Source organism: Lactuca virosa, chromosome 7 (genome assembly GCF_052849685.1).
Source record: "Lactuca virosa cultivar CGN04683 chromosome 7, Lactuca_virosa_CGN04683_v6, whole genome shotgun sequence".
Taxonomy (NCBI): domain Eukaryota; kingdom Viridiplantae; phylum Streptophyta; class Magnoliopsida; order Asterales; family Asteraceae; genus Lactuca; species Lactuca virosa.
The window spans coordinates 100638969-100783147 of record NC_136432.1 but is presented as its reverse complement, the minus strand read 5'-3'; positions in this window follow the sequence as shown (position 1 = coordinate 100783147).

Genomic DNA, 144179 nt, shown 5'->3' with positions numbered 1-144179 from the left:
AAGTGTTCAACTCAAGAACACTAAGAAGATGTCTTGATGATTCGAAAATCTAACACCGAATAAGATGGAACTTGTGTAAGATATCAATAATTTGAGTAGAATGGAGTTTAATAATTATGTGAATGATGAAGATACTTACTAATTGAAGAAAGAAATCCCTGGAGAAAGCCTTGAAGTTCTTGAAGTTAAGAGAAAAGATGAGAGAATTTTGGAGAGTGTTCTTGGTTGCTAAGTGTAGAATGAAAGAGTTTTTATGGAGAATGAGGAGAGAGGATCAATCCTCCAGCTCTTAGAACGTGGGAAGAGCTGGAGATTGGTTGTAAAGGTCCACTAAGGAGACAAGGAGTAGTGGGAAAGAGTGGATGATCATAGAGTGAGGTGGTGGTGGCTTGCTTTTGTCATAAAATAAGGAAAAGCAAATATTCCCTCAATAATTAGTCCAACCACCAATTCTTTTAATACATTTTTATAAAAACCCTGGAGATTTATATATTTTGGGGCCTTAGTTTATAAAATAAAGTTTTGGGTGAAAATCCCACGTTAAAATAATGAAAAACGGAGTTAAAACGAAGTCGTAGTCGAAAAACCGGAAAAATTATGACACGCAAACATGCATGTCGTCTTCTTTTATGACAGGGGCTTCCTTGATACTCATTGCGTGTCCTAAACACGCGAGTCGTAAGTTTACGACAGACAAATGTGTGTCGTCTTCCTTTATGACAGGGACTTCGGTCCTGAAGCTTCAGTTTTGGGTCCTTAAGCCTATTTTACCCGTTTTTACCCCGTTTCAAGTGGTTTTTGACCCAGTTAAGGGTCGGGATGGCCCGAATGATTACAAAAAATTAAAGGAACTTTTGAGAGAGATTTGGGAGAGATTTGGGAGAGATTTTAATAGAGAGAGGTTGAGTGAAAGAGATTGTGAGAGGTTTCGTTTGTGATCTTTTTGAGTGTCCGGCTTCGCAACGAAAGGTCCATAAACCCCGTTAAGCCATGATTTAGTGTCTTACACAATCCCGATGATTGTGCAATAGTGTTTTATCGCTTTGGTTTGTTGTTTAGCACTGTTAAGGTAAGGAAAATCAAACACATGAATTTTTCAAATGATGTTTTCTCATTGAAATAGCGAATTGTAAAATGTAAACCCTAACATACAAGGGTTAATGGAGTTGACCGGTTTGACTTGTTGACTTTGTTTGACTTTGACTTGAGCGAAATTTGACGGTTGTCACATCATCCCCCCGTTAGAAGGAATTTCGTCCCGAAATTTTCATTTTGACTGGGATTTCAAGAGTTTGGGAAGAGATGTGGATACTTTTGTTTCATCTGATCCTCGCGTTCCTAGGTGAATTCGGGTCCTCGTTTAGCGTTCCAACGTACCTTCACGATGGGAATACGACTTTGTTTCGTTCGTTTGATTTCCCGATCCATGATTTCGACTGGTTCCTCCACGAAGTGGAGATTTTCGTTAACTTTGATTTCGTCGAGTGGTATTACGAGTGTCTCATAAGACAAACACTTCTTTAGGTTCGACACGTGAAACGTGGGATGTACTTTGTCGAGTTCCTGAGGTAATCGAAGTTTGTATGCTACTGGCCCAATCCTAGCAAGGATTTCGAATGGCCCGATGTACCTTGGATTTAGTTTCCCGCGTTTGCCGAATCGTATCATTCCTTTCCAAGGGGAAACTTTTAGTAGTACTCGATCACCCACCTGGAATTCCAAGGGTTTGCGTCGTTTGTCTGCGTAACTCTTTTGCCGATCGCGAGATGCTTTCAGTCTCTCTCGAATTTGAACGATCTTTTCTGTGGTTTCCCTTATGATTTCAGGGCCAGTGAGGGTGCTATTAGAGACTTGCCCTCTAGCTAGCTGTGTATCCCCCACCTCAGCCCAACACAGGGGTGATCTGCATTTGCGACCGTAAAGAGCTTCGAATGGAGCGACTTTGATGCTAGTATGATAGCTGTTATTGTAGGAGAATTCGATAAGCGGTAGATGGGTATCCCATGCTTTACCGAAGTCTATCACACAAGCTCTTAACATGTCTTCCAACGTTTGAATGGTTCGCTCGCTCTGTCCGTCGGTTTGTGGGTGGTAGGCCGTACTCATGTCAAGCCTAGTTCCCAATGATTTTTGTAGAGACTGCCAAAACCGTGAGGTAAATCTACTATCTCTATCGGAGATAATGGATATCGGCACACCATGGAGTCGTACAATCTCTCTGATGTACGTTCTAGTCAGCTTCTCCATCTTGTCGGTTTCTTTTATTGGTAGGAAGTGTGCTGATTTGGTCAATCTGTCTACAATTACCCATATTGTGTCAAGCCCGCCTGATGCCTTAGGCAGCTTGGTTATGAAGTCCATGGTTATTCGTTCCCACTTCCACTCAGGTATATCCGGCTGTTGTAATAGCCCGGATGGTTTCTGGTATTCTGTTTTGACCTTAGCGCAAGTCAGGCACTTGCTCACATAGGTAGCAATCTCAGCTTTCATGTTCGGCCACCAGTATAATTTCTTGAGGTCCAGATACATCTTATCCGACCCGGGATGGATGTAGTATCGAGTCTTGTGTGGTTCATTCATGACGACATCTCGGAGTCCACCGAACTTCGGTGTCCAAATCTGGTTCATGATATAACGTGCTCCATCCTCCTTGACTTCTAAGTTTTTATCCATTCCCCTTAATGTCTCTCCTGCCACCTTTTCTGGTTTCAAAGCTTCCAGTTGAGCTTCCTTGATTTGTATGGTCAGGTGGGAATGGATTGTCATTGTTAAGGATTTTACTCGGCGGCCCGAGTACTCCTTCCTGCTTAGAGCATCGGCCACTACATTGGCCTTGCCCGGATGATAACGAATTTCGCACTCGTAGTCATTCAGCAACTCCACCCATCTCCTCTGTCGCATGTTGAGCTCTTTCTGATTGAGGATATGCTGAAGACTTTTGTGATCAGTGAAGATAGTGCATTTCGTGCCGTAGAGGTAGTGTCTCCAGATCTTCAAAGCGAATACCACTGCTCCTAATTCCAGGTCGTGCGTAGCATAATTAACCTCGTGCGTCTTAAGCTGTCTTGATGCATACGCGATAACCTTCCCTCTCTGCATGAGCACATATCCGAGGCCTTGATTCGAAGCATCACAGTACACTACGAAGTCCTCGGTTCCCTCTGGGAGAGACAAGATCGGTGCGCTGCATAGGGCTTGTTTTAACGTTTGGAAAGCAGTTTCTTGATTATTTTCCCACTTGAATATCACACCTTTCTGCGTCAAGGTGGTGAGTGGTTTCGCAATCTTGGAGAAGTTTTGTATAAATCTTCGATAGTAGCCAGCAAGCCCAAGGAATTGTCGAATTTCGGTTGGCATCTTGGGTGCTGACCAATTCTCGATAGCCTTGATCTTGGAGGGGTCCACATGTATACCTTTCTCACTTACCACATGTCCAAGGAAATCCACTTCTCTAATCCAGAATTCACACTTAGAGAACTTAGCATAAAGCTTCTCCGCTCTTAGCGTCTCTAGCACTTGGCGTAGATGTAGGTGATGCTCTTCTTCGCTTCGCGAGTAGATCAAGATATCGTCGATGAATACGATTACAAACTTGTCTAGGTAGGGTCGACACACTCTATTCATTAGGTCCATGAATACCGCAGGTGCGTTTGTTAAACCGAAGGACATCACCACAAACTCGTAGTGCCCATAGCGAGTTCTGAATGCAGTTTTGGGAATATCTTCTTCTTGAACTCGTAGTTGATGGTAGCCTGACCTTAGGTCGATCTTTGAGAAGAAATTTGCTCCTTGGATTTGGTCGAAAAGGTCGTCGATTCGGGGCAGAGGATATCGGTTTTTGATGGTGAGCTTGTTTAGTTCCCGATAGTCGATGCACATGCGAAAGGATCCGTCCTTCTTCTTTACAAAAAGGACTGGTGCTCCCCAAGGTGAGAAGCTTGGTCTGATGAACCCTTTGTTCAAAAGCTCGGTCAACTGACTGGACAACTCCTGCATTTCTGATGGTGCGAGGCGGTATGGAGCTCTGGCTACGGGGGTAGCTCCGGGTATTAAGTCAATTCTGAAATCGACTTGTCGTGCGAGTGGTACACCAGGAAGATCCTCTGGGAACACATCCGGGAAGTTACACACTTCGGGGATGTCCTTGATGTCTTTCACGTCTTGTTTCTTGTCTACTACATGGGCTAAGAAGGCGTGGTACTCCTTCCGGAGATACTTTTGGGCTTTGATGCATGAGATGACTTGTAAATTCGCACTAGGTTTGTCACCATAGATGAGAAGGGTTTCGTCATTTGGTAGATTGAGGCGAACGGCCCTTTCGTAACATAGAATGTCGGCACGGTGAGGAACTAACCAATCCATCCCGATGATTACGTCGAAGCTTTTTATGGTGACTGGCATCAGTTCAATTTTAAATGTATGGTTGTCTAGAGTGAGAGTACATTCTGAGTATATGTCGCTAGTGCGTTCTACTTTCCCATTTGCCATTTCTACTACATAAGTATCCTTTAGTGATTGGGGATTTTGTTCAAGTAAATGTTTATATTGGTGGCTCACGAAACTCCTCTCCGCTCCACTATCGAATAGTACGCATGCATAAGAGTTATTGAGGAGAAACGTACCGGTAACCACCGTGGGATCCTCGACTGCTTCCCCATGTCCTATTGCCAGGACTCTTCCTACTCCACCAGCATTAGGGGCTTGTGCTTTGGGGCAGTCTCTTTTGAAGTGACCTGCGTCTCCACAGTTGTAGCAGGTCCGGGTTGCCCCCGTACTGGCGACTTGGTTGATTGGTTGAGCCGGCGCTTTACAGAAACGAGCAGTGTGCCCCTTCCTGTCGCAGTTGTTACAGTGCATCTCCCTACAAGCACCATTGTGGTGAAAGTTGCACTTGTTGCACTTAGGTAGTTTTCCCGCATATGGCTTTGGTGGTGCTGGAGTGGTAGCAGTAGTGGCAGCATGGACAGCAACAATTTGTTGCTTCTTAGCGGGGTCCTGTGCTGGTTGGCTCTTCTTTTCGTTCCAGAACTTCCTTTTGTTGTTTCCCCCTTTTGATTTATCAGTGGTGGTGGTTGTAGTATTATGACCGGCTCGGTGGTCAACAAGTTGTTGTGCCAGCTCCCTGGCACTGTCAAAAGTAGTTGGCCTTGAAGCCAGGACACTACTTTGTACGTGGAGAGACAGTCCCCAAAGGTATCGCTCCACCTTTTTCTCCTCCGGAGTAACCATTGTTGGGCAGAGGAGAGCCAATTCATTGAATCGGGTGGTGTAGGTTTCAAGGTCAGAGCCCGTCATCCTGAGCTTCCAGAGTTCTTGTTCCAGTTTTTGAATTTCACCTCTCGGGCAGTACTCCTTCATCATCAACGTTTTTAGTTCTGCCCAGGTTATGGAGCTAGCCACTTCGAGAGTAAGTGACTTAACCCGACAGTTCCACCAAGTAAGGGCCCGGCCGGTGAAGGTTAAGGTTGCGAACTTAACTTTGCTCGCTTCGGGGCAGGAGCACACCTGAAAGACTACTTCGGTCTTTTCAAACCATTGCATCAACGTGATGACTCCCCCGCTTCCATTGAAGTTGTCGGGTTTGCCATTTGTGAAGTCCTTGTATGAACACTCTTTTGCACGCCACGTACTGTCTCCGTGGTTAGAGTGTGTAGCTCCCGATCCCGAACCACCAGCTCCGTTGGTCCCTATCTGCGACATTGCGGCCGCTACGGCTGCTGTTACTGCAGCGTGGAACATCGCGGGATCAAACTGTGGAGGCGGCGGCGGAGGAGGTGTTGCTGTGTTGCTGGAAGGTCTTGGTCTTCTTCTTGGCGGCATGGTTCTGTCATAAGTCGTAAACCAATGTACTTTTAGTAAAAGTGTATTTATAGGGAGAGAAATCTTTTATACATAAAGTATATTATTACGTTGTTTTCCGGTATGTTTACGATACATACGATTTTATACTTTTTATTGACCCAATACATTGGGTTATGAGGTAAAATGAAAGTATAAAATATTTTTATTATAGTAACACAAAATACTCCTATAGTATTTGTAAATGTTTAGTTTTGAGTTCTTAAAGCATTTAGTTACTTTATAATATTCATCATACTTTTAATGAGAATTTATAAGTCCTTGTCTTACCCGTTCGGCTAACGACCCTCCACCGATCAAGGAAGCGGTGGGTGAGAGTGGACACCCATTAAGTTGCCATTTTATAGGCAACAACCTTATACCCCCCTTATAGACCGGCTTCGTGAATGAGGCGTACTAACGGTAAGACGAGTTTGTTAGATTTGTTGTCCATCCTGACCATCCCCCGGTATATGCAAGTCAATTCCCGGACATATATAGTTGATCAGGCTATATCCTTCCCAGACTTGATTTACATATACCAAGGCATACCCATAATGTACAACTCCTCTTCTTTTATTTTATGTTGTTGTAGTTATGACACTATGTGAGCATGTATGCATGTATTTATACTTTTTAATAAAAAGAATCATTTATTTTCTAAAAGTATATTTATTTGAAAAATGCACAAATCAGAGACTATTAGTCCCAATTGTGTTTATAGTTTGTATATCTTATGTGGTTTGATATACTTAATTCACTATAAACTGCGCTCTTATACCAATCTGTCACACCCCCAAACCAAGGATGGCGGAAACGTCCGGGGGTGGAGGACTTCATGTATAGTATCATAACAGCAATTATAATAGTAATTCAAGCAAACACAACCAACATATATATAAAAAAATTTACATCATTGTATGAATTACATGTTTACGAATCAATCACAATATGTTGATAAAATATGAAATAGTAGACGCCTTAGCGTCCCATCCTCAAAAGCACTTGATTACCTGTTTAATGATTTCATGAGAATACAAGTTTTTGAAAAAGTGTCAACACAAAGGTTGGTGAGTTCATAAGCTTTTCGTTTGTAAAAGTAGTATTTGTGTTAGAAAAATCCAATATTTTCCTTAATGTGTAAATGTAGTCTTAAAACCCAAAGACCGAAATGTACAAGTAATTTGTCATATTTATAGTAAAACAATGCAAGTTTAAATCGACATAAACTCGTTAAATTTTAATGAAGTCCCCGTAAATTCCAATGTTTGTTAATACTTTATGTGAGTTTATTATAACCATACTATGACCACGGTTGCCTAAAACGACGTTCTTCAGGCGTCGGAAATGTTATGACATTTGTCACCCCAGACCTATCGGTCTAACTGTTGCATGCAGTTTAGGTGTGGGTTTGTCAAACCCAATATAGATCTATACACAAGTATCACGCTCTCCCTCAAGGAGACTCTGGTTACAATACAGGACTTAATGGTAATTTGAAGTAAATGTCTCACAAAGTCATTAACGGAATTACGTGTTATGAAAACTTGGTACCGTATGGCCGTACCTTGCTTAATGAAAATATCCTTTGTATAAATGTACCCTTTTTAAATGTATGTGTTATGTAATGTATCATAACTATACCTATTATGGTTTATCAACCAAGGGTAGTACGTGGTAATGTATGCAAACTATATTCAAAATAGTTTATTTAATGTTTGAATGTATCGATTGTACTTTGATTATAATCACTTGTTATTCTTTATATTTTATATGACCAAATCCATTTGTAAACTGATGTGTGTCTAAATATTAAGATAAAATGTCATATATTGCAGTAACATATAGTCACATAAAGATATACACCTTGCTCAACATGTTACAAGGTGAAATGAAATTAACAGCAACTTTTCGTTAAAAACAGTTTCTGTTACCGTTCTTAGAAAATTTATAGAAAAATCATCACAGCTATAAATCCAAATCCTCAAATTTTGAGAGTTTGGAATATGAGTCTAGTTTGTTCGTGAATTTTATCATGATTTTTAGTGATCTCTAACAGAGGTGAAAATGTTCATAATCACAGACTGGTCCGGGTTTGCCTCTGAAATGACAGGCAGTTTTGTAAAAATCACCATTAATTGTAGAAAAATCATTTGGAGATGTGCAAGTAGTCATTTTAAAGCTAAGAGTTTGAACTATTTGCACCTAAAACAGTTTTGAAAACTAAAATTTTTAAGTTGACCAAAACTGTCCGTGATTAACGTCCATCTTTTCTGATGCAATCTGTTAGAAAAAGTTTAATTGTGTTCTTGATGATTTTACTTGTATTCCCCCCTTAAAACTTAAGAAAAACATGTAAATGTATGGGTATGAACTCACCTTATGTGGTTTCAGTAGATGAAAGTGAGAGAGAGGAAGTGTTCAACTCAAGAACACTAAGAAGATGTCTTGATGATTCGAAAATCTAACACCGAATAAGATGGAACTTGTGTAAGATATCAATAATTTGAGTAGAATGGAGTTTAATAATTATGTGAATGATGAAGATACTTACTAATTGAAGAAAGAAATCCCTGGAGAAAGCCTTGAAGTTCTTGAGGTTAAGAGAAAAGATGAGAGAATTTTGGAGAGTGTTCTTGGTTGCTAAGTATAGAATGAAAGAGTTTTTATGGAGAATGAGGAGAGAGGATCAATCCTCCAGCTCTTAGAACGTGGGAAGAGCTGGAGATTGGTTGTAAAGGTCCACTAAGGAGACAAGGAGTAGTGGGAAAGAGTGGATGATCATAGAGTGAGGTGGTGGTGGCTTGCTTTTGTCATAAAATAAGGAAAAGCAAATATTCCCTCAATAATTAGTCCAACCATCAATTCTTTTAATACATTTTTATAAAAACCCTGGAGATTTATATATTTTGGGGCCTTAGTTTATAAAATAAAGTTTTGGGTGAAAATCCCACGTTAAAATAATGAAAAACGGAGTTAAAACGAAGTCGTAGTCGAAAAACCGGAAAAATTATGACACGCAAACATGCATGTCGTCTTCTTTTATGACAGGGGCTTCCTTGATACTCATTGCGTGTCCTAAACACGCGAGTCGTAAGTTTACGACAGACAAATGTGTGTCGTCTTCCTTTATGACAGGGACTTCGGTCCTGAAGCTTCAGTTTTGGGTCCTTAAGCCTATTTTACCCGTTTTTACCCCGTTTCAAGTGGTTTTTGACCCAGTTAAGGGTCGGGATGGCCCGAATGATTACAAAAAATTAAAGGAACTTTTGAGAGAGATTTGGGAGAGATTCGGGAGAGATTTGGGAGAGATTTTAATAGAGAGAGGTTGAGTGAAAGAGATTGTGAGAGGTTTCGTTTGTGATCTTTTTGAGTGTCCGGCTTCGCAACGAAAGGTCCATAAACCCCGTTAAGCCATGATTTAGTGTCTTACACAATCCCGATGATTGTGCAATAGTGTTTTATCGCTTTGGTTTGTTGTTTAGCACTGTTAAGGTAAGGAAAATCAAACACATGAATTTTTCAAATGATGTTTTCTCATTGAAATAGCGAATTGTATAATGTAAACCCTAACATACAAGGGTTAATGGAGTTGACCGGTTTGACTTGTTGACTTTGTTTGACTTTGACTTGAGCGAAATTTGACGGTTGTCACATTGGACCTTATCCATACTAATGTATGTAGGCCCTTTAGATCTGCTACAAGGGATGCAAATCGATACTAGTTGACGTTTACGGATGATTATAGCAGATATGGGTATATCTATTTAATCAGACATAAATGAGAAACTAATGAAAAGTTCAAAGAGTTTATACACGAGGTCGAGAATCAATTGGACAGGAAGATAATGATACTCCGGTCTGATAGAGGAAGAGAGTATCTTAGTATCGAGTTCCACGACTACCTCAAGGAATGTGGAATAGTTTCATAATTGACTCCTCATAGGAAACCATAACTTAATGGTGTGGCATAGAGGAGAAATCAAACCTTGTTGGACATGGCTTGTCCCATGATGAGTCGAGCTTCTCTTCCTATTTCTTTCTAGGGGTATGATTTAGAGACAGCCACCCATATCCTAAATCCTGTTCCTACTAGATGTGGACATATAAAGTTCCCTCACTCGTACATATCAAGGTCTAGGGTTGTGAGGCTCTCATGAGATGAGAAACTCATGAAAAACTAGAACCTAGAGCCGAGAGGTGTATTTTCAGTGGCTACCCACAAAAGTCTTTTGGATACTTGTTCTATAGACCTAGTGAGAATGTGGTCTTTGTAGCTCGAAGGGGAGTCTTTCGCGAGAGAGAAATCATATTCAAAGGGTACATTGGGAGTGAAATTGACCTTGAATAAATTCAGGAGTCAACCAATGAAGGAACCTTAGAAGACACTAGCTGTCAACTAGAGGATGAGATTCCTATTGAGCCCATTGATAATTCATTATCTCTTCGTTGACTAGTAGGGTTAGCATGCCACCTTCGTTCTATGGTTTCCATATAACGTCGGATAGTGACACGTTTATTAGTGATGGAACACTGGTAAATTTGGATGAGCCAACTAACTACAAAGAAGTGATGGCAAGCCCTGATACTGCCAAGTGGATAGAGGAAATGGATAGCGAGATCCAGTCTATGTATGATAACCAAGTTTGGAATCTGGTTGATCATGTACCAGGTCGAAAGTCAGTTGGGTGCAAATGGATCTTCAAGAAGAAGACCGACATGGATGGAAAGGTGCACACATTCATGGAACGACTAGTTGCGAAGGGCTTTACTCAAACCCAAGGGGTTGACTATGATGAGACCTTCTCACCAGTGGTTAAGATAAAGTCTATCAGGATAATGCTAGCAATAGCGGCATTTCATGATTATGAAATATGGAAAATGGATGTTAAAACCGATTTCCTAAATGGGAAGTTGACTGAGGATGTTTACATGAGTCAGCCAAAAGGTTTTGTACATGCCAAGTTTCCTAAAAGAGTGTGTAAGGTTGAGAAATTCATTTATGGATTGAAACAAGTATCTCACAGTTGTAATATTTTCTTCCATGATAAAGTCAAAGAGTTTGGTTTCTCTAGGAGTTAGGATGAGTCCTGTGTATATGTCAAGGATAGTGGGAGTATAGTGACTTTCCTAGTATTGTATGTTGATGATGATAGGTTTTGAGCATTCTAACACTCCTATGGTGTACATGCAACCCTAAATAACTTGGATCTATGTTTTCTCTATTATACATGCAAACTTGAACTTTCCAAGGTATTACCCTAACTAGCATACAATCATTGATACTTGGGTAATATAAACAAATTAGAAGACATACCTTTTTCATGTAGCTTGATTCCATGGAGCTTAAGAGCCTAGTGCCTCAAGTGTGACACCTCAAATGGTTCACACAACATCACCAACAACTTGGAATAACTTGAGAGAAAAGGTTCCTATGCTCAAATCGGCTAGCCCTCATGTGTACACACACTAGTGCCAATTTCTTGAGCCATGGGGTCCTTATATATTGTGGCTATAAGGGTTACACCATGTAACTCATGTCTTTCCATATTCTTCGTGCTCCATGGGTTAAAACCTCCATGGAGTATCCATGGGTTACTCCATGGTTTAGCCCAACATGAAGAACTATGGATCATAAGCCCACATATATAAGAATGAATGATTTACACAATCAATCCCCATATATTTAATTAGTCTCCTTTTGATCACAAAATTAATTACAAATTAATTCTTGATCAATAATAATTAAATAATATGATTTCATATTAATATATTAGAACTTATAATATATTAACAAATCATAAATATCCTTTTCTCACAAAAGTCTATCCAAATTGTTCCGATGCCATGCAACCCAAATGGACCATGCCAAATCGGGTCAAGTACATATCAATTATAGTTATGGGCTTATACACTAATCCAACAGTCTCCCATTTGGATAAGTCTAAAACTATTATTGCGTATGACTTCAAAACCCGACTAGCAATCGTAGCTCTTAAAAGCTGCTGTCGAACTCTGAACAAATTAATGACGCGTCCATTTGATAAGGGATCATATATTCCTCCATTATAGATATCATATGGACTGAGACATGGATTATAATCATTCTCTCTGTCCATTTGTTGTTTCCCGATTTCCGATTTATGACGACCGACTAATTGAACAAATCAAATCAGTCCTGGCTTGGCCAAGCACTTCGGGGTGTCATCACTAAATCATCGAGGGGCCCACGGATATCGCTTTTATCCCTTTAAAGGTAAAAGGAATGGATAAACTTCGACTCATATGCTTATTCTACTACTTGTTGAATCATACACAAAGGCACGTTTTATAACATCGAGTCACCAATGCGTTTTCGTACAATCAATGTATAACCAACTCATAGCCAACAACTCATATCTCTAGGTTTGAAGAATATAAGATATTATCGTCTCATGATCACTCGTGATAAAATCCATGAAGTGAGTCAAATGAGCGTGGGTTTAATCCAATACTCAGAACTTCTGAGCACTCATGAATGTTGTAGCAACTCTTGCTATGTCCACTACCTTGGACATCTACAAACCAGCTTCATGACAGTCTTGATTCATATCTACTTCCAACATATGAACGACTGTGGATGGTTTGAATAACTTAGTTATTCGGGAAGAACGACCTAGTTATTCTGGAAGTCAAAACATTTAAAGTGAAACACAAGAATAATCGAATCCAATATGGTCTCAGAACTTATGAATATAAATAGAACACCTTTTATTTATCACCATATTGATCACTCATTATTCATTGCATACTGTTTCAGATTATCAACTTTATACTTGAATCAGAACAATAGTCATGCCATGCTCCAAGCATGCACACTATGTTTATCCAAACAATAGTCATGCCATACACCAAATATGCACACTATGTTTTTCCAAACATTAGTTATGCCATACACCAAGTATGCACACTAAGTTTGTCTATGATCTTTACTTTGGGAAATAGATCGATTGAACATGATTCCAAAGATTCTCATTTCACAATCCCAAATCCTTACCGCAAATGCAAGAATTCCAAATTCCTACCATTTATCGAAATCTTGTTAGATTTTAAACTTATATGCACTGATCCTTATGTAATGATTATGCACAAAGTCACAAAGACTTGTCAACAGTCATTACAGAGTATTCCAATGGAAATCATTCCATGGAACCGAAGTCTCAAATTCAAAGTACATTGCTTTGAACATCCTTCTTGCATTAAGTTTTCTAATCTTACACAGATTGAATAACTTCCACCTATGGAGACATCTCCATATTTCCATTTTGACTATCACCTCTGAACAAGAGTTGCCTCTTTTCAGAATATGTAAATATGGTCCTCTCCAAAATATACACCATACTTCCAACTGTCCCTGAGCAACCAATCTTTGGTAAACCTTAGATTGTTCTCGACAGTTGCTTAATCACTTTAGTCATATCCAGTTCTAGTACTTTTTCCCTCTTAATGCTCTAGGCATTTGGAAAAATTTAGAACAGATGAATATTATAGCACATGCAATCGACCTTATATCCGTAGCATATGGGACACGATTCATGATGTCTCACATAAAGACATGGTACTAGACCAATCTTTTGCTATAATATTTCTATTTCTATTTTCCAAGTTCTCATAATTTAGAATATGAAAAGGGATGTCGTAATCATAATCGAATTTTAGAACACAAATAATGTTCCCATATATAGAATTTCCTTATGTTGAACCATTCCAACATAACATTCATATATATACTTGACTAAATTTGATTAAAATCTCACGATCTAAGCTTTTAGATTTGAAATGAAGTATAATTTCCTCTCCCTTAATTATAGTAAAAACAACTTTTTCCCAATTGAAACTTTTGTTTTTCTATAATTAACATTGCTAACTTGCAACACTTATCATAATTATCATGCTCCCACTAACATGATAATTATTAGCATAACACTTATGCTCCCACTATCTTTGACATGTACTCAGAAATCAGCTGGACTTCTAGAAATCAATACTTTATTGACTTTCTTACCAAAGTTCAGAGAGATCTGATACGAGATGCATTGATAAAACTTTATCAAAGTCATACACCTTCCCTTGGATAGCTCATATGTGTGTCTAAACAATTTTAGAACTATGAAAAGGGATGCCGAAATCATAGTCTCAATTGTTTAGACCTTTGCCATTTCTCACAAGTCCATGTTAGTGTGCCGGTTAACCACACATGCTCCACTAACGACTTTGAGACTGCAAATATCATAATTGCTATCTACTTAAAATCTACCTAGTGAAAGCGTTTCCTCACCATCATTTTTATGAGTCGGAGAGAAACCTTATGACAGTTAGATTTTATGGTGTATGTGTTCCTATCCATGTGAATTTGTCAAAACCATAATCACAAGACAAGGTTAGTGACAAATCCAAACTCATATGGATTGAACTTGTGCAATCTTAAATTCTTGCCACCTGGCAGCACAAGGGTCTGCCATTGCTTCCAAGTTGTTATGCAACCAATTGAGAACACTCAGAGCTCATATGCAAAGCCAACTTTAACTAGAATGGGCACAGAAATAGGAACATGTCAATACGAAAGGCTATAAACCTCAAGTTGTGTGCTAGTGATAAACTACATGTTTTATTCTTGATTAGACTCTTTCAAGATCTTTTAGACTCCCACTGTCCTCTTGACATATAAGACTCTCTTGTCAAGACCCATTCGTTGACAAACAAATATTCAAGAGATAGTGCGGATTCTCATCAAGACAAACACTTCGCACAATTGGCCTAAGTTGGTCTCTGTTTTATCCAAAACATCACAAGTTACCAATTTCAAATGTACAAGAGTAGGACACATTTTACTCTTACATTTGACAAGTGTTAATAAACCTTCTTTAAGATGTGTCACTCAAATTACAATCTTGGAGTATGACTATAATACTTGTTTTGGAACGAAGTATGATCCATCTTTTGATTTAACCATTTCAATAATTCATGACTCCACTTCTTAGCCATAGGAATGCACTAAGATGTCCCTAGAGGATGAATTGTGATATGGTCTCACAATCATTAAGATGATCATAAAACATGATACTAAAGTACTCTCCCATCTTTTCAGATTTGAGAAACTTTTATCTTTCTGCCAAATTTGATTCTTCTTATTCGTTATGCCATACATCGAAACTTTTCCAATGCTTCAGAATTATACTTAAACTTGTAAATATAACCATATTTACTAAACTTTAGTAAATCATGACGAACAGTCTTATCGATCTTTTGTGGTGCACTTGACCAGTGCACAAGAATATGTACTCGATCCCTTAGTCCTTCACTTGACTCACATATACATGTGAACAAGGAATTAGTCTTAATTTACAAAGATGAAAATTCTCATTCATCATACAATACAACTTGCATGATTCCAAGTTTCTATCCAACTGAAACTTGGGTGATGAGAATCTTTCCTTATTTGGTAAATTATGACACTACCACAAACGAAAGAATCAAATCCATTTTCCAATGTTGCTATCAATGGAATCATATAAACAACAATTTTTCACAAATGCCACTGTAAGGATATTTAAAATAAATAAAATGAAACTTTTTTTATTTAAAACATGCGGAAAAACTTATCCTTACAATGCAAATGCATATGGAAACAATGTTGTTATCTATTCCTAAGCAATCTATCACAACTCTTAAGCAGCAGCTCAAAAATTCTGATCACCGAACCATGCGATCGAAATCCATCTTCGCGATCAGAATCAGCTTGCTCTTCCTTTAAGTTTCCTTCCCTTTGCTTGATCCTTCCATACATCAAAATGTATTAAGAATCTTCAAATAGGAACTTAATTGAGTTAGATAGTGGACTTACCTGAAGCAGAGTCAAAATTTTTTGACTAGACCTTCTCTCAGATCTTTCAGGTAGTTATGGCAGCTTCGCAACCAATGCCCCTTCCTTTGGCAACAGAAACATATGGACCCTTTGGGAATGGCACACAGGACTATCTAAGACTTAGCCTTTCTCTTTACCATTTGGTCAACCGAGTTGACTATGGCCGATCCCTTTCCATTGGGAAGAAAAAGCTTTTCTAGATATCCAATGTTACCAATTGTCAATGTCCATGGTAGTTTGGGAAGTTGATCTACTAATCAAATTTGCTTTACTAGAGCTCCAAATCATTGCTGATTCAGCAGCACCAAGCAAATAGATAAGATCATTAAGGGTCATGTCATAGTCTTTTACAAAGTAGTCCTAAAGGACACACACTATGAGACTTAGAAAGTGATTGAACAACCAACTTTCTCAAGACTTTGACACCCAACTCTCCCGGCCTGTCAATGTGTGACTTTATCTCCAAGATGTGAGCACACATAGACTTTGTTTGCCAATAGGGCTTGAGTGACCTTGAACTTGTGGGTTAGGGAGAATAATTGGAGGAGGTGGAGGTAGAGAAGTATGATTTCCATGAACCAACCATGGGACATCATCTTCATTAGGAAAGCTTGTTCCTAGGGATTTGGGAAGGTCATAGTTGTCTGAACCAGACATCTACAATGGGAGATATTCAAGTTAGTTGATTTAAAGTGCTTAATATAACACCCAATATGAAATATTAAGGCTAGGACCCAACACAATATTTTATAATTTGGAAGAGGGATGCCGTAATCCAAGCTATAAAATATTTGAAGGTAGGCGAATGACGATTCACCAATTTCCACCATGAAAAACGAAATAGAAACATTAGGTTTTAGTTAGATTTGAAACTCCTAGATCTTTAGAGATTCATTGAACTTTTCAATGGCATATTTCAGTCTCATTTGTGCCCTCTCAAGTTTTGTGACTGGGATGCCGAGGATCACAAAACAAGGTGTGAATAACCATGCAAATATACTTGGTACCCTTAATATTTAGCACTCAATTGATGTGCCGGTTAACCACACGCGCTCCACCGATACTATGATAAACATTAAGTTACCCTTTGCCTACCTCGTTAAATCAAGCTAGTGTGCTGGTTAACCACACGCGCTCCACTAACCGACTTAAGCAAAATACAAAGTATAATTTCATGGGTTAGCACCAAATTCACATTTTCCTAAGTAACTAAGATTGGGAATTCATAATAGTTTAGTTACTTAGTATTTATCATTAATACTTTTAATGAAGGGAGAATTCTAGTCATTGTCCTACCCGTTCGGATAACGACCCTGCACCAGGCAAGGAAGCGGTAGGTGAGAGTGGACACCCATTAAACTGCCATTTTATAGGCAGTAACCTTATACCCCCCTTATAGACCGGCTTCGTGAATGAGGCCTACTAACGGTAAGACTGACTTTGTTCTTATATATATATATATATATATATATATATATATATATATATATATATATATATATATATATATATATATATATATATTATTAACTTATAATACTATAAAGTATAAGAGTTGAATTTTAATTTTTAAAATTCTAAGGGCTTAACTTGGAATTAAAGTATTCATGAGGGGAAACTTTACAAATTTCAAAACTTGAGGGCAAGTTTTGAACTATTCAAAAACTTTTCAATTCCGTAACTTATGTGTTTAAAGTAGTTTTAATGAAAACTCTTCAAGTTCCATAACTTGAGGACAAGTTATGGAAGACTTTAAAACATTTAAAAATGAGACTCTCCATTTTTCATAACTTATGGAAATCTTATGAGTTTTTAATAATCATAAATAAGACTTTTCATATAACTTGAGGACAAGTTACAAAAACACATATTATGAACAACATTTAGATCAATTTGGATTGAAAACATATTATCACATAACTTTTCTATTAATGTAAATCTAAATCAACTCATAAGAACAAGATAATTCAAATCAAACACTTTTCATGCAATTAGCCTAACCATTAAACAAATACAAAACATGAATCTATTGACAATTATCTATGAAATTGGATTAGCATGAACATTACCACATCAAAAAACAGGTTTACAAGTTCAAAAACAGCTTAGGGTAATGTTCCTAGTCCAATTCCAGCCAAAAAACTCGAAAATATGTTGTTTGGGGGTCCAACTCGTCGAGTGCATGAACCAACTCGCGGAGTTGGATGATTTTACACATGGAATCGTCGAGTCCCTCAATGGACTCGTCGAGTCCCCTGTCCAGACAACAAAAAATTTGATTTTTTCTGCTTTTTTCAGCAAATTGCATCAAGTATAAAAGAAAACAAGCCTATGCTCTGATACCACTGATGGGTTTTGAGCATTCTAACACTCCTATGGTGTACATGCAACCCTAAATACCTTGGATCTATGTTTTCTCTATTATACATGCAAACTTGAACTTTCCAAGGTATTACCCTAACTAGCATACAATCATTGATACTTGGGTAATATAAACAAATTAGAAGACATACCTTTTTCATGTAGCTTGATTCCATGGAGCTTAAGAGCCTAGTGCCTCAAGTGTGACACCTCAAATGGTTCACACAACATCACCAACAACTTGTAATAACTGGAGAGAAAAGGTTCCTATGCTCAAATCGGCTAGCCCTCATATGTACACACACTAGTGCCAATTTCTTGAGCCACGGGGTCCTTATATATTGTGGCTATTAGGGTTACACCATGTAACTCATGTCTTTCCATATTCTTCATGCTCCATATGTTAAAACCTCTATGGAGTATCCATGGGTTACTCCATGGGTTTAGCCCAACATGAAGAACTATGGATCATAAGCCCACATATATAAGAATGAATGATTTACACAATCAATCCCCATATATTTAATTAGTCTCCTTTTGATCACAAAATTAATTGCAAATTAATTATTGATCAATACTAATTAAATAATATGATTTCATATTAATATATTATAACTTATAATATATTAACAAATCATAAATATCCTTTTCTCACAAAAGTCTATCCAAATTGTTCCGATGCCATGCAACCCAAATGCACCACGCCAAATCGGGTCAAGTAAATACCAATTATAGTTATGGGCTTAGACACTAATTCAACAGATGACATACTCCTTACGGAAAACGACATTCCGACTTTCCAAGAAGTAAAATCTTGGCTTGGAAAGTGTTTCGCCATGAAGGACCTAACGGAAGCAACTTATATTCTTGGAATAGGGATTTTGAGGGATAGATAGAAATGACTTATTGGACTTGGTTAGAGTACATACTTGGATAAAATAGTAAAATGTTTTATTATGGAGAATTCCAAGAAAAGGGATTTACCCATCCATCATACTGTTAAGTTGAGTAAGATTATAACCCCAGTACTGATGAGGAAATAGCTGACATTAGTCAGGTCCCATATGCTTCACCTGTAGGTTCGAAAATGTATGATATGAAATATACTCGTCCTGATGTGTATTATGCTTTGAGCATGGTTAGTCGATTTCAGGGAAATCCTAGAAGAGCTCATTGGACTGTAGTCAAGAACATTCTTAAGTATCTGCGAAGGACAAAGGACATGGTTCTAGTCCTTGGTGGAAATGATACGTTAAGAGTGAGTGGATATAGTGACGCTATCTTTCAGACAGATCGAGACAACTTCTGTTCTTAGTTGGGTTGGGTGTTTGTGTTAAATGGTGGAACAGTGACTTGTAAAAGTTCCAAGCAGGATACGGTGGCTGATTCTACTTGAGAATCAGAGTACATCCCAACAAGCCAGGCATCGAAGGAGGTGACTTTGTTGAAGAACTTCATCGGCGATCTCAGAGTAGTACCGACCATTCAAGAGCCATTGGAAAGTTATGTGAAAATGAAGGGGCGATTGCTTTGACAAAAGAACCAAAGGATTATGGTAGATCCAAGCATATCGACAACAAAAACCATTATATTAGACATAGGGTTGAAGAAGGTCATCTCCTGGTGAAGCGAGTATCATTAGAAGACAATCCTGTAAATACTTTCACGAAGGCTCTGAGTAGAGTTAAACACAACCAACATGCCAAGAGCATTGGCTTGAGAGACGATGTTAGTTTTAGTAGTTAGTTGATAGGTTGAAACTTTATAACAAAATAAATATAATTTATTTTGGCGATTGAATGATGGAGAATTATTCATGAGTATGGTTACTGCCTTTTTCAATTATTTATTCTTGAGTTTCATTTTGCATGTTTTACTTCCCGAATGATTTGATAATTCAAATTCCACAGTCGATCATACTTTTGGAAGTAAGTAGTGAATTAAGATTGTCATGAATAGATTGTAAATTGTCTATGGAGATTAGACATTGCAATGGGTTTGCTATAATATTCATAAATACTTAGAAAAATGGAGATTTCGATTATTGGATAAACGCACACTCAGAGAATTACTTCATGGATTATTTCACAAGTTATTTTGAGATGATAATTGTTGGGTTTTAGTTCAAAATTAGTTTCAAACGTACAAAAATTGGCAAATGGAAGACTTTAAATTTAGAACATAACATAAACAATTTTATACCCACCAAGGATCATCTTGCAAGTTATAGAAAGATTAAACACCAACCATAGAAATGATGAAGAAATAACAACCTTTTTTATTCTTTGGGTCCTCTTGGGAGGCTTGGAAGTTGACGAAGAATTTGAAACCTTTGAGACACCAAAAATGAATCAACTTGATGTAGAATGCTAGTTCTTTGTATAAAAACTCTTAAGCTTTGAACCAAACCCAAGTATGGTTCAAAGAGAGCAAAATGCAAGCATCAAATCTTCAAGTGTTCAAAGCAACAGAAGAGAAGAGGATAGGGAAGATGCTCTTGGCAATCGCAAGTAAAGAACAACCAAAAGAATGCAATACTTTAGCTATTAAAAGCATGAACTTGATCTAAAGGTCTTTAACCAATAAGCACTTTAGACAAGCTTGTCCCCATGCATGGACCATGCTTTATTTCTTTTGATTAAACTAAGAAGAAAGCCATCCCTCTTTATGACTCTCTTAATTTCAACCATCATGGAGAAAAAGAGAAGAGGAAGTTTATATTTTATTACCTTTATAAGATATAAACTTTGTCTTTTGCTAAAAGACAAAAGGCTTGCTTAGTCCAAAATGTTGTACATAACTTATTAATTCATATCATATGAATTATGTGATGTTACTTACTAATGAAAATTATTATTTTCATGGAATTAATAATTCCAAAATTAATTATAAGAGTTTATTGAATATTTATTAAAATCAAATTCTAATAAATAATCAATTATATCAAGTTGTTGTTAGTGTGACCCATTAGTATCATATGTTAATTAGCAATATCATATTAATATGATTCTTGAGCATACTAAATCTTTCAATCTCCCACTTGCGCAAGATTCATATTAGACTGATATAGACAGTGGTGAACGTCTACCACCATTTCACTACCCCCATCAACATACGACTTTGTGCCATTCTATCAACGCCCAATTCCCAGAAACCCAAGGCTACAATTGGTGTATAAGGTAATTTTATCAGTTATTTCTTTGCCACAGACATCATGTTGAACATGAGATACAGATCGCTATCAATCTCATTAGTTGTTCAACTTTTGGTAAGGCGCCTTGAATGTCTAACTCTCAACACATAAGAGGAACAAATTCCATCTTGACTACATAAGCCTCTTGCATAGTTCACAGCATACTTGAAAATGGCTTTTATAACTGCCCAGTTAAGGAACATCATTTGACCATATCAAAGCATGATACTCCCTACACTTAAGTCTCATTATGTATCTCAGGTGTTAAGGATGCAAAAATAGTACCTTTTAATCAAGTATCATTCATGATAGCGATCCATGAGATGATCTTGATGCGGGTCAGTTCAGTACTAGTTCTCTGACAAGTACCTATGAAACTTTGTTGCAACCACTTGCCTACTTTTATCTAGTGAGAGTCAACTAATCCAATTCATATGTCATAACTAGCATTTTAGCTAGGAAATTCTATTCTCATGTAAACCTTCATCTAGTATAATGACTTGTACTCTAAGTGAATATCATGCCCTATGCTCAATCACTACATCTTTTATAGTCAATTATGTGTTGAAAACCCTAGAAATCCCGGTTCAAGTTCATTATGGGCTAGGACTCTCTTATTGGGCTAATAAGCTTTTAACTTGACTATGATGGGCCTAGAAACCCTAATTGGGTTATAATTGCACCCACATTCATAAAACTTAACATTTTGGGCTATGTGGGCCTAAAAATGATTCCATTTCCCTAATGGGCCTTGTTGGGCCATAAAAAATTTAATTAGCCCTAATGTGCCATAAACCCATTCCTTTATACAATATTGGGCCGTGAACCTCCTTAAGAGCCCAATGGGCCGAGAACTAATTATTTGGGCCACATAGGACCATGACCAAGCATGTAAGGCCCAAGCTACCCATCATTTCCTCTCTTCTTAGCCCCTCTCGGCCCAACTATGCAAAAAAAAAAAGAAGAGAAAATGATTGATTAACCTAATGCATGACACATCATTTTTGTTTAGGAGATAAGCAAGCTTATTACACACCATGTAACAAGGCATTCTCATATCTCCATGCAAACATCACCTCAAGTCTCTCTCTTTCCCCCTCTTCTTCTCCTGTCAGCCGAAACACCCCACAACACCACCTCCATTTCTTTCATTCAAACTCTCTCAAGAACCCTTCATACTCCTCTAAACATTTTCGAGATTGTGGGCATCTCCAAGAAATTTTTCACTAAAATCATCATCTTTGGTAAGTTTATACTTGGATCTATGGTTTAGTTGCTTGATTACTTCAAAAATCTCTTCTTAACTCATACCATTTCATGATCTTGCTTCTTAGAACCCATCTAAGTCCAAAAACTTCTCAAGGAGCTTGCTAGGGCCGAGAATCACATCATATTCTTCCATTTCTTCTTCAAAACGATAACCACAAAGCAAAGTGAGTTCATACCCCCTTGTTTTTGGTTTTATCTTGTTTTTGGGGGAGGATACAAGTTATTATGTGTTAGATCTATGTATTTGTGCATGTTATGTGTGTTTATCTTGGTTTAAGTTGTGATTATTTGAAGAAACACTATAGATCTCGAAAATTATAACCAAAAGTTGTGATATGTGTAACTAAAACACTTCAAACAACATACTATGAAGTTAGATGGGTTTAACATGTGAAGATCCATAAGAAGTTAAACAAAAATCTTGAAAAAGGGCCATTTTTGAACAAATAAACAAAAATATTAGATTTTATGACACTTTCGGTTTTACAAGGACTAAAAGAGTCACTTTTATACAAAAATGAGTTACTATGATATTTTTGGTGGTAAAAGGGGCCAAAAATGTAAATTTTTGAATATTGGGCAATAAAAATGGGCTTTTCGGTTTTAGTGGGCCAAAAATGTAAAAATCTCGGTTTTTAAGGAGTAAATCATCATTTGACTCAAGTTTGAGTCCAAAAATGTAAATCTACGGTTTCATGGGTTAAAAATGAAAAATTTTCCAAAGTTTGGGCCAAAAACATAATTCCTATGAAAAGTGAGATAAAAATGTAATTTTTTATAATCATGGGCCAAAAAGGTCATATTTATAAAACTTTAGTCAAATACGTCATTTTACTTAAAAATGGGCTAAAAATAAAAATCCTTACTACAATGGGCCGAAAATAACATTTATTATATATTTTGGGTCAAAAGTGTCAATCTCTATAAAAATGGGCCAAAAATAACATTTTATATACGTTTGGGCCATAAATGTAAATTTCGAAATAATGGGCCTAATATATCCATTACATGTTCATTTGGGCCTTAATGGCCCATATACATGTTTGTTGGGCCTAATATGTTCATTTCATGTTATGGGGCCTTAGTGACCCATATGCATGTTTTTTGGGCTTAAATTAAGCATTTCTCGTTAATTGGGCCTTAGTGGCCCATATACATGCTAATTAGGCATGAGTTATTCAATGTATATTATTGGGCTTTGGTGGCCCATATACCTGTTACTGGGTCTCGTACATTCGAATACATACTTTGGATTTGAAAACTTAAAACATATATGTAAAACATTATACAACGTAAGACAATATACTTGTAATACATTACTCGTGAACAAGTTGAGGATCTAGTGAGACTTGTCGGTTGACACCTCTGAGTGTATGTTCGTAGCCTGTAGTTATAACCGGAGTCTCCTGGAGGGAGAGCGGGAGTTTGTGTATAGATCTATACGGGGTGACACCCCACACCTGAGCTGTTCGCTACAGCTAGACTAGGCCAGTCTCGGGTGACAAACCTTACCTTCGACAAACTGGCGTTTGATACGCCATGACAGGCGAATTAGTCTTTATTAAGCATGGTTGTAACGACTCACATAAAGATCAATACCATCAGATTATTACGGAATACAAATACAAATCGTGGCGACGCAAAGCGTACACACGCTAATACCTGATCTTAGGGTTTTAAGACTACATTACTTTTATAATTAGAAAATATCGGATTTTCTGGGGAAAAATATACATTTACACACCACCTTCAATTTACAACAGAAACAAGTAGGATTTTCGGGAACTTATTCTTACATATTTTCTACAATGGTAACCACACATGCATTAATACTGGATTTGATACATAATTTTCAAACTCTTTTGCAGAAAATATCGAATTTTCTGGTGTTTTACTATCGATACAAAACTTTTCATTGAAATATACTTATGAACTCACCAACATTGTTGTGTTGACCATTTTTCAAAATAACTTGTATTCTCAGGAAGTCGTTAAGCGGAAGAATCAATAAGAATATGGATTTTGTTTTGTGTACTGTTAAACATCGTACTTTGAATGTTATGGTCATGTAATTTAAAATATTGTACTTGATGTGAACAATGACAGTTGTATTATATTATGCATGGTGATGATGATGTCATGTTTCATTTATATTCATTGTAATGATATTTCAAGATGAAGTCACGCACAAGCCCCCAGACGTTTCCGTCGTCTGGTTCGGGGGTGTGACAGATTGGTATCAGAGCATTGTTTATAGTGAACTGGCATATCTAATCATACTTGATATGCAACTATAAATGCAATGGGACTAAAACACTCTGAACAAAGTGCATACATTAAAAACTATAACATTAAAAGTCTCTGGAGGAGATGGAACACTGTGATTAAACCCGGACAGTTATGTATTCATATTAGGAGTAAATATAGCCTGATCAACTATATTTATTCAAAATATGACCAACATGTGTTTGGAGGTAATCATAGCAAGAAATTGCCCTAGAAACTTACCTCATATCCAAAACTTCTTAGGAATTCAAACACAAATAATTAAAAATACTATAGGAGTATTTTGGAAATACTATATGCATACATTTTCTTACAACGTTTTACACCCCTCGTGCAGACTCTATGGCCGACTTTCATCATCCTGGATATCCCTATTTCCCCAATCAAGGAAACGGTGGATGGTTAGAACCCGAGGAAGAACCCGAAGAAGAACCCGAAGAGGAGCCTGTGGAAGGACCGACAGAACCGGTAGCCGATTCGGACGAGGAGGAGGCGGAGGGCAGCGACACAGATGACTCGGAAACGGGGTCCGAAGTCATCAATCCTCTGTACATGGCCAGGGTGCCCCCATACCGGATGGGCCCCAATAGACTTACGCCCCCATGGGCACACAACATCTGGAGATGGAGCTGCCAGCAGGGGGTGCGGCCCCCATTTGGTATGAACCGGGACTACTACGATCTGAGTCACGGGGGACCCGCCGATCGAGCCTTGCCGGTGATAGTGAGGAGGACTCGCGACATCGGCGAGCAGGCGCAGGCGACCGCTGGCCAAATGGTGGCCATGAGAGCCGCGATGGAGCGCACGGAGAGGATGATGCACGAGGTAGTCAGGGACTACCAGATGCGTCAGGCGGCTTTGGAAGCCCGGCTTCGGGACGCCAAGCGCCACCTGGCTAGACTTCAGGGCGCATCCACCTCATCATCAGCACCACCAGATCCACCCCGACGCGACTAGCACCTGTTCCTTCCTGTACTATCGATATGATCTTTTTTTTTTATGTTTTACTCTATGTACTACCGACCATATGTTTAAGTGATTACACTACTTATAGGGTCGTCATGCTGTCGGATTATATGTTTCCCTATGTACTGTATGCCTTAGGCAAATTTTCATGTATTAAAAACGATTATTATTAATGGAAATGTTCTATGTTTTATCGTGATGTTGTTATCTGCTATGTGTTGTATTTCCTTGTTTAATGTTCATACATGAAATCACTTAGATGCATAAAATCGATTCGCCGAGTCTTTGAAAATCTAAACTCGGAATGCGATATGTACTCAACATCTTTCCGTTCTTTGACAGAAAGATGCCTCAAAGACCCAACGATGGAAACAACACAACACCGACCCCACCTGAAATAAACTAAGTGGCATTCCAAGCAGCAGTGTCCGCTGCGGTCACTGCAGCACTTGCACAGATTCACAACGGGAACAACGGAGAAGGCAACAGACAGGGAACCGGAAGCACAAATCAAGGAACAAACCACGGAACCACACGAACCTGCACCTACAAGGACTTCACCAACGCCAAACCTCGAAACTTCAATGGAACAGGAGGCGTAATAGCCCTGAAGCGATGGATTGAGAAGGTGGAATCAGTTTTCGAAATCTGCGGGTGTCTAGATGGGTGCAAGGTCAAGTTTGCGGCCTGCACATTCATTGATCAAGCTCTCTCCTGGTGGAATGGTCACGTAGAGGCCATGACCCTCCCGGTGGCGAATGCGATGCCATGGGAAGAGCTTAAGGAAATGATGTTGGCTGAATACTGTCCAAGATGTGAAATCCAGAAGATGGAACAAGAGCTGTGGAATCTCACGGTTCAAAACTCCGATATCGACGCATACATATCCAGGTTTAGTGAGCTGTCTCTCTTGTGTCCCGGAATGATCACCTCTGAAGGGAAAAAGATTGAGAGGTTTATCTGGGGATTGACCGCGCCAATCCAAGGGAATGTCATTGCGGCAATCCCTGAGACGTATGATAGTGCAAATAGGCAGGCCAAGAAATTGTATGATCATGGAAACAAAAAGGGTGCCAAAACAGGAGAAGCGGAAGTTAAGAAAGAAGGTGAGAACAAGAAAGGGAAAAACAACAAGCGGAAGGGAAAACAAAACTCTGAATCATCAAAGAAACAACAAACTGTAACTGTCCATGCTGCAACTCAAGCTACCACCACACCACATGCTCCAGCCTCATCCACACCAAATAATCCCAAGCAGTACTCAGGGACCCTTCCTAAGTGCAGCAAATGCAATTTTCACCATCAGGGAGAATGTAGAGAGATGCACTGCACAAGCTGCAATCGAAGGGGTCACACCGCAAGGTACTGCAGGACATATCCGCAACAAAAACCAACAGTCAAACAACAACAACAACAACAACAACAACCGCAACAACAGCAACAACAACAACAATGTTGGGGCAAGCTACACCTGCTATGGGTGTGGAGAAACCGGACATTTCCGGCGCAACTGCCCCAAAGAAAACAATCAGGGGGTAGGAGCAGCAGGAAGAGTGTTGACAATGGGTCAGGGCGAAGCAGTGCAGGACCCAGCAGTTGTTACTGGTACGTTCCTACTTAACGACTCGTACGCATACATCTTATTTGATATTGGGGCGGAGCGAAGCTTCGTTAGTAATAAATTCAAACACTTACTAAATCAAAAACCCCAGAAGCTCAACGAAGCCTCCACGGTGGAAATGACTAATGGGAAAACTGAAATAACCAAAGATATCTATGTAGGGTGCACATTAACACTAAACAATCACTCCTTTCAAATAGATTTGATGCCAGTAAATATTAGGAGTTTCGATGTGATAATCGGCATGGATTGGTTAAGCCCCCACCATGCTGATATTATGTGTTGCGAGAAGGCCGTTCGCCTTAATCTCCCAAATCACGAAACCCTAATAATCTATGACGATAAACCTGGCGCCAACCTTCACCTTATCTCGTGTATCAAGGCACAAAAGTGTCTACACAAGAAGAACCACACATTCCTTGCTCATGTGGTAGATAAGACCAAAGAAGAAGTGAACATTCAAGACATCCCAGTGGCATGCGACTTCCCGGATGTATTTCCAGAAGATCTTCCAGGAATACCTCCAGAAAGACAAGTCGAATTTCGAATCGACCTTGTACCAGGAGCCACTCCAATTGCCAACTCGCCCTATAGGTTGGCTCCCGCTGAAATGCAGGAATTATCAAGCCTGCTAAGCGAGTTGCTGAGTAAAGGGTTCATCCGACCAAGCTTCTCACCCTGGGGAGCTCCGGTCTTATTTGTCAAGAAAAAGGACGGATCCTTTAGATTGTGCATCGATTATAGGGAACTAAACAAGCTCACCATCAAAAATCGGTACCCACTTCCACGAATTGACGATCTGTTTGACCAGCTTCAAGGAGCTAGTTATTTCTCAAAAATAGATATGAGATCCGGTTATCACCAACTTCGAGTTCGGGAAGAGGATATTCCCAAAACTGCTCTTCGAACACGATACAGTCATTACGAATTTGTCATGATGCCCTTCGGTCTGACAAATGCCCCCGCTGCATTTATGGACCTCATGAATCGAGTCTGCCGCCCATTCCTGGATAAATTTGTGATTGTCTTCATCGACGATATTCTCATTTATTATCGAAGTGAAGAAGAACATGGTCAACATCTCCGTCAAATCTTGGAAACCCTAAGAACTGAAAGACTTTACGCAAAGCTTTCCAAATGCGAATTCTGGATCCGCAGTGTAAACGTTTTGGGTCATGTAGTCAGCAAGGAAGGAATTCACGTAGATCCTTCCAAGATAAAGGCCATTGAAGTCTGGGGTATCCCGAGAACCCCAACATAAATCCGTCAATTCTCGGGTCTCGCAGGATACTACTGGAGGTTTATCCAGAATTTTTCTATGATCGCCAAACCTCTTACCACGTTGACACAAAAGGGTGAGTCGTTCAACTGGACAGAAAAGCAAGAAGCTGCCTTCCAAACCCTGAAGCGAGCCGTTTGTAGTGCACCAGTATTATCCTTACCAGAGGGAACCAAAGATTTCGTGGTCTACTGCGATGCTTCGAACCAAGGGTTAGGCTGTGTCCTCATGCAGCGCGGAAAAGTGATAGCTTATGCATCCAGGCAACTAAAGAAGCACAAAGTAAATTACACCACTCATGATCTCGAACTGGGAGTGGTGGTCTTCGCCCTAAAAATTTGGAGGCACTACCTCTATGGTACAAAGTGCACCATATTCACAGATCATAAAAGCCTCCAGCACATTCTGAATCAGAAAGAGTTAAACATGAGGCAGCGGAGATGGGTTGAGCTGGTAAATGACTACGAATGTGAGATCAAGTACCACTCATGCAAGGCTGACGTGGTGGCCGATGCCCTGAGCCGAAAGGAATACTCAAGTCGCCGGGTGACAACCCTATCAATAACCATTCAATCCCACCGAACCACTCAAATCAAGGAAGCCCAAACAGATGCATTGAGGCAGGAGAACGTCACAAATGAAATGCTGCGTGGGATGGACAAGAACTTCGAAGTCAAGGAGGACAGAGCTTACTATTTCATGAACAGAATCTGGGTCCCTAAATTTGGGGGATTTAGAGGAATGATCATGAATGAATCTCACAAGACGTGATATTCCATCCATCAGGGTTCAGATAAGATGTACCTGGACATAAGGCATCATTATTGGTGGCCAAATATGAAGGTAGAGATAGCCACTTATGTGGGCAAGTGCCTCATTTGCGCCAAGGTGAAAGTGGAATACCAAAAGCCCTCGGGACTATTGCAACAGCCAGCGATACCCGAGTGGAAATGGGAAAGGATTACTATGGACTTCGTGACCAAATTACCAAAGACAGCAGACGGATTGGATGCTATCTGGGTAATTGTCGATAGGTTAACAAAATCCGCTCATTTCCTACCAATAAAAGAATCCTACAAGATGGAAAAGCTTACGCGAATCTACATCAAGGAGATCGTAAGACTTAATGGAGTACCGGTGTCTATCATCTCGGATCGAGATAGTATGTTTACCTCAAGGTTTTGGCAGTCACTTCAGAAGGCAATGGGAACGCAATTTGACATGAGTACTGCCTATCACCCTCAAACTGATGGCCAATGTAACACCCGATTCCTGGCATGCAGTTAATTCAAGCATTTCTTATGTTTTTCTCTGGGACTCGACGGGTTGGAGGCCCAACTCGTCGAGTAGAGTCGAGATCCGCGGACAGTTGAAGTGTCCTACTCGACGAGTCGGAATACTGACTCGACGACTAGGTGTTATTTGAGTAAAACCCTAAATTTGAGGGTTTGCACCCTATTTAAACACCTTATCTCAGCCTCCATCGCCCTTATCACTCCCAGAAAGCTGTGTAACGAAACCCTAGCCGTTTTTGTGTGTTCTAAGGCCATTTTGGTACATTTGGTGGTTTGTGTAGCTTGGAGAAGAAGAAAGAAGCTTGTGAGTTCGAGTTGGGGCTTAAAGATTCAGGGATCTAGTTCCATTTTCAGCTCAATCAAGGTAAAATGCCTCTGTCTTGGTCTTCTATGTGTTTATTCATCTTTAGACTTGGGTTTTGGGCACATTTAGGGCTTTCCAAGCCATATTCGGATTTGTGGAGTGTTATATGAGGTCTGGACTTCAGATATGAGTCATTGGAAGGGTCTCATGGCATATAGGTGCCAACTTTATGGCCATGAGAGCCCCATGCATATTTTAGAGCACCTTTTATGGCTTTTGAGCCAAAGCCCCCATATATGTGCACCAAGTTTGGAGCTTTACGTATGAAATGAACATTAGGGGCCATATCTATGGTTTTGAGGTGTTAAGGCTCATCTAAATCGATTGTATAGTGTTGGTCAAGGATGGACTCGCCGAGTTGTTCTTGGGACTCGGTGAGTCGCGGTGTAATGACCACCAAATCCTTTCTGTGGATGGACCAGTTGTTAGGGAGGAAAGTCCCGTAGATGGTTAGACGCAAAAAGAGACATGAGAATCATGGAACTCGACGAGTGTATGAGCAGGCTCGGCGAGTCCAAGGCCATCTCCCAATCTTTGAAGATGGACTCGACGAGTTGTTCATACAACTTGACGAGTCGTAGATCGGACACATTCTTATGAGGGAGATGAGCTCGCCGAGTTCAAGGAAGAACTCGGCGAGTCGGATGAAGATGGTACTGATGGTTTGGATGAAGGAGAACGTGTTGAGTTCTTGCTAAACTCGACGAGTGAAGTCGGGGTTGGATCGGGTTAGTGGAGCATGGACTCGACGAGTTGGTAGAACAACTCGGCGATTCAGGTCAACTGGGTGTTGACTTTGACCAATGTTGACTTTGCCTGGTTTTGGTATTGACCCTGGTTAGGGTTGTATGTTTTGTTTGATGACTTGAGGGTTGTCGTGTAGGGATTGAGGAGTCGAGGAGAGCCGACCTTCACGCCGAGGACAGTTCAGACACTACGCGACATCGAGGTGAGTTACGTTCCAGTAGGAGTGGGTCTAAGGCACCAAGGCCGGCCCACTAGTAATTGTTAGTTGGGATGGTTATCTTTATGATAATTGTCTGGTCTGTTATTGTTGGATATGTGAGTATGCTAGACTGGTAGATATGTGAGTATGCTAGTTTGCTAGTTGCCTTGTTATATGAGATAGTATCAGTAGAAGGGGACTAGTCCCCGATTCGGTCGTTAGGACCAATGGGTAGGTCGGACACCCCAGATCTGTCTGACAGCATGATTTTGATATGATGTGATGTGTTAGTAGTAGGGGGTGAAATAGTCCCCGTGTTCGGTTGAGATAGACCGGAGGGTAGGTCAGCACCCCAGAATGGCTTGACATGGGTAGGTCAGCACCCCAGAATAGCTTGACGCGGGTAGGTCAGCACCCCAGAATAGCTTGACATGGGTAGGTCAGCACCCCAGAACAGCTTCACATGGGTAGGACGGGCGCCCCAGAATTGCCCGGTAGTATGTATGCTATGTGATTGTATGGTATGTGGTATGATGCGGGAACTCACTAAGTTTCGTGCTTACAGTTTCAGTTTTGGTTTCAGGTACCTCTTCGTCCAAGGGGAAGGAGCCGGCGGTATAGCAGCGCATCACACACGCACACATATGACTTCCGCTTAGAGTTTTCTGGGATTGTACTATGATATTTTGTTATTCCAGATGATTTGGTTTTGAGACATGATATTATAGTTTTATGTATTGACATGATTTTGGCAACGTTTTGATGAACCATTTTATAAATCACCTAATCAAAAGTGAAATTTTTGGCCTCGGATTTTGGGATGTTACAGCCAAAGTGAACGAACCATACAAACACTTGAGGACATGTTGCGAGCCTGTGTGATTAATTTTGGCAAGTCATGGGATGCCCACTTGCCCTTGGTCGAATTCTCATACAACAACAGTGATCACACAAGTATCAAGGTTGCTCCTTTCGAGGCTCTTTATGGTCGTAAATGCAGATCGCCTCTATGTTGGGCTGAGGTACCCAACTAACGAAAGGACAATCACCAGACATCACTCTTACAGGGCCAGAGATCATTCGGGAAACGACCGAAAAGATAGTCCAAATCAAAGCTCGACTTCAAGCATCGCGAGATCGACAGAAGAGCTATGCTGACAAACGACGAAAGCCTCTGGAATTCCAAGTCGGAGACCGGGTACTATTGAAAGTCTCTCCATGGAAAGGAATGATTCGCTTTGGGAAATGGGGAAAACTGAACCCGCAATACATCGGACCGTTCGATATTCTCGCCCGAATTGGTCCACGTCTCGAATTTGAAAAAGTGCTTATCAGATGAAACTCTTGTCATTCCTTTGGAAGAAATTGAGATAAACGAGAATCTCCTGTTCGTCGAAGAACTAGTCGAGATATTGGATAGGGAAGTGAAGCGTACGAAGCAGAGTCGCATTCCGATTGTGAAGGTTCGATGGAACGCTAAGCGTGGGCCGGAATTCACATAGGAACGCAAAGATCAAATGAAGCAGAAGTACCCTCACTTATTCTCTCATTCATGAACCTATCTTTCGAAAGAATTTCGGGACGAAATTCCCTCTAACGGGGGGATGATGTCACAACTAGCATTTTAGCTAGGAAATTCTGTTCTCATGTAAACCTTCATCTAGTGTAATGACTTGTACTCTAAGTGAATATCATGCCCTATGCTCAATCACTACATCTTTTATAGTCAATTATGTGTTGAAAACCCTAGAAATCCCAGTTCAAGTTCATTATGGACTAGGACTCTCTTATTGGGCCAATAAACTTTCAACTTGACTATGATGGGCCTAGAAACCCTAATTGGGTTATAATTGCACCCACATTCATAAAACTTAACATTTTGGGCCATGTGTGCCTAAAAATGATTCCATTTACCCTAATGGGCCTTGTTGGGCCACAAATAATTTAATTAGCCCTAATGGGCCATAAACCCATTCCTTTATACAATATTGGGCCGTGAACCTCCTTAAGAGCCCAATGGGCCGAGAACTAATTATTTGGGCCACATAGGACCATGACCAAGCATGTAAGGCCCAAGCTACCCATCCTTTCCTCTCTTCTTAGCCCCTCTCGGCCCAACTATGCAAAAAAAAAAGAAGAGAAAATGATTGATTAACCTAATGCATGACACCTCATTTTTGTTTAGGAGATAAACAAGCTTATTACACACCATGTAACAAGGCATTCTCATATCTCCATGCAAACATCACCTCAAGTCTCTCTCTCTTTCCCCCTCTTCTTCTCCTCTCGGCCGAAACACCCCACAACATCACCTCCATTTCTTTCTTTCAAACTCTCTCAAGAACCCTTCCTACTCCTCTAAAAATTTTCGAGATTGTGTGCATCTCCAAGAAGTTTTTCACTAAGATCATCATCTTTGGTAAGTTTATACTTGGATCTATGGTTTAGTTTCTTGATTACTTCAAAAATCTCTTCTTAACTCATACCTTTTCATGATCTTGCTTCTTAGAACCCATCTATGTCCAAAAACATCTCAAGGAGCTTGCTAGGACCGAGAATCACATCATCTTCTTCCATTTCTTCTTCAAACCGAGAACCACAAAGCAAAGTGAGTTCATACCCCCTTGTTTTTGGTTTTATCTTGTTTTTGGGGGAGGATACAAGTCATTATGTGTTAGATCTATGTATTTGTGCATGTTATGTGTGTTTATCTTGGTTTAAGTTGTGATTATTTGAAGAAATACTATAGATCTCGAAAATTATAACCAAAACTTGTGATATGTGTAACTAAAACACTTCAAACAACATACTATGAAGTTAGATGGGTTTAACATGTGAAGATCCATAAGAAGTTAAACAAAAATCTTGAAAAAGGACCATTTTTGAACAAATAAACAAAAATATGAGATTTTATGACACTTTCAGTTTTACAAGGACTAAAAGAGTCACTTTTATAGAAAAATGAGTTACTATGATATTTTTGGGGGTAAAAGGGGCCAAAAATATAAATTTTTGAACATTGGGCCATAAAAATGGGCTTTTCGGTTTTAGTGGGCCAAAAATGTAAAAATCTTGGTTTTTAAGGAGTAAATCATCATTTCATATAGACTCTGATAGTGACTCGAACTATTTCATCCCCCTCATAAATTTCTGAAGATTTTAAAAGGACTTTATAGAGCTGAGAATAGACCCATTTTTTAGGAAGCAAATTACCACCCTCCTCAATCAAGGGGATAGCAGTACCTATTGAAAAAGTTATCTCCTCCCCGTAAGATCGCAGCGTGGTAAGTAAAATCTTAAATTTTGCGTAACCTCTGAGGGATGTTTAAGCAAACTGGTGTAAGAGATCCATTATACATAGAGCATGTAGATCCACGGGCAATGAGTTTTGATGTATTAGGTGTATCTGTATTTGTAGAAGCTTTAATTTTCGTGCTTATCTTAATTGTTGGTTTAGTTTATGCATGGCGAAAGGGGGCATTGGAATGGTCTTAGCTCAAGTTTGAGTCCAAAAATGTAAACCTACAGTTTCATGGGTTAAAAATGAAATTTTTTCCAAAGTTTAGGCCAAAAACGTAATTCCTATGAAAAGTGAGATAAAAATGTAAATTCTTATAATCATGGGCCAAAAGGTCATATTTATAAAACTTTAGTCAAATACGTCATTTTACTTAAAAATGGGCTAAAAATACAAATCCTTACTATAATGGGCCGAAAATAATATTTATTATATATTTTGGGTCAAAAGTGTCAATCTCTATAAAAATGTGCCAAAAATAACATTTTATATACGTTTGGGCCATAAATGTAAATTTCGAAATAATGGGCCTAATATATCCATTACATGTTCATTTGGGCCTTAGTGGCCCATATACATGTTTGTTGGGCCTAATATGTTCATTTCATGTTATGGGGCCTTAGTGACCCATATGCATGCTTTTTGGGCTTAAATTAAGCATTTCTCGTTAATTGGGCCTTAGTGGCCCATATACATGCTAATTAGGTCTGAGTTATTCAATGTATATTATTGGGCCTTGGTGGCCCATATAACTGTTACTGGGTCTCGTACATTCGAATACATACTTTGGATTTGAAAACTTAAAACATATACGTAAAACATTATACAACGTAAGACAATATACTTGTAATACATTACTCGTGAACAAGTTGAGGATCTAGTGAGACTTGTCGGTTGACACCGCTGAGTGTATGATCGTAGCCTGTAGTTATTGTTGGATTAGTGTCTAAGTCCATAACTATAATTGGTATGTATTCGAACCGACTTGGCATGGTCCATTTGGGTTGCACTTCACCGGAACAATTTATATGGATAGTCTTTTGAGAATAGTATGTTTATAATTTATATTAATATATTATAAGTTCTAATCTATTAATATGGAATCATATTATTTAATTAGTATTGATCAAGAATTAATTTAGAATTAATTTAGCGATCAAAAGGAACTAATTAAATATGGACTCTTGTATATATATGGAATGGGCCAAGTTCATTTAGGTTGGGCTAAGCTTGCATGGATAGTCCATGGAGTTTTTAACCCATGGATCCTATGGAAATGAAAGGTCATGGGTATTAGGGTTTACATGGATGAAACCCTAATCCTCCATACTATATAAAGAGGTCTTTGGCACATGAAATGACACTAGTGTGTGAGTACAAAGGGTGGGCCGATTTCTAGTAGTGCTTACTATTCTCTCAAGTTTTTCCAAGGTGTTTTTGGTGATTTGTGATTCCACTTGAGGCTTCCACACTATTGGGGCTAAGCTCTTAAAGTTCAAGACTTCAAGGTACATCATAAGGTATGTCATCTAACTAGGCTTTTGTAGTATAGTTGCTTCTTATTATGCTAGTTAGGATGAAACTTAGGAATATTGAATATTTGCATGTATAATAGAGAAAACATAGATCCAAGGTTTATAGGGTTGCATGTACACCATAGGAGTGTTAGAATGCTCAAAACTAATTAGTGGTATCAGAGCGTAGGCTTGTTTTCTTTTATACTTGATGCAAATTGCTGAAAATCGAAGTTTATATGCTGTCTGGTCAGCTGTCTCGCCGAGTCCATGCCTAAATTCATCCAACTCGTCGAGTTGGTTCATGCACTCGACGAGTTGGACCCCCTGACAGCATATCTTCGAGTTTTAGGGCTGAAATTGGTCTAGAATCATTACCTTAAACTGTTTTGGACTTTTAAAACCTGTTTTTGATGTGGTAATGATTATGGTAAACCAATTTCAAGGTTGTTATCAAAATTTCAAGTCTTATGTGTATTTATGTAATTCTTGAAATTGTTGATATGATTGTTCATACACTTATGAGTTTTAGTAGATCATAGGAATTATTTGCAAAATTGTTTGTTAGTTAATTCTTGATCTAAATGTGTTTTAACGGAGTCCATAATTTGTCCTCAAGTTATGGATTACCAAAAGACATTTCTTTTAAAGATCCATTAAAATGCATAGGTTACAAAAGTTGAAGAGTCTTTTTGTTTTAAGAACTCCATAACTTGTCCTCAAGCTATGGATGTTCAAGAGTCTCATCATTAAAAGAGTTAAAACCTTAATAAAACTCATAAGTTATGAAAATCCATAAGTTTTTGAATAGTTCAAAACTTGCCCTCAAGTTTTGGAATTTGGAAAGTCTCACACACACTTTAATTCCAAACCCTAGAGTTTTAAAAGTCAAAATTCAACCCTTATACTTTATAGTATTATAAGTTAATAATATATATATATATATATATATATATATATATATATATATATATATATATGTATAAGAGCAAGTCAGTCTTACCGTTAGTAGGCCTCATTCACGAAGCCGATCTATAAGGGGGGTATATGGTTGTTGCCTATAAAATGACAGCTTAATGGGTGTCCACACTCACCCACCGCTTCCTTGACTGGTGGAGGGTCGTTAGCCGAATGGATACGAAAAGGACTATAATTCTCCCTTCATTAAAAGTATTAATGATAAATACCAAGTAACTAAACTCTTATAAATTCTCAATCTTAGTTACTTAGGAAAATGTGAATTTGGTGCTAACCCATGAAATTACACTTTGCACTTTGCTTAAGTCGTTAGTGGAGCGCGTGTGGTTAACCGGCACACTAACCTGGATTAAACAAGGTAGGCAAAGGGTAACTTAATGTTTATCATATGATCGGTGGAGCGCGTGTGGTTAACCGGCACATCGATTAAGTGATAAATATTAAGGGTTCCAAGTATATTTGCATGGTTATTCACACCTTGTTTTGTGATCCTCGGCATCCCAGTCACAAAACTTGAGAGGGCACAATCGAGATTGAAACATGCCATTGAAAAGTTCAATGAATCTCAAAAGATCTAGGAGTTTCAAAACCAATTAAAACCTAATATTTTTATTTCGTTTTTCATGGTGGAAATTGGTGAATCGTCATTCGCCTACCTTCAAATATTTTATAGCTTGGATTACGGCATCCCTCTTCCAAGTTATAAAAGTATTGTGTTGGGTCCTAGCCTTAATATTTCATATTGGGTGTTATATGAAGGACTTAAATCAACTAACTTGAATATCTCCCATTGTAGATGTCTGGTTCAGACAACTATGATCTTCCTAAATCCCTAGGAACAAGCTTTCCAAATGAAGATGATGTCCCATGGTTGGTTCATGGAAATCATACTTCTCTACTTCCACCTCCTCCAATTATTCTCCCTAACCCACGAGTTCTTGAATAGTTCAAGGTCACTCAAGCCCTATTGGCAAGCAAGGTCTATGTGTGCTCACATCTTGGAGATGAAGTCACATATTGACAAGCTGGGAGAGTTGGGTGTCAAAGTCTTGAGAAAGTTGGTTGGTCAATCATTTTCTAAGTCACATAGTGAGTTTCCTTTGGGACTACTATGAAACAGACCATGACATGACCCTTAATGATCTTATCTATTTGCTAGGTGCTGCTGAATCAACAATGATTTGGAGCACTGGTAAAGCAAATTTGATTAGAAGATCAACTTCACAAACTTCCATGGATATTGACAATGGTAACATTGAAAATCCAGAAAAGCTTTCTCTTCCCAATGGAAAGGGATCGGCCATAGTCAACTCGGTTGACCAAATGGTAAAGAGAAAGGCTAAGTTTGAGACAGTCTCGTGTACCATTCCCAAAGAGTCCATATGCTTATATTGCCAAATGAAGGGGCATTGGTTGCGAAGCTGCCCTAACTACCTGAAAGATCTGAGAGAAGGTCAAGTCAAAAAATTTTGACTCTGCTTCAGGTAAGTGCACTATCTAACTCTCTTAAGTTCCTATTTGAATATTCTTAATACATTTTGATGTATGGTAGGATCAAGCAAAGGGAAGGAAACTTAAAGGAAGAGTAAGCTGATTCTGATCGCGAAGATGGATTTCGATCGCATGGTTCGGTGATCAGAATCTTTGAGCTGCTGCTTAAGAGTTGTGATAGATTGCTTAGGAATAGATAACAACATTGTTTTCATATGCATTTGCATTGTAAGGATAAGTTTCTCCGCAAGTTTTAAATAAAAGAAAAAGTTTTGTTTTTATTTATTTTAAGTATCCTTACAATGGCATTTGTGAAAAATTGTTGCTTATATGATTCCGTTAATAGCAATATTGGAAAATGGATTTGATTTTGTCGTTTGTGGTAGTGTCATAATTTACCAAATAAGGAAAGTTTCTCATCACCCAAGTTTCAGTTGGATAGAAACTTGGAATTATGTAAGTTGTATTGTATGGTGAATGAGAATTTTCATCTTTGGAAAATTAAGACTAGTTCCTTGTTCACATGTATATGTGAGTCAAGTGAAGGACTAAGGGATCGAGTACACATTCTTGTGCACTGGTCAAGTCCACCACAAAGTTCGATAACATTATTCGTTATGATTTACTGAAGTTCAGTAAATATGGTTATACTTACAAGTTTGAGTATAATTCTTAAACATTGGAAAAGTTACAATGTATGGGAGAACGAATGAGAAGGATCGAATTTGGCAGAAAGATAAAAGTTTCTCAAATCTGAAAAGATGGGAGAGTACTTTAGTATCATGTTTTATGATCATCTCAATGATTGTGAGACCATATCACAATTCATCCTCTAGGGACATCTTAGTGCTTTCTTATGACTAAGAAGAGGAGTCATGAATTGTTGAAGTGGTTAAATCAAGAAGATGATTCATACTTCTCTCCAAAACAAGTCTTAGAGGCATACTCCAAGATTGTAACTTGAGTGACATATCTTAAAGAAGGTTTATAACACTTGTCAAATGTAAGAGTAAAATATGTCCTGCTCCTGTACATTTGAAATTGGGTAAGTTGTGATGTTTTTAATAAAACAGAGACCAACTTAGGCCAATTGTGTGAAGTTTTTTCTTGATAAGAATCCGCACTATCTCTTGAATATTTGTTTGTCAAGTAATGGGTCTTGGCAAGAGAGTCTTATATGTCAAGAGGACAGTGGGAGTCTAAAAGATCTTGAAAGAGTCTAATCAAGAATAAAACCTGTAGTTTATCACTAACACACGACTTGAGGTTTATAACCTTTCGTGTTGACATATTCCTATTTCTGTGCCTATTCTAGTTGGCTTTGCATATGAGTTCTGAGAGTTCTCAATTGGTTGCATAACAACTTGGAAGTAATGGCAGGCCCTTGTGCTACCAGGTGGCAAGAATTTAAGATTGCACAAGTTCAATCCATATGTGTTTGGATTTGTCACTAACCTTGTCTTGTGATTATGGTTTTGACAAATTCACATGGATAGGAACACATACACCATAAAATCTAAGTGTCATAAGGTTTCTCTCCGATTCATGAAAATGATGGTGAGGAAACGCTTTCACTAAGTAGATTTTAAGTAGATAGCAAGTGTAATATTTGCATTCTCAAAATCGTTAGTGGAGCGTGTGTGTTTAACCGGCACACTAACATGGACTTGTGAAAAATGGCAAAGGTCTAAACAATTGAGACTATGATTACGACATCCCTTTTTATAGTTCTAAAATTGTTTAGACACACATATGAGTTATCTAAGGGAAGGTGTATGCATCTCGTATCAGAAATATGAACTTTGGTAAGAAAGTCAATAAAGTATTGATTTCTAGAAGTCCAGCTGATTTCTGAGTACATGTCAAAGCTAATGGAAGCATAAGTGTTATGCTAATAATCATCATGCGAGTGGGAGTATGATAATTATAATAAGTGTTGCTAGTTAGCAATGTTAATTATAGAAAACAAAAGTTTCAATTGGGAAAAGTTGTTTTGCTATAATTAAGGGAGAAGAAATTATACTTCATTTCAAATCTAAAAGCTTAGATCGTGAGATTTTAATCATCTTTAGTCAAGGATATATATGAATTTTATGTTGGAAATGGCTCAACATAAGGAAATTCTATATATGGGTCCTTTATTTGCGTTCTAAAATTCGATTATAATTACGACATCCCTTTTCATAATCTGAATTATGAGAACTTGGCAAATTGAAATAGAAACATTATAGCAAAAGACTGCTCTAGTATCATGTCTTTATGTGAGACATCATGAATCGCATCCCATATGCTTCGGATATAGGGTCGATTGGATGTGCTATAATATTCATCTGTTTTAAATTTTTCCAAATGCCTAGAGCATTAAGAGGGAAAAAGTACTAGAACTAGATATGACTAATTTGATTAAGCTATTGTCGAGGACAATCTAAGGTTTACCAAAGATTGGTTGCTCAGGGACATTTGGAAGTATGGTGTGAATTTTTAGAGAGGACCATATTGACATATTCTGAAAAGAGGCAAATCTTGTTCAGAGGTGATAGTCAAAATGGGAATATAGAGATGTCTCCATAGGTGGAAGTTATTCAATCTGTGTAAGATTAGAAAACTTAATGCAAGAAGGATGTTCAAAGCAATGTACTTTGAATTTGAGACTTCGGTTCCATGGAATGATTTCCATTGGAATACTCTGTAATGACTGTTGACAAGTCTTTGTGACTTTGTGCATAATCATTACATGAAGATCAGTGCATATAAGTATAAAATCTAACAAGATTTCGGTAAATGGTAGGAATTTGGAATTCTTGCATTTGCGGTAAGGATTTGGGATTGTGAAATGAGAATCTTTGGAATTATGTTCAATCGATCTATTTCCCAAAGTAAAGATCATAGACAAACTTAGTGTGCATACTTGGTGTATGGCATAACTAATGTTTGGAAAAACATAGTGTGCATATTTGGTGTATGGCATGACTATTGTTTGGATAAACATAGTGTGCATGCTTGGAGCATGGCATGACTATTGTTCTGATTCAAGTATAAAGTTGATAATCTGAAACAGTATGCAATGAATAATGAGTGATCAATATGGTGATAAATAAAAGGTGTTCTATTTATATTCATAAGTTCTGAGACCATATTGGATTCGATTATTCTTGTGTTTCACTTTAAATGTTTTGACTTCCAGAATAACTAGGTCGTTCTTCCCGAATAACTAAGTTATTCAAACCATCCACAGTCGTTCATATGTTGGAAGTAGATATGAATCAAGACTGTCATGAAGCTGGTTTGTAGATGTCCAAGGTAGTGGACATAGCAAGAGTTGCTACAACATTCATGAGTGCTCAGAAGTTCTGAGTATTGGATTAAACCCATGCTCATTTGACTCACTTCATGGATTTTATCATGAGTGATCATGAGACGATAATATCTTATATTCTTCAAACCTAGAGATATGAGTTGTTGCCTATGAGTTGGTTATACATTGATTGTACGAAAACGCATTGGTGACTCGATGTTATAAAACGTGCCTTTGTGTATGATTCAACAAGTAGTAGAACAAGCATATGAGTCGAAGTTTGTCCATTCCTTTTACCTTTAAAGGGATAAAAGCGATATATGTGGGCCCCTCGATGATTTAGTGATGACACCCCGAAGTGCTTGGCCAAGCCAGGACTGATTTGATTTGTTCAATTAGTCGGTCGTCATAAATCGGAAATCGGGAAACAACAATTGGACAGAGAGAATGATTATAATCCATGTCTCAGTCCATATGATATCTATAATGGAGGAATATATGATCCCTTATCAAATGGACGCGTCATTGATTTGTTCAGAGTTCGACAACAGCTTTTAAGAGCTATGATTGCTAGTCGGGTTTTGAAGTCATACGCAATAATAGTTTTAGACTTATCCAAATGGGAGACTGTTCGATTAGTGTCTAAGTCCATAACTATAATTGGTATGTATTCGAACCGACTTGGCATGGTCCATTTGGGTTGCACTTCACCGGAACAATTTATATGGATAGTCTTTTGAGAATAGTATGTTTATAATTTATATTAATATATTATAAGTTCTAATATATTAATATGGAATCATATTATTTAATTAGTATTCATCAAGAATTAATTTAGAATTAATTTAGGGATCAAAAGGAACTAATTAAATATGGACTCTTGTATATATATGGAATGGGCCAAGTTCATTTAGGTTGGGCTAAGCTTGCATGGATAGTCCATGGAGTTTTTAACCCATGGATCCTATGGAAATGAAAGGTCATGGGTATTAGGGTTTACATGGATGAAACCCTAATCCTCTATAGTATATAAAGAGGTCTTTGGCACATGAAATGGCACTAGTGTGTGAGTACAAAGGGTGGGCCGATTTCTAGTAGTGCTTACTATTCTTTCAAGTTTTTCCAAGGTGTTTTTGGTGATTTGTGATTCCACTTGAGGCTTCCACACTATTGGGGCTAAGCTCTTAAAGTTCAAGACTTCAAGGTACATCATAAGGTATGTCATCTAACTAGGCTTTTGTAGTATAGTTGCTTCTTATTATGCTAGTTAGGATGAAACCTTGGAATATTGAATATTTGCATGTATAATAGAGAAAACATAGATCCAAGGTTTATAGGGTTGCATGTACACCATAGGAGTGTTAGAATGCTCAAAACCCATCAGTTATTACCAGAGTCTCCTGGAGGGAGAGCGGGAGTTTGTGTACAGATCTATACGGGGTGACACCCCACACCTGAGCTGTTCGCTACAGCTAGACTAGGCCAGTCTAGGGTGACAAACCTTACCTTCGACAAACCGACGTTTGATACGCCATGACTGGCAAATTAGTCTTTATTAAGCATGGTTGTAACGACTCACATAAAGATCAATACCATCAGATTATTACGGAATACAAATACAAATCGTTGCGACGCAAAGCGTACACACGCTAATACCTGATCTTAGGGTTTTAAGACTACATTACTTTTATAATTAGAAAATATCGGATTTTCTGGGGAAAAATATACATTTACACACCACCTTCAAATTACAACAGAAAAAAGTAGGATTTTCGGGAACTTATTCTTACATATTTTCTACAATGGAAACCACACATGCATTAATACTGGATTTGATACATCTTTTTCAAACTCTTTTGCAGAAAATATCGGATTTTCTGGTGTTTTACTATCGATACAAAACTTTTCATTGAAATATACTTATGAACTCACCAACATTGTTATGTTGAACGTTTTTCAAAATAACTTGTATTCTCAGGAACTCGTTAAGCGGAAGAATCAACAAGAATATGGATTTTATTTTGTGTACTGTTAAACATCGTACTTTGAATGTCATGGTCATGTAATTTAAAATATTGTACTTGATGTGAACAATTACAGTTGTATTATATTATGCATGGTGATGATGATGCTATGTTTCATTTATATTCATTGTAATGATATTTTAAGATGAAGTCACGCACAAGCCCCCAGATTTTTCCGCCGTCTGGTTTGGGGGTGTGACATATATTAGTCTTACTTTATAATTGCTCCCACAATTATAACCGACTATGAACTTTTATAATAATAACATTATTCATGGATTAAACATGTTAATATAAAACAACAAGTAGTAATGTGATGACTATATCCCAATATATCATAACATTATCTAATAGTTGTTGTTATAATGTTCCAATATCCAAATACTAAATCCAAATCAAAAACCCATTTCTATAACAATAAAGTCTTATAGCTGAAGTGTGACCATTCATACTTGGCTCAAAAGAATGACTTTATCAATGGATCTGGCAAAATTTAATTTTTGGGAATTCTGTAAGTACTATCATCTTCATACTTAACTTTACTCTAAGTATAGTTAAATTTCTCTGAGAATATGATTGGTGTTCTTTCGTGACATAGAGTCTCTTAGATTGATTAATTATACTCTCGTAGTTACAAAGATTTCTATGTGATCCTTGAATGGCTGAGATCAACATAGTTTTTCAATGATCTCGTTCATCCAATCATATTTGAATTCAACTTCTAAAGTAGTGTATGCTTATTATGTAGTAGATTGTGTCATTATGTTTTGCTTGGACCTCATTCCAACAAGACTTACCCTTCATTCCATAATGAAGTCAAAATCCAATTATAATTCTTAATTATTTATATCTGTTTAGAAATTAACATCTTCTGTAGCTCTTTCCATAAATATCCTTTCTAAATCGATTGTCTCATATACATTCTCTTAGTTCTTCTAAAGTACTCTTAGAATGCTCTCTTAGTCATCTAGTGACTTAACCATGTATTCAATCAGTATCCTATGGCATGCTTTCAACATGATCATATACCATGTCCTATGCATAATATGGCGTAAATGATGAATTCATTTTCCAAACAAATAGAATATAAATCATTTCATCTAGTTCAAACCTATGAGCTGGGTACTTTTGAGGCTAGCTCAAAATGATACCATATGACAATGCCAAGAATTCTCCAAGAGAATCTTGTGTCTTGATCTCATTCAAGATATTGCCAATATATGTATAAGGACATGAAACTTTTAACATTCATTTTATCTATCCCTTATAGATTTCACATTCCAAGAATATATCTTCTCCTTCCTAAGTCTTTCATTTTAGAAACAATTTCCGAGTCAAGGTGAAAACGACCTTGCTTAGTCAAAATGTGATTTCAAATGATTAAGTATGTCTCATTCATACAAGATTAGGAATTTTAGTATGCTCCCACTAGTTCTTAGTAAACACACATGTTCTATTCATTTTGATATAAAAACATACCTTGTGGTTTTATATAAAATGATGATTGTAACATTGAGATGTTTGCTTTATATCCACAAGTGGATCTCAAGCTCTACACATTTTGTTAGGATAACATGGATTAAGAAAACCTCTAGGATAATCTATATAGATATCTTCAAGTAGACGTCTATTAAGAAAAGTGGTCTTTCTTGAAATCTACTTGCTATATCTCATATTAAGAATATGAATTTATAGTAAATAATATCCTTGTTGATCTTATCATAACAACTTGTGAAAAAAGGTTTGATCACAGTCAATGTCATGAGTATGATGAGGACCATAGTCAATGACATGAGTATGAGAAAACCCTTTTACTACAAGTCTTGCTTTAAATGTGTATGGTTATCCATGCAAAGTATTCTTTGTAGAATAATTATTTACTCCTTCTAGCCTTGCTATAGGGAGAAATTTTAATCAAGCCCATACTTGATTCTCATACATGGATTACATCCCATGTTCATGACTCTAAGTCATTTATCAGATTCGAGATCTAACATAGCATCTTGGTATTTGACGGATTCTCCAGAAACCATCAATAAGAGCTCATATATGAGAGATTCCACGTTTCTCAAGTCATAGATGAATTCTACCATTAATGCAAACAATTTGTGTTTGTGAATAGCTATTATTCAAGCTTAACACTCCTTGTTAAAACTAGTGTCAACCATTACTACATAAGTTTATGGTTTTTTTGAGCTGCTTCAAGTTCCATGTACCTCCCACTTGCTCTGTCATTAGAAGCTTGCTTTCTAATAACTTAACTTTCACAAGAATAAGAGAACCTATTCTTGGTGGGTTTGCATATAACAATCTAAGCCACATTTAGAGTATTATATATACAAATATGTATTTAGTAGATTTTGGGTTTAGAAGCTTTAGTCCAACATCGACTTCAAATCCAGAAAACATTAAGTAAGATGAGGATGGAGCCTTTCCATACTAAATCTTATAAAGTGTTTAATTTACTTATTAGTTGGTATTTGTATTCAAGATACAATTAATAGTGATTGAAGTATTATCCTAAAAATATTAAAGGAGGATATTTCTACCGATTAGAAAGTAAATCATACCAGGTAATATTTAATTCATCCTTTATTATTAAGGCCTTAGATGGTTCTTACCAGTTTGTATCTCAACTTTTGAAACCTTCAACAAAGATTTCACAATTATGCTTTACCACGCAAAATATAATTAAAACTACTATAGTTGTTAATAAAGCTGATTTGGTATCTTGTGCTTAATCTCAGACATTCATTAGAAAGGAAGTCATACACCAAAGTGTATAGTCCCTTAATTATTTTATTATTAGTGAAAATATCATTAGGAATCTTTTATATATAAATAAGGTTCACATATGTCAAATAAACTACATTATTTGACTCCAGAGATCCTTTTCTTGAAGTTGGAATATGTGAATGCCATTTATATAATAAAGATAACAATGTCAATGATGAGTTTGATTTAAAACAAGTTTAAGTCAAAAGTGTTTGTATATAGAACTTAATTTTATTTGTAAAACTGTTGATATTTACTTTTACAATTCTATTAAGAGATCTAGTCTCATAAATAGAAGTTAATCATTTCAGAATATGAATATTATCGGTATGAAAAACGACTGAGTAAATTATCAAACATTTGAATAAAATAACTGAGACATAAATTTAGACATGCTAAATTAAAACATACATTGTTCCCAAACAAATATGGTTTTACATTACACGTACTTTATGTTCTAAGCATAAATAATAAACTAAAGTCTGAGAGTGTAGTTCCAACTTGGTTGTGCTCAGCTGGTTACTCTTCAACAAATATCTGCAAGCCATTTACAAATATAAGATTAACATTTAAGTACCAAGTACCTAAGTGTTATATGAAAAGTATAAGTTATATCTAATAGATACTAAAAGTACTTGTATCTTCCAAACTTTCTTTCCAAATAAGAGGAGCATATCCTCTTTTAGTGTCCAGTTTCTCCATAAAAGAAACAAGATCCATCTATGTGGGCTTTAGTAGATTTCTTGGGATTAAAGGTGTTCAGTCTATGCATCATAGTTGTACATAACTAAGATTCTATAACCTGAGAATATATGGTTTAGCCTTATTTCATGTTCTTGTTTGATGAAGGGATTAAGGTAGAATCAATTGTTCGACTGTATATAGGATCCAATGTTATGTATGATTAGCATACACGAGTGCTGCAGGGTTGGTGGAAGTTTCATGGATGAGTTGTGTGGGGTCAGCCGACCAGTTGCTTAATGTTTAGCCTTCCTATAGGAAGTGATGATAGAGGGTATGCGTATTCTAGTGAGTATTATTAGAATTGTTGTGATGATCCTCTGAGACAAATACGAGTAGGTGTGGAAGGTAGTATGGGCCCATAATACTGGAAGCACAGGACCCGTACGCATTGCAGGGAAGTCACAACCCCTAGGGTTTTGTTGGGAATTGGTCCCCATGGTGTTATATGTGTTTTATCTGATATCTCCCTAGTTTATTTTCAATATGGCGATTACGAGATGATTTGAGGCAGGATCCAGATCAGGATCAGGAGCTGGTTGCAAGGATAGGCCAACATTGACTGAGGACCGGGTTAGGAAGATAATTCAGGACGAGGTTATTTCCCTCTTCTAGTGACAGTTACTGGAGATGTTTGGGTCTATTAAGACCGTTATGATAGAGTACTTTGATGAGCGATACGCTGCACTTTCTGAGACTGCTGCTGCTATAGCCACCACAGTCATTGCTGTTGTCGGGATCGACGCTGGGAGAGCCTTCCAGTACCGGGACTTCGAAAATACGAAGCCCCCGGTATTTGATGGTGTTAAGGATCCGATCATAGCCATGAGGTGGTTGTCTGACGTCGAAGGATTCTTCTTCACTTGCTCTTGCCGAACTGACCAGAAGGTCAAATGCGCTCTGAACCTTCTTCGGTCCGGAGCGAAGGATTGGTGGAGACTTGTTACTAGATCGTATTCTCCTAAGCAGAGGGCTGCCATGACTTGGGAGGAGTTCTCTGATATGTTCTGTTCTAGATAAGTTCCGCTGGTGGAGCGGGAGAGGTTAACCTAGGAGTACTTGGATTTGAGACTGGGGACTGAGTCGGTGATGGAGATCACCAAGATGTTTACAGAGAGAGCCATGTTTTGCCCTGCGTTTGCTGCTTCTGAGCAAGCTCATATGACCCGGTACTTGAGCATGCTCAAGATGGAGATCTGGCAGTTTGTATCCACTCAAAGTTATGGTCCATTGGTTGAGTTGCAGGAGGCCGCTAGGCGGTGGGAGATCAAGATGAAGCTCCAGACGAGGGAGCAGAGGTAGGCCTCAGCGCAGTCGAAACCTGCGTTGAAGCAGTTCAAGGCCGCTGATAGTGGATCTGGGAGTCATAGGGGCTGAACTTGTGGGAAGTGAGGCAAGGTTCATGAAGGAGTTTGTCGATCTTCTTCGGGATGCTACAAATGTTGTAAGAAGGGCCGTATTGCGATGGACTGCCCACAGCAGGCTCCAGTATCCAACATCAATATTTGCTATCATTGTGATCAAGTGGGCCACATAATGGCCCAATGCCCCTTGCTTCCTGCTAAGTTGGCGTAGGCTCCATCGCCGACTACTCTGAGGATCACGGATGGGAGTCAGGGCAGGGCGGAGCCCCCGAGGGCTCGAGGTCGTGCTTTTCAACTCACAGCGGAAGAGTCCAGGGTGGCACCAAACGTTGTGACGGGTATGTTTCTATTTATTTTTCTGTTGATTATATTTTTATGGTATGATCATGTATATGCTCCTAATAGGTACATTATTAGTGAACTCTTTATCTACTCTTGTGTTATTTGACTCAAGTGCGAGTCGGTCCTTTGTGTCTCGATCATTCATTAGGGAGTTTTATATGCCTATTGCGGAGTTAGAGTGTCCGTTGTGGGTTTCTATCGCCAACGAGCACGGGGTTTCTGCATCTAGTGTGTATCAGGGTTGTGTATTGGAAATCTTCGGGGTGCCATATCCGATTGATCTGATCCCTATCCCCATAGGGGATGTGTGCGTGATAGTGGGTATGGACTAGCTAAGCAGGTTTGGTGCCATGATTGACTGCGAGGTCCAGCGAGTTATAGTTCGAACCCCAAGTGGGAGAGAACTATTTATCTATAGAGAGGGCAACAGGGTTGGTTCAGGGTTTTGTTCGACATCCAGGGCTCGACAATATATTTAGCATGAGTGTGCGGGTTCTCTGGCTTATGTGGTTGATACTTGGGTTAGGGAGCAGACTTTAGTTTCAGAAGTACCAGTTGTCAAGGAGTTTGCCGATGTTTTCCTGGAGGAGTTACCCGGTGTGCCTCCCGAGAGGCAGGTTGAGTTTAGGATTGATCTAGTACTAGGTGCGGCTCTGATTGACAAGGTGTCGTACCGCTTGGCACCGCCCAAGATACAGGAGTTGTCCTCTCACCTTCAGAAGCTGTTAGGCAAGTAGTTTATTCGACTGAGCAGTTCTTCGTGGGGAGCGTCGATACTGTTCGTCAAGAAGAAGGATGGTTCACACTGGATGTGCATATATTACTGGGAGTTGGAAAAGTTAACGGTGAAGAACCGTTATCCCCTCCAGCAGATTGATGACCTCTTTGATCAGCTGCAGGGTGCATCTTGGTTCTCCAAGATCGATATGAGGTCTGGGTATCATTAAGTGAGAGTGAGAGAGGAGGACGTGGAGAAGACCGCGTTCCGAACTCGGTATGGGCATTACGAGTTCGTGGTGATGCCATTTGGGCTCACCAATGCGCCTCCTGTGTTTATGGATTTGAAGAATCGGGTATGCAGGCCGATGCTCGACCGATCTGTCATTGTGTTTATTGATGATATCTTGGTGTATTCCAAGACCAAAGAGCAGCATGAGTAGCACCTTCGAGAGATTCTGGGAGTATTCAGGTGAGAACGACTTTATGCCAAGTTCTCGAAGTGTGAGTTCTGGTTACGAGAGGTCCATTTCCTAGGGAACCTCGTTAACCAGGATGGGATTTTCGTCGATCCGGCCAAGATTGAAGTTGTGATGTAGTGGGAGGTTCCGAAATCTCCCTCAGAGATAAGGAGTTTCTTAGGTTTGGCAGGGTACTATCGGAGAATTATTCAGGATTTCTCCAAGATTGCGGTACCCCTCACTCGTCTGACGAGGAAGGGAGTGGATTTCCGGTGGGGCCCTGAGCAGCAGTCGACATTCGAGACTCTTCGGCGAAGGTTATGTGAGGCACCGGTATTGACCCTTCCGGAGGGAGTGGAGGATTTTGTGGTATTCTGTGATGCATCCATCATCGGTTTGGGGGTAGTCCGTATGCATATAGGGCGAGTGATGGCTTATGCTTCGCGGCAGCTGAAGCTGCATGAGACGCGATATCCTACTCATGACGTGGAGTTGGGGTAGTGGTGTTTGCCCTCACGATTTGGAGACATTATCTTTATGGGGTCCGTTGTATTGTCTACACGGATCATAAGAGTTTGAGATCCATTATCTTTATGGGGTCCGTTGTATTGTTATAACACCCAAACCTTGCCACCTCACATTCTAACATGTGATAATACGAAGTGGGGGTGGTGTTACATGTGAGAACATGGTGTTAAGAGGAGAGAGAGAGAGAAAGAGAAAATGGTTTTGATTGGTTAAATGTCTGGGTTGCTTCCCATTGATGTTATAACATTTCTTACCATAACACCAAAGTGGAGTGGTGTTCATGGTGTTACTGATGGGTATTATGCAAAATATATAATCCTATGTGTGCATGCAACCCTATATTTTGATCTACGTTTTCTCTAATTAAACATACAATATGAACAACAATGTAGAAACCCTAGAACACTAGTATATAATCAAAAATACACAATTAGGAATATTGAAACATACCTTGGTTGTTATATAGCAATAACAATCTAAATCCTTAGTACTGTAGAAGCTTTGAAAGCAAGCGTCACAATTGTCACGCCTCTAATGGCTCACACCCAATACTAGCAACGAAGAATGATTAAGTAGGAAGAGAGAGGTTGCAAAATTTCGGCTAGGTCTTCCAAAGAACAAGTGGCCAAAAATTGTAGGGTTTAGGTTGTTTATATAGTGCAGTTAGGAGACCCTAGATAAACCCTAATCCAAGATAATCTTAAACCGGGTAATTATCCACTTTCCTGTTTATCTACTAAAGACTATTCTAGAAACCTAAGGCACAAGAAAACCGTCCATGGCCTATGGAGGGTTCTAGATTGTCTCTTGCTCAACTATTGAACAATTACAATTCAGTCCCTGCACTTTTAGTTAATTCTTTTAATCCCAAAATTAATTCCAAATAATTTCTGATTAAATACTAATTAAATATTTCTATTTCTAATCAATATATTATTTTCATAATATATTAACAAATCATTTATTTCAATTTATTAATCAAATAATAAATCCACCTCTTTCTCCAAAATCATCTTGTCTAGTTAGTCTTGAGGGCAATCGAAAAGGACTGTGCTACTATCAATTCAAGTATATATCAATTATAGTTATGAGTTCAGACACCTAATGCAACCGTTAGCACGCCGTTTTGGCACATCCATGTAGGTAAAAACACCGTTTTTTGTGTCCCACACTCAACACCCTTAATGAGAATTTGAGTTTGAATATTACCCAAAAAGTGAAAAATGCCGTATTCTTACCATTTTAAATTGACCAGCTGTCTTATTACATTTCAAGTAAATATAACAAGTTATGTTGTAATACGTTGGATACTATTTTTAATATTTTGAAACAAATAAAGTAATAATCAATTATCTTTATTTATAATGACAATTATTTAACTTAAAAAATTAAACTGATTTTAGAAAATAACCACTTCACTACTCTGAACAATCGAAATGTAGTATACATTTTAAGTTTAATACCATATTAATAAATAATACGCTATCATTATTTCTATCGAATTGTGGTTTTTTAATTACATTGATCTCGGGTCACAGGGTTTCAACTTTCAACACGAGAAATTCTATAAATAATTAAGAAAACAATCAATGAACATTATATAAACAAATATCACTACAGTAAATAGAGGAAATATTTATTTTATATATTCATTGCATACTAGATAAGAATAAGACGTTTTAAAAGACACATTTTAGAAAGTTGGGTTATTTAATCGTTTTCACATCACAAAAATAGAATCATTAAAATTTAGTGAAAAATTCCATATTTTTGGTTTCCAAAAACCACAAATTCGGGCAAGTTGTCTTTGAACATCTCCTAAATTCAATGATAGTCATTTACGTGTCAACCACCCACAAACAACTTATTTCCATATATTTCTCTACCCCTCACATTTTCCCGTTTTTTCTATCTTTTTCATCCTTGGGTTAGACTTCATAACCACCAACATAAAGTTTCAAAAGTTTCACACGATTACACATCAAATTTAACAAACAAAAGAGGGGAAAACACAAAAGGTAAACATGGTAAGATTTGGAAATGTGATGAAGGCAATGCCTCAAATCGATAAACAACAACCACGGGCTAGCGAGGCCATGGCAACGGGTCAAGTTCTACACCAAACTTCAAAAGGGGCACCAAAGTCACCGATTAGGATGATGTTGGGTGGGTTTGTTGTTATTGGCGCTCTTGCTTACTTTACACTGTATTATCATAAGAAACCTGAGGCCACGGCTTTGGACGTGGCCAAAGTTGCTACGGGCACTGCAAACTTGGGAAACACTCGTCCCCAAAAGTGAGTAGTGCGAGGCCATACTTTGTCTTATGGATCAAGAATTGTGGGAACATTTGTATTTTGATACTTGTTTGATTGTAATTTGATTCTTGTTGTAGCGCTTTCAAATATACGAAAGAAATAAGTTTTTAACATGACAAAATAAAGATCTTAAATACCAAATATAGTTCTACTATTGTTTTAAATGAAAAAGATTAAAATCAAAAAGTTGGAACATCTAAATAAACGGTTATATGATATTGTTCTCTTGTGTGTTTATATATTTTTAGTGGTGATGTTTTTAATTTAAAAATCAACGTTGTTTTATTAAATGTTTTAGTTATGTTGCTATTAGATGTGAGTTGAGCGTCTCAAAAAACAACAACAATAAAACTAAAATAAAATACTAATGATAATATGATATGGGACAAAAGCCTCTAACATTCCCATGTCAGGTTCGTGTAAATTAAAGTCTTTTTTCTGCCTATCTTTCGTTGCCGGAGAAGTTTGTACAAGTAAGAAACAAAATTCTCATATTTTCTTGATTGCCTTGGTAAATATTTGGGGCATTTGGTTTTGGATTTAAGGTTACCCTTTACCTCTTTTCTCCATTTTTTTTTGTCTAAGGAGAGAGGGTTATGAAATAGTATAATTTTTTTCTAACCATGTTTAGTACATTAGTAATTCACAAAATAAAACAGCCTGATATGTCTTGTGGCAAAGGCCTTAACTCTGCTTAATTACCTACTGTAACACCATAGACCATGGGTAACAACAAACAAAAAAAATGTCGATGTGGTTAAATCTAACTAGTTGTAGTTAAATAATACTTTTACCAACAAAACTATGGCTTTAAAAAAAAAAAAAAAAAAAAAACTTCAAAAACAAAATGACGAAAACATTATCTGTAAATTTTACTTCATTGAACGCCTGGACTGTGATTTTGTCACTGCCTCCAGGAATCTATACATCCATTGATCAAAAATTTCCTGTTAACTACTAGTGTGGATAAATGATGTGAGTTTTCTTGATCCAGGCAATTATGTTTGTTTTTTCCCATTAGTTGTTGTTTGGATAAATGACATTTAAAAGATATTTGAGAAACTAAAATCTCAAGGAATAAATAATTGAAGGTAAATTTGTAAAAAATTAGGACAATGCAAAAAGTTTTATTTCCCTCGATTTCTCTATTAACTTGGTCTTTCTGCATCAAAAATAGACATCCATGTGTCGCTAGCTTTCCGGCTTATGTGCACAAATATTTTAAACTTGATGGACTTGATACATTAATCATTTAATGAAAGAACCCCTTTCTAAACTTTCATATTTCTGAAAGACCTAAACTTTCTGTTAAGATTTATGGAGTCTTGAACAAATTGACAAGTTCCTAAGAGTTCAAGGGCCATAAATGTAACATTACATTTAACAATTGAATTATTCAATTGTTGTCGGCAAACGTTTGAATTAAATATTCAAATGGTCGGTGGACAATTATTTAATATTTGTTGGACGGCTAATGTGAATGGCAAAATTTTCAAAGTCAATCTTTGCGGCAATCCTGTGCATATTGCGGCTCACAAATATACCTATATATATGCATGTATGTTTTGCATATTTTGTGTGCAAAAACTTGAGAGAACATCAAGTGTAGAGTGTCAAGCCAATTGTAATCTTGTGAGTTTTAATAAAATTCTCTAGTTGCAGCCCGTGGATGTAGGATTTGCACCGAATCCGAACCACGTAAAATCCTTGTGTTCTTCTTGCTTTATTTTCGTGAGTTTGTGTGTGTGTGATAGTGTGTTTCCGCTGCGTGTACCCAGTCCGGTTCCTAACAACTGGTATCAGAGCTAGATTAGCGAGGTTTGGAGGGTACGATCGTTTTTTTTATCACGCACGAGTGTACCTGATTTGTATCTTGTTTGTCATAATGGCTGAAGACAAGGTGGTAATCGAGAATTTCAATGGTTCTGATTTTAGCTGGTGGAAAATGCAATTAGAAGCATTACTATGTCAGAAAGACTTGGACGTGGTACTCGGAGACAAACCGGAGAAAATGGAAAAAGCTTTTGAAGATGCGTGGAAGTCAAAGGACAAGAAAGCCAAGGCGGTTATTACATTGTCGTTGACGAAGAGTGTTGCTTTCAACATCATGAATGAAACCACGGCGCGTGGTATGATGGAGGCTCTGTCAAATATGTATGAGAAACCATCGGCGGCTAACAAGGTGTTCTTGATGAAGGAGTTGTTCACTACAAGGATGAATGAGGAAGGCTCAGTTACGGTTCACATTAACAATCTAAATTCAATTCTGTCCAGATTATCATCTGTGGGAATTAAATTTGATAACGAGACTCAAGCATCACTGCTACTAGCTTCTCTACCTGATAGCTGGTCCGGAACAGTTACTGCTGTTACGAGTTCCGTGGGGACCAGTGGTATGACTTTTGAAGGGGTTAGAGATTTGGTTCTTGGCGAAGATATCAGACGCAAGAATCAAGGTGGATCTTCTTCTTCTGATTTATTAAATGTCGGAAGAGGTAGAGGGAATAGCAGGAGCAGTGGGAGTCGGGGAAAAAGTTCTTCTAGAACTTTGAAGAATGTGAAATGTTGGAACTGCCAAGAGGTGGGACATGTTAAGAGTCAATGTCCAAAGAAAGAATTAAACATTGCTGGTGCTGAGAGTGTATCTGAGGATGATGCATTGATACTCAATATGGAAAGTTCTGTAGACTCTTGGGTCATGGATTCAGGGGCTTCGTTTCACGCCATGGACAACGGGGAAACGATGGTGAATCTAAAAAAAGGAGATTTTGGAAAGGTACGGTTAGCAAATGACGAGATGCTTCAAGTAACGGGCATGGGAGATATTGATCTAGTTACTTCATTGGGAACTACATGGAGCCTGAAGAATGTCAGGGTTATTCCGGAGCTGAAGAAAAAATTGATTTCTGTTGGTCAGCTGGATAAACAAGGACTGGAAGTAAGGTTTGGTAGTGGTAAATGGAGGGTGGTCAATGGTGATCTGGTGATTGCTCGTGGTATGAAGTGTGGGTCATTGTATATGGTTGAGGTATCTGCTGAGGGAAGTATGACCGTCCCGATTAAGCAAAACAAAATCTGGTTCGCTAAATCTACTGCTAAGAGAGTTCATTTTGCAAACATGAATTCTGGAGCCAAGGGGATGTTAGCTGAACGAGTCGGAAATTCTAAACCATTCAGGGGATTCTGTGACAGTGGGAGCACGGGGTGTGTTCCGGGTACAGTTACAAAGAGCCGCTGGGTTTTAAAGACTAAGACTGGAAAATTCTCTCTTGTTGGAAGTTTGCAAAGTTTGGAGAGTGTTAGTGGTCCTCGGTGTATCTCTGGATCTGGTGGAGTGTCCAAACCGGTTGAGACAGAGGATGAGTCGGTGGTGGGATTAGCCACGACTGAGTTGGAGCTAGTGGGAGCTTCAACTGGCCCTTCTAGTACTTGAAGATGAGGGGCGGCTGCAATTAGAGAAATGGGACTAAGTTTAGCTTGTTCTTAGGAACTGGAGGCTTGGAAGACTTGGTTGTTTTAAGATTACTGTAGTTGGATGACAGAGACGGACCATGTTGTTCAAGCCTCCAAGTGGGAGATTGTTAAGATTTATGGAGTCTTGAACAAATTGACAAGTTCCTAAGAGTTCAAGGGCCATAAATGTAACATTACATTTAACAATTGAATTATTCAATTGTTGTCGGCAAACGTTTGAATTAAATATTCAAATGGTCGGTGGACAATTATTTAATATTTGTTGGACGGCTAATGTGAATGGCAAAATTTTCAAAGTCAATCTTTGCGGCAATCCTGTGCATATTGCGGCTCACAAATATACCTATATATATGCATGTATGTTTTGCATATTTTGTGTGCAAAAACTTGAGAGAACATCAAGTGTAGAGTGTCAAGCCAATTGTAATCTTGTGAGTTTTAATAAAATTCTCTAGTTGCAGCCCGTGGATGTAGGATTTGCACCGAATCCGAACCACGTAAAATCCTTGTGTTCTTCTTGCTTTATTTTCGTGAGTTTGTGTGTGTGTGATAGTGTGTTTCCGCTGCGTGTACCCGGTCCGGTTCCTAACACTTTCATACTTGACAATTGTTACTCCAAAACATGCTACTTGCATATTCATAAAAACAATATTTTACATTGATAATTTGTTTACATAAGACTGGATACAAACCGACTACTACAAATTTTTATATGTTACATAACTTCCTAGGATACTATAAGTTATACATACATGATTACTATATACAATAGTTTCAAACTATTCAAAATCTTCTATCAGTATATAACTATATTGGTTGCTTATTGCCTGCAATTGTTAAACATTGAGAGGGGTAAGCGGTGACGCTTAATGAGTTCAGAAATAGATACAATATAACGTTATGCCATATATAATTCAATATGGCTGAAGCAAAGAGGAACAAGGAACAACAAAGGCATATGTGAATCATGTGACAAACTTTCCATCAATGATTTGATTCAAAGATATACGATCAATAAAGCTTCGGCCCAAATGGCACGAAAGACATACACTTTCTGATTTAAACATTTTGATAGATTTCAAGCTTATAGCCCTGTCTAACCATCTGTCAATGCCATAGAATAGAAGTCATTCTTTTACGGAGACATGCTCTACATGGTCAGAGGCTACGTACCAGTACCACCGTGAATCTAAGTCCTTTCATTGATTACATGGTCAAATGTATAACTTTGCTAACATAAATAACAGAAATAAAAATAACACGGAAAAATAACCCGGAATAATAACACTGAAAAGCACATAGCACATATAACACATAACATACAATTGTTCCTATATATTAAACTCACCGTGAAATAACCGGGGGTTAAAATAGTAATTTGGGCAGCACTTCGTTACTATAATTGACTTTCTTCAATGAAAACCGGGCCCTGCGAGGGTTGGGCTTCAAAATGGAAAAGATAAATTTTTTGGGCTTCTCGGGAACTTCGGGGCGTTTTTTGGGCTTTGGAAATAATCCCGGGGATTCGGGGGAAGTTGAAATAGCTAAAATATTGATTTAGGGGTCAAAATTGGCAATTTTCCAAAATTACTCGGGAAGGCTCGCAGCCTTCTATTTATAGGAGGGGAGATGCGAGGTTCGGCCGAAGGAAGGGAGAGTCACCGGACACGCGGCAGCGAGGGAGCGAGCCACGAAGCGACGTCGGATGCGAGACACGGAAGCGAGCTCGGACGCGAGGCACCTGGTGCGAGGCGCGTCGGACGCGCATTGGACCGCTGTTCGGACGAATCGGAAGGCGACGCGTCATCGGCTGGGTCTTCGGCTCGGACACGTGGCACGCATGACTCACCGAAATCGGCCTTATCCTTGCGAGATTCCTTGGATATTGAGCCCAAATCTTCTAAAATCCATAACTTTCGCATACAGGCTCCATTTTTGACGTTCTTTATATGCACGCGTAGGCGGGAATATATTCTACAACTTTCGTTTAGACTTTGTCGGCTAATTTTGACTTTATTTTTAATATTATTATTTTTAACAGACCGGGACTAGTAAATCCGTTAAAAATTCATAACGTCTTCATCCGACGTCCGTTTTCGTCTGTCTTTTTACCGTTGTACTACTAATGACGATACTTCCAATTCTCGTTTAGGTTGTGTCGGCTAAAAATCACTCGATCTAAAATTCTAGTTTTTAGCTGTCTACTGCTAAGCTGAAACTTAGAAAAATCATAACTTCCTCATACGAAGTCAGATTTTGGCGTTCTTTTTATCGAACTTCTCGGTTTAACGAATACTACGACTTTCATTTAGATCACTAAGGCTAAAAAGTAGTTTATCAAAAACTCACTTTTTATGCTGAATAGTGTTTGCCGGTTTTGTCACGGATCTTCGATTGGTCATAACTTCTTCGTTATAACTCGGATTTCGACGATGTTTTCGTCTAAATATTTCTAACGAGATTCTTTACAACTTTCAATAATAAAATTTTACTTATTTCAAATTTTATATTTTCGCTAAATTCCACTATTTGGCTTTTAATTAGAATCTCATAAGACTTCCAATATTTTCTGAGTGATTCTAAACATAGTTTTACTTCATTTCTAGTAAAAACTATCTGTTAGAACTCAACACTCAATATTATAAAATATTTCATAATATTATTCACTTTTAATAATTACATAACACGATAACAGAACGTGTATGTTACATTTAATCCATATATACACACACCAGGGTTTCTTTTTTACTTAATAAATTTAGCACATCTCCATAAGTAAAGTGAGGTGCACTTATTGTACATGGATGTTCTTTTTACACGTTTACCGTCATTCTTTTTGACCCTTGCTCTTTCTTCTTTTAGTGCATTTCTCTTAGGGTGGCAAATCAGACCATCGTGTCGTGCTTTTGTCTGACACGACACGACACGACAAAGTTTTATATAACACGAATACGACACGATACGATGTCGAATTTTTTTTTCTAACTAACACGAAAACGAATCAATTAAAACACGACAAACACGACACGATAAAGATAACATAAAATAATAATTAGTTTATTTAATTGATATTTAATCATACATAACATGAAAAAACACGACAAATAAATGTTAAATCGTATCAATTTCGTGTCGAGTTTTAAACACAAACACAACATGACACGACATTGTGTTTTTTACACTTGACACGAACAAAAATTCGAATTTCAGTTTCGTCCAAATTTCGTTTCGTATTGTGTATTTTTGTCATGTCGTGTCATCAATTGTCACCTCTAATTTCTTTTTATATCTACAAGGATAGAATGAACATATACTCTCATTCCGAGAATTCTTTTGGTCCAAAAATGTAACAATATATGTTCATTCTACACTTCATGTTAAGATACATTATTTATCCATCAAGTATAATAGAAACAACACCGGAAATTGACTTAAAATTGTAACACTGCTTTTGCTTTTTACACATTTACTCACTAACGTTTCTTTTATCAAAATACACCGGTTAACTTGTTGGTTTTATCCACATTACGTCTTTATAACCCGTTGTTGTATGATTCCGACGTAACATTGTTTTTGTTAGGGGTGAGCACAGATAGCGGGTATTCGCTTTTGAAACCGGAACCACCTCGGAACCGTCGGTTCTGGAACCGAGTTCATTGGTTCCGGTTCCGGTTCCTAAAAGTGCGAACTACCGGCCGGTTTTAGTTCCGCTTTCCATTTTTTCGGAACGGTTACCTGCCGGGTAACCGCCGGAACAGGTTCCCAAAAATTAAAATTTTAAAATACTTAATACTTAAATGAATTAGTCGTAACAACGTTGATGACTAAAACATTTGTTGGGACTTGGAGGTAACATGCTAATAAGTCATATTTACAACTTTTTTTTTTCAAAACAAATGGTCTAATATGAATGTTAATGCATGACGGTAAAACAATTTGAATATACGTGATAGTAATATCTTTTGAAAAGACATGATGTTAAATAAAATTAAGAGGTTGATGGTAAGAATATGAACTTTGGTTTATCACTTATACATAACTACTTGGATTATCTTTTAAAACAAATTTTTTTTGCCGTTTGTAACTGTATCGTAATGAACTAGTTATAGTGTTTACTTTTTGTTTCAATGCCTAAGATTATTTTGCATTAACGAAACTAAAAAAATGGCGTAAACGGGTTACCCGGTCCTGGAACCGGAACCGCCGGTTCCGGTTCTAGCTTCACAAGAACCGTCGGTTTTGGTTTCGGTTCCGGTTCCAGCGAAATGAGACGGGTATCCGTCTATGCTTATCCTAGTTTTAGTTTTGTACACATTTACTCACCAATGTTTTTTTCTTGCAAAATACACCTATTAACTTGTTGGTTTTGTTCGCATTACGGCCAAAAGATGGATTTTTGGGCGATTTTGGCATCTCTGGCAAACCTTTGGTCATCTTTTTCGATGATTCTATTTTTTTCCGGTCAATCTCCAACAATTATGTTTTTACGACCAATCTCCGACGATCTGCTCTTCAGGCCAATCTCCAGCGAGATACACGTCAGAGATTTGCAAGAAAAAATGAATATTCTGAAAAACACAAAATTGAGAAAGAGAAACCCAGAAATAGAATTACAAGATGACTACAACAACAGAATCGTCGAAGATCGGCCGAAAAAACCGAATCGTCGGAGATTGGCCGGAAATATAGAATCACCGGAGGCTAGACAACAAAATCGTCAGATATTGGTTGGAAAAAATATATTCATCGGTGATTGGGTCGGTAAAAACAAAATCGCCGGAGATGCCAAAATCGCTGAAAAATAAATCTTTTCGCCATAATGTGGACAAAACCAACAAGTTAACCGGTGTATTTTGCCAAAAAAAAATTAATGACTAAATGTGTACAAAATGAAAACAATTTTAAGTGAGAGGTGGACAAAAGTAACAAGTTAACTGATGTATTTTGCCACTACAAGAAAAAAAGGAATTAGCGGCGACAAAAGTCGCCAGTAAAAGTTAGATTTGCCGCCGGTAAAGGCAATAGCGGCGACACGTCGCCGATACTACCTTGTCGCAATTGCTCAAAATGTCGCTGGTAAATATATATATATTTGTCGCCGCTAATACTTGTGTTACTTGTAATACCCTCTGTCGCCGTTAATAACCTCGTCACCGGTAATTCCCTCTATTGTCGGTTATATTATTCTTCATTATTTTTTTTATCAACAATTTCGGGTTCAAAAAATCGATACGTAACGACATTAAGTGCAGAAAAAAAATACATAACGACATCCATTCATCCAATTAGGTACCAAATAGTGTTATAATTTCATACAAATACCAAAATAAACAACAAAAGTGTTATAATTCCAACAAGTACCAAAGTGTCACAACAAGTCTAACATACAAAACACAAACTAATTAATTATCCGACGAACCATGCATCATCTCCAATATTCCCCTCGTTTCCTCCTTGATCTTTCCTCGGAATTGCGCTTTGGTCGCCGGAGAAGACAACCTCGTCGTCGGTATCTCCTAAGCGGTCGCCGGTAATGTGGGTAGCTTGGGCGAAGCTTCACGGTGGCCTTCGCGCAATTTTTTGGCCTGAATCAATCGAAAGTCGGAGGAAAACCGAGAGAAAAAAATTGTAACATAACAAGAAGGATAATAGTCGTCGTTGTCCTGTATTTTTGATGTATTTGCGATAGGCAAGACCGGCGACGGTTAATAGCAGCGACAATTAGGAAATAGTGGTTACAACGAAAGAGGGAAAAAATTGCGGGTTATTTTTCGACTATTGGTGGTGACACTGCTACACAATCCCTTGCATCGTAGACAGCCCTTGCATCGTAGAAAGATCGAACCGAGAGGGTTTGATAGAAAGGCTTGACGCGGATTGTGGTTTTCCAGGCATTGTCGGCGACACTTTTACCGGCGACAACGACTTTTAGCGGTGACTCGCCGGTAAAAGTGTCACCGACAATGGCACTATTTCTTTGTAGTGAATAAATATGGGTTCCATAAATATGACCATCACCGACTAGATATAGTAGTAGAGGTCATGGCCAAGATATATACAACCTAGAGGAAACCGAAGCTCTAACATAAAGAAAACATAGATTGACATAATTTCCCTTTATCTAATTAACCAAACATATATACTTTGTTGCAGGTTTTTGGTCTTTTCCAGGCTCTAGATCTTCTTGACGATCCAAATATAGGGCTTATATTCCCGGCAGATGCAATTGCAAAAACAAAACTGTATTTTTCTTATACAGTAGGGGGTCTAGTGATTTTTAGAAATTCCATTTTAATAAAGTCAAAACCTTTTCTATTTTACATATTTTTTCTTTATTTGGACTCGCAATGTGTTTTATATCCTCTAGGTGCTTATAGTGAGTGATTCACGTCGTCTCCTGGAATAAGAAAATAAGTTGTTGAATTCATTAGGAGACATGATGGGTACACTAAAATTCATCTAATTATTCAAAAAAATTGATAATATAATCACATGAAATTCAGAAATTGTTTTTTCATATTTGTGCCACTGATCCAGAACTCATATATCTTTGCGAGTAAAGGAGTAATCAGATTTTGCAAACAATTATCCCTGGTTCAAGAGATGGGGTATGTTTTTTTATATAAATTAAGAAAATATTTTTATTGTTAATCTAGGCAAATCGTACCTACAGCGAGTGTCCAAAAATATGTAGTCTTTTGCTGAAAACACAAAAAATTCGGCAAATACCACAAATTTGTATTAAAGAATCACAATTTATAATGCCTGAATATCATTCTTCCATGCACCAGCAAAATTATGTTATTTTTAAAAGGTTTTTTACTTTTTCATTTTTATGTATGTCTTTTTAAGATTTTTCTGTTTTTACATAACAGATTTTATTATAAAATCATTTTTTGTCTTTTTCTTTTACATATTGCTTTACGAATGACGGACTTTGTTTTTCTCAAACAAACACAGGTCTTGCTGCAACGTGCCGTGGTTGTAAAACCATAGGTAGGTCATCCGTTATACCCACCGGCCACCACTAACCATTATAGTGGTGAGTGTCACGTCATTACCACTACCTACCACTAAACCTATGGGATACCCATCACTAACAACTCCATTCCATATCATTTTTTTTAATTATTTTTAATTCAAAAATACAATAAAATTACATTTTTTTGAAAATAAAAAAAACATTGAATTTTTCTTAATTAGTTTTTCATTAATTATAAAAATAAAAATGCAACTTCAAACTACATTACTTACTTAACCTAAAATAAAAAAACATTACATTAACTTAAATAACCTAAATTAAAAAAAAAAAAAAAACAAAAACAAAACAAAACAAAACAAAAAAACTTAAGTAAAAAAAAAAACTAATCTTCGTTAAAATGATCCGCGACATCTTCTCGAAGATTGAAACATGTTTTGTTGTTATGAATTTCAACAAATCGTGATAAAAATTCATTCGTTCCGGGTACGAACTCTTCAAGCGGGATGACGACGTTGTCCAGATCATACGTGCAAATCGCTCGACAATAATCTTCAATGATCATATTATGCATTATAAGACATGCTAGGACCATTTTTTTTTAATTATTTCCTTATCCTAAATTCGTGTAGCATATTTCACTACATGTCACATCTGTTTGAGGAATCCAAATGCCCTCTCGATATCCTTCATCGCTGATTCATGTCTCTTTGTGAACAACTTTGTCTTTTCATTTCGAGGAACCGAATATGCTTTCATAAGTGTAGAATAATCTGGGTATATCCCATCACAAAAGGTAGTAACCGTATTTGTAAGAATGTCCGTTCATCGTGAACGTCATATTAGGTGTTTTGCCGGTCCAAAGATCGTTAAAAAGTGGACACTAGCCAAGAACGTTAATGTCCTTGTTAGACCCCGCGACTCCAAAAAAAGAATGTTATATCCATAAATCCTGAGATGCCACAGCTTTTAGGATTATACTTGGTTCACCTATATCTCATCGAGTGAATTGACCACGCCATGCTTTTGGACATTTTTCCCAAGTCACATGCGTACTATCTAGACTACTAAGCATACCCGAAAATCCATGCCTCTCTTCATGAGCCGAATATAATCTTTCAATATCACTTGGAGTAGGTTTACGCAAATATTTTTGATGAAAAACCTCATACACACATGCGCAAAACCAATCTACACAATCAATTGTGGTCCTTTCGGATACTTTAAAGTATTCGTCAGATGCATCAAATGTTATACCGTATCCTAAATATCTAAGCGGAGCCGCACACTTTTGTATACTATTAAAACTCATTCTTCCTCTAGCGTCGGGTTTTTGTTTGAAAAAATCATAACGGCCTTCTAAAACATTACTAATACGTAAAAATATAGCCTTATTTATACGGAAACAACGTTCGAACGAGTCATCATTGTAAAGACAATTATCGGCGAATTAATCACGTACAAATAAATCGTGTGCGGCTTGGCGATCACGATTGACGACCGCCCTTGTACGAGCAACATTCGAACTTTCTTCATCGTGAATATGTTGCACAACATTGAAGAAGGTCGAGATGATTTTTCCGCCATCGTGAATACGAGCAACATTCGAACTTTCTTCATCGTGAATATGTTGCACAATATTTTGACCGTTGAACGCTCAAAATGAGGAAAATGTTTTCATTGCCCGTTTAAGTTCGTCGTCTGGAACACCAAAGATCACGACCACGATCGACCACGACCGGCCGGGATGGTGTGCACGGTCGTGGTCCAGCTGAACCACAATCGCATCCATGGTCAGTATAGGAAGGTCTATATAACAAGTTACAAACAATATCCGAATAGAAATAATTTCACAGCTCCAATGCGAACCTAAGAACATATATTAACCGACAAAATAGTGGTCTACATTTATGGAAAAATATTTTACATTTGCTGCAGATTCTGTCGCAACAAAAGCATTGTGAAAGACCTTTTCTGTCATGTAAAGTTGCTTCACTCCATAAAATGGTTTCAGCAGTGTGAATTTGGTTTGGGTTATTTACTTAGATAACGGTAATTTTGTTAAATACGTCATCAAAATTTGGTCGTCAGTTTAATGTTCTCTTTATATAAAGCATCTCGGAAATCAATTTTATAAAATAGACGATTGTTTTATAATATTTATCTAAAAAAATTAAATTAAGTCTGTGAATAACCATATTATAGAATGTTAAAGAAGGTGAAGTGGTGAGCGGTGGATGCATGCTTATCAAAAGACAAAAGTCCTTTGTAACGAGGTACCCCTAATATTAAAACAAATAATGTCGTACGGAAAGGATAAAAATATAAAGATTCGCGTTTCCATGTGGTTTCCTTCGAAGCGCGTGTATGATTATTGAGCTAAACAAATAACGAGGTATATTAAAACATACAATGTTATGTGCTTCAATCTCTCGAAAAGGAGATCGAAAAATCATTCAGAATCAAAGAGTTTCTAATTTAGTGGCATTTAGTGTTGTTTTTTCTGAGATTGAGGGTTTAAGTTTTGGGTTTAAGTTTTGTTACGAAGATATCAGTTTACGAGTAGATTATATTTATTTTTCAAAAAAAATCATTAAGAAACAATTTTGCTAGAAAAGTTGTATGGAAAGAAGGATATAATATATAAAATACATAAATAAAATGAGAAATTAAATGATTTTATACTTTTTGTTTTTATTTATTTTTTTATTTATATAAAATAATAACATGTAAAATTTATTAGTTTTTTCTTTAATTATCTTTTTGAATTTGACACTTACGTCTAATAATTAAGATAATAAATAGAAACAAAATATAAAAGAATATTGATTTCATAAAAAAAAAATCAAATCATGGTCCCTTTAGGTCAAATAGGAGAAGAAAAACTATATAATCCATTTAATTCTTAAAGTGTATGTTATTTTTCCATTAAAATCTTTATGATGCGTTGAATGAAGATTAAACCCCATATTCAAACCCATCATCTCTTTTTTCTTATGTTATATTCAATTTGATTTCGTTAAAGTCCCAATTGTAGATGCTTTTAAAGCGTTTAAATCAAATGTTTAGACCACTATATATAGTTTTATTAGAATAATACATCACTTTATCTTCACCATGTGCATTAAAATGACTGCATATAAAATAATAACTGAAAAAATAAATTTGATTAAAACTATAATATACATATGAGTGTGGACAGAGTCGCCTTCAAGTTGGACGAGGAGGCCAACGATACCGCCTAGACGTCGGATCCAAGCGAAGGTGATACCACAAAAGGGAAGATTAGCGGGTTTGCCTCCCTATCTCTAGACATATTCTCTCCTTCAAGTTATGTTTACTTATACGCCATGTATAAAAACTTGTATCAAAATATGTTTGTATGTTCTTAATGTGTTTGTGAATTAGTTTTGTATGTTTCAATATTTTGTGAATTAGTTTTGTATTTTTTTAAATTAGTTTGTATCTATTAAAAAAAATGAGTGGGTTGTAGAGATGAAAAATATAAGTTTTCATGTGTTATGGGATATAATTTGTGAAAGAGAGAAAAAAAAAAGTTGATATGTGAGCGATGTGACAAGTGTGTTGGAAAGGGTGAAACTGTTGCATACTTTTCACCCTAATAGGCAAATATATGAAAATTGTATTTAAAGAGTTGATCACGTGATTTTCACAAACTGGAATTCTTCATATAAAAAATTTAAAACTTTGTATTAAAAATACTATAAAAAATAAAAAAATCTTCATAAATGGTCTCTATGGTTTCTCAGTATATCATGTTCAATCCCTAAATTTTTTCGGTCTCATGGAAGGTCCTTGTGGTTTCAATTTCTATCATGTTCGGTCCCTCCTCCATATAAAAAGATTGTTATACTCTTTTAATTTTATTTTACATTTTCTTTATTATTATTTAAAAAAAATAAAATAATAATAACACCCCACCTCGTCTTGGTGACTTCTACCCCAACCCATTCTTCCTTCAAAACCCTAAAAAAAAATCAAACTCACATCTATAATAGTTGTCAGTGCCAGATCCGATATCCGGAAGGAAGAAGTAGTCATCGTCAGAACGGGAATTGTCGGCTTCTCCACTGTTGTTTTGCTACACAGGTTCGATCGATCGATGGTTACATAGGAAAAAGAAGTAGTTAAGATTGGGGGTTTGCTTGGTAGTGTCGGAGCAGGTAGAGTCACTACAAACAAGATGAAGGCCATTGAATCTGTTTAAGAATGGATGTGAGGTTTTGGATGCCAAAGGAGTTGTTGATGAACTCATATCCAATACCTGGAGATTCTAGGGTATAGTTTCCATCTTTTGACAATATGATAGAATTATATGTTGTTGATCTCAATTAGATATCAATCGTGCAGGATGGTGATAAAACCATAAAACTTTTTGATCAGAAGTAGACATAGAAGATTGAGGCGAGAGAAGAGGAAGGCATAGAAGAGTAGTCTTCCAATTTAGAGGAAGAAGGGGATTGGCCACAACAAGGAGATGGTCAACGATTATGTGGTAAGGATGGTGGCTGAAAAGAAGAGTAAGGTTGGTGTTATGTGATGAAGGGTTTAAGTTCTTATAGAGATGATGATGAATAATATGTTGGTATGGTGAAGATGGTGATTTTGTTTATGGTGGATGTTGTGGATGATGGAGAAATAAGGGTGGTGTAGGATGGATACTTATGGTAGATGTGGTGGATGATGCCTCCACACATGGTGTTTTTGTTAATCTCTTTGGTCCCATGTTTCTCTATGTGTATATGCTTATCTATGTTGAGATTAAATACATTTGGTTAGTAGTGGTGGCAACAGTGGACTATAGTGGTGGTAGGGGATAAAAAGAAAAGATGGTTGTGGAGGATAACCAAAAGAGACGGTAGGGGTGGGGTGGCTGGGACCCTTTATGGAGGTTGTCTTGGTTGCAACGACGTTGGAGGTCTGGTGGCAATGTTGACCCTTGGTGGCGGTGGTATGTTGAAGATGAACTATACGAGAGGGTTGGGTGGGGTGGGGTAAGGGTAGTATTTATTTTTTGCTTTCTGTAACTTCTTGCAATTAAAAAATAGAAAAAGAAAATAAAAAGGTAAATAAGTCATTTTATATGAGCCAAAAACGAACCACAATATAAATTGAAATCATTGGGACCTTCCATGAGAGTGGAAAATGTTAGCAACTAAATTTGATATTCTGGAAACCATAGAGACCATTTATAGAGATTTGTCTAAAACATATTTTATAACTTTTTGGTAAAAGTACATAAAAGCTGTAAGAAAATTATTATAAGTTCTAAAAAGTTACAAATTTTTTTAGAAAAAGTTGTAATTTTTTTTATAATAATTTGTAGAAAAAACGTTTATAAATTAACTAAAAAAATCTTTAAAAGGTTGTAAAAAAAGCCTAAAAAATCATTTTCAAAGTCGTAAAAACCTAAATTGGTAAAGAAAAAACTAAATTTTGGTCGAATTTGTAGAAATAAAAAAGTATGGACCATATTTATAAAATAATTTAAAGTTTGGACAAAATCATGTTAAATTACAAAACTAGGGCAAAAGTTTAATTTGAAATGTGACTTATTATACCTGCTAAACAGTGAAAAAAATACTATAGTTCCTTACATTTTTATAACATTTTTGAGTTTGCTGGTGTTAGAGTGTGACTTTGATTTTAGTGACTCGAATACATAACTCGACGTGAAAACAAAGTGAAGAAACCTAGATGACAATTTCGAAGGGATAAGTGTTTGAATTAGACCAAGGTTGTGAGATTCCTGATCAAGATATATTAATAAAAAAAAAAGAAAAAAACAATGGTTTATCACTAAGAAAAAAGTTCCCACTATGAGAACAAGCACAAATCTAGGGTTCGTGAATCAACAAATAACACGTACCCTTAATACATGATTTATAGTAAAAGCTAAGAGATGTGAATCCCTACAAATCAGGAATTTTATCTACTCTATATAAATAAAGAATTTATCTGATATCCCTAAAATACTGGATCTGCTAACTAACTATGCGTATAACTATACATACAAAACATCATCATGTTGACGTTGGCTTCTCAGATTAAGTCTTCACGCTGTCACTGGTGAGACGTTGACACTAATATAGATCAACGTGACTTGGTTTTACTTCATCGGATTCTAAGGTTCGACCTTATAGTTCGTTAGACCCGAATCCGTACACAAAATACACTTATCCAGTGAGGGGTGAAAGGGGTGGAACTACAAATTCCAATATAATCACTTTTGAAAGTAGACAAGAGTAATAAAAGAGTTCTTCGGTTCCTTCATGTGGACGTAGGTCATATAGAATGAACCACGTTAATTCTTTGTTTCATTTTGTTGTTTTATTTTTTTTGCTTACTTAACAAGTATTACCATAGTTGTGGTTGTTAAGGTGGCTAGATTTGTTGTAAGGATGTCATCTTACAAATTTGATTTGGAGAAGTGAAATGGATCAAATGACTTCATATTGTGGAAGGTGAAGATGAAGGTTGTTATGGTTCAGTAGCGTTGTACAGTGACATTGGAAAGAAAGGTAAAATTACCGAAGGAGATGACGTAGGATGCGAAATCGATTATTTTGGCAAAAGCACATAACAAGATTCTATTATATCTTATTGATAAAATGCTACGGGAGGCTGTGGATCAAACAATTGTTGTCCAAGGAACTAAAACATAGGGTTTTTGTTAATGAAGAGGGTTACGATTAAGTTTTATTTGTTGGAAAAGGTTGAACAAAAGAAAGAGAGGTTGGAAACATGGTGAAGTCATGTTCCAAGTTTAAAGCTTCCAGTAAGGTTATACAATATCAATATAAAGAATGAGGGCATATTAAGAGAGATTGTAAACAACACAAAAAAGGTCATAATAATAAAGAATCAAATAATATTGGAAATGTTGCTTTGGTTCAAGAGAGTTCATATAGATGAGACATGGGTGACATTTTGACTGTATGTACGGTTGGTTTTGTAGACACTTGGATCCTGGACACAAGTACTTCTCATCATATCACTTTTTCACCTAATTTATCTATTTCTTTTGATGAATGGAATGGTATAATAAATTTAGGTGATGATAGGAGACAATGTATTAAGGATAATGGCACAATGCAAAGTAAAATGTGTGACTATATTTCTCTATGAACTTTAGCCAAACATGGACTCATATATTCAGTTGAAGATGATTGACTAAAGGTCTTAAAAGGTGAAGTTATGTTAATGATAGGGAAACTCCAACATGATTTATTTTATAGAAGCCAATTTTAACGTCTCATTTTCCACCACTAAATTTTTTCATTTTTATCAAGGTAAAAACTTCCCAATTTATAAATCCATTATTAAGAAAACCGTTTATTCCAAATTACATTTATTAAAAATCAGAGTATAATAGAAAACGTGAAATCCTCAATGTTGCGGATGAGTGTGTACAGTCCCGCCTTCGCCTTCCCGCAATCACCGAAGATACCTGAAACCATAAACAACTGGGAAAACATAAAGCTTAGTGAGTTTCCCCTAAAATACCCCATACGATAAACATACAAGCATGCATCGGCTCCACTCAGCTATCGGGCTGGAATACCCATGGTTTGTTGGCCTACCACCTCAACCCAACCACTCTACCAGAGCCTCCGACCCGCACCGGGTATCTTGGCCTACAACACAAAGCATGGCTGCCTCAACCCACTGCCACCATATGTCGACATATAAACAAGCAAGGATCAAGCAGGCACATAATATAGGCAAACAAAAACCATATAGCTCACTCCCGCCTACTAATCCTCTCACAGCACACAGACCACTACCAGCTAACCTCCATGAAATGCGTAACCATAAGTAGTCAAAGGTGAGATAGCCACCTGAACAAATGATCCTACTCTAGAGCCACAACCAAACGAGGAACAATCAAGAAAGATTAGACCAATAGTTCTTAGGTTATCCTACATAACCACAGACATTCCCTAGCGCACTACACCAAATGATAACTAGTAAGTACATATAACATACAGATCCAACAGTGCACTGTAGCATAGCAACATCCTACATACCAGGATACCGATTTAACAGATCACTAAAACATAACAACATACTCGATACCAGGATACAGATCTAGCAGATCACGACAACATAACAACATACTCGATACCAGGATACAGATCTAACAGATCATTATAGCCTATGAGCATACTCGATACCAGAATACAGATCTAATCGATCACTACATCATAGTGACATATGAAGTAGCAGTAATCCATGAAATGCATGATCGTATATAATCCGAGGTGAGATAGACACCCGGACAGGTGATCCTACTCTAGAACCACAACCAAACAAGGAACAGGTAAGAGAGCCTAGATCAAGAGTCCCCAGTCTTTCCTACATGACTATATACAGTTCATAAGGCATCCCTCTACAAAAAGATAACCGAAAATTAGTGGGCCGACATTGGTGCCTTCGACCCACGGTACAATGAGGCAAAACTCACCTGAAATGAAGAAACCCGAGAACACCGTGATACGCTTCCTGGCTCCCTACTACCCTGCTTGCTCCCGCGGATCCACTAGCACCAGAACCAATAAAATCTAAATCACCAATAAAAAACCCTCATGTTTGTCCTAAAGTCAACTTGGTCAACCTTGGTCAAAGTCAAAATCAAGAAACGTCAACCCTAACCGAGTACTTCCAGTTTACTCAGCTCGTACACCCCGCAAACTCACGATCAAGATCGGGCTTTCCTCAGGCGTACACCCAACATACTAAAGTTACGCCCAACATACACAATGGCTTAACAACTTTGTTTTGGGGGCTTAATTCCTTAAGACACTACGTCTAACTTTCAGTCTTAGCCCCAAATGGCATCCCAAACCATAAAGTTTCCAAATTTATGGTTCTACATGCCTAGATCAGGGGCCAAGGTCATATTTTATTGGCTAAATACATGGAAATACGTCCAAAAGGACAACCCAAACATTCCATAACATGTCATACACAAGAAAGGCCATATTTGGGATAAAATCTCGTATTTTCATCATGCAAGCTAGATCTAGCAACTTATTCATCAAGGTGGGAACTTTTTACCTTTTAGGATGGAGAATGATACAAAACTTCCAGATCCAAGCTTGTTTCTAGCTTCCCAACTTCACCACCACCTTCTTCTTCCTTTAGAACACACAAAACACACACTCAAGATTCAAAGTGAAACAATGGGGCTAGGGTTTGCAAGAGAAGGCGTTTATATGGATGGAGGCTGAGAATGGGGTGAAGAAATGAAACTTTAGGATCAATAAATAAGGTCCAAACCCTCAAGATTAGGGTTTTCACCCAAACGGAGTACGCCAAACGTACGCTTTGTACACCCAACGTACTCCAAAAACGATGTCGTCCCTTTAAGAGCATTACGCCCTACATACCACGCTGGTACGCCCAGCGTACTCTGATTTGTCCAAAATTACGACAATGCCACTATGGGCCATTTTGCAGCAAAAACTCACTCCAAGGGTCACAAATGCAAGCAACTATCATACTAAGGGGTTAAAAGATAAATACTTGAAAATCGGGATGTTACAACTCTCCCCCACTTAAATCAGACTTCGTTCTCGAAATCGGGTGTTGCAACTACTCAGGGTAGTGATCCCGCATCTCACCTTGGGAAACTCAGACGGCTCTCTCCAGAACCTAATCCGAACCAAAATTCGGCTCATTCAGGAGACTACCTTCCCTTACTATCCTTAACCCAATCTTAACAAACTCACACACCCCGACCAATAACTAATCCTTTACCCACTAAATTTTATCACTGAATAAGACCGTCATAATCCTCCCAGAACCCGGGGATCCATTACCTTGATAGGCTCTCAAGCAAGCAAACTATCTCGTAACGCAGTTATTACAACTACTTTACAAGCGGAACCATACATAATCCTTCCGACTTTGAATTACCTTGCTGATACTACTGAGAAACGGAACTCCTGACCATTCACTAACGTTGAACCCTTAACCCGGAAATAAGGCGACTCCTAACACGAACCTCATCCAGATAACTACTACAGACAAACACATACAATGCCAGCATATCCCATAACTTCCTAATCATCAAACCTAACTTCTAGCGAAAACCACAGAGCCGAGGACTCTCAAAACCACAACCATCGAATCAACTCTGTCAATAAACTTCCCGAACCTGAGGCCCATCTGATCCAAACTTCATTACCCGTATTCTAGGATGGATATTCATAATGCAACTGCTCCGCAAGAGACTTTCTTAGGCATGGCTGATACTCCCAACAACCCTTAACTGCTCACCTATCCAAATCAGCTGGTTCGTGTGGGTTTTCTTAACAATTTCCGAACAGACACATCGGCCAACCTTTCAGCCGAAGAGCTCTCTCAGACGGCCAAAAAGTGGGCACTCTCGGTCAAATGACCCATGATGCCATAATGGGGTATCACGATTCTCCCCACTTAATTTATGCTTGAATCTGACAACTTCAAAATTCCTCGATTCCTATACTAACCTGAACTCCAACACTTGATCCCACCCACTGATAACCAATTATGCAGGAAAAAATCTGAACCCACACAACATTCAAAAATATCAACACATACAATCTGACAACGATGGTAATTAATTCATTGATAATAAGAAATCAAATTCCATTGGGCTAATTTAGATAGTTCCATTCAAATGATCATTAAAGATTACAACTAAACTTTGAAACACAACCAACAAAAGTTTCAGATAACTACCAATACCACCACAAATGCTAAAAAGAAGAACTATCAACTCAACTCTTGGTCTTCGGGATTCCGACCGTCCCATGACGACCACCGGGCAACTGCCAAGCTAAGGGTGTAGGATCCAGCGCCTCACCAAAAACGAGAAAAGTACAATGAGCTCCGATGTGGCCTTCCTGTCCATAATGGAAACAAACTCGTGCACTCCGCCTACAGTTTCTTCCAAAATGACCCTCCTCGCCACACCTGCGATATATAAAAAAGATAGACACCTCCCTCCAACTATTCTCGAACTTCGAACGGCGGACTTGAACTGTTTCGCTGTAGGATGGGACTGATCCAAATCCTGAAGCTGCTCCCTTTTTCTGGGTCTCTATCTCAATTTCTCGCCTCCTGGTGTCACAACTAGCCTTTTTGGGTAGGAAATTCCGTCGTTAGGTAAGCAAAGACTATTATGAGACTTATGCTAACACATTTAAGTGTACAATATGAGTTCCTAATGAGCCATGAAGTGTTAGAATGAAATCTCTCCAAGTATGTGAAATCTCTCCCAAATCTCTCCAAGTATGTGAAATCTCTCCCATATGTGAAATATCTCCAAGTATGTGAAATCTCTCCCAATTCTCTCCAAGTATGTGAAATCTCTCCCGAATCTCTCTAAGTATGTGAAATCTCTCCCAATTCTCTCAAAGTATGTGAAATCTCTCCCAAATCTCTCCAAGTATGAGAAATCTCTCCCACATGTGAAATCTCTCCAAGTATGTGAAATCTCTGTTAAGATTTATGGAGTCTTGAACAAATTGACAAGTTCCTAAGAGTTCAAGGGCCATAAATGTAACTTGAAAAATATTAAACAATTCAATTGTTTAATATTGAATGGAGGTACGGCAAATCAATTGTTTATTATTGGACGCATTTTTTGCATGGTCGGTAATGGACGGCCGCAATATTATATTTACAATATGTGAATTGAAGGAAAATTTTGGACGACAATTTGTGTAAACAAAAGAAAGTACGGCTCTCTCTCCTATATATATATGTGCGATGTAACCCTTTGTATGTGTGCATCAAATATAACTTGTAGAGTTATAAATTGTAATCTTATTAAGTTAATAAGAAAATCTAGTTGCAGCCCGTGGACGTAGGATTTACACCGAATCCGAACCACGTAAAATCTTTGTGTTCTTTATTGCTTTATTTTTCGTGAGTTTGTGAGTGTGTGACAGTGTGTTTCCGCTGCGTGTACCCGGTCCGATTCCTAACAACTGGTATCAGAGCCTGGTTAGCAAGGTTTGGAGGGTACGATCGTTTTTTTTTATCACGCACGAGTGTACCTGATTTGTCTCTTGTTTGTCATAATGGCTGAAGACAAGGTTGTAATCGAAAAGTTCAACGGTTCTGATTTTAGCTGGTGGAAAATGCAATTAGAAGCATTGCTATGTCAGAAAGACTTGGACATGGTACTCGGAGACAAACCGGAGAAGATGGAAAAAGCTTTTGAAGATGCATGGAACTCAAAGGACAAGAAAGCCAAGGCGGTTATTACATTGTCATTGACGAAGAGCGTTGCTTTCAACATCATGAATGAAACCACGGCGCGTGGTATGATGGAGGCTCTGTCAAATATGTATGAGAAACCATCGGCGGCTAACAAGGTGTTCTTGATGAAGGAGTTGTTCACTACAAGGATGAATGAGGAAGGCTCAGTTACGGTTCACATTAATAATCTAAATTCAATTCTGTCCAGATTATCATCTGTGGGAATTAAATTTGATAATGAGACTCAAGCTTCACTGCTACTAGCTTCTCTACCTGATAGCTGGTCCGGAACAGTTACTGCTGTTACGAGTTCCGTGGGGACCAGTGGTATGACTTTTGAAGGGGTTAGAGATTTGGTTCTAGGCGAGGATATCAGACGCAAGAATCAAGGTGGATCTTCCTCTTCTGATTTATTAAATGTCGGAAGAGGTAGAGGGAATAGCAGGAGCAGTGGGAGTCGGGGAAAAAGTTCTTCTAGAACTTTGAAGAATGTGAAATGCTGGAACTGTCAAGAAGTGGGACATGTTAAGAGTCAATGTCCAAAGAAAGAATTGAACATTGCTGGTGCTGAGAGTGTGTCTGAGGATGATGCATTGATACTCAGTATGGAAAGTTCTGTAGACTCTTGGGTCATGGATTCAGGGGCTTCGTTTCACGCCATGGACAACGGGGAAACGATGGTGAATCTAAAAGAAGGAGATTTTGGAAAGGTACGTTTGGCAAATGACGAGATGCTTCAGGTAACGGGCATGGGAGATATTGATTTGGTTACTTCATTAGGAACTACATGGAGCCTGAAGGATGTCAGGGTGATTCCGGAGCTGAAGAAGAAATTGATTTCTGTTGGTCAGCTGGATAAACAAGGACTGGAAGTAAGGTTTGGTAGTGGTAAATGGAGGGTGGTCAATGGTGATCTGGTGATTGCTCGTGGTATGAAGTGTGGGTCATTGTATATGGTTGAGGTACCTGCTGAGGGAAGTATGACCGTCCCTGTTAAGCAAGACAAAATCTGGTTCGCTAAATCTAGTGCTAAGAGACTTCATTTTGCAAACATGAAGTCTGAAGCCAAAGGGATGTTAGCTGAACGAGTTCGAAAGTCTAAACCATTCAGGGGATTCTGTGACAGTGGGAGCACGGGACGTGTTTCGGGTACAGTTACAAAGAGCCGTTGGGTTTTGAAGACTAAGACTGAAAATTTCTCTCCTGTTGGATGTTTGCTATGTTTGGAGAGTGTTAGTGGTCCTCGGTGTATCTCTGGATCCGGTGGAGTGTCCAAACCAGCTGAGACAGAGGATGAGTCGGTGGTGGGATTAGCCACGGCTGTGTTGGAGCTAGTGGGAGCTTCAACTGGCCCTTCTAGTAATTGATGATGAGGGGCGGCTGCAACTAGAGAAATCAGACTAAATTTTAGCTTGTTCATTGGAACTGGAAGCCTAAAAGGACTTGGTTGTTTTTTTAAGATTACTGGAATAATTGAGAGTTGAATGGCAGAGAAAAGCTAAAGTTGTTCAAGCCTCCAAGTGGGAGATTGTTAAGATTTATGGAGTCTTGAACAAATTGACAAGTTCCTAAGAGTTCAAGGGCCATAAATGTAACTTGAAAAATATTAAACAATTCAATTGTTTAATATTGAATGGAGGTACGGCAAATCAATTGTTTATTATTGGACGCATTTTTTGCATGGTCGGTAATGGACGGCCGCAATATTATATTTACAATATGTGAATTGAAGGAAAATTTTGGACGGCAATTTGTGTAAACAAAAGAAAGTACGGCTCTCTCTCCTATATATATATGTGCGATGTAACCCTTTGTATGTGTGCATCAAATATAACTTGTAGAGTTATAAATTGTAATCTTATTAAGTTAATAAGAAAATCTAGTTGCAGCCCGTGGACGTAGGATTTACACCGAATCCGAACCACGTAAAATCTTTGTGTTCTTTATTGCTTTATTTTTCGTGAGTTTGTGAGTGTGTGACAGTGTGTTTCCGCTGCGTGTACCCGGTCCGATTCCTAACAATCTCTCCCAAATCTCTCCAAGAATATGAAATCTCTCCCAAATCTCTCCAAGTATGTGGAATCTCTCCCAAATTTCTCTAAGCACCTTCCTTAGTCGAAAACAGCTCAAAACCGGAAGAGGAAACCCAAAAGGACCCTCTTGGTCCGGAACCCTCTTGGTCCGGACTCCTCTTGGTCCGGAACCCTCTTGGTCCGGACTCCTCTTGGTCCGGAACCCTCTTAGTCCGGATACCTTCTAAGAAACCAAGAAGCTACTCATTTCGGAATCCTCCTCCTGCTTCAGAACTTACTTCTGACTCCGGATGACTAAGGCTGCTCCGGAAGGTTGACTCTGGAAGGAGTAAGCTCCAGAATGACTTCGCTTAAGCCTGACTTCGGAATTGCCTAGTGCATCTCGCACCTCGGTCCGGACCGGCCAATTTCGCTCCTGACTCCGGAACTTGAGAACTTCCTTCGGAACTTGTCCAGCGCCTCCGGAACCTCCCTGCCAACCACTTCGGACCCTCGCAACCCTAATCCTCCCCTCCGGAATTTGGGATATAGCTCCGGAATGCTAAGAGGAACTTCGGAATTCGCATAATGGCTCCGGAATTCACCTTTTAGCTCCGGATTTTGGACTATTCCAGACCTTTTCTTCATTTTGGGGTATTTTGAGGTCGGGAATCCCACCAAACTCGTGTTTTTCTTAACTAAGACCCCTAAAACCTTTATTTTATGCCAAATTTAATTATTTAAATTATATTTACATAAAATAAAAGTTTAGGATTTAGGAAGATCCTATCCTAAATCAAGATAAAGGCAAAGAGGCTGACTTTGTGATTTGACGAAACTCCTATTCCCCATGCAAATCGCAGTATCCCATGCCTTACCCACCAAATATCCATGCATGGACCACCAGATCCCCATGCACCAAAGATTCCTCCCTTTTTCTTATACTCTTAAGCACGATAGTAGAAGGAAATTTGGGCTTTTCACATTTCCCTCTCACTTTCCTCCTATTCTCTCACCTACTCCTCCCAAGAGCAAAAATCAAGGATCTTGCTGAAAGCAAGATTTCTCAACTTCTTCCCGGGAATTTTAAAGTAAGTTCCCCACTCATCTAATATTTTATAATTTTCAAGATAAATCCATATTATTTTATTCACAATAATATGTGATAATCACCTTAGGAAAACATCCCTCCGAGGTAAGTTCTTCATCTCAGCCAAAAGTTTAAGCTTGAGATCTTCACTCCATAACTCCAAACAACTCCTCAACAAACTCAAGGTGAGCTTCATACCCCACCTTTTCAATATTTTAATGTTTTTAGGGGAGAGTACAAGTCAAATCTTGCCTAAATACTTGAATGATTTCATATATACCTATATTTGTATGTGTGTGTGAAATATTATTAAATTAATATTTTAGTAATATACTCATGAACGTAGGATTTCTCAATTTCATAAAGAACAGAGGATACTTTGGGCAAAAGAGCCTCCCAACTATTGAGTGTGTCCAATTTAACCCCTTTATCTATGCTTTCATGTCTAAAGATAAAAGTTATAAAAAGGGACCTTACTAAGTGGACACCATTTCTAGTGATTTTTCGAAAATAGAAACTTTGTGACTATTTTGCAAACTATCAGGGAGTATTTTATAAATATTCAACATAAAAGTTTGTATCAAGAAAATATCAAATAGAGCCTTTATGGCAGAAATATTTGCATGTCATAAGCTGCTGTCATAGAACCTCCAAGAACATAAGTAATGTTCTATATGTCATAAAACAGAAAATGCGTGTCATAACCGGCAGTTATAAATTTATATAAATTATAACTTGACACTTTTTTTCTTGACTAAAATGACTCATTTTTCAATAAACGAAAAGGAACGAACACGAGCACCCAGTGAACGAGCATAATCAACGATATGGAACGAGAACGATATTTCTATTCAATGAGTACGAATTTCATTATTTACCTAACAAATAATGGATCTCTAACGATTGCTCAAAATGTTGTTAATATTCTAGTCAGACAAATCTCAAAAGTACCTAAATATAAAAATATTAGTGTGCGTCTAAGTCCTGTAAGGAGTTATAGCCAGAGTCTCCTGGAGGGAGAGCGGGAATTTGTGTATAGATCTATACGGGGTTGACACCCCGCACCTTCACTGTTCGCTATAGCTAGACAAGCCAGTCTAGGGTGACAAATATCTTTTCCAAATCGAGGGCGCCTGAGAAACGCCAAAACAGGCACTCCGTCAGATTAGTATGGTTATAATGAATCACTAGAATATGCTCTATTAACTAGAAATTTATGTAAGGAAAACCTCATAAATAAATTTTGGCACGTTGTGTTGACTGTCCTACACGTGATACGTGATGGTCTGCATTTGTTGTGTTGACTGTCCTTCTTCATCGCGTAGAATGTCCACAATAGCCATGTTGATTCTTTCTCCTAACAAGTATAGAGTCGTACTACTGCTATTTTTACAAATTAAAAAGCGTAGGACTCTATGGAAAATGTTTGTAAACGGTTTTGATAACGATAAATTAGCCCACACATATACATAGTTGGAAACTAGAACTTACGATTATTTTATAGCAGAAAATATAGGATTTTCTGGGGAAAACGATTTTCTACGATTTCGATAACGATAAACTGGAACTTACGAATATTTTATAGCAGAAAATATAGGATTTTCTGGGGAGAACGATTTTTCTATGATTTCGATAACGATAAACTAGAACGCACATTCAATTTTACTCGATAAGAGGAACAAGATTTTCAACCATATTTCCTTTTTGAAAATAAGAGATTTTTCTAGAAACGGTTGATTTTTAGTATTCAAAAGAACTATTCTCGGACACAAGTCGCTTTCACAAATTACAATACTTTTCAAAGATCACTCCTTATAAGGATGAACAAAAGTAATGACATACACACATATATCCACGATTTTCAAGGCAAGACTCCAAACGATTTCATAGAAAATATCTGATTTTCTGAAAGTACAATGAGAACGATTCTAAACAAGTGTAAACGATTTTATACAAGAATGCTTATGAACTCACCAACTTTTAGTTGACGCTTTTCAAAACGACTTGTATTCTCAGGGATCTAGTAAGCAGGTAACAAGGGACGCTGATGCAAGACCAGTTAGCTGTAGTTTGGATTCTTTCCTACTTATGTATCTTTTGTGTAACTCGAAGAACAAATACAATATGTAAACAATGTAAGTTTGTTATCTCAATGTATGATGTTTGGATTGCTCGGTTTCATGTATATTCAATTGTTATGATACTGCACAATGAAGTCACCCGACTCCGGACGTTTCCGCCGTCTGGTCCGGGGGTGTGACACCTGGCGGCATCCTGATGCTCAGCGAGAGAGCCGTAGCGTTGGATGGACACAAACTGCTGAATATCCGTGTTGAGCATGCCTAAATAGTGAGTAATCTGAGCTTGCTCAGAAGCAGCAAACTCAGGGAAAAACATAGCTCTCTCAGTGAACATCTTTGTGATCTCCGTCACCGACTCAGTCCCCTGTCTCAAATCTAAGTACTCTTGGTCCAGTCTCTCCCGTTCCACCAATAGGACATATCTCGAGCGGAACATCTCAAAGAACTGCTCCCATGATACTGTAGCTCACTGCTCTGTGGTGGATGAACTAGTAACTAGCCTCTACCAATCCTTCGCTCCATACCGAAGAAGGTTTAGAGCACACTTGATCTTCTAGTCAACTGGGCAAGAGCAAGTAAAGAAAAATTCCTCAACATCCGAAAACCACCTCATGGCGATGATCGGATCATGAACCCCATCAAACACCAGGGGTTTCGTATTCTCGAAGTCCCGATACTAGAAACCTCTCCAAGCGCCAAACTCGGCCGCAGCGACGACCGCGGTAGCCGCAACAGAGGCAGTCTCAGAAAGTACAACATATCGTGTTGGATAAGGTGTCTAAGTCCATAACTATTTCTGGTATGTACTTGTCCCGGTTTGGCATGGTCCATTTGGGTTGCATGGCATCATGCATTTGGATAGACTAAAATGAGAGAAATAACACTTATGGTTTATTAATATATTATAAGTTCTAATATATTAATAATATTATTTAATTAGTATTGATCAAGAATTAATTTGGAATTAATTAAGTGATCAAAAGGAGACTAATTAAATATATGGGTTGATTATGTAAATCATCCATACTTATATAGTGGGCTAATGCTTCATGGATTATCAAGTTGGGCTAAAACCCATAGGATGCTCCACGGATGCTCCATGGTGTTTATTGAACCCATGGGTCATGGAAATGAAAAGTCATGACAATTAGGGTTTACATGGTGTAACCCTAATTGTAACACACTATATAAGGATCACTTTGTTCACCAAAATCGGCCACTAAGTAAGAATTGTGAGGGCTGGCCGATTTCTAAGTGTTCTTCATTTCTCTCTAAGTTATTCCAAGTGCATTTGGTGTTGTGTGAGATATTTGAGGCATCACACTTGAGGTGCTAGGCTCACAAGGTTTTCAAGGAATCCAAACTACTACAAGGTATGTTTTCTTACTTACTTTTATGATTAAAAAGTTCCCCATGTATGCTAGATAGGTTATGAACCTTGGAAAATCAATTTTGCATATATCTTAGTAAAACATAGATCCAAGGTTTCTAGGGTTGCATGTACACCTTAGGAGTGTTAGAATGCTCAAAACCCTACATATCGGTCATCGAAGAACTGCATCATCGCGGTCTTGATAGACCCAAACAGCTCCAGTATCTACTCTCATACAATAGAAACAACCTCCTCACGAATGATCTCCCTAACCCGGTCCTCTAGCAATCCTGGCCCATCCTGGCTACCAACTCTGGCTCCTGCTCCTGGACCTCCAATAGTCGACATACTGAAATATAGCAAGAAAAGATCAGATATCACAACACGGTGCTCAACACACCAGGCCCTTCTCCTGTTAGTCACTTAGTAGCCTCAAAATTCCCCCTGAATCTCATAAGGATCCCGAGCTTTTAGTAGTACGAGCCTATACTACCTTCCACACCTATCCGTAGTCGATTTAGAATTCATCCCAAGGTCCTAAGTCAATGCACTAGACCACTCCTAGGTGTGATAACACCGCTTCTGATATGAGCTATAACTAACTTCCTAGGCACTCTTCCGAGGATTATCCTCGCTCTTGCATGACCGGTTGCTTTTGTGCATGCTTGTTGTACACAATATGAGATCAGATAGATTGTGGAATAATCAACTCTGTCCTAAGTCCACAACCAAACAAGGAATAGTAAATAAGGCCAAGTCGATCATTCTAAGGCTATGCAATCCGACCATATACAACTAATCAACATACACGTAGCAATCTTACACTCAAGTAATATAAATCAGGCAAGCAGCTTCCTATATCATAAGACATCACAGAATCAGACATTTCTATCCAACTGTTTCTAAAGATCCTTACCCACTAGCATGCTTTTAATAACAATTCATATGTCAGCAAAATCCAAACTCATTAACATAACAAGTATGGGTATTTTGGGAACCACTCTCCTGTTGGGGCTCTGACTGACTGTACACACCGCATCTTCTGAAAAAGACAAAGTTAATTCAAAGCCCATGTTCCTGATCCCAAGCAAACAATCAAACAAGAACATGAAAAGAGACCGAGCCCATGTTCCTAACCCAACCCATTTTATTATAATTTCTTTTTCAAAAACATTTTGCAAAAACTCTTGGATCCTAGTTTGAGACTGGATTCACACAAGTGTTCCTCCAATTCACTCAAACCAGGGCTCTAATACCAACTTGTAATGTCACATTTTCCACCACCAAAATTTTTCATTTTTATCAAGGTAAAAACTTCTCAAGTTATAAATCCATTATTAAGAAAACCATTTATTCCAAATTACATTATTAAAAATCAGAGTATCATATAAAATGTTAAATCCTCAATGTTGCTGATGAGTGTGTACAATCCCACCTTCGCCTTCCCGCAACCACCGATAATACCTAAAACCATAAACAATTGGGTAAACATAAAGCTTAGTGAGTTTCCCCCAAAATACCCCATACGATAAACATACAAGCATGCATCAGGTCCACTCGACCATCGGGCTGGAATACCCAGGGTTTGTTGGCCTACCACCTCAACCTAACCACTCTACTAGAGCCTTTGTGCATTTGGCTTACAGGTGACCCGCACTGGGTATATTGGCCTACACCACAAAGATGGACCACTGCAACCCACGACCACCATATGTCGACATATAAACAAACAAGGATCAAGCAGGCACATAATATTGGCAAACATCAATCATACAACTCACTCCCGCCTACTAGTCCTCTCACAGCACACAAACCCACTACCACCTAACCTCCATGAAATGTGTAACCATAAGTAGCCAGAGGTGAGATGGTCAGCCGAACAGATAATCCTACTCTAGAGCCACAACCAAATGAGGAACATGATAGAAAGCTTAGACCAAGAGTTCTCAGGCTATCCTACATAACCACATACAGTCCCTAGGGCACTCCACCAGATGATAACTAGTAAGTACATATAACATACAGCTCCAACTGTGCACTATAGCATATCAACATCCTACATACCATGATACCGATCTAACATATCACTATAGCATAACAACATACTCGATACCAGGATCCAGATCTAGCAGATCACTACAGCATAACAACATAATCAATACCAGGATACATATCTAACATGAAGTTTTCTCGCTTATTGTGAATCACAAAATAATTCAGGTTTTTTTGACCATGGTGTAACGACCCAAAAATTTAAGTATTTGACTATACTCTATACGGTGCGTAGAGTCTATTTTGAGGTAGACATTATTTTAAGTCACTATTTTGAGAAAGCTATCATACTTTAATTGAAACACGGCATGCAAGAGAAACATATGTGTTACGCTCCAAAGTTTATTATCTTTGGAAGGAGTGTGGAAGGCAACGCGATCGTTATCAGGATGCAACACACTCGGTCTAAGTCAAGCTTAGTAGAAAGTTAGTTGAAGAACATAGAGCATTCCTCAAGTGATGCGATGCGTTGAGGTGTCCAGATTTTGGATATGAATAATAGAAGGAGAAAAACATAGTTAAAAGGGAGGACACATAGTAGGTTCTAGAAGATATGCAAGCACGTGACACGTCTAAAGCAGTGACGAGACGCATTGACATGTCTAGGTGTCGTACGCGTAAAAAGAAGAGGCTACATGGCACGATATGGTAATACACATGGACACAGTAGGTCCATAATTGGGATGCAATGCGTTCCTGCGACAGACTCATAAGTATATATAGTTGTTATTGGACATTTTCTTCCCGTGTCACCTGATGTTTAGAGGAGGGTTCTAGAGATGATTCTTGACTTGGTTAATGAGTGCTATAAACCCTAGCTTATAGAATTATTAGAAATGTGAGATTTAGCTCATGGTTTATGGGGTTAAGTCCATTAGTAGTTGTCTTGTGGAGCTTAACTGGTTTGGTAACAAATGGTTACCGACTTCAGTAGTGGTCAGGTGAATAAATTTGTTTTATTGCAAAACCCATCTCAGATCTGTTATCTTCTACTTATTATATCATCTGATTTATTCTTGAATCGTGTTTTGGAAGAGAAATAGAAGAAGAATTTCATGTTTATTCACATATTTGTGTTCAGATCTACTTTATCTCTCCAAAAATCGTCTCAGATCTGTTTTCTCTCTCTAGAAACCATCTCATATTTGTTTTCTCTCTCTAGAATTCTTATCAGATCTACTTTCTCTCTCTTCAAGTTCAGTGTTTTGTTGAAGATCTAATGGATGAAACGAATTTATTGTTTGACTCCAACTGAGACAAGTTTTAAAGAACTTGGTATTTATCTAACTAGGTTTTGGCAAAGTGATAAGTTGAGAGGCAACTCGAGGCTATAGACTAAAGTAGAAGTTAGTTTTCACTGACTAGTTAGGTGAGTACATGCAGATTTTATGGGTAATATAAAAGTGGAATATTATGTGAACATGTTTAATAGGAAGCACGTCTCTTATATGAAAATGTTTGAATGCATGAGTCTCCGAGTTCCCAGGTTTTCTGATTTGATAGAAAGGGAACTGTTGAGTATTTGAGATATTGAAACTGAATTGGCATGTTTGGTTATTTAGGGAATCCTTTTTAGGGTTAATCATTTTGTGATTCCATACGGTGCCTTTACAATAGAAGTTCGTCATCAAGCTCTTCTAAGGCATAGGTTTTATATTTTTAGTAAAGTGACTATGTTTCATATTCTTGGTCAATTAACGTTGAGGAATGTAACTGAGTTGTATAATCTTATTGTTGATAAGAAAATATCTGAATTCTCATGTGTTGATGACGGTGAGTTAAAAAAATGAGAGAACAGTAGAACAATTTCGTATCATCCATAGACATTTAGATCGAGAAAATAAACAACAGATTTTGGAGATGAAAAGAGCTGAAAAGAAAAAGGAAGATGTTCTTGGTGTTCTTGGTGAAGTTCATAAGGTTCCTCATGTTTCTGAAGAAAAGATGACTCCAGATGTTCTTGTTGAGGGGGAGTTAAAAGTTTCAAGTTTTTCAGAAGTTTTACAATCCAAATCTAGATGTTCTGAAGACGAATCTCATTGCAAAAATTCAGAAGTCGTGAAATTAACGACATGTTGTTCTTTTGGAACTCAAACAGATGATTTTTCTAGTTCTGATGATGTTTTTGAAGGATTGGTTCCTTACAGATGGCCAATAATCAAGATGTTCATATTTACCAAACTCCTAAGGATTGTGTTCAAAAGTCTTCAAATGTTTAGATTCAGAAAGGTGAAGAGGTTGTTCGGATCCGAAATTCGTTTCGGAAGCCTAGAAATCAGAAACAAAGAAAAAGAAGAAGAACAAGAGTAAAATGAAAAAAGTTTGGATGCCCAAGGTACAAGTCCCTCAAGCTTGTGAAATAGTTCAGAAAATTAAAGTCAAACATGTTCATAGAAACTTCAATTCTTATTTTTCTTCAAATAAAGATGTTAGAAGTTGGAGAAAAGAGTATTTGGTTGGTTTAACGAAGTTTTTGGAAATTTTTGTTTTCCAACTAAAAAGCGGGTATTATTTTCTGAAGATGATCGATTTTCTTCAAATAAATGGGTGTGCAAGAAACCAACATCAATCTTGATTCTTAAATGGTTACCAAAAGTTTCATAAAAGTTGTCCTTTATCAAAAAAAAAAAAAGGGGGGGGGGGGGAACAAAATCTGGTGAAAGCTGACGAAAGTTGAGTCAAAAAGATGAAATCTTGTTGAAGGAATCAATTTTTATTGATTTTTAATGGTTGGAAATGACAAAATGGTAAAAAGTTGAAAAGATGGGCTGAAAAGTACTTTTTCTGCAAAAGGATGGCTGCAATGTGACATTACAGCAAAAGGTGGGCTGAAATTGTCAATGTACTGCAAAAAGAGGGTCAGATTCGGAACAATACAGAAAACTGGTTAGTTTCGGATTTATGGGCAAAATCTGTCATTTTATTAAAGTACCAGGGATGTTTTCGTGCATTTAGCCAACTAGTCGTGATTCATTCCTGTGAATCGGAGTTGAAGAACCGAAGCCAAAATCGGAATTAACAGTCAAACTCACAATTGAAAATCAATCTTCGGAGTTTTCTGTTTATCTCCGAATCGCTCGGAGTTCACTGACGACGAAGGTTCGGAATTTAGAAACCAAAAGCGGCAATTGAAAACTGGATTCGGAATTGGGACTCATATTCAAAATCAATCTCCGAATCGCTCGGAGCCGTTAGGAGTTCTGCGTTCGGAGTTCTAGGCTCGGAGGTTGCAATCGATTCGGAGTTCGGAGTTGTTCGGAGTTATGGAATCGTAATCAGATAAAATCAGAACAAATGAAATTGAACTCGCAATCAGAATTATATGGGACTCGGACCTAGAACAGGTTTCGGAATTGAGTTTCTGAACTCGGATTTGGAAATCTTGAATCGCAATTGGATCCATTCATCACGTTCGGCATTGCAGAACACCGGAATCGATGGTTTAAACTCGGTATTCAGAAATCAGAATTGGGTTTTGAAATCAGTATCGAAAGTTGATTGAAGTTTAGTTTGAGGAATTGCAGTTTATTCGGAGTTTGATAATCGGATTCGCAGTTTCTTGGAATCTAAAACTGATTAAACTTTGACTTTGTATAGTCAACACGCGTGTTCATCAGCTCAAACGAAAAAGATGGTGTAAACTTTCAAATCCAGTCCCCATATTTTATGCGAATTGGCCGTTTTAACCTCATATCCTTAATCCTTTCAAATTCTTGTGATCTTTTCACTTTTACCCCCTTCTTTCCAAATTATTTTCATTTCTTATCCTTTTCTTTGGTCTTATTCTTTTCAAATCCTTCTGAATAATTGCTTCTTATTCTATTCTTTTTGTCTAAATTTAAAAATCGAAAAATACAAAATTAATTTTTGTTATTTTTCCGGTTTTAATTTTTGAGAATTGCGAATATTCTAAAAGGATTTATTACATCAAATCTGACGGGTTTTGAATATCTATTTTGGCAAACTCACTCCTTATGACAGAGCAGGTTATACAACTTACTCTATGAGATAACGAAGATTGTTGTTGATTCTTCTTAACTTTTCGGATTCTCTCCATGGTATTTGTTGAAGATTCAAGGGGGAGTGATGATTATTCAAGGGGGAGTTCGTATTTGGAAGATAATATTTGTTTCTCTCGCTTTGAAGACCCTATGTGCTGATGAGTCTCACAATGTAGGGGGAGAAATGCCAAGAAGATCGAAAATCGTGATCTTCATCAGTTTCATCATCTAGGGGGAGATTGTTGAGTATTTGAGATATTAAAATTGATGTGGCATGTTTGGTTATTTAGGGAAGCCTTTTTAGGGTTAATCGTTTTGTGATTCCCTATGGTGCCTTTATAGTAGAAGTTCTTCATCCAACTCTTCTAAGGCATTGGTTTTATATTTTTGGTAAATATTTTATGTTCCCTATACATAATCATTAGGTTAGCTTTTGATGTAAGATTTTTCCAGATTAGGGTTTTCTTTGTACGTTCAGATCCATATCAATATACATAAAACCTTTATCAGATTACTTGCATATTATGGTGATTGATTCTGGATTGTTCTTGATATTCCGCATTCATCATCTTGTCTTTAAATTCAACAGGAACATTGGTAATAACTTGTTTTGAAGTGTTAACATGCCATGTTATTATTTGATTTTAAAAGGGGAATTATTAACTAAATGGTATATGAATCTCATGTGTTACCTGATATTTGAATGGATTTGACTACCTAGGATGAGTTTTCCTTGTTTATCGGTTGTGATATAAATGCGTTCATAGTTTTATTGTTAGAGATCTATACTGGTCACCATAACGGAACAAGTGACACTACAAGGGTGGTAGTAGTGGCCATGTGGGGTATAGATTCCCAACTTGAGCAACAAAATGATTTGTTCACTCATGGTTATTCTTTCGATGGCAGGTTATTGGTGAGGGGAATAGATTCCCCAATGGAGAAACGAAGTGATTTAATTACTCGTCGCGAGACTTGATCTGATAGTTTATTTGCTTTGGGTGTAGATTCCATGTATACATAGGATATTCATATGATTTATGTTTTTAGGGTATAAGCTCTTGGTAAATGCATTTCTATGAGGTTTATGTTTTAAAGATTACGACTTACTGTACTGGCTTAAACATTATGAAGTTTGACATTGTGTTTCAAATGCATTTGAAAGCATGTTTGAACTGTTTTGCTAGGTCAAAACCTATGTAGTTAATGAGTCTTTTGACGTACATATTGTTTTTAAATTTTATATGTACTCAGGTATGGAAATTAAGGCTTAGAATTTCAATGCTAAAGCATGCTTATAGAAGACTTAGCGAAATCTTTGGGTTTTAAAATCCTTTTCTTTTACTATGGTACTTGATATTAGTTTTGTAACTTCAAATATTTGTGAAGCCTAATAATTTTGAAAAGCATTTTTGTAAAACCATATTTTATTGTGATTTAATACCACAATATTTGACCAACCTTGGTAAATTTTTGATTTCAAAAGTACGGGTTTTACAATTGGTAGAAGAGTCGTAGTTTAAGTGAATTAAGTGGGATTATCCTTCCTAGGCTTAGTCTATTAGAAATAGGGTGCATGTTCCCTTAGAAAGTTAGAGATATGCACAGATTTATATGCATAGGTGGATGTTATACATATTCAGAAAACTATATTCCTATGATTTAATGATAAGCATGTCTCAGTATTTGAAAGTGCTAGAGTTATGTTATATAACTAGAGTTTTACTACCACCAAATTAAATGCCTATAGTTGGAACTGTTTCTTTTAAACAATCAGGTAACTTGTTTATATCGTATAGCTAAGATTTTGAGTATGGAGTTAGATCCTTGAAATTTCTAAGAATCTTGGTATGGGTAGCATTATGGAAAGGATGAGTAGCATGTATGAAATACACCAAAGAAATGTATGATCTTCAGAGAAGATTTCAGGAGAATTCTTGGTGTTAAAGAAGAATGATATGTCAATTCGTGAGTATACCGATAAGTTTATGAGTATGTTGGCTTCTCTGTATGATGAATGGCTTTTTGAGGAAGGGAAGGCCTACTGTTACGCGAAAGGCTTACCTTCAGAATATTCGTATATCGTAGGAGAAGATCCCATGATGTTTGATTCCATGGTGACAACATTATATATAATAAACTCCATAGAAGAACATAGTAAGTACGAAGATAAGTATGAACGATGTAAGAAGTTTCAAAAAAGACACTTGGGGGAAGTCTGGTTGAGACATCCCGATGATACCAGTATAGAGTAGAAGGAAATAAGGAGAAGGATTGCAAGTATAATTTTCTGATAAATGTAAGATGCGGTATAATTTGTAAAAGGGGTCACCTTCAGGTGATGTACCCTGACAGACGTGAAAATTCTTTTAAGACAACAACTAGGATGAGATCACTAGTATGCACAAAGAAAGGAAAGGTAATTAGGAGTAAAGCAAAAACTCCTGATCTAAAGTTATAACTTATGCTTCATACTTGCTACTCATCCTTATGCTAGAAATGTGTTAATATGGTTTCCTTAGATGAGTAGCAAGTATGAAATACACAAAGGGGTCAAGTTATTTTACAACTTATGCTAGAAATGTGAAATTATGCTCCGTAGAGACATGTGTGTATATGTAGAACTGATTACCAGTTAAAATATAGAAATCATTTTGTACGGGAAGTTATATTAAGCCTTATAATGATAAAATGAAAGTAATTGTCGATTGCATAGGGGTACGCATGAGGACCAATTACGGGTATGTTGTGATATATGCTCGGGACATAACACCATCACTTGCTGATTCCGGTTGAGTAGAGTCTTGTAGTCACAACAATGAAGAGATAACATCGGTCGACGCCCAGGAGGGGGTCACGGGACAAAGCTTTGACGGTCTAGTTAGTATCTGTTTGAGGATAAGGTAATTAGGGTTTTGATGGAGAAAAGGTGATCCCTTCCTCTAGCGAAGAAGTTCATTTTATACGTTTTCTCCCTAGTGCACGATCCCAATAGTGTCCTTTGGCCCGTCTGAGTCAACATGATGTGGAGGAATCCCGTTGGAGGATCGTGCACGACTAGTGATTATCTGCTATTGGTGCAGAGTAAACATAGGACATTGACCTGGGCGCTACACGTGTCACCCTGGGAGACGATCAATTGTGTTTTGTATTATTATAGACCAGAGATTGTCGTTAGAAATTGGACTTGGGGACAAGGGCACAAGCGTAAAGTTCCTAGAGCGAGGGCGAGGGCCCGGGTCTGGCACTAGGATAGATTTGCGACTATTAGCTAGGTCGTCCTAAAGATAATGGTTATGTTATCTTTAACGTATTCCTAGCTGGATACGTTAACAAGTCCCCTAGGCTAGTAAATGCTAGTGTTAGCCTGGCGTAGTTGAGATGTTCTAGCTTAGATCAAGATACGTGTTTGGCGCAGATGACCCTGATGTTTGCTGATGTGACGGAGCCGTCTGTGCATACGGTTTCATCATGGTAACTCTTCGATATTCCCACCTAGCATTTAAAACCTTCCTTATCAAGGACGGTTTTATTCTTCCGCTCTCCACTTCTTCAACTGCTTCTATCTTTTCTTTGTCTTCCTTCCCATCCACCTTATTCTTGCATTTCGAGAGAAAATGGCAACACCACAGACTGGAATCGAGCCAACTCCAAGAAATTTTGAACCACTTCAAACCAGGTTTGGCTTTATGCCTAATCACAGGGTGCAGTACCCCAGGAAAAGGGCGGTCGTCTATCATCCACCGGAGGGGAAGATCGAAGTCCCCAGGAAGAGGGCGGTCGTCTCTCATCCACTGACTTCTTTGATGAGATTATGTGTTAATATGATTTTTCTGTGGGTGATCTAACTCCCAACGCCGTCAATAAAGCCATGTGCTTTGAACTTGCATGTCGAGACCTTGGGATGCTGCCTTAGTTCTGGGACTTTAAGGCCTTCTTCAACTCTTCCACTCAGTCTAGAATTCATACATTCTCCCAAAGATGGGTGTTCATACGTTCATCTTTAACCAGAAGGCGCCCAAGAAGATTTTCCAAGATAAGTGGTTTTGGGTGAACCACAACTTGGTTGGTTATGACTATCCCTGGACGACCGATTACTCTGACCGGTCGCCCAAACTGTGGGGTGCTAGTATAACTATGGCACATGCGCTAAATGGTTTCTGCTTTACTAGGAATGATTGGGAGGATCACAGCCTAGTCGGGGTTAGGATGAGTGTCGCATGGAGGTCTCGAGGGACGATGCCTTAATGCTTCGTGGAGAAGCATGGAGGGCTTGAGGGCAACGATTTACTTATTTCGTTTACTTTTTTGCTTTTGCAGGTCACGTGAGGATTTTCCCTTTAAAAAGGTGTTGTAAGGCCAAATTTAAGGGCACTCTTCAGTACCGAGAGGTACCTTTGGTGGAGATCCTCCCGCCGCCTGTTAGCGCTTATCGAGCCCTGACGCTTAGTGTACCCTTTATTGCTGGGAATGAAGGGCATGATCCTCACATTGATCCGGCCTTAATGGATACAGTTACCAAGGGTGTTTCTCATGATGACCTTATGCCTCAGAGCTTTGAAGATAACACATCGAAAGAGGCGATGGTTGGCGGTGGCTGGGTAACTACCAAGCGGAAGATAGCTTGGATGGACTCCCGTCTTACCAAAGATGTTGGTGCCAGTACTATTGGCAAGCATCTTTGCAAGAGACATAATATGAACTTCTTGTTGGAGGAGTTCGATATTTTGATTACCACCCCCGACGGGGACTCTTCGAACCTATCGGAGGGGATGGAAACTGAGGCAACAGAACCGACTCATGGACCAAAAGAAGAGCCAAAGGACAATATTGATTTTGGTGGTGGCGACCTCGGGAAGGGGCTAGGGGTGAAGTTTCAACCTCTTTTGGTTTTACATCGTCTTGGTTGGGAGATGATGTCGATGCAGGCGCTCCTCCTACTCCTTCGGTTACTTCCGGTGTCTTCCTCCCGGAGTGGAAGCTCACTTGTGAGTCTCTACTTACACATCATTTTGTTACGTATGAGTGGAGTCGTCACGCGTTCCCTCCAGCCACTATCTAAGCATTAGAGCTCCTATCCAACTCCTATATGGCTAACAACTTACAATATGCAGCGGCTCAGGTTGGCCCATACCTGGTGGCGGCAGTTGGGCACCTTCGACACATCATATCAGACTTTGTGGACTTTACTGCCATCAAGTCTGAGCGTAACAAGCTAAGATGGAGGTTATTGAGCCTTGAAAAAGATATGCATAAGTTCGAGGAGCGCTATGAGTTGCTGGCAGGGGAGAAGGCATCTATAGAAGAGCATGTGGCGAGTCTAGACATGGAAGTGGAGCATTTGTCACAACAGGTGGAAGGTTTGGTGTTAGAGAAAGAGACATTGGAGAGGAGGTTGAAGCTACAGGATGAGCAGCAAACTATAAAGGGATCAAGGAGGAAGGTCAAGGAGGAGGATGTAGCATGGATCCTACAGAAAGGGGTTGTCCGTGCGGTGGAACGGGTGGTTAAGAGCCCTGAGTTCTCACTCGGGTTAAGAGCCATGTATGGCCTTTGTCTAAGTCCGGGGAATGTCCGACGAACGATATACTTCTTTTTTTTGTGTGTATGTGCAACGCTAATGTTATGGTTGTTCTTTGTTTAAGGTTTCTTCACTTGTCATCCCATGTGGTTTGTGTTGGCCATCCTGGGTGTGGATTCTTCCCAAAGGTTAGTGTTGGCCTTTAGGGTAGTTTTGTTTTTCTTTTTTTTGTGCCAAAAATAATGAGTGTTTGCCTTAGGAACTTAGTGGGTGTAATTCCTATCTATTTGGCAAGTTCTTAGGACCCAAAGCATGCTCTTTTTTTGGTAGATGGGGTTTTTTCGTTCTTAGCCTCCTCCCTACTTGGAGTCATGAACTTATATTTTTGGGTCAAGGCTTTGGCTAGCCTTATTATGTGAACCTTAGCTGGTCCATTAAGGTGTCTCTTTTTGGTAAGGTTTTGTGATTACCTTTTTCGAGACTTTGTTTTAACTCTTGGGCCTAAGAGAGCTGCATTATGGCCCTAGTCATCTAAGTTGAGCCGAGATCATCACCTCGAGGCATTCAGGACTTAAGTATTATTGTATCAAGGGAAAGGTTATGAGCCTTTGAAGCCTTTGTTCTTGTCATGATGAAGGTGATGGCCTTTTTGAAATAGGTTGACACGTTTAGGGAAAGGTTACCAACCTGTCACACCCCCGAACCAGACGGCGGAAACGTCCGGGGGCTGGCGTGACTTAAATTGAAATATCATCACAATGAATATATATGAAACATAATACATGCATCACCAACCATTACATAGTACAACTGGCATTGTTTACATCAAGTACAAGGTTTACATTACATGATTTCAAAATACAAAGTGTTTGATGATTAACAACTACAAAAGGAACTTTCAACACACCGGGTACTTCCTTGACTAACGATTACCTAAGAATACAAGTTATTTTGAAAACGGTCAACATATATAATGTTGGTGAGTTCATAAGTGTGTTTAATGAAAAGTAGTTTATGTCATTGGTAAAACCCAGAAAATCCGATATTTTCTGTAATAAAACCTTTCTTGAAAATGTTGTGATGATCCTGTAAGTATGTGCGTCAATGATTTCAAAACATAAATAAATGAGAAGTTTGCATTATAATGTCTGAAAGTACAAGTAAGTAAGATTGATTCCCCCGGAAAACCCGATGTCTTCCGAAAAAGTAATGATTGTTTTTGTTTTATTGAATCGTTAAATCGAATGAATATAATTTCCCTTGATTAATGATTTACCCTGATTAATGATTTCCCCTGATTAATGATGTCGGATTTCTACGTGAGTCGTTATAACCATGCATGATAATGACTAGTTCGTCTGTCTTGGTATTCAAATGAACACCGAAATTTGATGTTAAGACTTTGTCACCCTAGACTGGCCGAGTCTAACTGTAGCGAACAGCTTAGGTGTGGGGGAGTCACCCCCGTATAGAATTATACACAAACTCTCGCTCTCCCTCCAGGAGACTTTGATTACAACTACAGACTACGACCGACACTTATAGGTGTCACCCGTTATTACTCACTCAATCCACATGAATTAGATTAACCTTGATTAATGATCTCATTTTATTTTACTTGAAAAGAAGGTAAGCCTAACAGACGAGGGAAGAGGACTACTAGGCCCTACTAATTTCGTATGTTATTTAAGGCTGCCGAGTATACGAAGAGCGCGTTGGCACATTTCGCGTATAATTTATTTGGACCTTACTAGTAATGCAAATGGGCCACTGAGGCCCAATAGCATGTAAAAACCATTGAGGGTCCATTAAGCATGTAATTGGGTCACACGAGGCCCAATAACATGTATTATTTATGTTGGGCCCAAAAGTCATGTTAATGAGTCACGAAGGCCCATTAAGCATGATTAGAATCTCTCAAGCCCAACCACTTGAACGTTTACTTGTTTTATATAGAATTAATGTTACGAGTTGTTTGATCGATGTGTCGTATAAATCATGAACTTGTTTTATAACGATTTATAGATTTGTAAAAATAGTTATATTTTTCTATTTACAACCCATAAGTTATATAGTTTTGCATATTTTGACCAAATTATTATTATTATCAACATAGTTGACGAAAAACATTAGTTTGAACTATTCAGCCCCTTATTTTGTAAAGTTGGCAATTTTTGTCCTTTTTATAAAAAAATGACATTTTAGGTCCTTGAACCATTTTTCTTGACATCTTTGACCCAAACACTTATTTAAATAATGGTTTAAGTCCAAAAATAAATTATTAGAAAGTTTCAACCCTTTAGTTAAAAGATTTACATTTTAGTCCACCTTTTTCGTAATTTTTACACTTTTTACCCAAAATCCAAAATCTTTGCATTTTCAATCCTTTTCAACAAATATGATCATTTTAAACCTCAGAAGTAGATTTGTTTACCTTTCTACCCACTGTTTTGAGAAATTTACCATTTCAGCCCTTTAAAATCCAAAATTTTCGCAACTTTGGGCCTATGGGCCGAAAAGCCCAAAATTTAGCCCAATAAGCCACAAATTTCATTTTTAGTCCTTTGAAAAACATAATGTTCATAGAAATTTCCATTTTAACTATTTTTGGCATTTTGAACCTTGTAAAAACTGCAAATAGCAACTTTTTCCCAAACTTTTGTTTATTTGACAAAAATAGACCAATAATGAGTTTTATGTTGTAGTGTGTTATTTTAAAACTTGTATGTTAGTTTATCTTGACATGTTAAGTGGAATATGAACTAGATCACATGTTTCCCCTTCTTGAACTATAGATCTCGAATTATCTTTCATTTTTAGCACATAATATATCACAAAAAACACAAGAAATCACACAATCATACAAATACACATAGATCTTCACATTTTACTTGCATTCTCCCCCATAAAACATATGAAAACCGAAAATAGAGGGGTATGAACTCACCTTGCTTTGTTGCTCATGGTTTTGAAGAAAGAAATGAAGAAAATTTGGTCCTAGCATGCCTTCTTGGGTGGATCTCGATCTTAGGGGTTTCTAGGATGATGATCATGAGTTTATATGAGTTGAGAAGAGAATTTTGATAAAACAAAGAATCTAGATCATGGATCCAAGCATCAACTTACCTAGTATGATGATTTTTGTAGAAGAACCTCCTTGAAATGTTTCCAAGATCTCGAAAATTTGAACGGAGAAGAGGATGTGCTTGAGAGTGTTTGGGATTAGAATTTGAAAATGTGTGTGTGTGTGTTTGGTGATCCTCGGCCGCAAGTAATAAGAAGGAGGAGAAGAGAGAGATGAATACATGGGGACATGAGATTTGTCTTGGATGTATGTTGGATAATCCCATAATTAACCACTAAACAACAATGAGGTGTCAGGGGCATTTATTCATCATTTTTTTGTATACTTGGGACGAGAGAGAGAGGAGGAAAGAAAAGATTTGGGCCTTTGTGTTTGATTTTCGAAATGTGAAGCCCAACTTGATAGTTTTCGGCCCATTGGCCCTCTAAGGCGTCTCACGGCCCATATGACTTAAAGGTTAGGTTTTATGGCCCATAATAATCAAATTAGGTTAGTTATTGCCCAATAAGGAATTTAAATTACTCATGGCCCAATAAGGCACATTAAGGTAAACCAATCCATTTTTAGGCCCATTATAGCCCAAAAAGTCAAGTTTTATGGAAGTGGGTTGAATTTCAAGCACAACATGAATTAGGGTTTACGAGTTTACAGTAGATAATGTTTACAAGAGTACAAAATTTCCTAGCTAAAATGCTAATTGTGACATCATCCTCCCGTTAGAGGGAATTTCGTCCCGAAATTCTTTTTGAAGCTAGATTTGAGAATGCGAGAATAAGTGAGGGTACTTTTGCTTCATCTGGTCATCGCGTTCCCAAGTGAATTCCGGTCCATGCTTTGTGTTCCACCGAACCTTCACTAATGGAATGCGACTTTGCTTAGTACGCTTCACCTCCCTGTCCATGATTTCGACTGATTCCTCGATGAACAGGAGATTATCGTTGATTTCGATTTCTTCTATCGGAATGACGAGAGTTTCGTCGGATAAGCACTTCTTCAAATTGGAAACATGAAATACGTGGTGTACACTGCTGAGTTCGGCTGGTAGTTGCAGTCTATAGGCCACCGGACCGATTTCGGGCAAGAATCTCGAAGGGTCCAATGTACCGTGGGTTTAGTTTTCCCCGTTTCCCAAAACGGATCACCCCTTTCCAGGGGGAGACCTTTAACAACACCCGATCCCCGACTTGAAATTCCAAAGGCTTTCGCCGCTTATCGGCGTAGCTCTTCTGTCGGTCGTGTGATGCTTGAAGTCGAGCTTTGATTTGAACTATCTTCTCTGTCGTTTCGCGTATGATTTCTGGTCATGTCAATGCATTGCTTGGTGTCTACCCTCTTGCCAACTGAGTGTCGCCTACCTCTGTCCAACACAACGGTGATCTACATTTACGACCATATAATGCTTCGAAAGGAGCAACTTTGATGCTTGTGTGACAAGTGTTGTTGTATGAAAACTCAATTAAAGGTAAGTGGGTATCCCATGACCTTCCAAAGTCTATCACACATGCTCGAAGCATATCCTCAAGCGTTTGAATGGTTCGCTCACTTTGACCATCCGTCTGGGGGTGGTAAGCAGTGCTCATGTCGAGTTGTGTCCCCATAGCCTTCTGTAGCGATTGCCAAAAGCGTGAAGTGAACCTACTATCTCGATCTGAGATGATAGATATTGGTACTCCGTGGAGTCTCACAATTTCCTTGATGTAGATCCTTGTTAGTCGCTCCATCTTGAATGTCTCCTTTATTGGCAGGAAATGAGTGGATTTTGTCAACCTGTCGACTATCATCCATATGGTATCCAATCCATCTGTTGTCTTGGGTAATTTGGTCACAAAGTCTATAGTAATCCTTTCCTATTTCCACTCGGGTATTACCGGTTGTTGTAATAATCCCGAGGGCTTTTGATACTCTACCTTCACTTTAGCACAAGTGAGGCATTTGCTAACGTAAGTGGCAATCTCTGCCTTCATGTTAGGCCACCAATAACATTGTTTGACATCCAGGTACATTTTATCTGACCCTGGATGGATGGAGTATCGTGTCTTATGAGCTTCATTCATGACTACTTCTCTGAATCCTCCAAGTTTAGGGACCCAAATTCGGTTCATGAAATAATATGCTCCATCCTCCTTGACTTCGAAGTTCTTTTCCATTCCACGTAACGCTTCGCTCGTTCTGTTTTCTGTCTTCATGGCGTCGAACTGGGCTGCTTTGATTAGTGAGGACAGATGGGATTGGATGGTTATTGAAAAAGTCTTCACACGAAGATTGAAGTATTCTTTCCGACTCAAGGCATCAGCTATCACGTTAGCCTTGCCTGGGTGGTACTTGATTTCACATTCATAATCGTTTAGCAGCTCAACCCATCTTCGTTGCCTCATGTTCAACTCCTTTTGATTTAAAATGTGCTGGAGACTCTTGTGGTCGGTGAAAATGGTGCACTTGGTACCATAAAGGTAGTGCCTCCAAATTTTCAAGGCGAAGACCACAGCTCCCAATTCAAGATCATGGGTGGTATAATTCACCTCATGTGTTTTTAGTTGTCGGGATGCATAAGCTATCACCTTACCACGCTGCATGAGTACACAGCCTAAACCCTGATTCGAAGCATCGTAGTAAACTACGAAGTCCTCTGTTCCCTCTGGTAGTGATAATACTGGTGCACTACAGAGAGCTCGCTTCAGAGTTCGGAAGGCAACCTCCTGCTTTTCTGTCCATTTAAATGGTACACCCTTATGTGTAAGCATGGTAAGTGGCTTTGCTGTTTTGGAGAAGTTATGAATGAATCTCCTGTAATAGCCTGTGAGTCCTAAAAATTGACAAATTTATGTGGGTGTCGCTGGGACTGCCCACCCTTCAATGGCTTTGATCTTAGAGGGGTCCACATGTATCCCTTCTTGGCGGACAACTTGACCTAAAAAGTTTACGCTACGGAGCCAGAACTCACATTTAGAGAGTTTTGCGTATAACTTTTCAGTTCGAAGGGTTTCCAAGATTTGCCGGAGATGTCGGCCATGCTCCTCTTCGCTTCGAGAATAGACTAGAATATCGTCGATGAAAACGATGACAAAGTTGTCGAGGAATGGTCAGCAGACTCGATTCATTAGGTCCATGAATGCGGCAGGGCATTCGTTAGACCGAAGGGCATTACAACGAATTTGTGATGTCCATAGCGGGTTCGGAAAGGGGTTTTGGGGATATCCTCTTCCCGGACCTTGAGCTGGTGGTAGCCGGACCGTAGATCTATCTTAGAGAAGTAATTTGCTCCCTGGAGCTGGTCGAATAGGTCGTCGATTCGTGGAAGTGGGTAGCGATTCTTGATAGTGAGCTTATTCAGCTTTCTATAATTGATACACATCCTAAAGGATCCGTCCTTCTTCTTAACAAAAAGGACCGGAGCTCCCCAGGGTGAGAAGCTAGGTCGGATGAATCCTTTACTCAAGAGATCGTTGAGTTGGCTTGACAGTTATTGCATCTCCGCAGGAGCCAACCTATAGGGTGATTTGGCCATTGGCGTAGCTCCCGGTACCAGGTCAATTTGGAACTCGACTTGCCTTTCTGGGGGTATCCCCGGAAGATCCTCGGGAAAGACGTCCAGGAAGTCGCAAGCCACTGGGGTGTTCCTTGGACTTATCCACTATGTGTGCCAGAAACGCCAAGTCCTTCTTTTGTAGACGCTTTTGTGCCTTAATTCAAGAGATAAGACGAAGGTTCGTACTAGGTTTGTCTCCGTATATAATTAGGGTTTCGTGATTAGGGAGATGAAGGCGAACGGCCTTCTTGCGACAAAAAATTTCGGCATGATGGGGGCTCAACCAGTCCATGCCGATAATCACATCAAAACTCCTAATAGTTACAGGCATCAAGTTTATTTGAAAGGTATGCTGATTTAAAGTTAGGGTACATCCTACATAGATTTCCCCGGCTGATTCTGTTTTCCCATTAGTCATTTCCACCGTAAAGGTTTCATTAAGCTTTTGGGGTTGTTGTTTTAGCAAGTGTTTGAATTTGTTACTCACAAAGCTTCGCTCTGCCCCGGTATCAAACAGGATGCATGCATAAGAATGGTTAAGGAGGAACGTATCGGTGATGACAACAGGATCCTGAACCGCTTCTCTTTGCCCCATAGTCAGCACTCTTCCTGCTGCTCCTGTCGCCTGGGTGTTCGCATTGGGACAATTTCGTCTGAAATGTCTAGTTTTACCGCACCCATAACAGGTATAACTGACTCCATCCTTGGTGTTGTTGTTGTTGTTTTTATTGTTGTTATTGTTGTGCATCTAGTTTTGTGGAAACTGGGCCATACAATATTTTGTTGTATGGCCCTTCCGGTTATATCTGGTGCACATCATCTCTCTGCATTCCCCGAGGTGATGGTAGTTACATTTGTTACACTTGGGAAGATTCCCCGTATACTGCTTCGGAATATTTGGCGTGGATGAGGCTGGAGCATGTGGTGCTGGGGTAGCTTGGGTTGCTGCGTGGACAGTCACTGTCTGTTGCTTCTTAGATGATTCTGAGTTCTGTTTACCTCTTCTCTTGTTACTCTTTCCTTTCTTTTTCTCTTCTTCCTTTTTAACATTCGCTTCCACGATCTTAACACTCTTCTTGTTGTCATGATCATACAGTTTCTTGGCCAATCTTTTGGCACTATCAAACATCTCAGGGTTTGCCGCAATGACATTCCCTTGGATAGGTGCAGTCAATCCCCAGATGAACCTCTCAATCTTTTTCCCTTCTGAGGTGATCATACCCGGACACAGAAGGGGTAGCTCGCTAAACCTGGATATGTATGCTTCGATGTTGGAGTTCTGAACTGTCAAGTTCCACAATTCTTGTTCCATCTTTTGTATCTCGCCTCCAGGGCAGTACTCTGCCAACATCATTTCCTTCAGTTCTTCCCAGGTCATCGTGTTTGCCACTAGAAGGGTCATGGCTTCAATGTGACCATTCCACCATGAAAGAGCTTGATCAACAAAGGTACATGCTGCGAACTTGACCTTGCACCCATCTGGACACCCGCAAATTTCAAAGACGGATTCGATTTTCTCAATCCACCTCTTTAGGGTTATGACGCCTCCCGTTCCATTAAAGGTTTGTGGCTTGGCGTTGGTGAAGTCTTTGTAAGAGCATGTTTTGGTAGGTCCTTGATTTATTCCGTTGTTTGAACTTCCAGCTCCCTGCCCGTTTCCTCCGCCATTGTTCCCCTGGTGGATTTGCGCCATGGCTGCTGTGACTGCAGCAGATACAACGGCTTGAAACGCGGCTGAGTTGACTTCCGGTGGTGTCGGTGGTTGGTTATTTCCGCGGTTTGGTCTCTGAGGCATCTTGCTGTTACGGAACAGAAAGATGTTGAGTATGAATTGTTTTTAAGTTTAGGATTTCGTGAATCGATTTTTCGTATCGTAAATGTTCCCATGAATTCACACCAAACAATGATAGTATAAAAGACATAGCAGGTCACAACATCACCATAAAACACATAAGATTTTTCACTAATAACATCCGTACTTTGATACATGAAAATTTGCTCGAAAGAGCATAAAGAGGTACAAAGTTCGACAGCATAACGACTCTATGAGTAGTGTAATCACTTAAACATGGAGTCGGTAGTACATAATATAGCGAACATAGAGAACATAACACTAGTAGGGAAGTCTACTGGTCCGAAGTGCTCTGAGATGCGTCGGGTGGTGGGGCTGATGATGTGGATGCGCCCTGAAGACGCACCACCTGGCGTTCTGTGGCTCGTAGTCGATCCTCCCACATCGCTTGACGTACTTGAAAGTTATGGATTACCTCTTGAGTTTCTCGCTCCGCCCGGGCCACTGCGGCTCGCATCTGATTCGGTTGCTCGGCCGTGTCCTGGGCCAGGTTGCCAGTATTCCGTAATCGTCTCACCATGACAGGAAGTGCTCGGTCAGCCGGTCCTCCCTCCCTCAAGTCATAGAACTGGCGAGCCATTCCAAACGGGGGTCGCTGTCCCTGTTGTCTGCTCCATCTCCAAATGTCGATACCCCAGGGAGGGGTAGGGCCGTTAGGGCCCATCCGATGAGCTGGCACCCTCACTGGGTATGGGGGGTTGATGACTACAGACTCAGCATGTGATAGTTGTATTACGAAGAAATGTAGTTGATCAGGCCACATTCATCCCTAATACAACTGTGAACAGTCCTGGCTTAACCGGGATGTTAGGTTCTCCCAATTGTTTTATTCGATTTGTTATTGTGTTCATTTTTCTAAGTCGCACAAATAAGAGTGTTTATTGGTATATTTTATTTGTTTTGTTCAGAGTTATTTAGTCCCTCTTTGGGTTTATAGTTGCATATCAATGTGTGGTTAGATATGCTAGTTCACTATAAACAGAGCTCTGATACCAACCTGTCACACCCCCGAACCAGACGGCGGAAACGTCCGGGGGCTGGCGTGACTTAAATTGAAATATCATCACAATGAATATATATGAAACATAACACATGCATCACCAACCATTACATAGTACAACTGACATTGTTTACATCAAGTACAAGGTTTACATTACATGATTTCAAAATACAAAGTGTTTGGTGATTAACAACTACAAAAGGAACTTTCAACACACCGGGTACTTCCTTGACTAACGATTACCTGAGAATACAAGTTATTTTGAAAACGGTCAACATATATAATGTTGGTGAGTTCATAAGTGTGTTTAATGAAAAGTAGTTTATGTCATTGGTAAAACCCAGAAAATCCGATATTTTCTGTAATAAAACTTTTCTTGAAAATGTTGTGATGATCCTGTAAGTATGTGCATGAATGATTTCAAAACATAAATAAATGAGAAGTTTGCATTATAATGTCTGAAAGTACAAGTAAGTAAGATTGATTCCCCCGGAAAACCCGATGTCTTCCGAAAAAGTTATGATTGTTTTTGCTTTATTGAATCGTCACATCGAATGAATATAATTTCCCTTGATTAATGATTTCCCCTGATTAATGATGTCGGATTTCTACGTGAGTCGTTATAACCATGCATGATAATGACTAGTTCGTCTGTCTTGGTATTCAAATGAACACCGAAATTTGATGTTAAGACTTTGTCACCCTAGACTGGCCGAGTCTAACTGTAGCGAACAGCTTAGGTGTGGGGGAGTCACCCCCGTATAGATCTATACACAAACTCTCGCTCTCCCTCCAGGAGACTTTGATTACAACTACAGACTACGACCGACACTTATAGGTGTCACCCGTTATTACTCACTCAATCCACATGAATTAGATTAACCTTGATTAATGATCTCATTTTATTTTACTTGAAAAGAAGGTAAGCCTAACAGACGAGGGAAGAGGACTACTAGGCCCTACTAATTTCGTATGTTATTTAAGGCTGCCGAGTATACGAAGAGCACGTCGCACATTTTGCATATAATTTATTTGGACCTTACTAGTAATGCAAATGGGCCACTGAGGCCCAATAGCATGTAAAAACCATTGAGGGTCCATTAAGCATGTAATTGGGTCACAGGAGGCCCAATAACATGTATTATTTATGTTGGGCCCAAAAGTCATGTTAATGAGTCACGAAGGCCCATTAAGCATGATTAGAATCTCTCAAGCCCAACCACTTGAACGTTTACTTGTTTTATATAGAATTAATGTTACAAGTTGTTTGATCGATGTGTCGTATAAATCATGAACTTGTTTTATAACGATTTATAGATTTGTAAAAATAGTTATATTTTTCTATTTACAACCCATAAGTTATATAGTTTTGCATATTTTGACCAAATTATTATTATTATCAACATAGTTGACCAAAAACATTAGTTTGACCTATTCAGCCCCTTATTTTGTAAAGTTGGCAATTTTTGTCCTTTTTATAAAAAAATGACATTTTAGGGCCTTGAACCATTTTTCTTGACATCTTTGACCCAAACACTTATTTAAATAATGTTTTAAGCCCAAAAATAAATTATTAGAAAGTTTCAACCCTTTAGTTAAAAGATTTACATTTTAGTCCACCTTTTTCGTAATTTTTACACCTTTTACCCAAAATCCAAAATCTTTGCATTTTCAATCCTTTTCAACAAATATGATCATTTTAAACCTCAGAAGTAGATTTGTTTACCTTTCTACCCACTGTTTTGAGAAATTTACCATTTCAGCCCTTTAAAATCCAAAATTCGCAACTTTGGGCCTATGGGCCGAAAAGCCCAAAATTTAGCCCAATAAGCCACAAATTTCATTTTTAGTCCTTTGAAAAACATAATGTTCATAGAAATTTCCATTTTAACTATTTCTGGCATTTTGAACTTTGTAAAACCGCAAATAGCAACTTTTTCCCAAACTTTTGTTTATTTGACAAAAATAGACCAATAATGAGTTTTATGTTGTAGTGTGTTATTTTAAAACTTGTATGTTAGTTTATCTTGATATGTTAAGTGGAATATGAACTAGATCACATGTTTCCCCTTCTTGAACTATAGATCTCGAATTATCTTTCATTTTTAGCACATAATATATCACAAAAAACACAAGAAACCACACAATCATACAAATACACATAGATCTTCACATTTTACTTGCATTCTCCCCCATAAAACATATGAAAACCGAAAATAGAGGGGTATGAACTCACCTTGCTTTGTTGCTCACGGTTTTGAAGAAAGAAATGAAGAAAATTTGGTCCTAGCAAGCCTTCTTAGGTGGATCTCGATCTTAGGGGTTTCTAGGATGATGATCATGAGTTTATATGAGTTGAGAAGAGAATTTTGATAAAACAAAGAATCTAGATCATGGATCCAAGCATCAACTTACCTAGTATGATGATTTTTGTAGAAGAACCTCCTTGAAATGTTTCCAAGATCTCGAAAATTTGAATGGAGAAGAGGATGTGCTTGAGAGTGTTTGAGATGAGAGTTTGAAGATGTGTGTGTGTGTGTTTGGTGATCCTCGGCCGCAAGTAATAAGAAGGAGGAGAAGAGAGAGATGAATGCATGGGGACATGAGATTTGTCTTGGATGTATGTTGGATAATCCCATAATTAACCACTAAACAACAATGAGGTGTCATGGGCATTTATTCATCATTTTTCTTTTTCTTTTTTTTGTATACTTGGGCCGAGAGAGAGAGAGGAGGAAAGAAACGATTTGGGCCTTTGTGTTTGAGTTTCGAAATGTGAAGCCCAACTTGATAGTTTTCGGCCCATTGGGCCTCTAAGGCGTCTCACGGCCCATATGACTTAAAGGTTAGGTTTTATGGCCCATAATAATCAAATTAGGTTAGTTATGGCCCAATAAGGAATTTAAATTACTCATGGCCCAATAAGGCTCATTAAGGTAAACCAATCCATTTTTAGGCCCATTATGGCCCAAAAAGTTAAGTTTTATGGAAGTGGGTTGAATTTCAAGCACAACATGAATTAGGGTTTACGAGTTTACAGTAGACAATGTTTACAAGAGTACAGAATTTCCTAGCTAAAATGCTAGTTGTGACAATTATAGTAATCAAAGTACAAACAACCATTGTATTTAAAAAGTTTAAATATTTACATGTGTTTCAACATTGTATACTGAAACTAAATGGTTGTACAAAAGAAGAAGACAAGACATAATAGCTCCATCTTCTCAAAAGCTCGGGGTGTACCTGTCTACTGGTTCCCTGAGAATACAAGTAATGTGAAAAGAGAGTATCAACATAAAGTTGAGTGAGTGCATAAGTATTTATGTTTTGAAAGAATGTCTTCTGTTTTCTTGAATATGTAAACTGTTTCCAGAAAATCCTATATTTTCTGGTGTATATGAAAAGTATTTGTATTTGCATAAAACTGTTCTATTTATAAATCAATGTTTTGTATTTGTAATCCTTTTGTAAACTTGTATCTGAGAGCATATCTGGTTTCACCAACTGTTATTGTAAACTGTAATGTTTTACTGTAAACTGTATTTTGTAAACAAGTACTTTGGAATAGTACATAAGTTTAGATAATTATACACTAACGTATTGTTAACATCTTTTAATGAGTTGTTATAGCCATACTGACTAGATGACCTGACCCAACGCTATGAGTGCGGTGAAAACATGTTGATAACAATTTGTCACTCACAGGCGTGTATGCCCGACTGTACTTAGCAGTCCGTGTGCGGGGTTGTCAATCCCAATATAGATCTATACACACATTGTTTCGATCCCCGGCTGGATATTCTGGTTATAATGTCAGGACTTTAAATATGTTGTTTAAAATGAATTAAACCTTATGAACTACTTGTCTCATAAAAGCATATAAACGTTACATGTATAATAGTTATGAAAACCCAATCATTCTGAAATAAATGATTGATAGTATGTTCTTGAATTAGTATTCTTAACATGTATTTGGAAGAATGTATAGTCTTGAATAGTTTTAAATCAAACCCTTGTTCTTGTAAAACATTGTACTCTAGTATACTTGAATCGTGAATTAATGTTCTATGAATCATAAATTATACCTATTATAATTTATATGTACTTTCTGATTTGATAACGAGTATTCATGAATGTAACCCCTTGCTCAACATAGTACAAAGGGTAATTGAAACTAATGAATTAACTTTTATACATGTATACATATACGAATATATATAAGTAAAATTTAAATGACATTCGGACAAATAACTGATACTTGTAATCCCACATCCAAACAAGGAAAAAGAATCAAAGTGGGTTATTAGTCCTAAGCCTTTTAAATCTTATTTATATAAATATATGTATACTAGTATGATTTTTTTATGAAAAATATAAGTTTATAAAAACATTTAAAAGAAGTTTGATACTTTGAATCATATATTAAAAATCATTTGATTTGATAATATCTGAAATCCATTTTTATAAAATATTGAAATCACTTGTTTATAACACAAAAACTTTGTGTTAGACTTGTATCCCCCCCCCTCTTAAAATAGTAAAAACTATGAAAATGTGGGGGTATGAACTCACCTGTTGTAAGTTATTCAAATGTAAGATCGATGTAGGATGTTAAGTGTCCAGTGAAGTCTTGAACACAACGGATCCTATTAATACATAATGATACATATATGGATATAAATAGTGTATATAGCAACTAATTATATAAGAACCCACCTTAGGGACTAGGAAACACTTGAATTTAAGTGTTATAATCACATGTGATTGCCCTAAAGGTGTTTACGGCCACACAAGGTGTTCACGGCCATGGAGTTTACGGCTAATGATGTTTACGGTCTAAGAAGATCTTGAGTTTACGGTCTAAGAAGATCTTGAGTTTACGGCCAAGGGAGATGCTCATGGCCGTAAACTCTTATGTTCTTGGGAAATGGTTGATTTCAAGGGTGTATGTTATGAGCTTCTATAGAATAACTAGTATTAGGATGTATACTTACGTTTTGAAGCTTGAATGAGGTGTTCACGGCCTAAAGAACTAGTATGTGTTCTTGGTGTTCTTGAAGATCTAGCCAAAAGAGATGATTTCATGGATGAAATCATTAGGTTTTAATAGATTAAGCATGGTATCAACAAATGAATGGAAGCATTACTTACTTATTTGGTGAGAATTATAGGTGTTCTTGATGATACTTGAGAGAATTTGAGAGTTCTTGACTGGAGGATATGAGAAAATGAAGGAAAAATGAAGAAAATCTATATATATATATATATATATATATATATATATATATATATATATATATATATATATATATATATATGTGAGGGTTTACGGCCGAGGAGTTTGCGGTCCGAAGTCGGCGATGCGTTTACGGCCGAAGCCTCGTTTACGGCCGAAGCCTTGTTTATGGCCGAAGCCTCGTTTACGGCCGAAGCCTCATTTACGGTCCGAAGCAATGAATGGTATGCGAAGTTTCTCGGTTTTTCAAACATTTTCCTTTCAATTTCAACTATGGATATTATAAGGATTTTTAACTATTAAAGGTATTTCATAACCTTATTTAAAAACCCAAACAATAGAAAAGACTTTAGTTGACCTTTGTTTGACTTTGTTTGACTAGAGTTGACTTTACAAATAGGAAACAACGGGATGTTACATTATCCCCCCGTTAGAGAGAATTTCATCCCGAAACTAGAGTTTAAGCAAACAAACAATTTACAATAACAAAGCGAAAAGATGAGGATATTTCAGTTTCATTTGATCCTCGCGCTCCCAAGTGAATTCAGGTCCACGTTTGGCATTCCAGCGAATCTTCACTATAGGAATACGAGTTTGTTTCGTTTGCTTGACCTCTCGGTCCATGATTTCTACTGGTTCTTCCACGAAGTTGAGGCTCTCATCGATCTCGATTTCATCGAGTGGGATAACAAGAGTCTCGTCGGACAAACACTTTTTCAAGTTTGAGACGTGGAAAACAGGATGTATGTTACTTAGTTCTTGAGGTAGTCGGAGTTTGTAAGCTACGTGACCAATTCTAGCAAGAATCTTGAATGATCCTATATACCTTGGATTCAACTGTTCACGCTTTCCAAAGCGTATCATGCCCTTCCAGGGTGAGACCTTCAACATGACGCGGTCACCAACCTGGAACTCCAAAGGTTCTCTTCTTTTGTCGGCGTAGCTTTTCTGTCTATCTCTGGAAGCTTTAACTCGTTCCCGGATTTGTACGATTTTCTCTATGGTTTCACGAATGATTTTCGGATCAGTGAGAGTACTGTCAGGAACTTGACTTCTAGCTAGCTGCGTATCACCCACTTTAGCCCAGCACAGAGGTGATCTGCACTTACGGCCATAGAGAGCTTCAAAAGGAGCAGCCTTTATGCTAGTGTGATAACTATTGTTGTAAGAGAATTCTAGAAGGGGTAAATGAGTATCCCATGCCTTACCAAAGTCTATCACGCAAGCTCGCAACATATCTTCTAAAGTTTGAATTGTCCTTTCACTTTGTCTGTCAGTTTGTGGATGGTAGGCTGTACTCATGTCCAACCTAGTTCCCAAAGATTTTTGTAAAGACTGCCAGAAACGAGAAGTGAACCTACTATCTCGATCAGAAATAATAGATATTGGCACACCATGCAGTCTAACAATTTCCTTCAGGTAAGTTCTTGTTAGCTTTTCCATATTTTCTGTCTCTTTAATTGGTAAGAAGTGTGCGGATTTGGTTAATCTATCTACGATTACCCAAATAGTATCATAACCACCCGATGTCTTGGGTAACTTGGTTATGAAATCAATTGTAATCCGCTCCCACTTCCATTCAGGGATTTCAGGTTGTTGCAATAAACCTGAAGGTTTTCGGTATTCTACCTTGACTTTGGCACAAGTAAGGCACTTGCTCACAAAGGTAGCAATTTCGGCCTTCATGTTTGGCCACCAGTATAGTTTCTTGAGGTCCAGGTACATCTTGTCTGAACCTGGATGAATGGAGTATCGGGTTTTGTGTGCTTCATTCATGACTACGTCTCTGTAACCACCGAACTTTGGTGTCCAGATCCGGTTCATGAAACAATAAACTCCATCATCCCTGACTTTGAAGTTTTTATCCATTCCTCTCAAGGCTTCTCCTGCCACATTTTCAGGTTTTAAGGCTTCAAGTTGAGCCTCTCTGATTTGTGTGGATAGATGTGAATGGATTGTCATGGTCAACGACTTTACTCGGCGTCCCGAGTATTCTTTTCTACTAAGAGCGTCAGCTACTACGTTAGCTTTACCACGGTGATAAAGAATCTCACAATCGTAGTCGTTCAGTAGCTCCACCCATCGTCGTTGTCTCATGTTCAGCTCTTTCTGATTGAAGATACGCTGGAGACTTGTATGGTCTGTGAATACTGTGCATTTCGTGCCATATAAGTAATGTTTCCAGATCTTCAGAGCAAATACTACTGCTCCTAGTTCAAGGTCATGTGTTGTATAGTTGACTTCATGTGTCTTTAGCTGTCTTGAGGCATAGGATATAACCTTTCCTCTTTGCATAAGAACACATCCAAGCCCTTGCTTAGAACCATCACAGTACACTACAAAATCCTCTGTCCCTTCAGGAAGAGATAGGATTGGTGCACTACACAAGGCTCGCTTCAGCATTTGGAACGTTATTTCTTGCTTCTCTCCCCAACTAAATGTTACACCCTTTTGCGTCAGGGTGGTAAGAGGTTTAGCTATTCGAGAGAAATTCTGGATGAACCTGCGATAATAGCCAGCAAGACCTAAGAATTGACGAATTTATGTAGGTGTTTTGGGTGCTGACCAGTTTTCAATTGCCTTTATTTTGGAAGGGTCGACATGTATTCCTTCTGAACTGACCTCGTGACCTAGGAAATCAACCTTCCTGATCCAAAATTCACACTTTGAAAACTTCGCATAGAGTTTCTCTGATTTAAGAGTTTGCAAAACTTGACGAAGATGTTGGCCATGTTCCTCTTCACTTCTTGAGTATATAAGGATGTCGTCAATGAAGACTATGACGAATTTTTCCAGGAATGGACGACAAACTCTGTTCATTAGATCCATGAACACAGCAGGTGCATTCGTCAATCCGAATGGCATCACTACGAACTCATAATGACCATAACGAGTTTTGAACGTGGTTTTGGGAATGTCATCCTCTAAAATCTGTAATTGGTGATACCCGAATCGTAAGTCTATCTTTGAGAAGTAGCTCGCACCTTGAAGTTGATCGAACAGATCGTCAATGCGAGGTAGAGTATATCGATTCTTAATTGTAAGTTTATTTAGCTCGCGGTAGTCTATGCACATACGGAATGATCCATCCTTCTTTTTCACAAACAGGACCGGTGCTCCCCAGGGTGAGAAGCTTGGTCTTATGAAACCTTTGCTAAGGAGTTCATTAAGTTGGCTGGATAATTCCTGCATTTCAGAAGGTGCAAGACGATAGGGGGATTTGGCTACAGGGGTAGCTCCAGGGATTAAGTCGATTCGGAATTCGACTTGTCATTAGGGAGGCACTCCTGGAAGATCATCGGGAAATATATCGGGAAAATTGCAGACTTTAGGAATGCTTGCTATGTCTTTTACTTCTTGCTTTTTGTCTACCACATGAGCTAAGAAAGCACAGTACTCTTTACGAAGGTACTTCTGTGCCTTGATACAAGAAATGATCTGGAGGTTCGTTCCGGGTTTGTCGCCGTAAATAATAAGAGTTTCGTTAGTTGGCAAGTTCAGACGAATGGCTCTTTCATAGCATAGGATGTCAGCATGGTTGGGAAACAACCAATCCATACCTATTATGACGTCGAAACTTTTGATAGAGACCGGCATAAGGTCTATTGGGAACGAAAACTTATTCAAGGTAAGAGTACATCCTATGTATATATTGTTGGTGGATTCGGATTTTCCGTTAGCCATTTCGACTGTGAATGTTTCTGTTAATGGTTGGGAGTTTTGATTTAGCAAGTGTTTGAAATTATGGCTCACAAAGCTCTTCTCAGCACCACAATAAAAAAGAATGCATGCATAAGTGTTGTTAAGAAGAAATGTACCCGTGACAACTGCAGGATTTGCTACCGCTTCTTCGTGACCCAAAGCTAAAATTCTCCCAACTCCACCAGCGTTTCCAGCTTTAGGAAAATCTTTCTTGAAATGCCCCACTTCACCATAATTGTAGCACGCTTGACCTACTCCAGCAGCAGGTACTTGGTTAAGTGGTTGGGGTGGTGCTCTACAGAATCGGGCAGTATGCCCTTTTCTGTTGTAGTTACGACACTGCATTTCTCTGCAATTTCCATTATGATGAAAATTGCACTTGTTGCACTTAGGGAGATTACCAGCATAAGGCTTAGCTGGTACTGGGTTAACAGGAACAACAGTAGGTACAGTAGCAGCATTAACTGTAACTAGCTATTGCTTCTTTGACGAATCCTGTGAGAACTTGCCCTTCCTCTTGTTCCTACCCTTCTTCTTGTTATTGTTGTTGTCATTGTTGTTGTTGTTGTTTCCCTTCGGTTGTTCTGGTACAGCAACCACTGAGTGTTGATGGGCTCTGTGGTCGATAAGATATTGTGCCAGCTCTTTGGCACTGTCAAAAGTAACAAGCCTCGAAGCTAAAACACTTGACTGAATTTGGGGCGATAGTCCCCAAATATATCTCTCAATCTTCTTGCTCTCCAGAGCAACCATATCCTGGAAAAGAATTGCCAGATCGCAGAATCTACTAGTATAGGTTGATATGTCAGAACCAACCATCGTAAGACCCCAGAGTTCCTACTTGAGTTTCTGAACTTCCCCTCGCGGGCAGTATTCCCGCATTAGCATGGCCTTGAAGTTCTCCCATCTTATCGAATTAGCCACAACCAGAGTAAGTGACTTAATGTTGCCATTCCACCACGTTAGAGCTCTTTCTGAAAAGGTACAAGTAGTGAATTTGACCTTGCTACTTGATGAGACAAAGAATCAAGTATTGAACGAATTAGAGTGTAAATTCAAAGTAGAATTGAAAGATTTGAACACCGATGTAAATATGATCTGTTTGGCTCTATTACGCTTTTGCAAATTTTACAGAGTACAATGAATATTCTGTAAAGACTTTGTTACTAAGACACTAGTAACCACTCCTATTTATAGAAGAGAAAAGCATACAAAAAATATACTAAGGACTAAACATGAAGGTTCGAATATTATGCCCTAGTAAAATACATTACAAAAATGTTCGAAGACCCTAAATACAAACTTCGACTATTACAACATTTCGACCCTAACAATCTCCCCCTTTGTAATCAAAGTCGAAGTCTTCAGTTTGTAAGTAGAGTAATGGAGTACAGCAAAACTCTTCGAACCTCAGTATACCAAGAAATAATTTTCTTCAATTCCTTCTTGTCTCCTTCATTGTTCTTTTTGCAGTGGTTCATACGAACAATCAAGTTCGTATATTGAGATGTAGAATATCTCTCCACTTCGCTAGCTTGGAACAAAAACCGCTTCGCTTTTCCAGCTTTATCCTTTCCAGCAAAAACTATTCCAAATGGCTTTAAACATATTTCTCCATCAGCATATTTCTTTAACTCAGTCTGATTTAACGAAGGAGCCATTGGAACTTTTACTTCCATTCCCTTTGCAGTAGCCAACTCCACATCAGTCAGTGCTAGGCACTCATAATAATTCTCAATGAAGATTTTGATGTGAGCAACTCCAAGTTTGAATTCCTCTGGATCTGTGTTTTGCAGAAAAGAAAAGGATTTGTCTTTCAGAAGCAATGCCGCTTGTATAAGGTCATACAAGTTCATCAGAGGAAAATCTGCAATAGTGAATTCGCATGTTTTTCCATTTGCCCTGGCCACAACATATTTAACATTTTGAACAATGTTTTCAAAGACCACATCCTTTTTCATGCTTATCACCTTCTTGATCTTTATCAGTGACCAAACATCCTCAGGGGCTTTGCCAAGTACTGCATGAAAAACGAATTTTCATATGAGTTCCTTCATCTTTTTCTTTGAAATTCCCTTCAGCTTTGAACTGAGGCATAATGAACATCATCTCATTTATAGGGAAATCCAACTGGCATGCATCAGTGTTTGTAACCACATAACTCTGTTTTGGCTTCTTATCAAATGAGTACATGTGATTAAAGGCAACCAAGGCTTCGATTGTTTCATAGTTGTAATGTTTTGCTGGATCACCTTTATTCGTGCCCTTCGGATCACCAGCCCTCTGAGTCATGATGCTTTGAATAAGCCTCATTTTCTCGAGTTCAGCTTCAGCTTCAGCCTTCTTTTCTTCTTTAGATTTTTCAACCAGAATTGATTTTCCTTTGTCTTTCGAAGCAGATTTTTCAGTTACGTCTTTTAGCTTCGAACCACTTCCACCATATTCCAAAGGTTTACCAATTACAATTCCTTTTGAAATTGTTCTTGTAATTGGTAATGTTGTTATGATTGTTGAGGTCACTGGTTGAGCAGACACAATTACTGGTTTTGTTGAAGGGATACTAGATGAAAATACCTTGCCCACCACTTTCGCTTCTTCTTCTGTTGACTTCCTTTCTCCCCCTTGCACCCCTGTGAAAACAGGAGGGGCAGTAGTTGTGGGAAGAAGACTGGATATGCGAAATAGTGGAGCAAGTTGCTTGTTAAGTATGGCTTCGAACTGCACAAACTTCTGGGATAAAAATTCTGGAGTAATCAACGGTGACGAAACCGGTTTCGTTGAGATCTCCTTCAACTCCTTTAACAACTTGATCACACCTTCAAAATTTTCACTTTCAGGCTTGGAGATTTGAGTTATTTGAGGACTCAAACCTTCGTATAATTTGACAAATCGAGTGACAGCATCACAAATGATATCGACCTTCTGATTCAAGGACGCATAATCATGTTGAACAGATAGAATTTCCTTTTTCATGTCTTCACGAAGTTCGTGAATTTGGGAGTTAACATCCTCCCTCACTTTCTTGACTTCCTGAACAAAAAGAACATGTCGTTCTTTTGTTATGCTTCGCAGATCCTTAACTTCTCCCATAAAATCAGATCTGAGAGTTTTAACACGAAGCTCAGAATTCTGATCTGTGTAATCAACCTTTTCTAAAATAACAGACTCTGAGGCTTTCATCATTGCAGAAACTTTGTTGATTACTCTTGATTCAAACATCTTGAGCATAGAATCAACCTCCAAACTTGAAATAGATGAACCTCCGCCAAGATCAGCTTGGGATTGAATGATGGAGTTCAACTTTTGATTAAGAATTTTGTATTGCTTCATTGTCATTAACATATGATCAGGAAATTCTTCTTCTTCATCATGAAACTCTAGGTCTTCGAATGTTCCACCAAACCCTTCATTATCAGTTTCAATGGGTGAAGATGGTTTGGGTGTATCAGTGGATTGAGAGGAAAAAATGGAAGTAATTGGTTGATTGATGATATGTTCAAAGGTTGGTGAAACAGTGGTTGTTGTGAGAGGAATAGTAGATGTTGGTGTAACAGAAACCAATGATTCGAAAGGAGTAGAGATAATTGGACCTTGATCTGCATCTTTCGAACCACCTTCACCCATGTTGACATTTGCATCCGTATCAGATACGTGTGCATGGATGCCTGAAGTTCGAACCTCCTCAAAAATTGACTTGGCAATCGAAACTTCGGGTGGTATAATAACAGTCTTCTCTGGAATGGAACTTGTAATGATAGAAGTGAACTCTGGAGTTTCTGGTATTCGTTCATCCTCTTCTGTAGACTCAGTAGATAAATCAATCTTTCGAGTCTTCTTCGTCTTCTTCTTTTTCGGTTGTGACAAGTGTTTTGCCATATCTTCTGCTGCTCTTTTCTTGGATCCGGGAGAAACAGGAACAAGTACCTCACGAATTAAAACTCCTTGGTGAGTAATTTGAGGCTTGCGAATCAACTTCTGTGATGGTGACTTTCGTTTGTGAGTGGATTTCATCTTGATTCTTCGAAACATCCCTGTTTTTGAAGGAATAATCACGTTCTCTTGAGTCTCTCCCACTATTGGCTCAATCACTTGTGTTGCTTCAACTGTCACTGCAACATTTTCTGTCTTCTTCTTTGGAGATTTAGAGGATGTTGAACCCTTCGTTTTCTTTTCAGGTGAAGCAGGATCAGCTTTCTTCGACTTTTTGGTCTTCTTTTCGTCGCGTGGCAACAAAATTCCCGTAGGATAGAAGAATCGAATGTTTTCAGATATGCAATCAAAACAGGATTCGTAGGATCCACCCTTTTAAGCATCGCGTCTGGAATCCGAGCAACGTTTGGAAATTCATCATCATTGTCAACAACTTCCTTCGGAAAGTGATAAGATTGAAAAGTAACCTTCTCTTCTTCATTTGAAACCAAGATGCATTCCTTGTTGTAAAAATGCTGCAGAATTAGACTCCAGTACCTAGCACACGAAATGCCATGAACAACATTCGTATGTTCTACTCCTTTTTGGAATTCCTTCCATAGCTGTGTAGAGTAGTCTGCTGGAAGATCATAGTATAAACTAGCCACCCTGGCATAAACCTCCATCCTTCCTTTATCTAATCCAACTGTTCTTCCGGTTAAACAACGCAAAAATATCCCAAACAAAAAATTCCATACTTTTGGAAGACCAGACTTCTTAAAGTCACTTATCTTTGACAATGGGGGCTGATATCCCATTTCATTAAACATATGAATTATTTGGGAGAATTGAAATTCAACAAAAGGAGGTGTATTTGGAATGTCAAGAATCTGACAAAACAGTTTCTTGGAAAGCCTAACCTTTTTGTCATTGATTAGGTGAAAAGAAATCGAATCAGAGGCTTTGTTGTATGTGGCAGTAGATCCTACTTGAGAAAGCCAGGATACCGGAACAGAAAAGGAATTGAACATTGCTTTGGATAAAACAGAGTGTTTTAAAGAAACAATAAGCATCTTGAATTCTTCTGGACATTGAGAAAGTTCACCATCCACATAATAATTGGTAGATTGAATCTTCATAACTGGTGCAGAAGAAGTATCTTCAGTAGAAGGATCGACATGAGCACTAGTCGCCATTGTTAGGGTTTGAAAAAGATGAAGAACAGAGAATTTGGGAAGTTTTGAGTTTTGATCGCGTAAACGTATAAAGTACTCTTGAACCCCCTTTTATATGTAACCCTAAATGATTTGAATTTGAAGCGGGATGCATTTAATGAGATCCGACATGGCACCTTGAAAATCGGACCTGTACAGCGGAAAGGTAGCCATGCGTCAAAAAGTGTCTGTCACATCACCTAGAAAACCGGGCAGAATACCATACGTCACGTATACACAGCCTGTCATTATCCCCTTAATAGAATTGTAACCGTTAGAACCCTTCGAATGGAGGCAAGGCTCTTTCACTTTTGGGATAAAAAGCGAAGTCATTTGCCAGATGTTCGAAATCATCAGCCTGAGTTGGTATTACTCAGAACCTCAAGGATTTCGTGTGTGTAGTGTGCCAAAGAAAGTTTAGACAAGAAACAACAATTTTTTTTTTAATTTTGTGATGTCAAAAATTAAATTTGACACGAAGGCAGTTAAACCCCGGGCAAAGGTTGCTTCGTTAATCATCAAGAGAGATAATCAACAGCTTGTGTATGTTCCCGTGAATTACAATCGAATACTTTTTCATAAGTATCAAAGGGCTTCTTTTAAGAATGCTTCGTGGGTAGGTTCAAAATTTCGTTACATGTCAACCTAAACATAAGGTGATAAAGTGTAACAGAAATTACTTGTATGACCAGTGTAGTCAGTGACAAGTCGGCTTTGAAAAATTTTAACATGACTAGGACATTCGAATGAAACTCACACGGAAATCATATTCATAAAAAAATTTGTATACTGGATCTTGTTGGGTAACAAACATCGTGGGTTTCGAATGCTTGATCAAGACCACTCATTCGAAATGAATATGATTTGGAGTTTCGAACATTGTTACAGAAACAAAAGTTTCGTATATATCTGGAACAATGTTCCCCGTCAATTCCTTAATTTGTAAGATTTTTGGGTTTCACTTCCATCACGGACTCATGATGTCAGATCATAAACACAGAGTTTTTATATATCTAAGTCTCGATGGGTTTGATCAGAGACCTCTCGGATATACGTCTTTGTTTTGGATGAAAAAGATTGGTGTAAGACACGAAAAATACCTCTGTTATGTTTTGGACCAAACATGAAACTCTTAACTCATTGTGAGAAGAGTAAGGTAGCTCAGAGACTAATGTGAATATAAGCCTGATTTGGAAGAAATTTTCATACGAAACATTTCATTAAGGCTTTCGTACACACACATTGAGTCATGGAGGCTTTGGACGACATGCAGCAGCATGCTTCTAGGGACAACCTAACTAATTCGAATAATGAGAAACATATCAATTCATACGAAAAATTTTACCTGACCCTAAAACTGCCTGCATTGTCCCCTCTGAATCATCATCATAATCTGCAACAAAAGTCTAAAAATAAAAATATTTTTGTTGTTTTGAATTTTTTTTTTTTAAAATAAAGACCGAACAAACGAAAATCTTTTTGGATTTTGGATTTTTCGAAAATTTAAGGCCAAAACAAAAGAAAATCTTTTTGAATTTTTGATTTTTCGAAAATTTAAAGACAAAACAAAAGAAATTTTTTTTGAATTTGTTGCAAACAGACGAATATTTGGCATTCCTTGAAGAGTGACAAATGTACGAATTCAAAGCGTTCGAAGCGTTGACTATGAACAGTAACCATTAACTCAACGCTGAAAATAAGTGACAATCATGCGAATTCGAAGCGATCGAAGCGTTGACTATGAACAGTAACCACTAACTCAATACTGAAAATAAGTGACAATCATGCGAATTCGAAGCGGTTGAAGCGTTGACCATGAACAGTAACCTCTGAATGCTGAATGACTTTGTGTTATTTTTTTTTATTCAGCGCCTCTGATTCATTCTTTTTTGCCTATCATTCTTCTTTTTCGCATGGAACAGAATTGCCATCGATCATTCCAAGACCTTCTATTATTCGCATTAGAGATTTTTCATCCAAAGCTTTCGTGAATATATAAGCTAACTGATCAGTTGTTTTCACGAAATGTACTTCAATGTTTCCATCCTCCACGTGATCTTTAATGAAATGATAACGAAGAGCTATATGTTTAGTCTTCGAATGTTGCACAGGATTATGACAAATTCTTATTGCACTTTGAGAATCACAATATAATGGAATCTTTTTCATATTAATTGCATAATCACGCAATTGACTTTGAATCCATATTATTTGCGAAGTGCAAGCAGCAGCAGCCACATATTCTGCTTCAGCTGTGGAAATTGACACACACGTTTGCTTTTTCGACTGCCAGCTGACTAATTTGCCATCAAGAAATTGACATCCTCCACTTGTGCTTTTTCGATCAAGATTACAACCACCCAAGTCTGCATCTGAGTATGCTTGAACGAAGAATCCAGTTTTCGAAGGATACCACAATCCTAACGAAATTGTACCTTTAAGGTAACGAAAAATATTCTTCACTGCAGTAAGATGTGGTTCGCGTGGATTAGACTGATACCTAGCACAATTACACACAGAAAACATGATATCAGGTCTACTTGCTGTTAGATAAAGTAATGAACCAATCATGCTCCTATACAACGTTATATCAACAGCAGGTTTGTCCAACGATGGTGTTAGCTTTATGCCTATTGCCATTGGTACACGAAGCTTTATGCTATTCGTCAATCCAAACTTTTCTAACAGATTTTTCGTATATTTTTCCTGATTAATGAAAATCCCTTCTCTGTTTTGACGAATATTCAATCCAAGGAAATTATTGATTTTTCTCATCATGCTCATTTCAAATTTGCTTTTCATCAACTCTTCGAATTCTCTAGACAAAGCAGGGTCAGTCGAGCCAAAATAATATCATCAACATAAATTTGAACAAGCATTAGATGATTCCCTACTTTCTTTCGAAATAATGTGGGATCAACTGATCCTTTTTTAAATTTAGATTGTTTCAAAAATGATCTAAGTGTTGCATACCATGCTCTTGGTGCTTGTTTCAGACCATAAACTGCCTTATCTAAAATATAAACATGATTAGGATATTCTTCGTTAATAAAACCAGGGGGTTGTTCCACATAAACTGTTTCTTCAAGCTCTCCATTGAGAAATGCACATTTCACGTCCATTTGATAAACATCAAAATCTTTGTGAGCTGCATAAGCCAAAAATATTCGAACCGCCTCGAGTCTTGAGACAGGGGCAAAAGTTTCTTCATAGTCGATTCCTTCTTGTTGTGAATATCCTTTTACAACAAGTCTGGCTTTATTTCGAATAATGTTTCCATCTTTGTCGGTTTTATTTTTAAAAATCCATTTTAACCCGACAATCGAAACATTTTCAGGTTCAGGGAATTAATCTCCAAACCTTGTTTCATTCGAATTCAGACAACTCCGATTGCATTGCAACAACCCAATCTGAGTGTTCCATTGCATTCTTAATTGTTTTTGGTTCAATTTTAGAGATGAAAACATTAAACATGCAAAATTCTTGATGAGTATTCAATACCTCATTCTTTGCACGAATTTGAGCTCTTGTCAGAACTCCCTCTTGTGGATTCCCAATAACTTGATCCTTCGGATGGTCTCTTGTCCATTTTTCCATGGGTGGATATGCTGGATCAAATTCCAAAGGGGCATCTTCGTATATTTCATCATTTTCTGAGCCTGCATTCGAACAAGCATCATCAACATTATGCTCCCCCTCAATTTCAGCATTCAATTGTTCTTTCTCCCCCTCGAAAGAATGCTCTTCATCATCTAAAGTATTCGAATCCAATTGCTCCCCTTCCAGTGGACTATCACTCATAGTTTCGCCTTCTTGAGGAGTCGATGGTGAATCATCAGTAAGTTTTGAAAATTCTGGTATGTGATTATCAGGAGCATGAACTTCAGCATCAACTGCATGATCTGAAATTCCAAAAATCAAATCATAATCAGTATCATCCATTTGTATAGATTCAGTTTCAACTTGTGTTTCTTGTAAAATTGGATGATTCGTAAATCTATGCTCATTTGATTTAACATAATAATCATCGAATGTGAGATTGAACGTTTCTTCCACTTTTCGTGTTCGCTTATTTAACACTCGATATGCCACTGAATTGTGCGAATATCCAAGAAAAATTCCTTCATCAGCTTTTGCTTGAAACTTCGAAAGATGATCCTTGAGATTCATAATAAAACACCTACATCCGAAAACATGAAAAAACTTCACATTAGGTTTACGATTATTCAGAATTTCGTATGGTGTAATATTAAATCGACGATGAATGAACGATCTGTTTTGAGTAAAACATGCAGTTGAAACAGCTTCATCCCATAGATATTGAGGTAAATTCGCATATGCCAACATGGTTCTTACTGCTTCGCATAATGAGCGATTCCTTCGTTCTACAACACCATTTTGTTGTGGTGTATATGGAGATGAAAAATTATGCGAAATTCCTTTGTCCACCAAAAATGAATCAAGAACATTGTTCTTAAATTCAGTTCCATGATCACTCTTGATTTTTCTAACAGTCTTCTTCAACGTGGTTTCCATCTTTTTGATAAAGTCAATCATAATTTGTGCAACTTTGGATTTGAGCCTGAGTAAATAAACCCACGTAAATCTGGAAAAATCGTCAACAATAACTAAAATGTACCGTTTATTGTTGAGAGTTGAAACAGTCGAAGGACCACACAAATCAATATGTATCAACTCAAGAGGTGCAACAATTTTCGAATCAATTGTGATTGGATGACCTTGTTTATGTTGCTTGCCAACTTCACAAGCTGCACATAAAGAATCATTGTCAAATTTAAGTACAGGTAAACCTCTTACCAGATCTTGTACCACAAGTTTATTTATGTTTCGAAAGTTGAGATGTGAAAGTCTTCGATGCCATAACCAGCTTAAATCAGATGTAGCTTTCGAAAGAAGACATACTGCTAGTTTGCCTACAATTGGATTGATGTCCAAAGTGAACATGTCACCTTTCCTTTTAGATTTCAGTAATATTTCGTTTGTGTTAACATTCGAAATAACACTTCCTTCTTCGTTGAAAAGAACTTGATTGCCAGTGCCCACAACAAGTTGAGAAACACTAATCAAGTTATGTTGAAGATCTTCAACATATGCAACACGATTCACTGTGAATTGTCCATTTGTGATTTTTCCATATCCCATGACTTGACACTTTTGATTGTTCCCAAACTTTACTACTCCAGCATTTTTGAGACTTCGAAAATCTCTTAAATTCTCCTTCTTTCCAGTCATGTGACGAGAGCAACCACTATCAATGTACCATTTGTTATCATATTGCTCGTCACACAATACCTGCAATCAATGAAAAATTTTAGGTACCCAAGGCTTTTTGGGTCCTTGGAAATTAGATTTCAATTTCGAATGAAATGAAGAACTTTTAACCCAATCACAAACTTTGGTTTTGAGACTATCAATTAAGTTCACTTCATCATCTAAAGGAACTGAAACATAAGTGTTTGATAGTTTCGAATGTTCACTGACTTTTCCCTTCGCATCTTGAGTTTGTGATTGAACAGTCTTCGCTTTTGTGACAGGTCTCCATGTTTTGACTGAGATATTCGAATCCTTAGATGATGAGCTGCCATTCGAAGAAGTATTGACATACTTTTCGTATGCTTCATGAATTTGCTCTTTTGAATATTTATTTGACTGATACATTTTTCCTCTTCCGTCAAGCCAATGATCAATGTTCTTCCTTGAAGTCATTCCTTTTTCCCGTGACGTCCTCATAGTTTCTTTCTTTGTGTAATTAGGAAAATTTGGCTTTTGAGGTACAAAATCAACTTTGGGTTTGGTAACATAAGAGTAAGCATAGGATGTATCAATTTTTGATTTAAAATGTTGACGTTGAAAAACTTTTTGATTTGAATTGGATCTTTCTGAAAAATCTCTTGTTTTGTTAGTTTCAGAAACTTTCGAAAACTTTGTTTGCTTATGTACTTCAGACCTTGTTTGATTTGATTGAGATGATTGTTGAGTTTTTTAAAAAGAATCATTTTTAACGTTGAAAACCTTTTTGATGGATTGTGATTCAGACATCTTTTGAGACTCAATATTTTGCCAAAATATTTTCTTTCGTGCTTGTCTTTTTGAAATGTTGTTTTCCTTCGAAAATTTGTCAATTTGATCTTTAAATTCCTTAGAGTTTAATTTGACAACTTTTTCATTTTCCTTTTCAACACGAATTACTTTCTCTTTTTCAACTTTTGATTTTTCAACCCATTGTTTTTGTGGTTTTTTGTCGTTGAAAAATATATGAATTCTTTGTTAAGTTGTTTTCAAATGTGTTTTGATTTGCGAAAAAACCTTCCTCAGTTGTTTTTGAATTATCCTCCTCAACCATCTTCTTGAACTCTGGTTTGATATTCTCAACATTTCCAGTAGTTACGAAAACTTGATTTGGAAAAATGACATCATCTGTGCATTTGAAATTTGGAAAAACCACCGTGTTTGTTTCAAGATAATGTTCACCTTTTTCATTTATCACTTTTTCGAACTTTTGTGTATCACCATACACTTGGTCAACACCTATTCGTGGAATTACTTCTTTCTTTGAAGATTTCTTTTCTTTCGAAACTTTCTCTACATCTTCATCATCACTATCATCAGTTTGGTAATCTTTGAGATCCATTCATTTCACTAACTTTCGAAGTTGAGGGAATATCAGTTTCTTTCTCAACTATCAAATCCTTAACTTTTTCTTTCCCTTTAGAATTCGAAGCAACATTAACAATAGACAACTGAGAACAATCAACATCTTCAAGCTCACTAATTTCACTAATTGTCAGAATTATCTTCAATATCAGCAAAATTAGATTGAGAATCAGATGATGAATTCTCAGTCTTTTTCAAAATGTGAATTTGTTCAGATTTAGTCAAAGTATCATTTACAATGTTAACTAAATCATTCGAATCAAGACATTCATCAACTTTGACAATTCCATATCTATACTTGTCATTCGGAACTTTGTCAAAATCAGCTATTTCTTTCTCACAGTCATACGAAATGTTATCTACCTTAGCTCTTTCATAAGCTAAAAATGGCAGCAATTTTCTATGTTGTTCTTTACTGATTTCGCATGAATGATGAAGTTCAGTTATTTTCCCATATAATCTTTTAGCAGCATTACAGTAAATGTTTCTTTGTGCTAACAACTGTTTATTATCACTAGATAAATTGTCCCTATCAACCATGATATTCGTTATTTGAAGTTCTAGACAATCTATCTTAGTGATTTTCGAATCTAATTTCTTCTGTGTCTCTAGCAATTGCATTGACAGCTTCTTAGCCTCATTGCTAGCAGATACCACAATCGAATCAAAATAAGTAACAGTTTCATCATAAGATACTAATTCAGAATTATAAGCATGTACTGGAATATTAAAAGATTCAAGAATGTTTCGTACCTTTGTGGTCATTGGTGATTTGTCAGCTGCTTTTGATACGAAGCATCTTCCATGTACTTCGTATGTTTCCTCCTCTGATTCTTCCTCCATTTTTGCAAACATAGCTCCATGGGTTGGATTTCGCATTTCCTCATCATCTGATCCAGATGACCAGATTTGATAAGTACCATCTTCATCCTCATTCGCACCCTTTGCAACCAGAGACAAATTCTTGGCTTTCGCACGAACCTCCTCCAACTTTTCAGCATAGTACGCCTCATCCTTGACCTTATTCTTTCTCTCATCCTTCTTTCGAAGCATACAGTCATTAGCAAGGTGATTAGCACCATTGCAATAATGACAATTAATCCCAGCATCTCCCTTTAGCTTCTTCTCAGACTTTCCCTCAACAGGCTTCGAATCTTTCATCTCATCTTTCTTTTTCTCTTCCCCAGCACTTTTACTCAGAAAGTTCCCTTTTGTCTCAGACGACTTTGCCTTCGGATTGAAAGGCTTTTTGAAGAACTTTTTCACACGATTGTTTGAATAAAAGGCATCTGCCTCATCATCTGAGTTCATGATGAACCCTTCATCTTCATCCGAAGCATCTTTCTCAGCATCTTTTTCAGAGATCTTCGAAACCAAAGCTAGTGGACCTCCCAACATAGCCTTCGATTCTTCAGCTATTTCGTTCACTTCGCTTTCATGAGTCTTAAGTTGGTTGTACAAGTCATTCAATGTTAACGTATCAAAGCTCTGTTGATTCTTCACCATCATGCTCACACTACGCCATTCCTTTCGAAGTCCCATAACAAATATCAGATTGAATTCCATGGCTGATCTGGTGATACCATATCGATTGCATCGATATATCAATTCATTAAGACGGTCGTAATAAACTTCAATTGTTTCACCATCTTTCTGTCTAAAGTCCTTCAGCTCCACTAAACATTGCTTCACAGAATTAACTTTCGTCTTCTCACTTCCCTGAAATTTTTCCTTGAGATTGTTCCAGATTTCCTTTGCAGTTGTACAACTCCTCACGTAGTTGTAAAAAACTGGAGGCAAAGCTCCTCTTAGCTCTCTTACACACCTTTTCTCCAGCTTTTTCAGACGATCAGATTGATTTTCAACTTCAGAGTTTCCAGAGGAAGAACCAATTGGTTGAACATTCGATGGTGGATTGAGATTGCCAGAAATGCAATTCCACAGTTCTTCATCCAATCCATTGAGATAATCATACATACGATCAGCCCACTGATCGTAATACTCAGGGATGAGCATAGGAATTTTGGTGGATGATCGTAGAAGATGAGAAAATGAAGTCATGGAATTCAGATTGAATGACGCCATTGTTGTACGGAATAGATCCTTGAGAATTTTTGAAGAAACTTTGAGAATTTGACAACAAACTGTATGATTCAAATCACAATCACTCTTAGAACACTCGATTCAATGAATTAAGTGCAGAATCGAATCACAGACTTAGATCTAAACAATTTTTCACTTTCAAAAAGTGCGGAAACTTTTGAATCAAAAAGTTGACTCAAAAACCTTTTGAACAAAGTGAAAATCAGATCAGAGATATGATTCCTGCTCTGATACCAATTGATGAGACAACGAATCAAGTATTGAACGAATTAGAGTGTAAATTCAAAGTAGAATTGAAAGATTTGAACACCGATGTAAATATGATCTGTTTGGCTCTATTACGCTTTTGCAAATTTTACAGAGTACAATGAATATTCTGTAAAGACTTTGTTACTAAGACACTAGTAACCACTCCTATTTATAGAAGAGAAAAGCGTACAAAAAATATACTAAGGACTAAACATGAAGCTTCGAATATTATGCCCTAGTAAAATACATTACAAAAATGTTCGAAGACCCTAAATACAAACTTCGACTATTACCACATTTCGACCCTAACACTACTTTCAGGACAGAAGCAGATTTTGAAAATTGCTTCTGTCTTTTATATCCATTGCCTTAATGCCATAACTCCTCCAGTTCCATTAAAGGTCTTGGGTTTGGTATTGGAAAAATCTTTATAAGTGCACTCTCGCGAGTGCCCATAATTCTCGCCATGGTTAGAAGGATTTGCACCAGCTCCTGACCCACTAGCTCTAGGAGTATTAATATGAGACATGGCAGCAGCTACAGCCGTCGTGACCGCCGCTTGGAACATAGCGGGGTCAAACTGAGGAGCTGGTGGCGGAGGTGGCACCAACGCTTCATTAACAATGTTACGCCTTGGATTTTTACGAGGAGGCATCTTTTTCTATAAAAGTCAAAAGATACAAACATGGTAAGATATCAAGAGTGAGTATGAATTTTGATATCTCTGAACTAAAACATATAGTTCAACACGAATCTTGTAATGAATTGGAAATAGAAGTCTACGACAAGTACAACTTGTAACAGAATGATATGAAATTGAATAGTTATTTTTCAAAGACTATGAAAATGCATGTCGATTGAACTGGCATATTGATTACGTAAAGTCTGGACAACTTGACCCTAAACAGGTCTACAATACACCAAATTCGGGAAAGATATCGACATCATATAGACCTATCGAAAAATAAAATTTCCGCGGTCTTAATGAAAAACATGAAAAATAACGCTATAACCTATCCGTAGACTTATCTATAACTAAAAGAGTGAATAAGAAGCAAGTAGAGCATCTTCTACTGTCGGCGGGTATCTCTTGAATGAAACCTCAACTCAGCCAGTTGACGCTCCATAGCAAGCATATGTCTTTCATATACTGTCAGACGTGCTCGTAGCTCTATAACTTCAGTTCGAGTTTCAGCTAACTCTTGCAGTAGAGACTCATTGTCTCTTTCAGCTCTCTCACAAGCATCTTCCAGCCAATGAATGCGGACAATATTGACTCCTGCATTGGCGTCAAACTCTGTGATTCGGTTGAGGGCTGTCCTACCCTGAATCTCATTTCGAGCAACTCTGCGGACTAGAATCGGTAGGACTCTGTCTGCTAAGCCTCCCTCGCTCAGGTTATAGAAGCTTCGGTCTCCATTGTATGGCATTGGTTGACCCTGTTCTTGGCTCCATGTCTCTAAACTTTCCACCCACAGAGGCGTCGGGCCTTGAAAAGCCAAACGAGGGTTAGGATTTTGGGCTACTGGTGGTGGATTATAGGCTTCAGATTCGGAATCATTGTCTTCAGGAAAATTTTCTGCAAAATCATCATCTAAGGGAATTTCATGATTTTCTTCTGGTTCTGCATCTTGTTCTTGACCGGGGAAGTACGGGTCTCTGGGTAAGTGAAATACAGCCATTGTTATCTCAGTGAGAATAGGGATAAGAGATATAGAATATAATTAGTAACGATAGATTAAGAATACAAGTTTCTACGAAAGAGACCTACAGTTATCAAATAATGTATTCTGAATAACTTGTTCTAGGTATTACTATAACTATAAAGTGTATACTAATTATATATAACTTGGGTATAATCGACCTTCGATTAAATGATACGACTCTAAATCCACAACCAAACAAGGAACAGGAAATAAAGCTAAATCACATATTCTACGTCTATATAACTTTAATTATATATAATTGTAATATACCCTTAATATTTATAGTTCTACCCTTAATTGTTCTATTGTTTTCACATGTTTGTTATTAGTATATAGTGCCTAAAACACCCCTATAGTATTTTAATCTTTATGTTCTATTCTAGAGTTCTTCTGAATATGTATAATTGGTAAGTTTTAGACACGTCGCAACACCACTATCACTCCCAAATACACGTTGATCATATATTAAATCAATATAGTTGATCAGGCTATATTAATCCCAGATATGATTACATAACTGTCCAGGTTTGACTGTAATGTCCAACATCCAAATACTTTTAAGTTCTTATGATTGTGATACTGTACTTGTAGATAAGTGTTAGTATACTTCTTGCAAAAATAATTAAATTTTTAAAAGTATACTTGTAGTCAGAGCTCTCAGCCCCAAAAGTATTTATAGTTTGTATATCTTTTATGGATTGATATACTGAGTTCACTATAAACAATGCTCTGATATCAATCTGTCACACCCCAAACCAGACGGCGGAAACGTCCGGGGGTGGAGGATTTCATTTGTAGTATCACAACACATGCATTATAGTAATCAAAGTACAAACAACCATTGTATTTAAAAAGTTTAAATATTTACATGTGTTTCAACATTGTATACTGAAACTAAATGGTTGTACAAAAGAAGAAGACAAGACATAATAGCTCCATCTTCTCAAAAGCTCGGGGTGTACCTGTCTACTGGTTCCCTGAGAATACAAGTAATTTGAAAAGAGAGTATCAACATAAAATTGAGTGAGTGCATAAGTATTTATCTTTTGAAAGAATGTCTTCTGTTTTCTTGAATATGTAAATTATTTCCGGAAAATCCTATATTTTCTGTTGTATATGAAAAGTAATTGTATTTGCATAAAACTGTTCTATTTGTAAATCAATGTTTTGTATTTGTAATCCTTTTGTAAACTTGTATCTGAGAGTATATCTGGTTTCACCAACTGTTATTGTAAACTGTAATGTTTTACTGTAAACTGTATTTTGTAAACAAGTACTTTGGAATAGTACATAAGTTTAGATAATTATACACTAACGTATTGTTAATATCTTTTAATGAGGTGTTATAGCCATACTGACTAGATGACCTGACCCAACGCTATGAGTGCGGTGAAAACATGTTGATAACAATTTGTCACTCACAGGCGTGTATGCCCGACTGTACTTAGCAGTCCGTGTGCGGGGTTGTCAATCCCAATATAGATCTATACACACATTGTTTCGATCCCCGGCTGGAGATTCTGGTTATAATGTCAGGACTTTAAATATGTTGTTTAAAATGAATTAAACCACATGAACTACTTGTCTCATAAAAGCATATAAACGTTACATGTATAATAGTTATGAAAACTCAATCATTCTGAAATAAATGATTGATAGTATGTTCTTGAATTAGTATTCTTAACATGTATTTGGAAGAATGTATAGTCTTGAATAGTTTTGAATCAAACCCTTGTTCTTGTAAAACATTGTACTCTAGTATACTTGAATCGTGAATTAATGTTTTATGAATCATAAATTATACCTATTATAATTTATATGTACTTTCTGATTTGATAACGAGTATTCATGAATGTAACCCCTTGCTCAACATGGTACAAAGGGTAATTGAAACTAATGAATTAACTTTTATACTTGTATACATATACAAATATATATAAGTAAAATTTAAATGACATTCAGACAAATAACTGATACTTGTAATCCCACATCCAAACAAGGAAAAGGAATCAAAGTGGGTTATTAGTCCTAAGCCTTTTAAATCTTATTTATATAAATATATGTATACTAGTATGATTTTTTTATGAAAAATATAAGTTTATAAAACATTTAAAAGAAGTTTGATACTTTGAATCATATATTAAAAATCATTTGATTTGATAATATCTGAAATCCATTTTTATAAAATATTGAAATCACTTGTTTATAACACAAAAACTTTGTGTTAGACTTGTATCCCCCCTCCCCCCTTAAAACAGTAAAAACTATGAAAATGTGGGGGTATGAACTCACCTGTTGTAACTTATTCAAATGTAAGATCGATGTAGGATGTTAAGTGTCCAGTGAAGTCTTGAACACAACGGATCCTATTAATACATAATGATACATATATGGATATAATTAGTGTATATAGCAACTAATTATATAAGAAACCACCTTAGGGACTAGGAAACACTTGAATTTAAGTGTTATAATCACATGTGATTGCCCTAAAGGTGTTTACGGCCACACAAGGTGTTCACAGCCATGGAGTTTACGACCAATGATGTTTACGGTCTATGAAGATCTTGAGTTTACAGCCAAGGGAGATGATCATGGTCGTAAACTCTTATGTTCTTGGGAAATGGTTGATTTCAAGGGTGTATGTTATGAGCTTCTATAGAATAACTAGTATTAGGATGTATACTTATGTTTTGAAGCTTGAATGAGGTGTTCACGGCCTAAAGAACTAGTATGTGTTCTTGGTGTTCTTGGTGTTCTTGAAGATCTAGCCAAAAGAGATGATTTCATGGATGAAATCATAAGGTTTTACTAGATTAAGCATGGTATCAAAAAATGAATGGAAGGATTACTTACTTATTTGGTGAGAATTAGAGGTGTTCTTGATGATACTTGAGAGAATTTGAGAGTTCTTGACTGGAGGATATGAGAAAATGAAGGAAAAATGAAGAAAATCTATATATATATATATATATATATATATATATATATATATATATATATATATATATATATATATATATATATATATATATATATATATATATATATATATATATATATATATGCGAGGGTTTACGGCCGAGGAGTTTGCGGTCAGAAGTCGGCGATGCGTTTACGGCCGAAGCCTCGTTTACAGCCGAAGCCTTGTTTACGGCCGAAGCCTCGTTTACGGCCGAATCCTCGTTTACGGTCCGAAGCAATGAATGGTATGCGAAGTTTCTCAGTTTTTCAAACATTTTCCTTTCAATTTCAACTATGGATATTATAAGGATTTTTAACTATTAAAGGTATTTCATAACCTTATTTAAAAACCCAAACAATAAAAAGGACTTTAGTTGACCTTTGTTTGACTTTATTTGACTAGAGTTGACTTTAAAATAGGAAATAACGGGATGTTACAATCTGCCCTTCGGATTCCGTTATGTATTTAAGCCATGGTGCCAAATATCCCCTCTTGTACACTTGCATGTTGCTTATGTAAAATTGTGGTGCCTTAATATTGATCTATCTAGCCTATGTGGGATCGTCTGGGAGGATCCCATGCAGTAAATAGTCTGTGAGAGGTACAGTCTAATCTGGGGCTGTTGTGACAACACCGACTTTTTTTATCAGTGTTTCTTTACGGGAGAATTTCCACCAGGACCTTCTTGGTTAGGTGATCGAACGATGTCGAGGCCAGCTTGCTGAAAGCGTCAGCCCTCGTATTTTCTCCCCATGGGATCTACTTGATCAATAAGCTCTTGAATGATTGAGCCAACTCTCGCACTGTGTTGAGATACCTTTCCATCCTTTGATCCTTGGCCTCGTACGTGTCTTTAACCTGGTTGGTAATGAGGATAAAGTCAATGAGGGTTGCAAGCTGTTTCTCTCCAATTTCTCGAGCTAATCGAAGACCTGCTAGAAGTGCTTCGTATTCGGCATCGTTATTGGAAACCTGGAAGTTGAAACACAAAGCGTATATGATTTCATCGTTGTTGGGGCTCTTGAGGATTAACCCTTCTCCTGACCCCTCTTTGCTTTCGTCTCTATCAGTGTGCAATTCCCAAATGTCTCAACTCACCTTTGTCTCCGAGGGATCTATTGGGAGCATCATTGGGACATTCTTGATCGTGTCAGGGATCTTGACTAAGAACTCTGCCAGTGCTTGGGATTTAATGCTGGTGCGTTACCGATAGTCTATATTATGCTTACCTAGCTCGATCGCCCATTTCGCTAGGCTTCCAGAATTTCCCGGTCTTAATAGGATCTGATTTATCGGGTACCCGATCAATACTTCGATCTTGTGAGCTTGAAAGTGACATCTGAGTCGCCTAGCTGCATAGATTAATGCAAGGACCAACTTCTCTAGGATGGAATAATTAAGATCGGGACCCTGTAATGCTCTGCTTACAAAGTGTATTGGCAATTGCTTCTTTTCTCTCTCAACGGTTAAAACCAACGATATGGCTTCGTCGGACGCTGCAAAGTACATCTGCAAGGTTTTTGCCTGTAGGGGCTCGTCATGGATGGGAGATGATGAAGAGCTTCTTTCATATGTTGTAGAGCCTTGTCGGCCTTTGGCGTTTATTTGAATTGGTTGTTATCGATGCACCCATTTAAAGTTTGGAAAAGTGGGAGGGCTTTTTCGGCTGACCTGGCGATGAACATACCAAGTGCTGTTAACCTTCCATTGATCTCTTGCACTCCCTTGAGGTTGTGAGGAGTTTTGGAGTCGAGAAACTCTTGTATTTTCGCATGGTTGGGCGATATTCCCTCGTTGGTTATCTAATATCCCAAGTATTGACCCTCCTCTACCCCAAAAGTGCATTTTGTTGGGTTAAGTTTCATCCACGCCTTCGTCGAGGTTTGAAAAGTTTCTTCGATATCATGGAATAGTGCTGCTTCGTAATGGCTCTACACGACCTTATCATCGACGTATACCTTGACATTCCTGTCAATTTGATATGCAAACACGTTGTCCATCAAGCGCTGGTAAGTCACCCCGGCATTTTTGAGACCGAATGGAATTTTCCGGTAGCAGAAAAATATCACGATTGGTATGAATTATGAAAGGTTGTTTTCTCCTCATCTTCTTTTTTTATTATTTGAACTTAGTGGTAGCCCTTGTGGGCGTCAATAAAACACTTGAACTGGAATCCTTCTAAATATTCGACCTTTTGATTTATCTCCGGGAGGGGTAATGGTCCTTTAGACAGGCATTGTTCAGGTCGAAATAATGAATGCACATCCGCCATGATCTGTCGTGCTTCTTTACCATTATTGGGTTTGCTATCCAGGTAGGAAAAATTACCTCCCAGAGGATACGTGCATCCACCAACTTTGCACCTCTGTGTTGATTGCTTTTCTTCAATCACCCGCTTGCCCTCTCTTTTTTTGGTTGATAGGGGTGCTCCCCGGAAGAATATTCAAGTTGTGCTTGATGATCTCGCAGTCGACTCCTACCATGTCCTTCGATTCCCATGAGAAAAACTTGGAGTGGTGCTTTATTCGGGGGACTAGCATTAGCTTTGCTTCTTCTGATAGGTTGGCGCCTATTCAGACTGTTTGCTCCGGGTAATTTGGGTGGATGATGTGCTTTTCTGTTTGGCAATCTTCCTTTGATTTTTTCGGCGCTCGCACTACCTTTGGCGTAGTGATGATTTGGTGGCAGTGTTGTGCTCATGGGTTAATAGTGACTATTGTAGCTGACCCAACGCATGTGCTAAACTTGATAATACCATGGATTGTTGATGGTATAGCCTGAAGCTGGAAAAGTGTTGGTCGCCCGAGCAAGATGTTATGCTTTTACTGGGAGGTATATCTTAGAGAATTCGATCATTCGCATGATTCTATTCCTCCTATTGTGACTGACCAAGGTAAGTGGTAAATGTATGTTGCTCAGCAGCCATAGGTTGTGCCCTATGAAACCTATCAATGGTCCGCATGTAAAGGGTTTTAATCCTTCCTTCCAGGAAGTGGGCAACTGCCTAAAACAATGCTCATATAGTATGTATGTGCTGCTACCGTTGTCTATGTACACATGGTGGACTTGCGTTTGACGTATATAGGTAGTGACCAGGAGTGGATCCCTGGGATCCCAATTTGGTGGCCTTGGTTCATCAATCAAAAATTTGATATTAAATATGTTGTCAGATAATACCTTGGTGTCATCCTTTTCTTCGTGGGGCTCGCCTCTCTTGTGTGGCCTGGAGATGGTGAAGATGTCGCTCTTTTTCTCTAGGTGTTTGCCTGCGTCTTTCTGAGCTTGAGCATTCTTTTGATCGACATCGAACATGGATCTCAGATCCTTTGCGATGTCAGAGATGTTGCCCTTTAGCTGCTTTTCTTCGATCTCTTTCTTCAGCATCATGCACTCGCCTGTATCATGACTTTTGCTCTTGTGATACTCACAGTACCTGCCCTTTTCTTTTTCCATCTTGAAAAGAATTTTCTCGATGGCGTGAACATCGATTCGGTGGCCCCGGTACTCATCTTTTCCAAATGGACGATATCTCCGGGATAGGTGTCACGGGTGCCGATTATGCTTGTTGTGGCCCCCGTCCTAGTGCTCTCGATGTTCTGTGTTGGGACGAGAGGTTGCATCTTAATGCTTTATGTACACATCAGCAACAACCTTTAGATTGGCTTCTTTTCTCTCTTCACCTTTGATTTGTATGTTGGATAAGGTGTCTAAGTCCATAACTATTTCTGGTATGTACTTGACCCGGTTGGCATGGTCCATTTGGGTTGCATGGCATCATGATAATTGGATAGACAAAATGAGAAGAAGGACACTTATGATTTGTTAATATATTATAAGTTATAATATATTAATATGAAATCATATTATTTAATTAGTATTGATCAAGAATTAATTTGGAATTAATTTTGTGATCAAAAAGAGACTAATTAAATATATGGGGATTGATTGTGTAAATCATCTATTCTTATATAGTAGGCTAATGATCCTTGGTTTATTGGATTGGGCTAAAAAACATAGGGTGCTCCATGGATGCTCCATGGAGGTTAAAAACCATGGATCATGGAAGAAATGAAAAGCCATGTCAATTAGGGTTTACATGGTGTAACCCTACTTGTGACACACTATATAAAGACCCCATAGGCTAGCAAAATCGGCACATAGTTAAGAACAAGGAGGGCTGGCCGATTTTGAGTGATAGTGTGCTTCTCTCAAGTTATTCCAAGAGTTGTGGTGCTGTGTGAAACATTTGAGGCATCACATTTGGGGTGCAAGGCTCACAAAGTTCTTAAGGAATCCAAGCAACAAGAAAGGTATGTTATTCTACTAGCTTTTATATTACAAGTAACCCCATGCCATGCTAGTTAGGATAAGAACCTTGGAAAATCAAATTTGCATGTATCTTAGTAAAACATAGATCCAAGGTTTCTAGGGTTGCATGTACACCTTAGGAGTGTTAGAATGCTCAAAACCCATCAGTGGTATCAGAGACTAGACTTGTTTTCTTTGTATTTGATGCAAACTGTTTGAAAAGTCGATAATTCTGCAATCTGAACAGTGAACTCGCCGAGTCCATGGGGGGAATCGACGAGTCCATGACAAAATGCATCCTACTCGTCGAGTAGGTTCTTGCACTCGACGAGTAGGAGCCCCTGTGTGCAGAATTTCAAGTTTTGCTGCTGGAAATGGACTAGATTCATTACCCTAAACTGTTTTGGACTTGTAAAACCTGTTTTTGATGTGGTAATGATTATGCTAATCCATTTACAATGGTTATTATCAAAATTTTAAGTTTTATATGTGTTTATATGATTCTTGAAATTGTTGATATGAATGTTCATACTTATGAGTTTTAGAATATCATAGGAATTATTTGCAAACTGTTTGTTAGTGTAATTCTTGATCTTGATGCCTATTGATGGAGTCCGTAATTTGTCCTCAAGTTATGGATTACCAAAATTCACTTCTTTAAATTGACATTAAAGAGCCATAGGTTACATAAAGTGAAGAGTCTTCATTTTAATAAACCATTAAACTCATAAGTTATGAACATGAAAGGTTTTGAATAGTTTCAAAACTTTCCCTCAAGTTTTGGAATTTGTAAAGTCCTTTAGAAAACTTTAATTCCAAACCCTAGAGTTTTAAAAGTTAGAATTCAACCCTTATACTTTATAATATTATGAGTTAATAATATATATATATATATATATATATATATATATATATATATATATATATATATAAGAGCAAGTCAGTTTTACCGTTAGTAGGACTCATTCACGAAGCCAGTCTATAAGGGGGTATAAGGTTGTTGCCTATAAAATGGCAGCTTAATGGGTGTCCACTCTCACCCACCGCTTCCTTGACTGGTGGAGGGTCGTTAGCCAAACGGGTAGGACAAGGACTATAATTCTCATTAAAAGTATAATGGAATATATAAAGTAACTAAACTTTTTTAAATTCCCAATCTTAGTTACTTTAGGAAAATGTGAAATTGGTGCTAACCCATGAAATTACACTTTGTACCTTACCAAGTCGTTAGTGGAGCGTGTGTGGGTAACCGGCACACTAACATGGACTAGTAAGAGTGGCAAAGGGTGACTTAATATTTATCATACAGCGTTGGAGCGCGTGTGGGTAACCGACACATCGATTAGGTGATAAAGATTAAGGGTACCAAGTAAATTTGCATGGTTATTCACACCTTGTTTGTGATCCTCGGCATCCCAGTCACAAACTTGAGAGGGCACAATCGAGAGTTAAACATGCCATTGAAAAGTTCAATGAATCTCAAAAGAATCTAGGAGTTTTAATACAATTAAAACCTAATAATTTATTTTGTTTTTCATGGTGGAAATTGGTGAATCGTCATTCACTTACCTTCAAATATTTTATAGCTTGGATTACGACATCCCTCTTCCAAGTTATAAAGTATTGTGTTGGGTCCTAGCCTTAATATTACATTTGGGTGTCTTATTAAGGATTCTATATCTAATCTAAACTTGTCTTTCTTCTTTTCAGATGTCTTCCAACAATGCTGCTTCTGGCTCAATCCCTACCGGCTCCTTCTCTCTCATGAACCTTTGTGGGAGAATCATCTTTGATGGTTCTAACTTTAATGATTGGATTAGGAACATAAGGATGGTCACTCGTTACAAGGACAAGGAATATGTCCTCGACAAGGAGATGGAGGAAATTGATGAGTCTACTGCTACTCCAGAGGAGATTGCTGACTTTAGGGCACATGAGAGAGATGCTACCAAGGTGGAATGTATCATGTTGGCCACAATGAAAGCTAAACTCCAGAAGTCCTATGAGGACTTTTACCCTTTTGAAACTCACATGGACCTGATGGACCGTTACCATCAAAGTGCTCGTCAAGAGAGGTATGAAATCATCTCTTCCATGATAACAACCCGAATGAAGGATGGTGAACCTATCACGGGCCACATGCAGAAAATGAAAGGTTTGTGGACCGTTTGCTCAAGTTGAATGTGAACTTCCCCGAGGAGTTGGCTATTGATATCATACTACACTCCTTGCCTACTTGTTATGATCAATTTCGAATGACATATCACATGAACAAGGAGGAGGTCACACTTAGCAAACTTCAAGGGCTCTTGAAGACCGCTGAAACTGGTCTTAAGGGAAAATCGGTTGTTACTACTCCTACTCCTACCGCCGCCCATGTTCTGGAAATCGGGCAAAGTAGAGGGAAGAAGAGGAAAAACCCTTCGAAGGGTACCAAGGGCAAAGTCTCTTGATGGCTCCTCTTCAAGTGGAACCAAAGGTCGTTCTGTCACTCCTTCTTCCAACCCAAAAGAAGCTCAATGCTTCTATTGTCAGGAAAATGGGCACTGGAAACGAAACCACCCCAAGTACCTACAAGATGTTAAGGATGAGAAGGTCAAGCCTACCCATGCAGGTATTTACACTATATTGTCTAATAACTCATCACATTCTACTTCTTGGGTTCTTGATACAGGTTGTGGTATTCATATATGTTCTGATTTGCAGGGACTAAGAAGAAGTGAGGATGTGGAGCACGGAAAGATAAACTTAATCATGGGGAATAGGAAAGCTTCACCTGTCACCAAGATTGGAGTTTATTCTTTGTTGCTAAGTAGTGGGTTAAGATTAGATTTGAATAAATGTTGTTACTCGTCTGAAATGGCGAGAAATAATATTTCCTTTCACGATTTGTACAAACAAGGATTTACTTTTTCATTTGATAATGAATGTGGTGGTATTAATGCTTTTTATGATAATGTTCTTTATTTTAAAGCATTACCTTGTGATGGTGTATATGAAACTGTGTCGGTTGTAGATAACCTCGGAAATAATGTGTTGTGTATTGATTCTTCGACTAACTTGGATAAAGCATCATTATGGCATTGTCGTCTTGGACATGTTAGCAAGAAATGCATAGGCCAACTCTAAAAGGATGGAGTCTTGGAGTCATTTGACCTAAAGTCGGATGATAGTTGTGAATCTTATTTACTTGGAAAAATGACAAAGTCACCCTTAACTGGTACCTATGCTAGGGGTGAAGGTTTGTTGGATCTAGTACACACAGATGTGTGTGGACCCTTCATAACCGCCACAAGGGATGCTAACCGCTTCTATGTGACTTTTACTGATGATTATAGTAGATATGGCTATGTCTACTTAATCAAGCATAAGTTAGAAACCTTTGAAAAGTTCAAAGAGTTTAAACAGGAAGTGGAGAATCAGCTGGGCAGGAACATTAAGATGCTTCAATCCGATCGAGGTGGGGAGTATCTTAGTACAGAGTTCCTTGACTATCTTAAGGAATGTGGGATTGTCTCACAATTGACACCTCCCAGAACACCACAGCTTATTGGTGTGGCTGAGAGGCATAATCGAACCTTGTTGGACATGGTTTGTTCCATGATGAGTCGAGCTTCGCTACCAATCTCATTTTGGGGGTATGACTTAGAGACTGCCGCCCATATCCTTAATCTAGTCCCTACCAAAAAGGTTTCCAAAACACCTCACGAGATGTGGACTGGGAGAGTTCCCAATTTGGACCACATCAAGATTTGGGGTTGCGAGGCTTCCGTGAGGCGCGAGACTCACGATAAGCTCGAACCTCGAAGTGAGCGGTGTATTTTCATCGGCTACCCACAGAAATCCTTTGGTTACCTCTTCTATAGACCCAGTGATAATGTGGTCTTTGTGGCAAGGAGAGGAGTCTTTCGCGAGAGAGAGTTCATAAGCCAAGGAAACAGTGGGAGGCAAATTGACCTTGAATAAATTCAAGAGTCAAGTGGTGAAGAAACCTCAAACCCTAACAATCAACCTGAGGAGGAAGTTCCTGTTGATCCAACTGACGAGTCTGTACCTCTGAGGCGTTCCACTAGAGTTAGGAATGCACCTGAGCATTACTATGGTTTCCATATTACTGTAGAAGGTGATACACTTATCAGTGATAGTACACTGGTAAGTTTGGATGAACCTAACAGCTACACGGAAGCCATGGCAGGCGCCGAGTCTGCTAAATGGAAAGAGGCTATGGACAGCGAGATACAGTCCATGTATAACAATCAAGTTTGGAACTTAGCTGACAATGTACCAGGTCGTAAGACAGTCGGGTGCAAATGGATCTTCAAGAAGAAGACCGACATGGATGGGAATGTACACATTTATAAGGCGCGACTGGTTGCAAAGGGCTTTTCTCAAACTCCGGGAGTTGACTATGATGAGACATTTTCACCAGTAGCGAAGATTAAGTCTATTAGGGTTATGCTAGCCATTGCTGCATTTCATGATTATGAAATATAGCAAATGGATGTCAAAACCGCTTTCCTTAATGGAAAGTTGGCTGAGGATGTTTACATGAGTCAGCCAGAGGGTTTTGTAAGTACATAGTACCCTAATAGATTGTGTAAGCTTGAGGAATCCATCTATGGATTGAAACAAGCACCTCGCAGATGGAATCTTTGTGTCGATGAGAAAGTCAAAGAGTTTGGTTTTTTAAGGAGCGAAGATGAGTCTTGTGTATATGTCAAGGCTAGTGGGAGTATAGTTAGCTTTTTGGTATTGTATGTGGATGACATACTACTCATAGGAAATGACATCCCAACTCTGCAGGAGGTGAAGTCCTGGCTTGGGAAATGTTTCGCTATGAAGGACCTTGGAGAAGCTGCCTATATCCTAGGGATAAGGATTTTGAGAGACAGGAGTAAGAGAGTAATTGGACTTAGTCAAAGTACCTACTTGGATAAGGTGTTGAATAGGTTCAACATGCAGGATTCCAAAAAAGGAGATTTACCGATCCAGAGTAACGCCAGACTGAGTAAGACTCAGATCCCGAGTACAGAGGCTGAGATAGCTGAGATGAGTCGAGTACCGTATGCTTCCGTTGTAGGCTCGATCATGTATGCTATGACTTGTACTCGTCTTGATGTGGGCTTTGCTTTGAGCATGGTCATCAGATATCAGGGGAACCCTGGCAAGGCTCACTTGACTGCGGTAAAGAACATTCTCAAGTACCTGCGGAGGACTAAGGACTGGGTCCTTACCCTTGGTGGGAGTGATGACTTGAGAGTAGTGGGGTATAGTGATGCTAGCTTCCAGACTGATAGGGATAATTTCCGCTCTCAGTCAATCTGGGTCTTTACCTTAAATGGAGGAGCAATTACCTGGAAAAGTTCCAAGCAGGAGACAGTGGTTGATTCAACTTGCGAATCAGAGTACATAGCAGCAAGCGAGGCAGCGAAGGAGGCGATATGGATGAAGAACTTCATTGGAGACCTTGGAGTTGTACCAGCTATAAAGGAGCCTTTATGTGATAGTGAAAGTGTAGTTGCATTAGCCAAGGAACCAAGGGATCACGGGAGATCCAGACACATCGACAGAAAATACCATTTCATTAGACATCGAATAGAAGAAGGACTCCTCGTCGCAAAGAGGGTATCATCGGATGAGAACCCAGCAGATCCCCTCACGAAGAGACTGAGTAAGGTTAAGCATCTTCAGCATGCGAGGCGCATTGGGCTAAAGGACGATATTAGTTTTAGAAGTTAGATAGCTTTTGAAATTTGTAAAGTGTAATTGACATTTGATGATTAAATAAAAGTTGTTATTTATTTATAAGTAAAGTGTTACTATCTTCTGTCAATCGTTTACTATCATTTCAATTTTTGCATGTTTTGACTTCCGGAATAATTATGTTATGGTATATCATATTATTCAAACCATCCACAGTCAATCATACTTTGGAAGTATGTAATGAGGCAAGGCTGTCATGAATGAGTCTGTAGTTTGTCTGGGACAAAGGGACTATAGTATTCATGAGTACTCATGGAATGGGGATTCGAGTATTGGATTCAACCCACGCTCACTTGTATCACTTCATGGAATTTATCTCGAGTGATCGTGAGACGGTAATATCATATAAGTCTTCAAACCTAGAGATATGAGTTGTTGACTATGAATTGGTTATACATTGATTGTACGAAAACGCATTGGTAACTCGATGTTATAAAACGTGCTTTTGTGTATGATTCAACAAGTAGTTAGTACAAGCATATGAGTCGAAGTATATCTGTTCCTTCTAGTCCTTGGAGGATTAGAATCGATATCTGGGCCCCTCGATGATTTTGTTTTGACCTATGTACCGGGCCCGGTCAGAACCAAATTGATGTGTTCAGTTTAGTTCTATCTCAAACAAATCGGAAATCAGGAAACAAATTGTTGGACAATAAGTACGACATTGTTCCATGTATTTGTCCGGCTGATATCTTGAGAGCAGAGGATTATATGATCACTTATCTTAAATGGCGGGTCATCTTAGTTCCGCGAGACTTTGAAAGAGCTATGATTGCTGATCGGTTCCTGAAGTCATACTTGCAGTTATAGTTAGTAGAAATATCCAAGTGGGAGACTGTTAGATAAGATGTCTAAGTCCATAACTATTTCTGGTATGTACTTGACCCGGTTGGCATGGTCAATTTGGGTTGCATGGCATCATGATAATTGGATAGACAAAATGAGAAGAAGGACACTTATGATTTGTTAATATATTATAAGTTATAATATATTAATATGAAATCATATTATTTAATTAGTATTGATCAAGAATTCATTTGGAATTAATTTTGTGATCAAAAAGAGACTAATTAAATATATGGGGATTGATTGTGTAAATCATCCATTCTTATATAGTGGGCTAATGATCCTTGGTTTATTGGATTGGGCTAAAACCCATAGGGTGCTGCATGGATGCTCCATGGAGGTTAAAACCCATGGATCATGGAGGAAATGAAAAGCCATGTCAATTAGGGTTTACATGGTGTAACCCTACTTGTGACACACTATATAAAGACCCCATAGGCTAGCAAAATCGGCACATAAAAAAGGAGGGCTAGCCGATTTTGAGTGATAGTGTGCTTCTTTCAAGTTATTCCAAGAGTTGTGGTGTTGTGTGAAACATTTGAGGCATCACATTTGGGGTGCTAGGCTCACAAAGTTCTTAAGGAATCCAAGCAACAAGAAAGGTAAGTTATTATACTAGCTTTTATATTACAAGTAACCACATGCCATGCTAGTTAGGATAAGAAACTTGGAAAATCAAATTTGCATGTATCTTAGTAAAACATAGATCCAAGGTTTCTAGGGTTGCATGTACACCTTAGGAGTGTTAGAATGCTCAAAACCGATCACTGTCTAAGATATTTCTCAACTCTGTATTTGAGTTCGTCTCTCGACTGAGGTACCGTCCCCTGCATCTTCTTCGAAGAAGGGCTAGGGAGTAGACCTTGGGCAAAGGTACCTGTTACAAGGAACTTCTCATGACCCGGGACATTGAGCATCGCCAGCGTGAATCTATGGTAATACGCCTATATCAACTCTCCTTCCTTTTTTGCATTACATTATTAAGTTTGCATCTCCCCGTCCTTCCTTAGTTGCATAAAATTGTTGAGGAAAAGGTATCATAACTTCTCGAAACTCGAGATGTTGCCCAGTCATAGTGCCTTGAACCATTTTCCTGTGTTTCCCGATAACATAAAGGGAAATACGTGCAAATGAACCGCTTGTCCATCCTCAACAATGTCATCGTCCACTCATAAGTTTCGATAAGCTCATTAGGATTGGTTGTACCGTCATACTTATGGATGATTGGAATCATCGCCAAGTGTGGGATCTCATACTGTTAGAGGTCCTGGTAGAAAGCAGAGTGTGTGCTTCTCACAGGGTTTTCCACATGTGGATATGGAAAACCATCGTACATCATAAATTGTTGAGTGTAATATGGGTTCTCATATGCTTGGTTGTACATCACTGCTTGTGAAATTGACGGTTGTTGTTGTGAGCTTGATTTCATGCTTTACTGAAACTATGAGCATGGGCATTGAGCTGATGCACCAATGACGAGTGAAGGTTGGAATCTTGCAACAGTGTTACTAGGGGAAAGGATCCTTGCAACTGATGAAAGTAGGGGTTGACCATTGGGGTTGTTGAACGAAAAGCAGAATATGCGACATGCTTGCTATTGGAGATAACTGATAGCTTGACATTGGATGTTGTGCGAAGGACAATATGGTTCCTGGGGACCATGTGTTTATCCCCGCATGTTGCGGTAGCGATTGCGGCTGAGAAACCACCAGTTGTGACTGTTGAGTCGAAAGTTATGAGCGGTGGGTCGGTGGTTGCGACTGCTGAGTCGTTGCCGACTGAGGCGCTGCAGTTATGGTTGTAACTAGGTGCTCTGTTACGACGGGTGTCGGTCGCAATAGGGCAGCGCTTGCTGCTGCTACTGTGATTCCCATTATTGGACCAAATGTTTGCATTGTTTTCTTGTGGGTGAAGGGTTATCCGGATGATGTAGATGGTTGTGTGTCGTCGAGCGACAATATTGACCTGAGTGGACTTGTTTCTCCTCCACCGGACGTTGTAGGTCCCTTTCCCGT